This window comes from Lutjanus erythropterus, chromosome 1, assembly GCF_056507025.1.
Source record: "Lutjanus erythropterus isolate fLutEry1 chromosome 1, fLutEry1.hap2, whole genome shotgun sequence".
Classification (NCBI taxonomy): domain Eukaryota; kingdom Metazoa; phylum Chordata; class Actinopteri; order Lutjaniformes; family Lutjanidae; genus Lutjanus; species Lutjanus erythropterus.
This window is the reverse complement of record NC_139317.1, coordinates 2,292,329-2,408,833: the sequence shown is the minus strand read 5'-3', so window position 1 is coordinate 2,408,833 and position 116,505 is coordinate 2,292,329. Positions and strand designations below refer to the sequence as shown.

General features: G+C 38.9%; 6 protein-coding genes across 11 annotated transcripts; all 6 read right to left on the bottom strand.

Annotated features, from left to right (window-relative positions):
* Positions 1-28,182: 28,182 nt before the first annotated feature.
* LOC146332464 (uncharacterized) lies at positions 28,183-74,876 on the bottom strand. 5 transcript variants are annotated; one of them, XM_084717208.1, is made up of 30 exons: positions 74,743-74,876; positions 71,800-71,859; positions 68,512-68,670; positions 66,773-66,910; positions 66,436-66,549; positions 64,570-64,725; positions 64,143-64,322; positions 63,878-64,000; positions 62,647-62,760; positions 62,183-62,489; positions 61,416-61,531; positions 61,015-61,132; positions 60,763-60,854; positions 60,521-60,671; positions 53,497-53,648; positions 51,543-51,666; positions 49,082-49,215; positions 48,828-48,869; positions 48,312-48,421; positions 46,496-46,664; positions 46,298-46,402; positions 34,348-45,846; positions 33,556-33,665; positions 32,576-32,612; positions 32,146-32,298; positions 31,782-31,904; positions 31,467-31,555; positions 30,603-30,695; positions 29,032-29,146; positions 28,183-28,682 (listed from the first exon to the last, which is right to left on the bottom strand). In XM_084717208.1, exons 2-30 carry the CDS (start codon positions 71,842-71,844, stop codon positions 28,524-28,526), a joined length of 15,027 nt encoding a protein of 5,008 aa, XP_084573334.1. In that variant the 5' UTR covers positions 71,845-71,859; positions 74,743-74,876; the 3' UTR covers positions 28,183-28,523. The 5 variants fall into 5 exon arrangements, with proteins under 5 accessions (XP_084573334.1, XP_084572999.1, XP_084573244.1 ...); XM_084716873.1 differs by having other exon boundaries at positions 53,497-53,603; XM_084717118.1 differs by having other exon boundaries at positions 41,404-45,846; positions 53,497-53,603.
* A 4,636-nt stretch (positions 74,877-79,512) lies between these two features.
* On the bottom strand, positions 79,513-82,778 carry LOC146332463 (guanylyl cyclase-activating protein 2-like). The gene is made up of 4 exons (XM_084716432.1): positions 82,203-82,778; positions 81,886-82,035; positions 80,661-80,760; positions 79,513-80,535 (listed from the first exon to the last, which is right to left on the bottom strand). Exons 1-4 carry the CDS (start codon positions 82,404-82,406, stop codon positions 80,414-80,416), a joined length of 576 nt encoding a protein of 191 aa, XP_084572558.1. The 5' UTR covers positions 82,407-82,778; the 3' UTR covers positions 79,513-80,413.
* Positions 82,779-87,351: 4,573 nt separating this feature from the next.
* On the bottom strand, positions 87,352-92,088 carry LOC146332462 (guanylyl cyclase-activating protein 2-like). The gene is made up of 4 exons (XM_084716543.1): positions 91,783-92,088; positions 91,547-91,696; positions 89,633-89,729; positions 87,352-88,430 (listed from the first exon to the last, which is right to left on the bottom strand). Exons 1-4 carry the CDS (start codon positions 91,975-91,977, stop codon positions 88,309-88,311), a joined length of 564 nt encoding a protein of 187 aa, XP_084572669.1. The 5' UTR covers positions 91,978-92,088; the 3' UTR covers positions 87,352-88,308.
* A 2,784-nt stretch (positions 92,089-94,872) lies between these two features.
* LOC146332461 (retinal cone rhodopsin-sensitive cGMP 3',5'-cyclic phosphodiesterase subunit gamma-like) lies at positions 94,873-97,626 on the bottom strand. The gene is made up of 4 exons (XM_084716747.1): positions 97,470-97,626; positions 95,557-95,674; positions 95,419-95,456; positions 94,873-95,331 (listed from the first exon to the last, which is right to left on the bottom strand). Exons 2-4 carry the CDS (start codon positions 95,664-95,666, stop codon positions 95,255-95,257), a joined length of 225 nt encoding a protein of 74 aa, XP_084572873.1. The 5' UTR covers positions 95,667-95,674; positions 97,470-97,626; the 3' UTR covers positions 94,873-95,254.
* Positions 97,627-99,629: 2,003 nt separating this feature from the next.
* Positions 99,630-102,581, bottom strand: LOC146332460 (retinal cone rhodopsin-sensitive cGMP 3',5'-cyclic phosphodiesterase subunit gamma-like). The gene is made up of 4 exons (XM_084716650.1): positions 102,433-102,581; positions 100,594-100,708; positions 100,451-100,485; positions 99,630-100,365 (listed from the first exon to the last, which is right to left on the bottom strand). Exons 2-4 carry the CDS (start codon positions 100,704-100,706, stop codon positions 100,289-100,291), a joined length of 225 nt encoding a protein of 74 aa, XP_084572776.1. The 5' UTR covers positions 100,707-100,708; positions 102,433-102,581; the 3' UTR covers positions 99,630-100,288.
* Positions 102,582-107,899: 5,318 nt separating this feature from the next.
* LOC146332459 (ras association domain-containing protein 7-like) lies at positions 107,900-115,910 on the bottom strand. 2 transcript variants are annotated; one of them, XR_014769937.1, is made up of 6 exons: positions 115,788-115,910; positions 112,382-112,491; positions 110,139-110,792; positions 109,287-109,555; positions 108,422-108,585; positions 107,900-108,149 (listed from the first exon to the last, which is right to left on the bottom strand). XR_014769937.1 is itself a non-coding variant. In XM_084716291.1 (6 exons), coding segments are annotated over exons 2-6 (1,197 nt in total). In that variant the 5' UTR covers positions 112,485-112,491; positions 115,788-115,910; the 3' UTR covers positions 107,907-108,147. The 2 variants fall into 2 exon arrangements, 1 of the variants encoding a protein (XP_084572417.1); XM_084716291.1 differs by having other exon boundaries at positions 107,907-108,149; positions 108,422-108,590.
* Between the last annotated feature and the right edge of the window lie 595 nt (positions 115,911-116,505).

The following is a 116,505-nucleotide window of genomic DNA, read 5'->3' as shown; positions in this document are numbered from 1 at the left end:
TCAACCAGCCCTCACTTCTCCTGTACTCTACACGGCAAACAACATCCAACGAAGCTGAAAATTGATCTGACTCTAAAACAAGTTGTGCAGCTAAAAGCATAATGGGTCAGACTGTAGAGTTTATGCCAAGATTGAAACCTTTCTGCAGCATCTGTACCTGCTGTTTTGAGCGGGTCCAGGTTACATCATGGGGCTGTTTATATTTCTGTCTTCATTACCTGTACAGATTATATATTTGTAACCAAATGGGTGCTCGTGGTGTTGCACTACATCAGCCACATTTCAGTTAATGAATCCTTTTATAGTTTGAGTTTTGTTGCACGGTGTGACAGTGGTTACATTTACAACTCTTTAACAAAAGCCTTGTGGTCTTTGATCAGGCCAGATGTCTTTTTTGTCCCCAGGCCTTTAGATAACTCTGCTGCTAACTGCTCTTCTCGGGCCTCGTCCTGACAGACGCAGTCAGACTGAATGTTGGACCTCACTGACAGGTTTCTATCTGACCATCACTGGGTTGTAAATTGTCAGTCCACGCTCCAGTTTGCATTTTCAGAAAGCTGAGATGACATCTGTTCCTCTTCTGCACGCACAGGCCCACATTTGCAAAAGAAAACCTGATGGGCAAAAAGAATCATCTCTGGAAATGTGACCGAACATGACAGAGTGAAGGAAGGATGTGTTTGCTGGTTTGTGCCGAGTGGGTTTTCATTTAATTTAGTCAACACGCCGAACAGATCAGAAGATTAATTGTGCCAAACTGACCGACATGCAAGGATTCCAAAGATTACACACGTTAACAGACAATGGTTTAATATGTTTATGATGCAGCTCTACCTCAAACCTTTCACTGTCAATTATCTGTGATACACGGGAGGGAAATCTGTGTGTGCTGCACACTCACACTGCTGTTTACCCAGCCATTAATTCTTAATATTAAAAATGAACGCTTCATTTGCAAAAATAGGTGTCTCTGTTTTCATTTATTTTTCTAAATCATTTTTTGTGCACTCAAAGGAATATCAAAGTGGTACTGGTTCATTCATGTTAATAATGGTGTCTGTTTTTGCAAATGAACTCTTCAAATGTAACTGAGCAGACTGCTGGAAATCTGGCTCTTATTTTGTTGTTTTGATGCAAATCTTTGTTTTGAGGTGAAGAATATTGTCCAGTCTTGTCTCCTGCTGATGAACTGATTTACTGCTTCTTAAACCACCTTTCTTTATAGAGACTTTATCAATGATTAATATAATTCCTTTTATTTCCTTCTCCACTTTTTACTGTTTTTAAAGTGTTTACTCCACAATCAAAAATACATATTTCATTTCTCTTACCTGTAGTGCTATATATCCATCTGAATAGTTCTGGTGTGAGTAGCAGAGTTTCAGTGATCAACTGTAGAAATATTTGCCTTCTCTTCATTATAATGAGACTAGATGGCTCCCAAAATAAGAACATTTGAAAAACTCAACAGCAATGTCTCTTTCCAGAAATCAGCCCGTCCTCATCAGAAAAACACGTGTCTCAATCAATGTGCAAGCAGCTTGTATCTTATCTTCTATGTGTTTTATGGTTTAATTTGTTTTTACTTACATTTGTTTTCACTTCTCCTTGCACAGCTCCTCCCCTTCATCTTTGTCTTTCGGCTGGTCACCAGAGTGGATCATTTGCTCGCTGGCTGACCAGGTCACACTCGATGCTATGGATGTTTGATTTCACATTGAGTCTTTACATCTGAAGTCCTTCCTGATGCAGCTGAGCTTGAGAATTGAGACAATTTGAGAAAGAACTGGCTCGTGCATCTGCAGCGGCTGGGGATTTCAGTGTCTTGCCCAGGGTAATTTTTGTAAATGAAAGTGCTGAACAAACAAAGTTTACTACTATTATTATTATTAGTAGTATTAGTAATAGTAATTCTGTGTAACTTTTATATCGATTATATTCAGAATCTGAAGGAAGTCAGGGTCATCTTCAGCTCTGCTGTGCATTTTGCTGTACATGTATTTTGGATATCTTTCATATAAGAGGGTGCACATTATTCTGAAGATGTTCGGCCACAGTAACGTTCATCATACCTGCCTCCTTCCCTCCATAAACGCAGCAGCACATTCAGATGGACGTCTGCCAGTGAAGCCCTGCTGTCGGCTCTCTGTGGCTCCTCGTCTGACAGCTGGGCGCCGGTCTCTGGTGAACACTTTGGGTCCGTTCTGGTAATAAAACTCATCTGGCGTTTCGGGTCTTTTCTTCAAACGTCTTTAAACATTTTGATTCTCTATTTTTAGGTTTCATTAAGTGTCTTTTGGCTTCAGAAGCTGCCTTTAACCCGTCAGAGCATAAAACTGCTTCTTCATGTCTTTCTATTGTATTTTTATTCAGTGATGTTTTGGTGATTATAAGTGGGTCTGTCTCATCTCATAAAATCAAAACGAGGTATCTAAATTAAAATGGAATATGTTGGGGTGATCATATTATAATGTGTGTACATGTTTAATAATTCATTATCCTCTCCTGTGATCCCAGGAAGAAACAAGAAGTGCTTCCAGGACTGGTTATATTTGAGTTTCTGTCCTGTTGGAAACAAAACAGCAGCTTCACTGTTTTCTTGTTTTTCTACACATTTATTTTACTCTGATCTCCATTACAGCTGCAACTTACAGTTATTTTCACTATTGATTAGCATATAAAATGTCAAGGAAATGTGAAAAATGGACATCACTCTGTCCCCGAGCCAGTCTTCAAACGTCTTCTGTTGTCCAACAAAGACAAGCAGACAAAAATGAGCAGCAAAGTCTTATAATAAGAAGCTGAGGACAGCAAAAGTTTGACATTTCTTCTTGACAAGAGACCAACACAATTAATCAATTATCAAAATAGTAAGCAACTAATTTTCTGTCAATCAACTAATCAATTAAGTTACTTATCATTGCAGCTCCAGTCTCACTCTATCACTGTGACCTCACAAAACATGTTTTTGGTATCTAAATCAATGTACTGCATTTATTATATTGAAAATATTAAAATTTTTGTGTCTTTTATTTTAGAAAAATGAGTGATATCATCTCAAAGTTGGCATTTAAAGGGTTAAAATTCTGGTAGTTACGATCAGGACTGAAGTTGGTTAAAAGAAAAATTACTGTAATTAAGCCATTTTGGGGTAAATATGCACACAGTTGGGAGGGTTACTGTAAAAATGTATTCTGATACTGATGTGACAGCGTGCATGTCATATTTTGCTGTGTTTTATATTCATTTGCATGTTTTTATTGGAGTGCTGTGTTTTTATTCTACTCGTGTGGTTTAAACCTGGGTTGCTGTGATTGTGTGATTTATTTTAAAATGCTTTGCCTGCTTTTAGTCTGCTTTGAGATGTGTTTTTAAGCACTGGAGTCTCACAGCAGACGCCAGGGAAAGCAGTCCAGAGAAGTGGTCTGTCCCAAGAGCCACCAGCCACAGCCAGGCCACGAGAAGCTGCAGGAGACGTGCAACAGCCAGTCTCTACCAACGCCGTTTCACTCAGGCCTGGGTCGGCAGCTGGATATCTGCCGCCCAGAAAGACCGTGAGTACCCTTTGACATATTGTGGAGGCGGGCACAGTGAGGCAGGCTGGGAGGAGACGTTGTTGGAGCCAGTGTAGCAGAGACACACTACTCGCCCTGTGTCTCTGTTCTCACTCAGAACTGACATCCAGTTTTAACATTTATATCTGGTTGATAATTTTTAGTGTTGATATCTGGGTCCTTTCTCATTTTTTGCACTGATACCAGTGTTCTTAACCGTATTTAATGTTGATATCTGGGTTCTCGTACTGTATTTTAGGATTGAATCAGGGATGGAATCAGTTTTTCTGACATGGATGAGAGCAGACATACATCACATCCCATGACTGTGCCATCACAGGTTAGTTAATGATGTCACTGAGTAAAAGACGTGTGCCGAATGTGTCTGTAAATCACAGTGAATCAGAAAAAGTCTTAGTGATGGTGTAACTAAAGTTTTTACTGTCAAAATTATGACTATGACCATAAAACACCTGCTTTTAGAATGGAGTTTGGTTCAACAGTACAGAAACAGCAAAATTAAGTGTCGATGTGACACTTTATACAATACAAAACTGAACTGATGTCTGATGACTCCTATTTTTAATTTTTTTCTATGTAACCACATCGGCTGTTGATCAGCAAAGATTAGGATAATTATTCACCTGACTTGCCAGAGGATTTGGGCTCTAATAGTTAAACAGTGATACAGTTTTCTTGGATCTCAGAATTTGTATTGATCGCCAGTCAGATTAGCGCGGTTGTCTTCACCTAAAAAAGCGATGGGGACATGATGCAGGAGCAAAGTATCCGAATGGCCAAAAAAAGGCCACGCCCCACAATATTTTAAATCAGTCATTACCAAAGAACGGGGAAGCAATATAAAAGGATCCAAGTTGGCTTTTAGTGAAATAAAGATCAGGAGCATCATCAGTCTCTTATTGCCTACATAAATCATACAACTTCACTCCATATTTTTCCCCTGTTCGTTCACATCTGACCCACAGTGGCTCCACAGTTTGAGAAACACAGGGGCAAGTTTAGGAGGAAAAGGGGAAAAGAGGTTGATGGGTTTGATTAAATATTAATTAAGTAAACACACTTTCTTCAATATTCATCCAAGAACATGATCTTTCCCCAGCCTGAACCAAGCGCCTCGAGTTGCCTGAAAATAACCATAAAGAGCAGATGTTGTTTAGCAAGAAATCTGGGGTAAAACAAATTAAAAATGTTGTCAGTGAATATTTTGCAGGAAGAAAAGGAAAAAACATTTTTTATCACTTTGTTTGCTGATGCAAAAAATGTAATTTCTAGTGGACTGGGTTTGGTCTGGAGCCGTTTTGGTTTGGACCCCTTAGTTCCAACGAATGGCAACCTTTCTGCCTTTCTTCATCAAGGGGGTTGTGTTTTCAGGTTTGTTTTTTTTTTTGGTCTCTTTCTCAGCAGGATTACAAAAACTGGAAGTGGTGTCATGTGGGACAAGGAAGAATCCCTGACATTTAGAAGCATACTTCTCATTTTTCTCACTTTCATTAATATTGCAGGGAGGCTGTAATTAAAGTACAACAAAACATCAAAACAGCCACAAATACAGCAGTTACATAAGAAATAAGCAGTGTATAAATAATCCTGTATCTAAATAATCATCTCTTAAGTTATTGTAGCCGAGTATTATTTGCATAGAAGACTGGACTGTTGGCCTTGGTTGAGGTCTGTGTTCACTTCTAGTAAACAAAAGTGTTTAAGTCGTGTTATGGGAAGGAAATCTCCTTTTTCAACATGATAATGCCCCTCTGCACAAACTCAGCTCCATTAAAACAGAGTTTCCCCCCGGGATGATGTGGAGTTTGACTTGTCTGCAGTAGGGATGGATATCATTTGGGTTTTTCTTCCTATACTGATGCTAAAATGATACCTTTAAAATGGTACTGGTGCCTTAATGGTGCCTGAACCAATACTTTTTTAAAAAGAAACACAACATGAATTTGTCATGGGGTTACACAAGCAGTCAGCACGGCGCATCTCTCTGCTGTTAAGTGTGTCCATGTGCATTGCCAGATGCTTCCCCCTTTACATGCAACTGTTTGAGAACACACTGTATTTTAAGTGTGTGTGTACAGCGGCTACTAGCTAACGGGAGGCTGACGTCACCTCACCTGCTGCCAGAGACGTGAAGAGAAAGTGTTGCCGTAATGTTTTCCAGGCACGTTTGGTGATGTGTCTGCGACGTCTCAACCAGAGGGCAGCTGTTTAAATCAGAAGCTCGGGCATGTGGCACCAGAATGAGGCGTCATATTCTGTGTTGTGAATCTGTCCAGAGTTTTGTTTCCCAGGTCTGCACACAGCCCTGATGTCAACTAAACTGACACACCAAATGGTTTGTTACACAGAAGTCGTCCTTAGAAGCTGTTTGGAAAAGGACAGGCACTTTTAAAAAACACTCGGCAAGTGATTGGATGAACCATGTATCAATCACGTCTAACATGGGCTAACTTCAACCAATCAGATCAACAAATCAGATGACTTAGTAGGAGAGTTACCCTGTGAGTCTGATGGATTCCTGCGATCTCACGAGAATCCATTCAGTTCTGTGTAACAAACCATCTGCCATGTTTGTTTACTACCAGCAGAGCCAGTTGGTAAATCAAACTCATGCTGAAGTCGGTCGAGAGAAGAGCAAAAATATCTTTTCTCTGTGGAAAAGATGTTTTTGCTCTTTTCCACAGAGAAAAGCTGTCATTGCTGTTCTTTTCCTTTTTCAGTGTAGAAATACTCTCCAGTTCTGATATAACTGATGCTGCCACAGTATTTACACTAACATCTTCAGCAGCCGCCATTGTTTGTTCGAGACGAGTCAGTCCCATGAACGCCTCTCGCTGGTGTCACACCTAAAACCACTCCTGTAGCTGCCAGTAATCCCTCACAGAATGCTGACTGGCTGCACCACTTTTGTCACGGACACAAACAGACAACTTGAAGCCTGGCAAGATGGATTCCCACATGATCTCACAAATCCAGATGCATCGCAAGGTAATGTCTCAACCCTCGTCAGCACCTTTGGTATGAACTGGAACAAGAGCTTGAGATGTTTGACCGAACCAGACGGGACCCGTATTACTGTTAATATAGTTATCATTTGTAGTAGTAGTAATTTTAGCTTGTTAAGAAAAATATAAGGCTGTAATCAGGTTCCGGGTGAAATATGCTAATGAGGGACAGATTGGGGTCAGGCCTTTTCGGGCTCAACTTTTCAGGCCTTAAAGTTGGAACACTGATTGCGAGTCAGACCTTATTACCCAACATCAGCAAATTTCTGCTGCCAGGTTGAAAATGAAACAACTGAACCCAGAGGAGTGGAGGCTGTTATAGCAACATCAGCACCAATGGTTAAGGAATACTCTGGTGTCCACATACTTTTGGCTATTTATTGTATAACGTACATCATGACAGATAACATTTTTTTCCAATTCTTTTCTCCCATAACTCTACAAGCCAGCCACTGTCCGCTGCTAAATAACACACTGCTCAGCAAAATAAGAGTCTCCTCTGAATGTAACTGTTGTTTACTGCACCAGAAGAGTTCTGCAGGGTCCTTATCATTTAAGTCTGAAACACTGCATGAACACAGTGTTGTACTGTACATGAACATGCAGCCTGTTAATGCAGACAGACAGCAGAGCTCCAACTAAAAAGGTCATGGCCTTTTGAAGAGCAGGAAAACACATAAACCAAATCTGTAGCATGAGTGCAGATTTATCTCTATAGCAATAACCTTTAAAACACAAATTACAAAGTTCTTTACAATTGCAAAACCACAAAGCAGAAAAAGTAAAGAGTAAAAGGCACAAAAGAACGTTACGAAATAAAGCAAATAAAGCACTTGGTCAGCCAAGTTATTAATGAAGCGTTTCCCACTCCACACACACGAGAACATGAATAAACAACATTAACCAGGATGTCAAAAACAAGGAGCAGAACAAAAACTCTAACTGCAGCAGTGAAATGAACCCCCCGCTCCTACAACACCTTCTTTTTGTGGCGATCTCTCAGCCTTTATTGTAGCTTCAGTCGTGGCTTTTGTGTTTAAAATGAATTCAGCGCTCATTATTCTTAAAGGCTTGGAAACGAGTGATTCTTTCTCTGTTTTTGAACGTGGATATATCATCCCTTTATTATGGAGAATTTCCTGCAGGGCAGTAAATAAGCGAGACTGAGCTGACTTAATCTGAGGCAGAAATGTGGCAATTAACAGTCGGATCTCCACCCAGCGAGGCTCTGCCCTGCATTCTCCCTTTGAACCGGCTGATAAATAGAGTTTTTCTGGGTGCCTTCATTGCTATGTAAATAAACAATTAAGATGTGGAATGCAAGATGAGGGGAACGTGCTCACACTGCTGTGTTATTCATACTGTCACAACCTTGCCCTCTTCTTTCTGTTATTGCCCTCCATATCTTTCTCTTTTATCAGCTTTGCCCCAGTTCGGCCTCTCGCTACACGCACACACCAAACATGCTGTCGATAGCATCTCAGAGTCACCTGATAACTGTGTGTTTCTGTGGATTTAAATGACTGATTTTTGGATGGAGTCCAGGATGTGACATGATCTGAGTTTTGGTAGTTGGGTGTTTGAACTGCCAGGAATAATTTGAGTTTTTGAGGCCTCAGGATGTCTCAGTAGTTAAACAGAGAGTTGGAGCAGAGATGAAACACTGAAAATAATCCGGGAACACCCATGTCAGTAATGCATTACGACTTGTTCACATTACACCCTGGTGCAGTGTGTGATGGCATCGTCGCCGAACTGCTGCGGCTCGTGCACGCAGGCTGCGTTTCTGCTGCAAGGCAGCTGCTGAAGGTTTTATCTGTCTACATAAAGTTTGCAGAAGAGTCTGAAGAGAAGAAAATAGGTGTTTTCTAAAGGCAATCAGTGATTTCCCCCTCTTTCAAATAGGGAGGGAGGACTGAATGGATAGAGGGAGAAGAGAAAAGAGAAAGAAAAAAAAAACCCTGCACCTGATTTTTTTTCCATTTCTGTGACATATTACATAGATGTAGAAAATGAAACTGTAGTGAGTGGAGTCCTGTTACTGATATAATGTCGATATGACCGTCGACTGATTATTTTAAATGTGTATTTTTGGAGAGAACTGCACGCATCACATGGAAAAAATAGGCGAGCCTCCGAAACTCTAGATGAAGCGAGGGTCACGCTGCTCAAGTGAGCTGTATGGACACTGACCAGTTAATACGAGAGCCGAAATGAAAACCAGCAGGTAACACCATGCACACGTGCTGCTCCAGTGTGTAGTGTGAACAAGCCGTTAGTCTGACTCACCAGAGGCACACTGCAGGTTTAAGTCCTGGTTGGTCGCTTGCCTCAAGCATCATCGTGGGGTTCATTATCTATGTTGCAATCAACACACTAAAACCGGCGTCTGTGACACTAATGGTACAAATGTAAATAAGCTAACAGCAGTTACCTTTTCTTTTGCACATTTGAACAGCAGAGTTCACCACCCGATGTGCAAATGTTCCACCAAAATAACATAAGTTCACAATTTTGCACCGTCACCTTGTTTTTCCTTGAAAAGTAGCTTGGATTAGTCGAGAGACTGTAAAAGCACTGTGTAAATGCAAATGAATTTCAAAGGTTCTGGATACTTTTTCCCATTTTTGGGTGAACATTCCCAAAACTTTGGAGTTGGAGTAGAGCAGATGGGGAGACAGCAATGGGTTAGAACATGCTGAGGAAGCTGAAGAGAGAAGAAGAGACTGGAAGTGAGACAAAGAGGGTTTAATGTTAAAAAATCTGAACTGAGTCCACTTCTCCCTTATTGTCATTTTTGTTCTTTTCCAACTCTGTCTGTCTTTCGTGAGTGAAACCATTTACTGCAAACTTTTCCAAGGTAGTGTTGTCATGAAAACTGCAGGAGCAGAAGAGTCTGCCTGTCTGTGTGGATCATCAGTCGGATGTTAAGAATAAACTACAATCCTAAAATATGAGGAAAGGGAAAAAGTTGACTCACAGGGACCCAACCTGGAAAATTTAGGTTGATTGCAGACAAATTACAGATACATGACAAGAATTTCAAAGAAATATGGCACCATGATTTGATTCTCAAACTCTCTTGTGAAGCTGCACTCAGCCTGGACTCCCAGCAGTTACTGTACAGTTTATTCTGATGGTGACTCAGAACAGCCAAAAATTATGTCATAACATCCAAAGAAATGTCTGAAACCACACCTACAGATTTATCTACCTCCACTGTGTCCGTCTGTATGCTCAGTAAGTTTCAAACCTTCGTATTTCCACCAGAATAAATCTGATTACACAGCTTCCATCGCTGGTGGTGTTAGCTCTTTATATCTTTTGTTCATGACCAGGGATGAATTACAGACTAAGCAAAATGTGCAACCGCCCCGAGGCCCCAGAGCTCCGGGGCTCCTGAAAGCTGCAGGTTCACTGTTGGTTAATTGGTTTGTTGTAATTTGATTGATCAGATGTGGGGGAATATGCACCACCACAGCACCACATCTGCTGACATGATGAGGGCCTTACAAGGGTCCTTCTATCAAAAGGCCGTTCTTATTTCACTTCTGTGTCGGGAACAAGGGGTTAATGGAAGCCCTGCTCATTTTTTGCTGCAGGCTGTAGCAGGTTCATTCAACCAGAGCTGGTTGAACCCGCTCTGCAGGGAGGAGGTCAGGGCGGATGGTGGATGTGAAGTGCTGGTCAAAGGTTCACGTCCCGTGTGTTGTTGAGTTGAGGAAAAGCTCATGGTCTCAGTGAATGAATCAAAAACGACTAATCATTTTTACAGTTTTCACTGCTGTATATCATTCTTGCCAGACATGTCTGCTGGTTATTTTTGTTCTATTTGACTTTTCCCTCATTTTATTGTTATTAATGTGGTTGTTATAATTATAATTCCTACCAAAATAAAAGAATACCCAAAAAACAACATGTGCTTAGGTTCATGTGAGAAAGCCCTCCAGCAGCTGAAGGAATTATGACTTTTGTCTGTTGAGAGCAAAGGATGAAGTCAGTTAACAATCATATCAAAACATTTTTAACTTTTTAACTGTTCTGAGACGGTCTCAGTTTTAATTCTGATGCCTCTACATGATCAGCACAAGCAAATGAGACTTTCTGTGAGAAGATCAGACATTTCTAGTTATTCTTAATGTCTGCCATCAGGTGTTTACATTTTCCCAGACAAAGATGCACTGAGTACACTGTAAAATATAATAAGTTGTGTGTACTCCAAAAAATTATGCAAACTTATTGCCTCAAAAAACTAAGTTAAGTAAAGTTGAGATTTTAAAGTAAAAATAACTTTATTTGGAGTCCACAGTAACTGCACACTAGTTAAATTAACTTGTGTATTTTTTGAGTTTGCCAAAAGGTGAGGAATTTACTAAAGTGTTCAAAGTCCTGGGTTGTACATTTTTATCCTTGTTAGTCACATTGCAGCAGTATGACCACATGTTGTTGGCGATATAACGGATAAAATAAGTTATTCCTAACCAGCAAGCACATAAACCTGGTGCTGAATTTCTACAACTGTTGTTGAAATGACATCCACCCCCAGTTGGACTTAGATAGATAAGAAGATATTTTTAGCAAACAGCTTTATACTGGAGGTCTGTAGTGTAATAAATGAAGGCTGTAGGGTTTCCAACTGCTGGTAATTGCTGGTTTTATCTGGTAAAATGTATTTAAAAAGGATGAAGTAAAAACCTGGCAGTCAAAATGTCCGGTAATAATGCTCAGTCATACTAAGGGAGCATGTCAAAGTTTAAAACATGTAATTTCCTGTTGCCAGTAGGTGGCGCTATGACTATTGTGGTATATTATTAAATGTGTTCATGGCAGGAGTGTTATCAAACATGTGAAGTTTGGTGCAGATCAGATCATTTATACTAAAGTTGTAACAATTTTGTGTTTTATGGCAAGATATCAAATTTCATGTCAGCCCAAGCCCTCCAAAAAATGTGGCGGCGAGGTCGGTTGCCAGACAGACGCCAGCCAGATAACGGGAGGCGACGGCTGAGCAATCTCGTGTTTGATGGTGAAGCATCATGCACCCCACGGCATGGAAACGCCTCCAAAAATTCATGTCGCAGCGGTGGTGCCCAGCTGACGCCAGCCAGACAACGGGAGGCGGGCAGCTCGAGCCGCAACCATCACGGCGAGACACCAGCCGGACACCAGGGGACTGTCTTGTCTTGTCTTGTCTTATACTATATGTTGTTAATATATCCAGTTACCAAATTTACATTGATTGTATTTCAATACAATAAGTTCTGTAGTGTCTGACTTGGTTTCTCCCAACGTTTTATTTGCCTTCTTACCTGACTCACTTGTCTCAGGTGAATAGTTTCAGTAGTTGTCATTCATTACTTCCCTTTGCTCAAAAAATTGCAAAATTAATCATTATGATGCACTGATCATCAGCAAAATATCTCATCATTGTTTTTATGGTTCCAGAGTTCATCTCACGATTTCCTGTTTGAAATTTTAAAGGTCATTTCTCCACATGGATGCATGAATACACTCTGTCATAAACACACTTTTCATAAAAATGAACCAGCAGAACAACAGAACACAAATAATCAGGGTGACGATGAAGCACAAGTTCAGTATAAATCAGTGAATCAACGGGACGATGAAAAAAAACACATTTAACCAGAGAGACAGTAGAAAAGAGAGAGAGAGTCATTTTCAATCAAGTCCAAAATAAATATTCCCTGAAACTCCTCAGAGTTCAACAGAAAAACAACTTTTCAGGTCTTCAGCAATAAACAGCAAAAAGAACTCAGTTTGTTCAGTTCAGGATCTCAAAATTTGGTCCGAGTAAACCATCTTCACTGAAACAAATCAAATGAGGATCTTTGGAAAAGTTTCAGCGGTTCAGTTTATTAAAGAGTAAAAAGATTAAATCAACTCTCCAACAAAGTTCATCAGAGATCTGTGGTCAGGTGTCAGCTGTTTGCTTCATGATCAAACAGAAAATCAAACAGCAAAAGTTTGTGAAAGAAGAAAATAAACGGAAAAAAGAGGAAATGAAGACCTGGTTAACCAACTCACCTGCAGAGAAGGGAGATTATTGATCGGCTGGTTCCGGAGATATTCGGTCTTTTCGGAGATTCACGTGGCGTTTTTCCCACGCCGTCTTTAGACACCTTCACTTCCTTTTTACCTCCTTAACGGAAGATACGCAGGCGGACTGCTCGAAAAACGGTCAGTGATTGGTTGTCAGGATGGACAGGTGACAGAGGGGTGTGGCTTTAATTTATTAAGATTAATTAATGTTCCAGGGACAGAACATATTATTAAACTTTACTATAAATATACCAGAATTAACCAGAAGGCGAGTTTTTATTGATCAGATGTAAAGTTGGAAACCTAAAATCAATGTGAAAATAAATAAAGAAGTAAATGAATGAAAGAAATCTGCCTGATAATCTGAGACAGGTCACTTTGAAATGTGGACACTGATTAAAAAGACCTTTGATTCACATGTCAAACTCAATATCAGCAACTTTACAGAGACATTATGAAGAAATGAAAAGAAAACTGGAAAAGAAAATGTTTATAATTCATAGAATTTCTTTATATATTTTTTAAATTTTAATAAAATTTTATTCTCCTTTATTTCTTTATCATTCTGTTGTATTATTTTATTCTTTATCACTTGTAAATCTTTTATTTTCATATTTTAGGGGCCAGTTAAATAAACAAGCATTAATAATAACTTCATTTACCAGAAAAAATAAGTAAACATTAAAAGGCACATAACTAGTTGTAAACTAAAACGCTGTTTTAAACTGTTTTAATTCAAAAGTTTGATTTTTATTTGACAGTATTGATATTGACCTTGTTGTTGTGGATGATCAGATGGAGGATTAAAGCTGCTCCAGGACGTCCAACAGGCAGCTTTAACTTGTCCTCACTGCTGTTTGTGAGGGAACATGGACTGTTTTTAAAATCTCAATCAGGGGTGGACAAACTTTTTCCTTCAAGAGCCAAAACTGAAACTTCCTGTTGGACCGTGAGTCAAAGGCATAATAAAGGATCCTATTTAAAGGGTTTTATATTATTTTGGGGCTTTTGCTTCTATTGAACAAGACAGGTGAGGGTGGACTGGAAAGGTGAGAGAGACAAAGGAGACGACAGACAAAAATAAAACAGCATAAATAACAATTTATATATTAATTCTTAATTAAAGCTAGAAATATCTGCTGGGCCGAATCAAACATTATGGTGAGCCAGCTTTGTTTGTGGGATACTTTGGTACAAAAGTAATGTACTTAGTTACATTTAACCACTGAAAAAAGCATAATATCTAAGTACTTGGTTTGTTTAAGTGAACTCAACTCAAGTAGTTGACTAGTTTGGCGTTTTTTTTTTTTTCGACCTCAAAGTTCAAGTAACTTATTTAAAATGAGTGTTAATAACAAGCAGGTGAACTCAGTATTGTTAGTATTTACAGTGTCTGGATGTTCACCAGTTAAAAAGGAGGAGATTTTTCTTTTCTTAACTACTATTACTTTATTTTATTAGAGTTAAAAGGAAAAAGCAAGTTCTGTAGACAAAATGTATTTTTTAATAATTTATTTTATTTTAATTTTTGTCATAGACAGGTTGCATTTAACCATGACCATGATGATGAAGGGCGAAACAGAAACAGTGTAAAACAGAGAAGTTTGTTTGGACTAAAACTGTACAGAACCTATAGCAGAGAATTCAGAGTGGTTTCTGTTAGACACAGTGAGGTGTTATAGTTTGTTATTTCTTGGGACAGGACAGATTTCCTGAATCAGTCTGTTTGAGGAAGAGCTCCGTTGTCTGTCCATTGTCTATGTCCAGTATATCTTAATTTTTCAGTATTTTAGGACATAATTATAGAAGCCTGTCTTCAGATGAGGTTTTATAACTAGATTCAGGAACAGCACCACACCGCTCTCTCCCAAACTCTATCACCTGAATCTCGCTAATGAAACCACCTGTGCCTCCTACAAACCCAAATCACCTGTGTCTCATTACTCACCTGCACGTCTCTACTCCAATCACCTGTACAGACCTCAGTGATCGTCATGGTGGTCCCTCAACAAGAAGGTCCCAGGTTCAACCTCATCCATTCCAGGTTCCCTCCACAGGGAGTTCACTTGTCTTCACTGCATCCATGTGGGTGTCTGCCAGGAACCTCGGGGGACAAAGCACCAAAACTCATCAAGACCCTGAGTCTCACACCTCGGGTTCTTAGCCCTGAAGCACAATGACAAACCGACCTCTTCATCCCTTTCCTCGACCCCTTCATCCCTCAGCCCCTTCATCCCCCACCTTCACTCTTCATCCCTCATCCCCCTCATCCCTCACCTTGACCCCCTCGTCCCTCTCTTCAATCCTTTCATCCCTCTCATCGACCCCTTCCATCCCTCCACACGACCTTCTTCCCATCTCCAGCAAATCTCGTCACCAATCCAATAAACTACCTTTTATACTGAACATAAGGTTTGGTCCTGCTGAGTGAATCCACGTTATAGTTAATTCAAAAACACCTTGAATGACAAGCAGTATACTTCTGGCGATAATTTTTCATGAACGTCAGCATGAAAAGGAGGCAGCTCTGCTTCTGTCCCAAATCAGAGCAGTCAGTGAGTAAAGTCTGGCGTTAGAGGTGTGGATTTAAATGAGGACAGAAATGTCCTGAGATGATGTGAGACCACAGTCCCCTCATACATCATCATCTGTCTTCATATTCTCTGAGACAGTGGGGAGGAGGAGAAGGTAATAAACCTGCTGGGATTTGTCAGGAGAAAACACCAGATGTGTCAGTGAAGCTGCTCTTCTACGAGTTCCTCTCTTTACATTTACTCTGCTTCATTAAACAAACACCAACATGGTTCTAGTTTGTTTCAGATTTATAGTTACAGCCTTTTCAAATCTTTATCCATCCAGTTTAAGACTCCTGTTGATGCGTCCCTGCTGGAACTGGTCCTGACTGGCTCTCTGAGCACAGTCTGAGATTTATCCGGTCAACTCACTTTACAGAATTTGATGGATCATTTTACATGCAGCTAAAATATGTTTCTTAAGTGGAAAAACAGTCAAACACTCACCGTCTATCACCACTAAAAGTGATGGTTTTATAAGTAGCATCAGAGCACTCCATGGTAAAAACTACATTAACACTGTAGTGTTTGTGTGTTACAGGTTTTTATCCTTGATACACTCACCTAACATTTAGTCATCAAATGCACTCAATTCATTGGAGAGTCACTAAACTACACTTACTGTCTGCAGAACATTACAAAACAGAACTGAACTTATCTGTTATCATCCATATTTTAACCAAAGTTTGAGTAAACTGACAAAATAAAATGAAAATTGATGCTTGAAAATGAGGGAATTGTGATACTTCATAATGTACAGACAAATATGTTGATGGTTTATGTTTGAAACTAATTTATAAAGCATGTCTAAAGCTGCATTTATCATCTCTTTTGTTGATATAATTTACTTTCCCTCTTTGAATTTCACAACGTTGCATTTAAAAAATATTGAGTAAATTCATTGAAGTGAAAGGAATTGTTATTATTTATTATTATTATTTTAATATTTTCAAATAAAGCTATTAAATTATTCAGAAAAAAAGAAGACAAATCAGCTCACTGTGACCAATTTTTGATATTTTTAGTTTCTAAAATTCAAAGATTCAAGTTTATCTACAGAAGCGAAGTAAATTATCTCAACTAAAGATTATAGATCAGAGTCTGAGTTTGTCTCAGAACTCAAAAATATATCGCAGGGCATTGCCTTGAAATTTTAAGTCATCTCAACTATTTTTTTATAGTGTAATGTGTATAATAATATGCAAAGTACAACTACTTGAAACCTTTATTTAAGTACAGTAACAAAGTATTTATACTTAGTTACTTCCCACCTCTGAATAACAGGAGGAATGTTGAATAATGCAGGATGAAGATCCTCACTGAGATTCAGAGCCACTGAACTGCTGCACAGATTTAAAACATCATCATCTCCCAAAATCTCTAAATCTCTTTTGTCGTAAAGACTCAGTCATCAGCGCTGCTGTCAGCACGTTTTCAGCTCAGTATTCCTCTGAGTATAAATATAACAATAATACAAAGCGCACAGAGGACAGAGAAACAAGTCATCTGGACGAGCTGTATTATGTTTGGTTGAAGGAGTTGGGGGTCTTGAGCTGGTAGCCAGGGAAGACCTTGTTGCTATGGCAACTAATGAACCATGTTGGGGGGTGGAGGGGTGGGTCATGCATGTAGTAGAAGATCTTCAGAAAAGATGCTGAGGTGAGCCAATTCAGCGTTTGTGGTAGGACGAGGAATAAAGACAAGCATCTCATACGTCCTGATAGAAGCAGGAGGGAAATGAAAGATCAAAATATGAATGAGAGCTTTGTGTCCACCTGCGTGATGGGATCAGTGACTTGGAAAAGAGACAGAGGATGAGGACATGAAGAAGACGGGGATGTGCAAAAAGAGGAGGAAGACGAGTCAGGAGAGGGCGGGTCAGCTCTGGAGAAAATGAGCGTCTGTCAGGACGCGTCTGCAAGCGAACCCAATTCCAGAGGCGACAAAAAACAGCCTGAAAGTTGAGAACAGTGTGGAAGACTGGATCACAGACGGCCTTGAGTACTCCACAAACACACACACACACACACACACACACACACACACACACACACACACACACAGGCAGCAGTCTGCGGTGCAGGGAGAATCTCCATCTTGCCGTTCCTCGCCGTACACACCACACTAGCAGCAGACCTAATTGCAAAGTGGGACATTATATAGGGCACACTGAAAAAAATGTAGGGCTAAAAAGAGAATAGGAGGCAAGAGAGAGCAGTGATGCAGTGAAGTCCTGCAGTGTCCAAAACAACACAAACACACTCACACTGAAGTTTCACACCTCACAGGTACTTTGTTGATCAGTGTACAGACCTGGAGGTGGTCCAAGACCAAAAGGTTCTCTGTCTGATGTTCCCCCACAGATGAACTCATGCAGTTATATTTTTAATATCTCACCTTTTATTCTGATGTAATAAATAGATTCTCTTTAACTCCTGTAGGCTTTGCACACCAGACACGTCTGATTCGTTGAATTAATTTCCCAAAGTTTTTCTCTGAATTGGCAGTAATTCATAAAATATGCAGGTCACGCTCGTTCATTAGATGAGAGCTGTGTTGCTGTTCCTGGTGTTTAACTTGACATGTGGTTGATTTCTTTATTTGTCTGGCTGCAAATCAAGTTTCCTCTCAGCGACAATAAAGTTTGAATTACATGGATTATAATGTGTGAGACACTTTGGCTGAGGTATGGAAGCTCAGGTCCACCAGTGTGATGGAAAAAATATCCTGTAAATCATAATGAGAAACCTTTTCAAAATTTTGACTTAAGGGAGAAATCTGTAACATATTCACTGTAATAAATCATAAAATGGCCACAATAGTTCATCAAAGTTTAAGGAAACGTGTTAAGTTGAAATACTTTGTACAATACTTTGTACATTTGGCCTGTTTGTTGTTCATTAGAGTTCAAATTAAAAGCCAAATGAGTGTAATGTTACAGAAAAGTCAGGATTTATTAAAAGGCTCCTCACAGAAATGTGCTGACTGTAAAATCTGGAACTGGAGTTATGGAAGCCAATTATGGCCATGTTTGCAATTAAGTTAATTATATCGTTATCTTGAGAAGTCAGCCATGTGTTTTCTTAAGATGAAAAGATATAATGATGAAATAATGAGATGATAAAATAATCAACGTGTGATCTCGAGATACTGGGCTGAAAAAGAACCGTTGCAAGCTCAGCAGACTTCTTTTTTTCCCACTTTACAAGCACATGAATGTAAAATTTAAAAGGATTAAGAAATGATCACGAGTGAGTGGTGACACGATATACAGTATACTTTTCATCAATTTATAATCCATATATCTAAATATTTTATGGACCAACTTCATGGTTAGAGGTCCCAGAGCAACAACCACCTCCTGAACACTGTGTGCAGTATTTCTGTGCTGGATTGTACACGGGCCCAGGTTTTACTCTGTGCTGATTTCCCTCGATTAATTTAGCCATATGCACCATGTAAAGCTCAGTATTGATTAAAATAATGAAAAGATTTTTGACAGAAATCCTCTTTACAAGTCAGGGACTAAAAGCTTGAGGGCGTTAGTTGATACTGTGCTGATTTGGTGGTGCATGTTCCCCAAAAACCTTTATGTTCAAATTACCATAAACCAGTTTACTGAGAGTGAAGCTGCAGATTCCAGGTTGGTTGGTGGGAAATCCAGCCTTCACTGAATCAAAGAAGACTGGAGCAACATGGTTATAAATCCACACTTCACTCTGAGGTGATTTACAAGTTTCCTGTCCATTTCAAAGACAAATATTAGAGATGGACAGGATCTCAGCTCACCAAAAACAAAGCCAAAGCCTCTTGATCGCCCCCTGGTGGAGGGTTGCAGTACTGCCCATCAATATCAATAAATGGCACATGGGCGAAACTAAAACATCCAAGTACACGTCAAATGAATTTTCCCCAGAGGTGGTTTCTGTCATTTCAGGTGGTTTTTATCACACTGATGTTTGTTCATTTTTTTCCATCAGTTTCATTTCAATTAGTCATTTGATGATATAAAAACGAGGTTTCATGCCATGAATGACAGCTGAGCTCTGCTCAGGACTGAGTCAGCAGATGGCAGCAAGATGGCAGCGCTCATATCCGGAACAGTTTGGCTTCATTTTTTGTACATTTGGAGGAAATGGAGACATCTCATCCATCTTTATTTACCGTCATTGGTTCAATCTAATCAATCAGCATCCTTTAAAATTGACTAAAACTTTATCAGATTGGTCCACTTCAGGTTTAAACAGCTACTCTGAAAAGTGTCATAAATGGATTCAGCATCCCCAGTAACCCTCAAAACCAACTAAATATTGTCCAAACAGCTGCTGAGAGCATACAGGTGATTATGCTAATTAATGATAATTGATTATGCAAATATATACAAGTGCAACATTTCTAAGTTCATCTCACTGGCAAATAGATCATTTAAATGAGTGACATGTAGTAACTGTGTGTGCAAAAATATGCACAGCAGTCCAAAAAGCGAGTTGGAGCCATAGACTGTATATTAAATAAGTTAAAATCCTATTTAAATATACATACCATCTACAGATGAAGTGAGCTGTTTCACCCCACCCTTCCTCTGCACACTCAAGGAGGCTCAGGCAGGCCGCAGATGTGTGCAACATTGAAAATTGACACTAAAAAAGGACAACAGCAAAAGCTAAAAACAGAAGCCAACTACCCTGAAAATACACAGTTCAGTTTTTCCAGCCTGTTTCACTGCCTGCCAAACTCCATTAACATTTTGCTCAGTTTGCCTGTCATTAACATCTACTGCATCTAAAAGATTATTGCCGATTTCTTATGACTCACAACATGACATTTACTCATTCAGCAAATATTCGGCATCAATTTGAACTCTAAGTAACCTCAAACAAGCGAACAAAAACAGAGTACTTCAACTTAATACACAAAACTTAATACATCTGTTCATCCATCTTCTTATCTGAAGTTGGGTCACGGAGGTAACAGGTCCAGCAGGGGACCCCAGACTTCCCTGTCACCAGTTACATTAACCAGCTCTGACTCGGGGATCCTGAGGTGTTCCCAGGTCAGCGTGGAGATATAAACCCTCCACCTAGTCCTCAGTCTGCCCTGTGGCCTCCTCACAGCTGGACATGCGTGGAACACCTCCCTAGGGAGGCTAGAAGGCCTGCATGACATTTCAGAAAGATATCTCTTTGCATAAATAGATGAATGCAGAATATCAACAAGTCATAACATTGATCCTTGTGAACACCATATTTCAGATGAGCTTCAGATTTAAATCAGTTTGTTTCCTCCACAGTGATGGAGCATCATATTATAGTGAGCTGTGAGGGGTGTCAACAGCTTTGCCAAGATTCAGTAGAATGAGGATCAAACTGTCCCCTTCGTTTGTGGCAACAAGGAGGAGGAGGGGGAGGAGAAGGAGGTCACTAGTGATGCCATTGATCCTGCGGGTATCAGGAGAATCACAGCAGCACGACTGATGATCGCATCCCTGCTGATTGATCTGAAAAGAGTCCTGCTCGCCTCCCTGGAGAGATAAAATCATTGACTCCAGCAGCAGTAATGCAGAGACTCCTGAGTGATTTGGATGAAAAAACTGAACAGTTAAAGTATCTGTTTGCCTTTTGCAGACATAATTACTCGAGTGTTTCTTTTGTTGTTTCAGGTTGATGCATTAAGATGAAGATGGGGTCATGGATTTGTTGAGCGCACCTTTACTACTTCCCACCACCACACACCACAGATGTCCTTGTTCTCTCTCACTCACTCCATCTCTGAAAGCACATTAATCATTGCAGACTCCCACATGTTTTCACCTCTACCTCCTCCCCGCCCCTTTTCTCCTACTCCTCCGGTTCTCTTCCTCTTGGTGCTGGAGGCAAGTGGGTCACCGGCAACTGGAGGACTGTTTTCACTCCGCTCCAGAGAGAGAGAAAGAGCAAGAGAGCTGAGGGCTGCAGGAGAGAAACGAGATGCAGGTTTCTCCGACAAGACGCCGGCTGCTTTTATTAGAACCGAAACTTGAGTGGTTTCCTCCTGGAGCCGAGAGATCCGAACCTTCAGTTGACTTCATGTCAGCGTGAAGTGTAAAATTGTGCAGCTCCAGCCTATAAATGTGGAAATGGGTGATTCAAACCCTGTCAGCAGCAGAAAGAGAAGTCTTATCTCGGACTGTGACATATTTCCACAGACAAAAGTGGCTCTTACTGTAGGAGAAAGAGCAAAATGTGATTATTCAGTAATGAAAAGAAGGGAAAGATTTGTAATTCCACTTTGATCAATGACCGCAGGGCTCTAATAGAGAAGAGAACAGTGAGAAAACCTGGTTCTCTGAGGATGTTCTACCCCTTTACACATCTGCCTTTCACAGGATATTATATGAGATGAGATCAAAAAGCAAAAAAGGGAATTTATTAATTAATATTTATGAGGCTGAAGGCTGACCACAGAGGCAGAAAAATCAAGTATTGTAGCTGAAATAACTCAGGAAAAAAAAGAAAATGGGGCAAACCCATGAAAATGATTTCATATTAAAGGATGAGATTCAGCATGAACCCTCCTCTCCCATTCATGATTATCTCAGAAAATACAGAAATACAACGCTGCAATTTAAAAGGCTCGTTTTCACCCTGATCTCTGTGTGCTCTGTATTAAATGAGCACATTTTGCCATCTACTGGCTGCATGTGCACATTACATTAAACACTTCAAGCTTCCTGTAGTGTGTAAAATACTGCAGACCAGATTCAATCACCAGGAGTGACCAACAACAAATAAGCAGAAACACACACGAGGTCCATTAAATGTCACCAGTCTGATGAAGTCCATGGTCCTCAACACTGCTGCAGACAGACATGTAGAGATTATACAGAAGATGTTTACAGCAGATATGCACGACTTCGACATCTCATGTGATTCACGAAGGTTCCCCAGATCTTTGCAAATTTTGAATTAGACAAAGAATATCTGATCTCCTCCACTGAGTCACCTTTTATAACAAGGAGGGGATGAAGACCTCTGTTCCTGCAGTATAACCTCTGAACTGTCACCGTGACAAACATAAGAACCAGCTGACTCTTTTATAGAAGTCGCGAGCAGTTTTCAGAACAGAATTGTAAAATTATAGTCACTTGCTTTGCTGATAAAACACTGAACCACTGAAAGATCTCTTCCCAGAATTTCTGGAGTTTAGGGCACGACCAGAAGATGTGAGCACCGACCTCTGAGGTACACCTGTCACATGTAGAGGAGAGAGAGGGGTAAAATATCTTTTTTCTTAAAGTTAAACTGTTATCAGGACTTAATTCTGAAAGGGAACTGTTTTGTGTTCATTAGTAACGATAATAAATGACACACCACCGCAACCCAATTTCAGGAAAAAATAACTCACAATAAATCTTGGGAAGAGCTCATTTTGTCCTCATCAATAAAACAATATATTCATTTTAAATCATTTCAAATTCTAGATTTGCTGAAGTCTTTTATTAATTTGGGGACCCAGTCTTTAGAAATCATGGCTATGGGACACGTACGACTCATGATCTACTGTATATCATGAGTTTTTTTTTTGTTTCTGATATTTTTTTTCTGCTGACACCTTTGAACTGTAACAGGAGCACAGAAGGACAGGAAGCAGATGACAGATGCAGAGCATGATGCAGTTCAGTGATGTATTATTGTTAGGAGCAGGAAGAAAATCTCAAGTCCAGCCAGGTAGCAGGTCTCATGAAACAGAGACGACACAGAGACTATGGCAACTTAACAATCTGTCAAGAACAGAGGAAGAGGAAGACAGCTTTAACTGGTGAGCGGCTGATGAGGGAATGAGATGCAGGTGAGGAGGCAGGTGGGGACTTCAGGTAACTGCAGAGCAGAGGAGGGGGGTGAGAACAGGTGTGTAAGTGGGTGAGGCGGGGTGGACCAGTCAGCACTGAAGAGCCTGAGGAAAAATGTGGTATTTCTATTCCAACTGCAAATGAAAAAGTCTCAGTTTAAACATGAGCTACATAACCACAAGACCAAAGTTACGTTGTTACAGTTACAGCAGCATGTTAGGCAGGTAAAAAGAAGCAGGAGGAGATTTTCTAGCGAGAGAGAGAGAGAGAGATGGGTATTTGGCTTATAGAATGGTTTCTGTCTGACAGTGAGGTGAAGTGGTGAAAATATTCTAAAAATAGTGTACAATTAAACTGATATTGATTTTTTAGGTGTCTAAAATACGTGTTGCTGCTGACCCTGTCCACAGCAGCACCGACACCGGTTCTCCTGCTGCTTCTCCAAACTGGAGGAACGAAAACTACCAGCTACTGATTATCACCTGTCATCCCCATGCTTGTATACTCTCCTGCTCCTGGACTGGACAGTTACACACTTACAGCCACGGTGCAAAAAAATGTGTTTATAATTTACCAACGTTTGGACATGAGAGGAAGAGGCGTGTCCTCACTTTTGCATGTTGTGGGAGGAGCAGAGAGTTGCCTGGTTCATGAAAACATCTTAGAGACACAGTTTAGTAGAAAAAATAAAGTTATACACTTTGTCAGAGAACATCTCCAAATAAAAATCAACAAACAGCTAAACATTAATGTGTCTGTGTGACTGTCTTCTTCCACATTAACTGTCTGCACCATTATTGTTCGTTTCCCTCATGCATGTTTTTTTCTTGTGTAGTCTAACCAGTGTCGCTGCATGTAGCTGAACAAAATGAAAAAAGCTGATCTGATGATTTCTGCGAGGAAACTCCAAGACATTTGCAGCAGTGCATTATAACAGGATATGAAGAGGAATATAGAATATAAGAAAATAAAGAATAGAAGTGAGTGAGTGGATTTTAAAGCTGCAGCACCAGCATTTCAGAATTATTACAATATTCAGCTCAGGTCTTTTTCATTCTTGGCTGTTTGCATTTTATTATACTGTAGTATTCAACTCACAGTGGAATTATACAATAGTGTGAAAGTGCAGAACCAAAGTGCTGCATTTTTAAACCCCAAATGCATGCTGGTACTTCAAAGCGGTCTGGCCTCCTCCGCTCTGAGGCTGTGGTCTCTGGAGACGCTGGTCTCTGCCTGACTGAGGGCCACACACACCAAAACATGAAGAAGACACAACTTCTCTAACAGTAAAAATCTACAGCAGCAGCATCGTTTCATGTGATGAAAAATACACACAATATGCAGGATTACATTTTTGCTTTCAAAGCCTGACACATGAAGTAACTGCCAGATAAATATATATTTCTTTAAAGTTTGAGTGTTTCTTGGACCTTACAACAATTGTTTTTAAAGAAATCCTATAAACCTGTAATAATATTTTGTTTGTATCATATGTGACACATCAGGCATTTATGAAAATTCATTCATCACAATGAGTTTTTTTTTTTTTTTCTAACAAAAACAAATAGTATTCGTTGCTTTTGATGCATTTCAATTAGTTTTGTTCTGTTTTTTCCAAACAAGAAGCTTTTTATTTTTTCACCTTGTGGTCACAAACAACCTGAACTGATCAAAATAACAAACAGATTATTAAAGCAAAAGAACTGTTTTAGTGACAAAGAAAATTCCAATTATTCACAAGTTCTCACTTGCTAATAATTGTTTGCAACATCCAGGTGATGTTGAGAGCAGGCTGCATATATAAAAATATACATCAGATAACATGTTTGATTGTCTGCTCTTAGTTTTAGATTTTAAAGGCTTTTAACACATTTTTAAACTGTTGTGATTTCTTGTCTGGGAAAGAGCAAGTTCAGAATTTTGAAAAATTAAAGCAAACTAAAACATTTCATAAATTACATATATGAATGAATTTTCACCAAAAAAAATGTTTGTTTTTTTTTGGGGGGGGGGGGGGGGGGGGGTGAGATATTGTCTGAATGATCCTCTAAATACTCGTCAATATGACCAAAGTATTATTTAAAGGATACTGTAGGCGAGCATTAACATGTTAACAATCAAATATTTTTACTTTGACGTTGATTAAACTTCCATCCAGACTGTATTCATCTGAGACAGCAGTGCTCTGTCTTAAAATGTGTTGCAGGATCTTTGACAGTGTTGGAAATAAATCCAGATGGAGCGTATGGTGGACAACTGTAAGCAAACATTATGTCTAAGTCCAGCCTCTCAGAGCCTCGTGTCTCCGGATCAGGAGTCTTCAGCCTTTTTCATGCCGGGGACCCCTTGGCTGACAGAGAGACGACCTACTATGTTAAAATGGTCAGCTGCATGGCTTTCTTTATTAAACGATAATTTGGAGGAACCTCCTCATATCCAATCAGCTGAAGTCGCCTCAGGTGGAGAATCAAGCTCTAAATCTCAAGGATAATCAGAGCAGACAGGAGACACCTGAGCTCAACTGGACAGCAAAAGATCTGAGATTGACTTTTAATAAATGTGAAAAAAAAAGGTTTTCATTGTCATTACAGGTGATTGTGTATCAGTGTGATCCAAATCTTTACCACAATTTGGTTGCAGTCCATCATAATCATGTTAACATTCAGCGGTTTATAGCAACAATCTGACAGCTGAGATGGACTGATGTCAGTAAAATACACATCATGTGGGCAAAATGAAGAAAAGTTCAATAAGCTTTATTAAATGTCTGTTGAGATGGTAAAGGGTGACCTGAAAAAGTTCACCTCGGACACAGTATTGCACCAAGTTCAGCCTCGTGTCATCAAAAGACCAACAGCATCACTATCTCTTAAAAATAGAGGCAGCAGAGAAAATATGCCATCTGAACATTTTTCAGTAGTTTTAACCTTTTTCATAAATAGATTCAGTTCATCGTTTTGTCCATCAATCACATCTTTATGTACAGATCATAAGGACAACGTACCACAAACTCATCAACAACAATGTGTTTCTACAAAACATCAATTAACAAGCCAGGAAGCATCTTTCACACTTTATTCTGTTTTCTTTATTTATATCTTTTTTGGCTTGTTAATTGATCTTCTTTTGTGGAAACTCGTCTCATTTTCAAACTTGACACAATCAAGAAGAAATGTACAGTGATCAAACATCAGGCAGAGAAGATAGAAATGTATATATACATACATACAGTCCAGAACAGATACTGTACAGCAAACTTTCTGAGGATGCACATAAATACAGAAAATCCTTTAATACATACAATACGTACTTTCATATCTCTGCTTTTGTTTTGGCAGTCCATTTTCATGGCGAACTCTGTTACTGGAGTAAAACTTGACGCATATATTTTGAAACCATCCGTCTCCCGACATCTTTAACAGGCTTGAGAGCACTTCTTCAAACAGCCAGGGTGAGAATACAGACACCTCTGGCTCTACAGTTAAAGGGAACAGGAGGGAGTGGGAGAGGTGTAGTGCTTCGGAGCTTACATGAGATGATTATATACACATTTGGGAGTTTCAGTGCATAGTTTTAACTCAGCATCACGATTATGTGCAAGGTACGAAAACCAGGCAGGCGAGAGAAGCAGCGGCTGGTGCTGATAGTTGTGGTTTTGGGTGTGAAGCAAACGGTTACGGACAGACGGGACGTTTGCATGTTTGTTCCCAGCTCAGGAAACAGGGAACAAGGTGGAGAGGAGATTTATACAGTAGGTTTAACCAAGAGCGGATATGGCTTTCTGCACCTTCTTAGGCTTTTACATTTAAGAGTTACATCAAAGTTCAAGTCCCTCCTTCTTAAAGGGACAGTTTGGACTATCTGAAGTGGGGTCAACATCGCCCCAATCTGGAGAGGCAGCAGGAGAACCGGTGTAGGAGGCTAAATAACATAATACTGTGGACAGGGTCAGCAGCAATATGTATTTTAGCCCTCTAAAAAAAAAAAATAATAATAAAGTTCAGAAGTTGAGAGTGTTTTCATCATTTTACTTTGCTGTCAGACAGACTTTTCTGACGGGAAACAGAATTATTAATGAATAATTATCATTATTCATTGTAAAAAAAGAAAGAAAATCAAAAAGGTTTAAGTGTACACTATATTTAGAATATAATAATATAATTTTCACCATTTTTCCTTTATGCCAGACAGAAAGGAAAGCCAGGAAAGCACCTTGACATAAAGCAAATATTTTTCTCTCTTGCTCAACCAAACTCCTTTGGTGAAATCAGTAATTTTACCTCACACAACAAAAGAGTTCCTGGTCTACTTCCACTGATCGGTTAGTTTGTTTGTGTTACTGTGTGACTTCGGTGGTTTAAAAGGTTAGTTTGGATTCACTGAAGTCACACAGTAACACAAACAAACTAACAGTTCAAGCAGCGGCAGACCAGCAACTCCTGTGTTGTTCTGCAAGGTAAAATTAATGATTTTTCTCACAGAGTTTGGTTGGTTTGGAGAGAGTGCTGTCGTTTCCTGTCAGAAAAGGCTGTCAGACATCAAGGCAGAAGGGTAAAAATATGCAAAATATTGTGTGCATTGAAATGGATATAGATTTTTTAAGGTGTCTAAAATCAGGCTGTCACAATACACTGGTACTGATGATAACTACGATATTTAAAAGTTGAAATACTGATACCACGTTAAAACACATGATATCGACTCCATAATCAAGCACAATTCATTCGCCAAAAAAGAGGAAGAAAATCACAATAAAACAAGGTAAAGATGAAACTGACCCATTCTCGAAGATACTGCAATAATATTGCTATATATAAAATTTAATATCCTGACAGTATTAGTCTATGATACATTTTGTTGCTGACTCTGTCCACAGCAGCACATTGTTTAGCTTCTTACACAGGTTCTCCTGCTGCTTCTCCAGACTGTGAGCATGTCGACCTCCATCTACTGCAGGTAACACACTGACTGTGGAGAAATACCTCAGACAACCACACTTCAAATAATCTGAACTATCCCTTTAAACTCCATCAACTTGAGGATTTGTGTCAAAAATCAAGTCTCCTTTCTATTTTTCGACAAACTGTAGGCAACGTGCCTAAATAATTAAGGATCCCACCTGCTTCTTTTCAGAAACGACAGTGAGGACATACAGGGAGAATCATGCTTTAAGGCTCGATTTACATTAGAAAAATTAAAGAAATTAGTGATTTAAATGAAACTCACTGTGTTCAGTGTTATGAAATAAACAACAGATAAATAAAAATGACATCACATCTTGTAGAGGATTCCTTCTGAAATCCCTGCTGTTGTTGGCGTCCATCTATGTGATGTCACAGACTGAGCAGCGAACGTCAACATGAAAATCTTTACTGTTAGGCAACATTAACAGGTGAGGACAGGTGTGCGAGCCTCTCCAGCTCCAGTTTTAGTTTTTTTTCATGCTTTAAATACAGACAGAACATAAAACGCTGTGACCTTGCTACAGGGCACCAGTGAGGCACATGAGGACGAGCACGTGGATTGTGAGCAAGTAGGCCAGGAAGAAATATCGAGAGCGGGCGCGGCTCGTCAGCAGCCTGGAGAAGTAGAGGCTCCGCCCTCTGAGCCACCGTCGGCACACCACCATGCCGCCTTTCACCTGGAGGGACAAAGAGCACACTGTCAGGGAAACAGCCTCCAACCATGGGAACAAAACTTACTGAATGAACATCGTGCTGTACTGAACAAGACCTGAAACCAGTAATGAAGACTCGTTCAGAAAATGTTTTCTGAGGTCATAAAAAAAGGGAGAAGAAGGATCGTTTTCTCATAGATTTCTGTACGACTGGACTTCTTTATGCAACCAGAGGAGTGGCCTCTATGTACATGCTGCTTTATTTCAAAGTCAGACTTTATTTACACAGACAGTGGTGACAATAATTAGATAAGTACAGGCTAAATGAACAAACAAAGAAAATGAATGAAGGTGTTTGTGCTCTGCTGCGTACCTTTCGTGTTATCAGAGGCTGGTTTGGGTTGAGACTGAGCGCTTCCCACTCCTCCTCTGTTTCCATCTCGATGCTGAAGTCTCTCGGACTGTCTCTGGACAGACTGGAAGCAGCGCTGCAAAACAACAGAACAGGCTAATCTTTGCAAGCATTCTTTTTAATTTAGTCTTAGTCTTGTGTCAAATGTCCTTGTTAGTTTTTCATCTGATACTCAGGTGCTCCCATTCAAGAATAGAAATATATATAAGCATAGAGAATTATAAGAATAGAAAATAAGAAATATGTAAAAATATATACTTTCTACTACAATATATAAAAGAGATAATATAAAAATAATAAATATAAACAATAAGTGTGTGAAGGTGCATTTGCAGCAACAGCAACATAACAACATAAAACTGCAATATAAAGAAAATATAAGATGAATAGAAATACTAAAATGGATGTAAGAATTATGTACAATAAAGTGTACATTAAGTTATGATCATATATAACAGGTTAATAACAGTTATGTATACATTGCACAGTGAATTATTGTACAGCGTTACTGTATGAACAGTTTAAGAATAAACAGAGAATAAATAAGAGGTTATAGCTGCAGTTATATATATTTACATATCTGTTTTTCCCCTTCAGTTTTAGTCAAATTCTGGGCGTTTTAGCCTTATTTTAGTCACAAAAAAAACAAAACTATTTTAGTCTCAATGTAGTTATGAAACATGAAATGAAATGTGTTTTTATAAAAATATTTTAGTGTCTGACTCGTCTTAATTTTGCTCATAGATTAGTCTCTTTCAACTTAGACCATTTCACAAAAACTGTAAACCAAATAAAATGACACCTTACCCCCAGGCTGATCACGTTGTGTTGCCATGGTAACAATCAGTGCCACCAACTGATCAGTAGGACCCAACAACAAAAACTGCTGACATTATTATCTTCAGCACCATTTCTTTAAGCTTTTCCTGCGGTCCTCGTGAAGTTTTTGGATTTTCCTCTCTTTGCTTCTTGTAACATATTTTTAGATCTTCTTTGAACATCTTTGATGCTCCTCTTTACGGTGGGATTAACACTGTTTACTGTGGCTGCATTTTTTTTTCAATATCAAATTTTTTCCCCCTTTTTTTGTTACACTCCTTGCTAAACTTTCCAAGTACAATCTTTGTGCAATTTTCTAATTTTGACAGAAGTCTTATTTTACCCAGAGTTAACTGTGCCTTAGTCCCACTTAAGATAGTGAAGAACTAAACTGCTTTTGTGCAGCAAATTTTATCAACTATTTTATGGCCACGTTGTTTCTCTTCCCATAAAGTAATGCACATTTCATTGTAACAAAAGTGTTACCTTGTTTCTTTCTTCCTAAATGGAAAATAAAAACAGATTTTGCTTAAGTTTTAATGTTTTTTAACTACTTTTCACTCCAGTGCTGTCTTGTTGTTGTCTTTTGTTGTTGTCTCATTTCAAACATGGAGAAAAAGGTTGTTAATGGACAAATTTAGTCTCAGTGTTTGTGAACGAACACAAGTGTTAAACATAGACAGAGACGGACGAGTTACTGAACTGTGTCTCACCTCTTTGCTCTGTCCTCAGCAAGACGCAGAGCCTCCTCAGCTGTCTCTCTCCTGGCTCTCTCATCTGCCAGACTCTGTTCCACCTCAAGAAGCCTGTAAACAAACAAACAAACAAACAAACAAATACATCATTAATATGTCATCAATACAACTATCTATACCAGATGTTTCCCATCCTTTTTTCTTCGACCCCCCGTCTTGTATCTCAGGAAAACTGAGAGTTGTGAGTCTATTATTTTTAATTGACATAGAAATGAATCTTTTTAAATAGTTTTATACTCAGACTTTTGTATAAATTGCAGGATTCACAAAAGTTCTGGAAATCACTGAAAACACTTGAATTTAATGTTTTCAAGGTTTGGAAAGTGCTTGAAGTTTGAATAAAGAACTTGAAATTGTAATCACATTACTTTATTTAACCAATTAAACATATATGAATTGGTAATTAATCAATAGTTTAGAAACACCATTACCTGCGCCTCATTTGACATTATTTTGTTGGAGTCATTCATTGGTCATCAGTTTAGTTGATAATAACACAACAACATCTGATTTACTGTGAAGAAGAGGTGAAACAGTCATTCTGTATATTTTATGTCTCTTACCAGCTGTGATGTGCTGGAAAAGCTTGAAAATGAAACTTGAAAATGCTTTAAAAGCACTTAAATTTGACATCGGGAAAAAGTGTAAGAACCCTGAAATTGTAATTTTAGTTGACATGTGCAAATCTGATTTTGAGGACAAAGTCTCGGGGACCCCCTGTGATTTCTGGCGCCCACCTTAGGGTGGCTCGGACCCCAAGTTGTGAACCAATGATTTATACCAATAAACATCTGTGAGAAAAAGAAGATCTCGTCTCGTCACCTTTCTCTGAGCTGACTGGCTTCAGCAGTCATGGAGTCGTTGCTCCTCTCCTGAGGGGCTCCAGGTGCCACCTCAGCACATACTGCCCCCTGGTGGTGAAAACACAACATTACATGTGTAGAAAGAGATGACTTTTCTTGTTCTAAGCTTACTTTTATAGCATTCTTTTATTTTATATTATTGCACATGATAATAGAGATGGAATAAAGTCTCTGAAGTGATTAAATCATATATGTCAGTCATGTTCAAGAGATACAGAGTTCAGAGGCAGCTGTATACACACATCAATTCAAATACATGACTGGACGGATTTACCTGAGTCTGGCCTTGGACTTGTCCCTCCAGCCAGTGGCAGCGGTTCTGCGTGTCCCTCAGGGTTTGGGACACGGCCCTCAGCTGAGCTGCAACAGCACCTTTCTCCTCCACCACCTGCTGCATCTGAACAGACGGTATGCAAGCAGACATGGTGATGTGGGATCCATTTATTTTCTTATCCTCAACACATGCTTTCATCGTACTTTTTAGAGAACATATCTTTTGTAGAAAAAAAAGAGCTCACCTACATCTGACACAAAAAACTTAGACAAGAATTTATCTTGGGTCGACACAGCCAATGTTTTAGCCACACACACTGATGCAGTGTGTTTCAGTGATGTACACAGGCTCAGTTGCATCATACCTTAATGTTGAGTTGCTGGAAGTACTGGTCTCGTTGTTGGATCTCATACATGCAGCGCTGCAGATCTCTGTGGAGCTGGATCCTCTCTGCCTCCAGCCGACTCACCACCTCGTCCATTCTCGGACTCTGACCTGCCAAGACAGACGTCTCCTTCTGTGTGGAAGGAAAAAAAGATGAAAGATGGAACAAAACCTTTAAAGGTTCTGGTTGAAAAGAATTTAACATTGACTGCTATTAGATTTTCTTCACATTTGGTAAAAAAATGTAACAACTAAAATGTTTCCTTACTATACCACTAAAACCATGCAACACTAAAATCACCTAAATTTGAATAAGTATTTTTTTTACAAGTATTACAACATGTACACAGATAGTACAAAACTGCAAAATACAACTATGATACAGATCACAAAGTTTTAGTATAACTTACCTTTACTGGCAGCATTTCCTTCCTGTCTGTGTCAGACCTACAAAAAACAAAAACCTTTAGTATCAAGCAGAGATCACTGAACTCTTGTTTGGTCTTTGCCACGTACGAAATCCACAGTTGTTTCCATGCCAACAAGGAGACGATAAACTGACGACAGGAATGCAGCAGGTGCTAAAGTTTTGGAAAATAAAAAACCTTGTTCTTGTTGCCAAGGTAGGTGCCACCTTGTCTTGTTTATGTTGCATAACAAAAGATTTGGGCCAAGACATTTTAGGAAAGGCCACACTTAGTTCTCAAAATCAAAGAAAACTTGCAACTCCACTTGGACTCGAACCTTTTGACTTGAAAATACTTGATACCTTCCTTCAAGCTCAAAGATTAAAAAGTCTGTTACATAAAAAGAGTGAATCCATGAATCAATTCATGTCATTAACACTATTCATTCTCAACACATCAGCTGCCCAGATTCACTTTGTCTGAATCAGTCTGACAGCATCCAATCAAGTTGCAGGAGAGAACCATAAAGAACTAACGATACATTACTGAGCTCCAGTTGGAAAAATGCCTACAAAAACTATGAAACGGTCAACAAAACATGAATTACAGTATGCAAAACGTCCGGGTTGAACATTACAGACAAGGATGCAACAACTTTCAATTCTGTTCGGCCTTTTAAGTTGTGCAAAGAACGGTCGAGGCTCTGTTGTTAAAATGACATAAAATTTGTCGAAGAGCACATTATGACTTCTTTAGGACTTGAAACTCAAACTTTAGGACTTGGGACTTTTCAGTCTTGATTTTGGACTTGTCCGGGGACTTGCTTGTGACTTGAAAAACAATGACTTGGTCCCACTTCAGCTGTAAACACTATACATGCATTGTTACATGTATAACCAACAAGATAAATGGTAGTGAAGTATGTCCGACAACAGACATACACAAGTTTAATTTTTCTTTACTTATCGTCAGTCTGCTTTCACCTCTGATCTGCTGTTTCTTCCTGGTGGCTGCTGATTTCTTTTTCAGGTGGTGCTCCGTAAGTTTGCATCTTTACTGCTTGCTGTTGTTCATCCATCACTTGCCTCGCCTCCTGAAATAAAATCAAAACATAGAAGAAGAAAGGTGTCAATCATAAATGCAATCAATCATAATCAGCTCATAATCAATCAATCAAATCAATCACAAAGACAAAAGAGTTAATCTAAAAAATAACAGAGAATTTCACAGACATCAGAACAAATACATCCCAACAGAAAAAAATGCCACCAGGCCTTTAACACCCAGGTGTCAGAAGCCAACAAAGCTATTTGCACCTGGGGTAGAACAGCCAATGTGGTTATTTACATCCTGATGGCAAAAATAACCAAGAATCTTTTCCTAAGGCTAATCAAGTAGTTTTTTTTTTTGCATAGAGCTGACCAAATTGCGACTGAAAACTGAAATGTTTCAAACAGGACGTCTCCTGAGTGAAATTCCTGGGTCTGACCCATACATCCACCACAACCTCGTCCCAACATGAACTTTGTTGCTCTTTATAGCTCAACTAGGGGACCAGGTGTAAATAACCAAATAGCTGATGTGTCATTAATCTCACTCAGGTGCAAATAGACACAACCAAAAACCACCATGCAAGTCAAAAAGTCAAAGCAATGATGCAAATGAAAAAAACCAAACCAACTTGACCCTGCATGCTGTCCACAACATGAAACACAGCAGAGAGATGAAGTGCAAGCAACAGCCAAACTCAAATCACAGCTGATGACTTGACTTACCGGCCCGTCTGTCTCATTCTGGAGGGCACTGACGCCACTTCCTTTTGAATTTTCCACACTCATGGAGGTGACAGTCTCTGGGCTTGACCCTTGCCTGGACTCCACCACTCTTTTGGCCCCGCTCAACTCATCCATCAACCTGTCACGATCATTTTGGAGGCTGGCCATGGACCTGGAGAATGCTGACAGCTGCCTGCTGTATGTGTTATTTTCCAGGACGACCTGCTTAAGTTCCTTCTCCTTCTCTGCCAAAGCCTTCGACAGCTCATCCAACAACTTATTCAGCTCTGTATCCACGTCTTTGCTCTCTAAAGCTCTTAATTTATGAACAAGGACATCCCTCTCTTTGGCAAACATCGCCAAGTCAGAAGTGGCGTCCTGCAGACTGCGCTCAACCTTGTTAAAGGCCATCTGAGTCTCTCGGAGTTCTTCATCATATCTGTTTCTCAGGGTCTTAAAGTCTTCGATGAGCTGGTCTCGGTCATTCTGCAAAGCGGCCATGGCTTTGCACAGGGACTCATTTTGGGCCCTTATGTCTTTGCTTTGTGCTCTGGCCTCTATTAACTGCTGCTCCAACTCCAGTTGTTCTTTTGCGAACTCTGCCACCCTTTGATCGGCCGTCTCACGCTCGTTTCTCATCAACTCCACCTCACGCTCGAAGGTGTCCAGCTCACTGTTGTATTTGTCCTCAGCTTCAGCCAGTTTTTTGTCCGTTTCGTTTTCCAGCAGCCGCATTTTTTCCTTAAGCTCATCAGTTAGGGCTTTCTGAGACAGATTTTTTTGCTGGAGGTCGTTACATTCAGCTGCTTTGGCTGCCACAGCTTCTTGCAAATCAGAAATCACTTTGCCTTCATTGGTGGCGGTTCTCTCTTTCTTTAGAGTTAATATATCAGCTTCCTGTGTTGACAACTGAGCTTTAAGTTTAGAAATCTCTGCTTTTAAAGTATTGCTCGCCTCTTCTTCCTTCTGGAGTTCTAACCGAGACTCTCTGTGTTGCTTTTCAGCTGCAGCCTTTTGGTTTTCAAGGTTTTTGATCACGTCCTGCTGCTTCTTCAGCAGCACCTTCAACTGGTTGTCCTTCAGGGATAAAACTTGATTCAAATCTTCTCTGTACCGAACCAGCTGTGCCCTGAGCATAGCGTTCTCAGAATTGAGATCATCCATTTGATGTAATAATTTTCTTATTTCATGTTTAAGGCCTTTGGTGGCACCACCTTCACCGTCAGCAGAGCCATCTTTACCTGTTAACCCTAACTGACTCTTTGCTTCAAGTATTCTGTATTCTGACATCAGTCGTTCCCGTTCACTCTGTAAAGACACCATCGAGTTCTTGAATGACTCCATCTTAGCGGCCATCTGCTCCTTCTCCTGTGTAGACCTGTTCACTTTAATTTGCAGACTTTTGACCCTGGCCTCGAGCGCTCTCAGCTCTTTGTCAGCCTTTTCTCGTTGGTAGCGTGAGGACGTTAACCTGTCCTCATACACTGCTACCTGGCTGCGATAATTAGCCTGGAGTTGTTCCAGATATCCTGACATCTGTCCGTCTCTGCAGGACAATAAGGAGGAGATCTCAGCATCTTTGCCCTGGAGGAGAGTTTTCAGTTGCACAGAAATTCCCTCCTGCTTCTCAAAGTCAGCCTGAAGTTTGTCATTTTGAGACTGTAAAAACAGCAGCTGAGCATCAGAGTCTGCATTTATCTTCTCTATTTGCTGGAGATTTAGCTGAATTTGGGAAATCACATCTTCTTTGTCAGCAAGCTGCCGGTTCAGTGCATTTTTATCTTGTTCTATCCTTTCAACGTGAGCACTGAGTTCCTTTACCTGCACAGTCGTAAGCTCCACAGTCTCACTGAGCTCAGCATTACTTGCGCTCATGACAAACAGCTGTCTTTGCTGTGCAGCTGCAGCAACAGAGTACTCATTGAGTGTCCTCTCCAGTCTTGACTTGGTCACTCGTAGTTCATTTACCTCTTTATCTTTCAGTCTCATGTCTTCGAGGAATCTTTTGATCACGAATCCCTGTTCGAGGAGCTGGTTATCCTTCTCATGTAACGTCTTCTGGTACAAACTATTCCAAAGTTTGGTAGCATCGGCACCTTGAGGAGTGACAGACAGAGCAGACAACTTGGCTTCATTAGTCTCAGCTGCTCTTTTTAGAGTATTCATCTGAAGCTCTTGGTGGTCCAGTTGCTGTGTCAGTTCATTTACTTTTTGACTTTCTTTATCTTTTAAGGCCTTAAGGTCATCAATCTGTTGCTGTAACACAAACTGATTCTCCATATAAGAATTAAACTGTTTCTCATCCATATTTTGTGGTGATTTGGTTTTCTCAGTGACCTGTTCCTCAGACTTTTTAATTTCCAGAGCCAGCTTGTCTCTTTCAGACTCAACATTCAAAATCTTTTCTGTGGCCTGCTGGAGGAGATTCTTGTGTGTAGTCAGCTCAGCCTCAACTTGGTTACTTCTCTCCTCTAGAGCTGATATTTTCTCAGAGCTTTTCTTTAGCTCTTTCTCAGAGTGTTCTCGGGCTGACTGCGAGGTCTTCAAAGAGCTCTCTAGGTCTAAAATTAGTTCTTGGTATTTAATACAGTTTTGCTGCAGTTGATTTATCTCCTGATGCTTTTCCTTGAGGAGCTCTTGCAGTTCTTTCTTCACGTTCTTGGAGCCCTCGTTGCCTCTCTGAACTGTCTTGAGTTTCTCCTCAAACTCTCGGACTAATTTGAGCTGCTCCTCTTCTTTTTCTTGACGAACCTGATTACTCATCTCCTTACTGGCTGCCAGCTGGGAGGACAGCTGTGTGTTTTGGGTTTGGAGAGCAGTGACAGATTCAGTCAATTCATCAATCCTTTCAGAATTTTTGAGGATCACCGTCTCCAAATATTCATTTTCATTTTTCACTTTGTCTGAAATCTCTTGAACATTTTCAAGCTCCTCCTGCAGAAGAGACTTATCGTCCTCCAAGATTCTGACCTTCTCGTTCAGGCTAATAGTCTCTTGGCTGTGTCTGTTAATAATGTCTTTGAGCTCTTTAATGACATCATCTTTCTTTCCTAACTGCGATTCATGATCGTTCTGAATCTTCTCAATTCTTTCAGAAAGATTTTGCTTCTCCTTTTGTAACAAGTTGTTGATTTCCAATTGTGCACCCAGTTCTGTTTTCTGGGCCTCAATCTGGGCAGTCAGCGAGTTATTCAAACTGAGTGCTTCATCAAGTTTAAGCTGCATGTTGTTTGTGTATGTATTTGATTCCAAGTGCTTCTTTTCCAATGAAGAGCTAGATTCTTCAAGCTTCTCGGCCAGCTGGCTATTTTCAGCCTGCAATTGAGTAAACTTCTCTCTAAGATCCTCTGATGACTCTTTAAGTTTGTGAATCTCATCCTCTAATTGTTGATTTTTATCAGTCAGCTTACACATCGCCATTCTGTGGTTTTCTTCAAGCTCAGACAGCTCTTTTCTATTTTTAAGATTCTCCTCCTCCAGTTCTTCAATCTTCTGCCGTTTCTCTTTGGAAAATTTGTGCATCTTCTCTTTAATTCTTTCATTCTCTTCCTCCATCTCTTTAGCTTGCTTCTCAAGCATCTCCATCTCAGACTCATGCTTGTGAATTTTTCTGAGGGCTTCCTGCCTGTCTCTTTTGGCCCCCTCCAAAAGCTGCCTCATCTTATCCATTTCACTGCTAACGTTTTCATAAGCTTGTAAAAGAGATTCATACTCTTGTTTCAGCTCAGCGTGCTTTGACTTCCACTTTGACAGCTCATCTGTTTGAGAGTCCTTTAGAGATTCAAGCTGGCAGGAAAAGGCTTGTTTCTGCTGGGTGATGCTTTCAATGGTTAGTTTCAAGCTGTCACAGGCTGCTGATAGGCTGCGATTATCATTGAGGAGACCATCAACTTCGGTGTTGAGCTTGTCCTTCTCCTTGTTTAGAGATGATACAGAGCTTTCCAGGTGCGTATTTTGTTGTTTCAACTTCAGCACTGATGACTCCAGAGAAAAGTACTCCGCTTCTTTAGCTTCATGTTTGGTCGACAGCTTTTCGACGTCTTCCTTGAGTGTTGCATTTTCCTTCAACAGTTCTTTCCTGGAAACTAAGGCAGCTTGAAGTTTCCTGGTTAGGAGAGCAATTTTGCTTTGGTTGTCCTGATCGTTCACTTTCGTGCCATCTTCTCGAGATTTCTGAAGCTCATCGGCCTCAGTTCTCATCTTTTCTATGGCAGTTTCATGCGTTTTAATTTGCTGCTGTAATTGCAGTTCGAGTGCTGCAATTAGTTCTTCCTTTTCTGAAATCTGAGCCTGAGAAACTAACAACGCATCATCTCTCTCCTTCAGTTTCACGTCAAAGTCTTCAGCATGTTTGCAAGACAAACACACTCCGTCTTTGTTACCATCTACTTTTTCAGACTCGTTCAGTTGCTTATTCAGCACGGTTACCTCATCTCTGAGTTCATCGATTAATCTGAAAGCATTTTCCTTTTCTTGCTTTAACAAATCCAAATTCCTTTGTTTTTCAGCACACAGCAGTTTTGCTTTTTCAAGCTCCTCAGTCAAAACATCTTTGTGATCGCTGAGCTGCTGCTGTGTTTCTGATAATGTCTTTTGGATGTCTGACACTTCCAAGGATTTCTGTGAAACTAAACCAACTGTTGTCTCAAGTTCCACTTTCATCTGATTGCTTTGCTCCAAAAGAGCCTTGTTTTCTTCTATCAGATGTTGATATTTTTCTTCATTTGCCTGCATGCGTTCTTTCAGTGCAGACTCAGAGATGTTAAGCTGAGTCTCCAACGCAATTTTTTCATTAATCAACACTTGCTTCTCCTGTTGGGTCTTTAGTTCAGTGACATTAATTGTTTCCTCATACTTCTCAATTTCTTCTTTTTTCTCTTTTACTTCTGCAAGAGCTTTCTCTAAGTCATTCTCCACCATGGAAAGTTTTGATTTTAAAGCTTCTGCTTTTTGCTCCATGACTATGAGAGCCTCATCTTTACTCACTATCTCAACAGACATGCTCTCAAATTTGGATTGAAAATTTTCTACCTCTGTTTGCAAGTTTGATAAAGAATGGCAGTGACTCTCCTTCTCAGCCAGAGACATCTTCAAGTCTTGTAGAGTTTTATCCCTCTCCTCAACAAGCTGTCTTAAGGTATCCAGTTCATCTAGATTAGACAAAGAGGTTTTACGGAGGTCCTCCAGTTCCTTGACCTTCTCGTCAAAGTTTAGCTGGACAGCATTTAGCTCATTTGTCTGCTGACAGCGTTGTTCCAACAGAGCCTTATAGTCATCTTTCAGTTCAGCCAGTTCTTGAGTTAATTTCTTTTCATTTTCTTGAGCTTTCTTCATTGTCTCTTTACGTGCCAGCAAGGCAGCCTGGGCCTTTTTCTGCAGCGTCGCCTTTTCAAGCTTCATCTGCGCAAGCTCATTTTCTACATCCACTGCAGTAGCAGTGGAAGAAGATTTGTCCTGTAACTCATCTTTACATGTCTTGATTTCAATTTGAAGCTCATCTAATTTCTGTATCAAGCTGTTTCTCTCCTGCTCAAATGCTGTTTGCTTCGCAGCACCACTGGACTGCAGCTGCTCGATAAGGGAGCTTTTCTCAGTCAGTGTTTGCAAAGTTTCTGACAAACTCAATTCCTTCTCACTTAATGTGGCTTGCAAAATTTCTTTTTCTGACTGTAATTGTTCCACAAGTCTTTCACTTTCTGTTTTGTGCTCAAGAATCTCTCCTTCTTTCTCAAGAATTTTCTTTTCAAGAAGAGCAACTTTCTCTTTATATGTCTGTGCAGCAGCTTGAGCTTCATTTGTTACTTCCTGTAACTGATCTTGTAAAAGGGACACCTCAGTTTTATTGTTCACAGTCTCTTCTTTTTCTTTTTCATATTGTTCAATTTTTTTCATCAGATCCTTTCTTAGAATGAGAGCAGCTTGAAGCTTCTTCTTTGTTGCATCTTTTTCTTTGGATACCTTGGCTAGTTCACTCTTTATTGCATCCTTTTCTTTAATCAGCTCAAGCCTCTCTGAATTCTTGGTCTCAATTTCAGTTTTAGAGTGTGAAATATGTTCCTCTAACTGCTGAGAAACCTCTTCGAGCCTCTTCACGGAGGTCTTGTGTTCTTGCTCCATGCTTTCTAGCTGTGCGATTAGTGATGTTTTTTCCTCACCGAGTTTCATTCTCTCATTTGAGGCAGATTCCATTACTTGTGCGATGGATGCATCTTTATCCCTCAACTGCTGACTAAGTCCAGCAAGCAATTCCTTCTGCTGACTAATCTGAATGCTCATACAGTTGATTTGTTCGTCTTTTGCTTGTGATTCGCTGTGCAAAGAAGCCTGTTTGACAGCAGCTTCTTTCACTTTCTTTAATTCAGTGTCGAGCTGAACGTGTAGATGCTCTATCATCTCTTGCAAAAGAGTGACTTGTTGCCCTTTCTCATCATTACTCCGCTCTCCTTCATGAAGTGTTTTCTGTGTTCTTTGTAACTGTGTGACAGTTTTATCCAACTCCTTTTTCAAAGCATCTACCTCAGACTCATAACTTTCTTGTAATCGCTTTACCATGTCCTGTAAAGAGGCTTTTTCTTTACATAAAGCAGCTGATTTCTCAGAAGCAGTTGGTGGTGAGACAGAGGGATCTTTATCAGAATCATTTTTTCTTTGTAAAAGATTTTGTAACTCGTGTTCTGCAAGTTTTAGGGCCTGTTGCAAATGATTGTTTTCATGGTCCTTTTCCTGGACAGATTCTAACACCTTCTCTAGTTGAATCCTGGATGCTGATGCCTCCAATTCTTTTGCACTCAGCTGATCAGAGCCCTGTCTAATCGCAGCAGAAGCCTCCGCTAGTTTCTCCTGCAAACTGTCCAAGTCTTGCTTCAAAGCATTAACTTTAACATCTTTAGATTTCATTTCATTTTCAACACTTGTCAGCTGTTCTGCAAGAAGATTCTTATCCTGTTTTTCTCTATCCAGAACTAAAAGCCACTCTTTCTCAGAGTCCTGCAGAATCTGCTCTATCTTTTGAACGTTTTCATTTAATCGAGAAAGTTCTTCATCTTTGGCACTAACCTTTGCTTGAAGGCTCTCCTTCTCGGACATCATTTTCTCCATTATTTCGTTCATGCTGCTGGACTGCTGCTCCATCTGAACCTGCAGCTCCCCCTGCGATGCCCATATCTGATGGTGACTCCTTTCCAGCTCTTCCTTCTCTGCAAGAACTTTTCTAAATTCCTCTTTCAAATGTGTGTTTTCATTGCTGACAGCAGTAAGAAGCTTCTGGTGCTCTTCCTTTGACAAACTAATCTCCTCATTTAATCTCTTATTCTGCTCTTCTAGTTTCTGCATTTCTGAAACCAGCTGAGATGAGTGTTTGGCCTGGGATGTGTACTGACTGTTAATTGCATGGAGAGCCATTTCTCTTTGCTCAAGGTTTTCTGTCAGAGCGTTCATCTGTGCCACAACTTGAAGATGTTGTGATTTGAGTCTTTCTATTTCAACAGTCAGCAGGGACACGCTTGCTTGGTGAGAGGCAAAAGCTTCATCCTTTTCCTTTGAAAGACTGGAGTTCAAGTCTTCTGTTTCCTCGAGTTTGTGATGGATTGCAGATAACTCATTTCTCAGGGTTTCTATCGTGGTCTTTGCTATGTGATTTTCATTACTGGTATCATCCAATGACTTCCGAAGGTTGGACACTTCATCAGTCTTTTGGGAAAGTTGCTTTCTTACATCTTGCAGCTCCTCTAAGTTAGTTGTATATTTCTCTTGTAGGTTGTTAAAGGCACTTTGTGTTTCTTCTGCTGACTTTTTGAGGTGTTCAGACTCGGTGGACAGTGACTGAATTTGATTCTGTAGCTGTGACACCAGCTCTGTACTTTCCATGAACTGAGTTTTGAAGAGCAACGCCTCGTCTGTTCTTCTTTGAATATCCTGAAGACACCTGGATTGGTCCGAAAGAGCTGCATCTTTTTCCTCCAAGGTCTTTTTCAGATTTTCCACCTCAGATATCTGTACTTGGAGGGTGTTGCTGAGCTTTGCCACTGATTCTTCGAGGTGTGAAATCTGTTCTTTCAAGCTCTCGCACTCGGCTTCTTTGGATTGTAGATCTGAATTGAGATTTTCAACAGCAGCCGAAGACTGACTTTGATATTCAAGGCTTGCCTTTTCTTTCTTCTCCAAGGCATTTTTCAGTACAGATGACTCTGAAGTAAGACTGTCAACTTGACCTCTAAGTTTACAGACAGAATCTTCAAGCTCTGAAACTTTTGCACTTAAACTGACATTGTCGTCTGCTTTCTGTTTCAGCTGCTCCTCCTGCTCAGTGATCCGACTGTTGAGCTGCTGGATCAAAGTCTCCTGCTGTTTCAGGGAGTCGTCTTTTCCTTGCAGGGTCAAATGAAGGCTCTCCTTCTCTGAGCATGCTGTCGTGAGATGTGTGACTTCTTCGTGCGCTTTGGACAGCTCTGTCACTGTTCTCTGAAATTCAGATTTTAATTTTGTATTCTGCTCATTGAGTGCTTGCATGCTATCTTTCAAATCAATTATCTCAGCGTTCCTCTGGTCCTCCGCTTGTGTTAGCTGACCGTTCTCAGCCGTGAGTTTCTGCACGGCAGTCTTCAGGTTGCTAATTTCAGCCTCCATCTCTGCAGCATTCTCATTCATGGCACCAAGCTGACTGCTGAGTGAAATTACTGATTCATTTCGTTTATTCAGCTGTTCTTTGTGGTTTTGTAACTCATTTGTTACTTCTTTTAATGTCTGTTCTTTTTGCTCTATCTGCTGTTTTGCCTCCACGTTCTCTTGCCTGAGTGACTCTGCCTCACTCTGCATCTGTGACATGAGGGTTTTCTGTTGCGAGGCTTCGTTCTGATAAAAGCTGCATTCCTCTACTTTCTGCTGAAACACTGTGTCTTTCTCCATTAGCCCTGATTTGAGGACAGATCCCTGCTCCTGAAGCATGGATACAGTTTCCTCAAGTTGCAGCAGTTGGTTCTGCTGAGCTTCAAACTGTGAACTCTGTTCCGACACAGTTTGTTCTTTCTCACTCAAGGTCATGCTGAGTTGACTAATTTGCGTTTTAAAGCCATCAACTTGCTCTCGTAGACTCTTAAGTTGTTCTTCTCTTTCTGCTAATATTTTTGACAGATTAGCACATTCACTTGTTTTCTCAACCAAAACTTCAGAGTTTGACAGTTCACTTTCCTTCAGGACCTTTTTTAAGTTCTCTGCTGCAACAGCAAGCATCTCCTTTTCCTTCAACAGGCCATCAATTATTTTCTGATTCTCTGAGATTTGAATTTCAAGCCCAGACTTTTGTTCTTGGAGTGAACTCCTCTCTGTGGTTAGTTCAGAAACTGATTTGATATTCTGTGCTAACTCCTCTTGTAGTCTCTGATTGTCCTCTGTTAGGCTGCTAATCTTTGCACTAAAACTGGAGTTCTGCTCAAGAGTTGCTTTAAGCTGTCCATCAAGATCAGATAGAACCTGAATTCGCTGAGCAAGCTCCTTTTCTCTGGATTCACAAGCAGCTCGAAGTTGGTGGTTTTCTTCAGTCACTGCCTGGATGTAGCTGTTTAAGTTTGCCAGCTCTGTCTGCCTCACCTCTGCTTCAGAAACAAGCTTTCTGGCATTTTCTTCCATGACCCTGATTTGATCATTCAGAGACTTAACCGTCTTGTTTGTATCATTCAGTTTGTCCTTGTATTTTTGACACTGTTGTTTCACTTTCTTCAACATTTCTTCTCTCTCTTCAATTTGTTGGCGAAGTTGTGACTGTTCTTTGTTAAGTGTTTCAGCTTCTGCTTGAAGCTTGGATACAATATTTTTCTGCTGCATAACTTCATCCTGCAAACTGTGGTTTACTGTGTCTTTTTCCATTAACCCAGACTTTAGACTGCACTCCTGTTCTCGAAGCAGTGATAATGTTTCCTGAAGTTGTGTTTGCTGGTTTTGTTGGGCCTCTGCTTGTGCTCGAAGATCACTGACAGTCTGCTCTTCTTCTACCATGTTGTGCTGCAGCTGGTCTACCTTTGATGTCAAGCTTTGCAATTGTTCCTGCAGTTGTGTCACCTTCTCCTCCTTTTCCCTGAGTAACTGATTGAGTTTATTACATTCATTTGTCTTTTCCAGCAGAATCTCAGAGTTTGAGTGTGTGCTTTGCTCAAGAACTCTATTTAACTCATTAATTTGAAGAGTCAGTTCCTCTTTATCTTTTTGTAGCCCTTCAATTATTGTGTTATTTTGTGAAAATTGTGTTTCCAGCATGGATATTTTGGCTTGAAACGATTCCTTTTCAGCTGTAACCTCTGAAATAGTTTTTACACTTTCAGTTACTTCCAGTTCAAGTCTCTCTTTCTCTTGTGTAAGGCAATGTACTTGATTCTCAAGACTGCTGTTAAGTTCCAGAGCAGATGCAACTTTTTCACTGAGTTGATTTGCATTCTGTTTCTGCAGCTCGAGCTCCTTAGTCAGCCCTGCAAGTTTTTCTTGTAGCTGATTTTTCTCACTCTTTATGCCTTTTAATAGATTCTTGAGTTTGGAGATATTTTCAGATTTGCTTTGAAGTTCTTTGTTCAACTTCTCACTCTCAGCGTTGAATTTCTGCCTCTCGTCCTCAGCCTGTTTATCAGTTGCCTTAAGCTGGTCTTCCAGAGACGCTATGGTTTCCAGTTTCTCTTGAATCTCCTTTTTGATGTGTTCCTCACGCTGTACTTGTTCCTCCAGTTGTTTGGATAACGTCTGCATTTCATTATTGTATTTCTCCACTTGTGCCAGAAGTTTGTTCTGCTCCTCCTTGAAAGACTTGAGTTCTTTTACATACGTCTGTTCCTTATCATTTAGCTGTTGCTGTAGTTGCTCATTGCTGGTATTTTTGTCCTTGAGCTGCATAGCGAGTCCCTCTGACTCCTGGAGCTTCTGGGTGGATGAAGTCAGCTGTTCCTTAAGTGACGTGATGTGAGATTCACATTCGGAAAGATGATTACGATGGCTCACTATCTGTTTCTGGATCTCCCCTCGAAGGTCCTGAATAGTTCTCTTGTCCTCTTCAGTCTGCTTGATTAGAACTTCCAGCTCAGCCACTTTAGATTCTCTTTCCTCTTTGACCTTCACCAGCTCCGTCTCAGTATCCTTGAGGTTCCCGACCAGCTCCGTGATCTTGCTATCCAGGGCTTTCTGATCTGAATTCTGTGACTCCCTGATAATCATGGCCTCCCGCTCTGCCTTACTCAGCGCATTTTCTACATGAACCAGGTTCTCTTCTTTGAGTTTGAGCTCCTGCTTCAGCACCGTGACCTGTTCTGCATATTCCGCCATGTTTCCAGACAGGGTTGCTATCTCCTTGTCCTTTTCCGACAGGACATCTTTAAGACTGTCGATTTCCCGCTCACAGCTTTGAAGGTCGTGAATGAGTTGGGCTCGTTCTTCCAGGTAAGCTGTATTTAGTTTGTCCAGCTCCTCGTTTGTCTGATCAAGATCAGTTTGTAAAGTTTCGATGGTGACTTCCTGCTTTTGTGTCTGAAAATGAGGAGATAAAAACAATAATTAAGCATCGAGTGAAACTGGAGAATTTTTATTACATTATAACATTTTCATTATGGTAGTGTCAAGGAGAATTAAATGATTAACTGCACTCAATGTTCACAGTGTAGGGGTCTTTATGGATCCACCTGAACCCTACATCCAGAGACCCAAGTGAAGACCTGCACAGATTTGAATCCACGTCATGTGTCTGACATTTCTAGGTTCTGCATACGTCTCAGTACAGCTTTCAAATAATAGATGGGTATGTTTTGGTTTCAGGCAGTGCATTTCTGGGTCTTTATGGGTCGGACCACAAATTTTTGGACCCGTGAAGACCTCTAATGCAGTGCAACTAATGGACAAAAAAACACGAAGTAAAAGGACAATGACAAGCGAAACATTTGTGAAAATATTAAGACTGATGTTCCAGTTCATAAAGTCATACCTTCTCCTTGAGCACACTCAGCTTCTGTGTGAGGTCGACAACTTCTGTCTTCAACTCAGAGCACTGTTTCTCTGAGCTGGTGCATTTCTTGGAAACATTCTCAAGCTGCAGAAGAAAAAAAACAACAACCAACAAAATTAACTACTGCTGAATAATGAGCTGTGACAGATAGAAACAAACAGAAGTGAAGACTCTTACAGTGTGATCAGTCTGAAGGAGCTTGTCAGACACTTCTTTGTACTGAATTTCTTTTTCACTCAAAGATTCGCGGAGGCTGTTGATGAGCTCAAGTTTCTCAGACGTCTTGGCCAGCGTATTCTCCTTCTCGATGAGTGAGCTTTCCAGGCACTCCTGTGTGTTACTCAGCCTAAAAACACAATCATAACAGTAAGAACAAACTCAAACATTTACAACTTCAAAATACCATTATCAAAAAGCAGGCAGCATGCAGCATTGCAGTGCATTGTTCAGAGGTACATCAAGACTGTCAGCTGCAGAGATATGGTCCAAGTCCTGTTGGTGTCTTTGGTGTTTTGTCACAGCTAAATGATTTGCAGTGATGAGATAAACATTAAAAAAAAAACTGCGAAAGAAAAACTGTAAGCACACACCACTATAAAAAACAAATAAATCTTATAAACTGCATTGTATTGTAACTCAATGAACAGAAAGCAAAATATCACTGTGACTTATGAATTAATGGATAAAAATTTAATCCCAGGATGCCTCCTTTTACATACAGTGAGGATAAGATTAATTTCGTTTTTGTTTCATTTTTGAACAAAACTCATCCTCATACACATACACAAAGGCTGATTTCCTTGGAAGAAAGGACCCACGCAGACTCCATTATTTCGACTTGTCTTAACTTATGGAAAAAGGTTTCAGTGCGAAAGACAGGTGCAGCCAGATATTGGCATTACAAAAAAGTTTGGGGTGACTTATTTGCCCATTTTGTATTTTTGGCTGTTTGGTGTAAGATACCTCAGTTTCCAGAACAGAGTCACATGCTGATGAATGCATCAAAAGGAGAAACTGACAGAAATTCTCTGAAACTGACCTTCAAACTATTAAAAAAAAAGTTTGATCACATTTTTACAATTGTTTTTTTTAATGCTTTAAGTGTAGGACAAAAAAAGGTGAATATTACAGGTTGCAGAATTGAGAATGAGAAAGAAACATGTAGGGCTGCAAATATGCAAATAATGACTATTCTTATCATCAATTAATCTGTTGATTATTTTCTCAATTAATAGATTGTTAATCAATTAGTGATTTTGTTTGTGAAATGTCAAAAAATGATGATGACTGTTCAAAGCCCAAGTTGACGTCCTCAAATGTCTTGTTATGTCCAAAACACAAAGATGTTCACTTTACTGTCTCGGACAAAAGAAACCAGGACATATTCACATTTGAGAAGCTGATGTCAGAATAAAAAAATAACTCAAACCAATTCCAATGTGCAATTTTAAAATTCTCTCTGTGCAATGCTGTAAATAAGTCATAAGAATAGTGTTAGAATTTTTAATATTTCCCTTTCTTTATATTGTTCCAAATGTAATATTTCCTTCTTTTTTTAAACTTTTTTTTTTTATATTCCCTCTTGTTTTCTTGTTATTATTTTCTTTTTTTATGGTTGCTTCTTCTATTTTTGCCATCCACTTTGCTGAGGTAATACTGCAAATTTCCCTGCTGTGGAACTATTATACAACATTTTATCTTAAGTTATCATGTTCTAACATGAAACATAACATGAAAAGTCTAATTATTTGCTGTAAAATGATATATATTATATTGTTTTAACAAGAAACTTTGTTGTTTTAATATTCAAAGTTTGTATGTCGTAATAATGTGAAAACATCTTGTTCTAACGATAAACTTCTCATGTTCTAACGTGATACTGATCTGTTTTGCTGTTTCTGACGTTGCAGCACCACGCTGCCGTGGTATCCTGATGTTTTTCAGTGTAATTAGAGGAAGCAGAACTGATTTCTGCTGAGAAAGAACATCTTACCCTTTGAGCTGCTCGTTGAGACTGCTAACCAGCAGCTGATGCTTCTCTGCATCTCTGCTCTGTTGACTTCGGACACTGGCAAGTTGGCTCTGTAGTTTCTCCGTCTCATTCTGTGGTGACACAAAAATAAAAATCAATATGCAAAGATTAAATTTCTTAAAGAACTGGATGAAGAAATTCTCACTGCACACAGACGTGGAGGATGGCAGACACGCTGGAGAACAGCATCAAAGAAGATTTGTGATTAACTGTCACTGCTGTTGTTATCAAATTCACCATCAGAATCATCGATATTATTATTATTATTTTCCCATTCATTAGTAATAATGAACTGATATTCACCTTTTTGACAGCTACAAAGTTAAGCAGTGAAATGTGATTTACAACACCCAGTGAGTCTGCGACAGAAGGCTGAACTTGTTTAAAACATCTGAAACTGAGATTAAACAAGCACATCACACCATTAGCCGTCACCGCCAGAGGTGCTCTCCAGCGCACACGAGGAACAAAACACACCTGAGAAAATGGCTGCTCATCTTCATCTACATCAAACGTCACCTGTGTTAGAAGGGTTTGTTACAAAATCCTAGTCCTCGGGAGGCGAAACATGCAATCACTCATCGTTTACTCTGTTACTCATCAGTAGGTAAGTAAGACTACAAGTTACTCCAAGTTAGACAATATTTAATAAGACAAACACTGGTTTGACTTAACCCTGTGGCTACGAGATAGAATGTGATATTTTATGGGATGAGGTACAGTGAGGTTACCTGTAATGACTCTATGCGGGCCTGCAGCTGCAGTCGATCCTCCAGGTCTTGACAGCGTTCCTCCAGGCTCAGGATCTGCTCCTGCAGTTGGTTCCTTTCCAGCTCTAACTCCTCCACAACAGACCGCAAACCATCTGGAATCATCAGGGAAGACAACAGCTGTTAGAGATGTAACACGAAGAAATAAATACCAGTGAGGGCAGGTGGATATAACTACACTTTAACAGGATAAATTCAGCACCATGTGCATTTCCACTGTACTAATTTTATCTGAAGAACAACAGAGTGAACTAATACTCACCACTCTATCTACAGAAATACTGTTTGCTTTCATTCATTCATTAATTCTGCCACTTTTCAGAATCATTTAAGTTACCATTAATGAAACACTTCCTGTACAGATGTTTCAGATCAAAAGCCTTTCCAAGACTCTAAGGGAATAACTAGTTGAGAATTTGATGTATTGTAGGGCTGTCACTTTTTATTCCAAGTATTTAATATTCAATACATGATGATCTGTTTGAATTAAAAAACAAACAAACATAGTATTTATATAAAGACAACAGGCCGTGTCTTGTACTCCAGTCCAGGCTTTCTTAAAGGATAACTTCAGTATTTTTCAACCTGGACCAAATTCTACCATGTTTTGTGACTATTAGGGAAAACCTGTTTCGTAATTGATCCAGAATTGAGCAAGAACGCTGCAAATGAGCTACAACGTAATCCTTATGGTCAACCGTGCCTGTGCAAACGTCCACTGAAAGTTTTTCCCACTGACAGGCGCAGGTTTTATCTGACAATATTAAGAAAAGGATCCCTACAGAGACAGACCTTTTTGTTAAAGATGATCCTTTTTGTTTAATCAGAAACTCCAGATTTATCGCTCTTGCCAAAGCAATCGGACTCCATTTTATAGAAGCAGTAATTTTATCTTTGTAAAACACAATTCATGCAAACTTAACAGAAAAAAATGAACTCACCAAAAAACATTTTGGTGAGTCTTTCCACTGTTCCAACGACCATCACATCTGTTTTGGCTGAAATTAACTCTTAATTCACTTAGATGTGAGAATATTTCAACCAAAACAAGAGTTGATTCTTGCTGGAACAATAGAAAGACAAACCAAGACAGTTTTAGTGAGTTTTATTTCATTTCTGTTTGAATAAAGCCAGTTTTACTGTTTCTGTACATGGAGTCTGGTGGCTTTGAGGACAGCAATATATCAGCTGTTTCTGGTTAAACAAAAAGGATTTTACTCTTTAACAAAAAGGTCTATCTCTTCCTTAATGATGTCAGACACTTCTGAGCCTGAAAGTGGCAAACCAAGCAGTTTCTGGAAAAACTGTGGAGTCGAGGCTGTCAACTGCCTCACAGGAATTACCACAACAAAAAATCTGAAATTACTTGTAAACATCTCAGTGTTTGCAGCATAAATTAAATAACTGAAAATAGCCTAAATTCTTCAACAAAGTTTTTGATTAAGTTATTGCAATAATTCAGATAAATTGTTTTGTAGTTTTCATGAATTCATTAAAAATGTGACAGCCCTACTTTACTGGTACAACTGGGGAAGAAAGCAGGTAAAAATCTTTCAGAAAAGGTGAATCAGAGAGAAGCCACTTATGAGGATGGCCTAATTAAAAAGGATGTTCACTGGAAGACTAGTTCATTAAAAGACAAAGTGTGAGAAGAGTTTCAGGAGCTCAAGGTGCAGCCGCAGACAACCAAAAAGTACGTCAGTCACTTTTTTATTTAAAACACAGCTTGACAATTATAATTTCTAGTTTGGTTTTATTTGTTAGAAGTATTTTAGGATAATTGCTGATTTACTTTTTGGTTTCATGTCAAGCAGCAGCTTAAAAGAGGAAACGACAGGATGAGAGGAAATGGAGAAAAAGGAGCAGAACATGCAAACAATGGAAAAACAAAACTTACCACAGACGGGGTCTTGCCACCTACATTTTATACAACCTCACAAGAATTCAGTGGACTTATCCCAAACAAACACTAGCCAGCTCAACCAGCATGCACGTGTCCAAAGAAAATACTGCAAACTGATGACAATGGAAACCAGTGAATGAGTGTCCAACTCTTGAGATTATATCAATTGTCCCAGAGTTATTTTTGATGAATGTAACACGAGCTTGGATTCAGCTTACTACAGTGTGACCCAGCAGGTGAGTCCACAGGTAGAAATGAAGGCAAACTGAACCAAGCTAATGTAAGCTTGTAATAACCCCATATAGATATCCCAGGTCTTACATTCACAATATTGGCAGGTTAGATGAAAATAAAAGACAAAACCAACCAACAGCCACAGTCCAACACTCAGTAAAATAAGTTTGGAGTGTTATGGTGAAAACAACAAAACTCAACCCAAAGGCAACTGAAGTTTCCCAAAGGAATGTGCAGATGATGACCGTGTGCATGCCAGTGTAAACTGTCTAGCGGGTCTCACACCTGTGTCAGGAGTACTGTACTCGGGCCACCAACCTCCCATGTTCTCTCCCTCCATCGGGGTTGTGCTCTCGGAGGTGCTCCGTGGGTCCTGGAATGAGGCCTGTCCATCGAATTCAAAGTCCTCCTGCAAGTGGAAAAGATTTATTTAAAGCAGGGCAATTACAAGAATAAGCATCTTGATCCAGCTCCATACTTAATGCACAGATATGAGGATGGTACTGATCTTCTTAACTCTCGAAAAGAAAGCAAATAAGCAAGTTTTCCAAAACACTCAATGACTACTTTGAGGAAAGTATTCATCTCCAGTCCATAAGGCCATCCAGTATCTTGTGTTGCAATTATTGTGACTCAAAATCAAAGGTGTAGCGCTGCCGGAGTATGCTGAAACAATGCTCTACTACTTTTTTCTACAAGTGAGGAAACATAATATTTGCAGTTTGCGCTGCAATCTGTTTGACATTCTTACACATTTTTTAAGCGTTTGAAGTTCCAATTATCACCAAAGCAGAGCCTATGACATGCAGGAGTCAATAAAAAACAGATGGAATGATAAAAGTCATCATATTGACATTTAAGGTGTGTTGGTTGATTCACAAAGTCTACTTGAGCACTGAGTAACATACGAAAACTTATTCCACCTTAAAAAGTGTAGGAAGCAGCCAGCAGCCTTTGAGCGGCACCACTAATTAAATGATTTTTTCTCCGGTCTATAGCTAGCTGAGGTTAACTAGCAAAGATGAAAAGGCAGCTAGACCTCCTTTCATTCATCGCTTTATCTTCTAAAGGTTTCTTTATTTGTGATGCATTCGCAAAGAAAGATTACAAAGCTGTTAAACTCGGTCAGCTTGTGCTGCATCCACATGCCTGATGGATATAAAGCTCGTTCACATAACATTTCACTTTCATAGCCTTGTCTATCAGATAACCTTGACCTGCAACTTTTCCACAGAGTGGATGTTTCTACTGTGTCTTCTGCCACGTAATATTCTCAACATGACAAAATTATTCATAAAGGCAGTCTAATGTTTGATAGTGTGCTCAGTTTCAGTTGATAAATGTAATTAAACCTGCCACCACAGGGACGGTGGTTACATATTCTTCAAAACGTGCCACAACTTAAGCATGCACATCATAGGTGTGCTCCAGTAATTCAACAAATAGCACTACACCACTCCACTGCTCAAAATGGCTGTCTTTGCGCACCTTTTCTGAAAGACTGCAATTTGCTACATTTCAGGGGGATAAAAGATGGACTGTTTACATAATATATAATAACTTCCTGTAGGAGCAAAAAATATCTTGAAAAGTGACTGAAGAAAATATTATTTCAACTAGATAACCAGGCTTAGGCTCAGGTTACTTATGACTTAGATTTGAACCTGCTTCTAAAATATTCCATGAATAAAATGGTCAGGTTTAGGTTAGAGATTGTTCTATTTTAAAACTGATTGCCAAGACCTTAAAGGATGACTACGTCTGTATTCTTTTCCAGGTTCTTCAGAGGGAAACTCACATTCAGCTGTTAGCAAAAAACAGTGAGGTAGGTTCATGCCCTCTGTCCTCTGCCTCAACCGAGGGGGCTTGTACGTAGCAACATCATCATGCAAAAACTTATGTCAGGTCAGGTGGGAAAATTTCCTAGAAGGGCCTGGCGAAATAGCTAATACATACATGCATTTTTGAGGTTTATTTAAGCTCAGTGTAACTGAATTTGACCTGTGCTTTTTACATCATTCTGAACAGGATTATTTTTTGCAGGAACAGGAACAGTGTCAAGTTTTCTCAAATAACAATAGATTAGTTGAATTTGCTTAAAGTGGTGCAGTTAACACGTTCTGAGAAGATGCTGCTCTTTGTTCCCTCAGCTGGGACTTCACAGCACATGTGAGCATTTAACAAATGTCTGAAGGTATCATCACAGCACCACCACAGTCATGTCAGGCTGTCCACCTACCTGCAAGGTTCTTTGGGCCGGAGCTGCCAGCTTCTTGGCCCTGTGTTGGCCGAGCCCCCGAGTTTGAGCCAGCTCCTCCTCCAACTCCTGCTGCCGAGTGACCAGTGCTGGATCGGAGCAGCCAGGAAAGAACCAGTCATCCTCAATCAGTTTTGTGCCACAGGGAAAGGGGGGGATGTTGGTTGGATTGAGGATGTATTTATGGATGGGAGGTGGGTATGAAATGGGTAGGACAGAATGATGGCAGAGCGAAAGGAGACATTTTTTTGAAGAGAGGATGACAGAGATGGAGAGCAGATAAGTGTGTTGGCATAGATGGTGTTTTTGATGAAGAGGGAGATGAGGCACTTTGAACACCACAAATGAACTTTGTCACATAGAAAACAGTTTCATCCAAAAGTGAAAGCAACAACAGAGACAAGAGAAATATGGAGACAGAGACTGAGAGGATAAAGGATGGAGAAAGAGAAAGTTACTCAAACTCCAGATATGTATGCACTTTTATATTTGCATAAAGTATGTGGACCTGAGAAACACTTCAAAAGCAACATTCTGGTCAGAGCCATGCACACCTATTTGCATTGCAAAGGAAAAACAGCATTCAAACACGTGGGAGACAGAGAGTAAAAGTGGCTGTGGGAGGAAGGAGAGGGCCCATTTTCATGAGTCACACTTAAAGCCAGTGTTTCACCACTGTTTCTTCAACAGGGACACCAGACGGTTATTTAGAGTAACACAGGGCAGGTACAGATCTGAGGGGATTCTTGCAGTGCTTTTTATTTTCATTTAGTAGCAAGCGGGGCAGTGCCAAGTTGATTAGGCTGAACAAAACATGTTCCCATCTGTTTTGTGACAACAGGCTGATTTTGGTGTGTTGGGGAGGGAGGGCAGCGTGTATAGGTGAGGGAAAGGGGGGGTGGGCAGCTCAAAGCAAAGGGTGGGGCAGAAAAAGAAAAGGAGTTCAGTGGGTGAAGCAGTGGTCAGTGTGGGTTCAGTGTTTGAGCAGGGTTAAGCAGAGAGAGGCTCGATTCAGCAGGACTATGCATATAACACAACATCAGTAGGGAGTATATTTTAGAGCATGCATCAAGGCCAGGTAACATCATCTACACTTATCATGGACAGAACCAGTCTGCTTGACACTGAGCATTTCACCCACACTGACCACAGCAGCAGGGATTATACATAGAGGATGTGAGAACAGGAGAAACATGATTATCATCAATGAAGCCAAAACAGCTACACCTCTGCTCGAATGTCTACTAGGAAAGAAACCCAAAGCATGCAGCTTATACAGCCTTTCATAAAGGGAGATCAGAGAACTCTCACCACTGATTTGCTTTATTAGGACTGAGGCCATATTCACTCGATGGCCATTTTACTCTGATATCATGCTCAGAGTGGCAACCTCAACTGCAGTTATCATAAGGTTAATGTTGTACTGCTGTGTTTCAGGTTGCTAGTCATATAAATGTGAAGAATCTGACAAATTGGTGTCATTTTACAGTTTCCCAGTTGATTAGCAACTGAAAAGACAATGGACAGCGAAAATCCAGAGGGACGCTGGGCCTCGTAACTCAGTGCCTGTAACATAAGGAGTCCCACAAAGCTCTATTCTGGGTCACTGTTATTTTGCATTTAGGCTAAATGCTGCCTTTAGGTCATATCATTAGAAAATATGGGCTAGGAGTTCACTTCTATGCAGATGATACACACATGTATAAATCAACCTTCTTAAAGCCTCTGAAAACTTGGCTTGAAAAAGTAAAAATGTTGTCCTGTGGACTGCTGTAAACGCAGGCAGCAGCAAAAATCATTTTATAGAATTTAAGAATTATAGAACCTAAACGAAGCACCATCTAAAAAAAGATCAATATTGATTTAAGTATATGCGATATTTAGAACATGCTTGCTGCTTTACTGTCCAACTTTTTTACAAAGAACTGAAGCTGTTGTCTCTACTCTCTTTGACTGCCAACTCTTATTTGTGTCACGCAGCAATACCAAAACTTCATTATTTCACCTCAGCAATATTGCAAAAGTAACAAGGTTCTTGTCACCACATGCTACTGAAAAAATGTTACACGTTTGTTACCTCTAGATTAGATTACTGTAATTGTCTGTTTTATGTTCTCCCATCATTTATTGATATGTGCTCAGCAGGTTAGGTGTTGGGTTACTCTGTTATCTTTTCACACTGTGGTAGCCTTTTTTGACAAGGCAGCGAAAATCATCAGAACACTGCTGCGTGAATATGGTGAATTAATTGATTTGTTGTGTTTCAAAAAGGATTAGAAATGTAAATTAAACCAAATGCAAAAAAACAACACCTTTGGTGCCCTTTGACTAACTTTACCTTAACTTATATCTTTATAAATAAAATGTCAGACACAGTAACAAAGAGCTCTCGTGGCCATCACTCGCAAAGATATTGGGGGCTGCAGTAGCAAACCAGAGAAGCAAAAGCTCAGCAGGGATTAATATTATTGAGATTGTAGTCAAAATTTTTGAAGATTGACAAAATCCAGTGTAGATACATGCATGCTCCTGTCACCCACACAAGATTCACAGTTTCCACTTAAGCAATTAAATCGTGATAAACAACATTAGTGAGTTAGTGTTACTCTTCCCACAATCGCTGCACCTGAATTAAAGCACCAAAACTGAAACCAACAGGAATGACTGGACTGCATGCACAGGCAAAAAAAAAAAAAAAAAAAAAAAAGAACCGTCTCTGAGCGAGGACAAACAAGCTTCTGGTTTTCTGTCAGCATTAGAAGAAATGTTGGTGGAGTGAGAAACAGAAAATTAACTTCTGTAGTCTTTCCAAAAAAAAAAAAAGTTAATTGTGAGGGCTTTGAGTTGAATTGTGAGGCTTTTGAGTCTCATTATTTACACGAGGTTCATTAACGTCTACTCCACCTCACTAATTCAGTAATTTAACAGTCAGTGGCATACACAGCTAATCACAGTCACCAGCCATAATTAATGTAAAAGGGACCATTAGTCATTTTATTTTGAGCATGATTTGGCTTTTTTGAGCTTTACTTAATGAAGAATATATTTTGTGTATTACTCTTTATAAAACAGCTGGGTGTCTAGAGGAATAACTGCAATTTGTGACTGAAACGATTCTTATAGGATGAATATTACTCCTTGACTACCTTTGTACTATTAGCCTATAGAGAGAGTCTTTATTTTAGGGATATTTAAGATTTTTTGGAGTGGTTTTGGAAGAGGTAGTTATCCACAAGTCAGTCTATTACCTACAGTACATGGAGGTCGACACGCCCACAGTTTGGAGAAGCAGGAGGAGTACTGGTGTAGGAAGCTAAGCAATGTACTGCTGTGGACAGGGTCAGCAGCAAAATGTATTTTAGCCTCCTAAAAAAAGAATCAATATCAAGTGTTTAAGTTTATACTAGATTTAGAATATTTCCACCTCTTAACTTTACCATCAGACAGCCTTTTCCAACAGTAAACACAGTTACATAAGCCCAGTGTTGCTCTCTTCATAACCTCCAAACACCATCAGCAAAATCAATTTTAGTTTGCAGTACACAGGAGTTGCTGGTCTACCACTGCCTCAGCTGTGAGTCTGTTTGAGCTGTTGTGTGTCTTCTGTGTTTTCACAAGTCACACAATAATGCAAACAAACTCACTAACAACTCACTGAAATATGTTTTGCTGCTGACCCTGTCCACAGCAGTATACTGCTTTGCTTTCTAAAGCAGTAGTCCTGCTGCATCTTCGAACTGTGGACATAATGACCGCCATCTACTGCGGGTAAAAGACTGGCTATAGATAACTATCTCATACAAACCCACTTCAAAAAAGCAGAACTTTCCCCCACACAATGTTATTGTGTGTGTGTAGTTTCTGATGCCACATGAGGCACACAAACTCACAACTTTGAAGGGTTACACACATTAGTCCTCTTCCCAGAGTTAGTGCAAATCAAACCATCCCACCACAAAAGAAAAATTACAATGTTGTTTGATTGTATTTGATACCGGGGTGTTATTATTATCATGTGGCCACACCAGAAATCAAAGGACGGGAAGAAGAAACAGTCGGACAGAAGAACAGAAAGGGATGAAGGAATGGAAAAAAGGAAGAACAGAGGGGAAGAAAGGAGAAACATAATGGCAGACTCTAAAGTGTAGCTGGTCACTGTACTGCCTGTATCTCACCCCAGCAAAGGAGAAATTCAGGGGGAGCTGCAGGCAGTACAGGGAGCACGAGCTGCACCGGAGGTTTGGAGGAGCCTGCATGCACAAAACTGATGGGAAACTGTTCTGTGTGGCTGCTCCCATCCCTGGAGCAGGGGCTGGAGGGGGAGAGTGGGAGGGGGCGGAGGTCCACGAGATGGGAGGCAGCACAGGGTGAACCAAAGGCTCGCCATTAACAACGGTGAGGACAATAAGGGGGGGAAAAAATTAAGACAAAGAAAGTAATGTTCAGTCAGACAACAGAGGACATGTGGTAAACAGTTAACACACTCAAATCTCTCTGCTACAAAACATGGTGGTGTTGTGTTGTTGTTGGAGGTGGTGGTAGGGTGTTGGACCAAAATAAAAGGAGTTATGAAATGAACTGAAATTCAGGGTCTGTAAAGCTTTTAAGAGAAAAATTCAAGCACTTTCAAGGTACCTGAAGCAAAAATGTCCAGATTTTTATCAGTACATCTAAATTGTTAAGATAATACAATTGAAAATTCTTTTATATCCACAGCAATCTATATATATTGTTTCTTAGTTTATTTTCTCAGCTCTTCAACATTGATCAACATTTACTTCATGCTAGCTAACTTCCAGAGTGACGGATCAACAGGGGACTTATCTTAGCTATGAATGACAAATATGATGATGGGATCGTTTCATTTCAAACATTAAAAGATTTCTGGTTTACACAAGTGACTGTGTTGATGAAAATCTAGTATTTTGCAAAGAGTGTATTGAAAATTCAAGCATATTCCTTACCTTGAAAACATAACATTTAAAATTAAGCATTTTCCAAACTTTCAAGGATTTGTACAAACTGAAAATTTACACTCCCAGCTGATTAGATTTATTGAATTTTATTGCACACAGAGGTGTTTCTAATGCTTCCTCCACTGTATTGATGTCAGTTAAGATAGACTATAATAAAAACACCTCACAGTATAATTAAACAGCACCAGAAACTACAGCTTCCAAAGTCAAGCCAGTTTCATTTATATAACCCCAACATCACAAATGAGCCTCAAGAGACTTTATAATACAGACACCCTGTATTCTCAGACCCTTGATTTAAAAAAAAGGAAAACTCCCCTGAAAAGAAGAAAAATGGCTGAAATCTCAGGAGGAGCAACAGAGGAGGGATCCCTCTTCCAGAACAGACTGACATGCAGCAGATGTTATGTTATAATAATCAGTATTAGGATGACTATAAAGCTGAACCAACACCCTTCTAGAGCAACAAAATTATTATATCATTACTATCATAAAATGTATTGCAGGGCCGTTGTTGTATTAGACTACATACACTTCAGCTACCAGTTTCAGGTCCTTATCTGTTCACTGGTGCTGTGTGTTAGAGCTAAATTGTACTGGAATCAACTGAATGCTGGGAGGAGTAACAGTCATGGGGTCTGCACATCAGTCCTAATTAGCCAAATGTCTCAGAACATGCAGGAGAAGATCCCAACTGACTGACTTCTTACAAAGTATTTGACCTCTAGGATGGGTAGTGATAATCTGGTGATCGTTACAGATTGCTAATTTATTAAAGCTGCATACAAACAGAAATTATTCTAAAGCATGCAATAATTTCCCAGCAAGTTCTGCTTTATTAGCTTGTAGTTAATTAAAATTATTTGTAGAAGCCAGGACTACAGCTTTCACATAAAAATAAACAAATTAATGACAATCAATATGATATTTCAGACTCATGTATCCTTCGTAATTTATGGCGCCACACTACACTGATTAGGAAAACTAATCTCTACCAGCGTCAGAGGTGCATGAAACTGTAACTCATAAAAACAACAGGAGAAGATATTTTAGGGGAACTGAACTGGTGACAAAGCTCAGAGTGCGTCAAAGAGTTCGCCTCGTGAGATTGTTAATCCATGAGTAGAGATTATAGACATATTAATGCCAGTCACTGACAGGGCCATGGATCAAAAGGAAACCATCTGAAACAACATCACCACCACCACCACTCTGTTAAGATGTTCTGAGGAGAACCCCGTCTAACACTTTTCTTTAGATTACATGTCTTTTTGTTCCTTCTATAAACATGTATCTTTTTTTTTTATCTCACCTGCACAATTTGCTTCTTTTATTTTTCTTGTTGATGTATTTCTTCTGTCATTGTCAAATAAGTAAATAAATTAAGTAAATAAATTAAATAATAAATAACAAGAAATATTTAGATTTCTGTGTTGCTGTTTTATCACTTTTGCTGGTAAAAACTGATGTTACTGGTTCAAACACTACTAGTTTCTTGTTAAAATACTTTCAACTCATAATTTGCAAAAGGGTTATCAAATTCATGAACTGATCTGCTGCAATGACAGAATAACTGATAATGTAAAGTTGGGTTATATATGAGATTTAGACACAAACTGAAATTAGGGTGAATCAAAGAAAACATTTAGAAACTCCCTGAAGTTTGTAGCATGTGCTGCATTCCTGCATTATTTTGTTGCAGGTTTCAGAAGGAAGAGTCTTGATCACATACCTAACGTTTTTTTTTACCATAAATAAAACTTGCTAAGTATTGGAAGTGTGAGATTTTCTAAGCAGATTAGGTGTGCATTAGGCGAGTATGTGAACTCAGGAAATATCAACATCCAACTGTGATTATCACACATTACAACATGAATGAGGCACCAGGATTTTCATTGAATTCTGAACCCAACAGTTCCTCCTGGTGATCATTCATGCTGATAAACAACAGCTGAGCCTGTTGATTCCACTTTCATTCAGACAATTTGCCAGTGAAATGAGTTTGTGTCATCCTCCAGTGACAGCCTTACCCTCTCTCTCCTCCTCCATGTGGCTGATGCGGAGCGCCATGGCAGCCTTCTCCTCTTTGGCCCGGTCCCTGGCGCTGACAGCCTCAGCTACCATCTCCTGCCACTCCAGCACCTGGCTCTGTGTGTCGTCAGCACTGCCTGACTCACTGGCCTGTGACCAGAGGGAGCCGAGAGTTAGAGGAGACCAACAGTGACTGTGCACTAAAAGCAGGAACATGCAGAAAACAAACTGGATCCCTGACCTGAGAGGCAGCCCTCTTGGTGAACTGCTCCAGGTCTGCTTGTAGTGTCCTCTGTTGCTCCTCATAAACCACCAGCTTAGCCTCCAGCATGTCTAGAAGAAAACATAAAACACACAATGAGAACTACTGAAGAAATTACAGATAAAACTAGAATTTTAGTGAATTTAAGATGTATGGCAGAGCAATAAAATTTAAAAAGAAAATAGGGTGTTCTGGTGTTTCTGCTACATTTGACTCAGGTTTGATTTTTACCGTTCTTTGCTTTGAGCTCCTCGTATTGCTCCACCTTCCAGAGGTTCTCCTCTCTCTCCTCCTCCAGTTCTGTGATACGACTCCGCAGGGCAGTCAAGTCTGGAGGTGCACCTCCAGCCTAAAGGGGGCAAAGTGAACGTCTTTTAAATAGGTCTTATATTTTACCTTGCCTCCTTGTTTTTCCTGCATTTTGATGTGTTTGATATTTCAACTCTGGAAAATAAGTTGGAATGCTGTAGAAGATCAGAAGGTTCAAAAGTTCCATGTAATTTATTTTGGTAAAAAAAAAAAAAGTGCCCTTTTGATGCTACGTAAATATCTGGAAATAAAAACAGAACATCTATAAAAAGGAACATAACCAAACAATTTTGAAAATTAAATCTAACATTTCATCATCTCACCTGGCTTTTCTTCAACTCGTCCTCCAATTGTCTGATCCGAGATTTAGACCACGCTTTCATTTTAAGGAACTTGGCCTCCGATCTGCTCGCTTCATCTGTTTTCTGCTTTGCTTGGGCTGCAAAACATGAGGAGAGAGAAAGTGAAATTAAATAAATGAAATGGTGACATTTAAGGTTACAGGCAGAAAAACATGGTTTCTGTAGAGATCCCACAGATGTAAATGTACAAACAGGGCTCCTTATTTTAATACGGGAAAAACATACATTTTTTCATGCACTGGTCAATTTCGAGATTTTTTTTGCACTATTTTTCTTCTATAACATTTCTTCTTTCAGACTAGTGGAAAGAAACCACCCAAAACACACATTTGGGTCTGTAAATTTCTCCTAAATTCACCAGAATTTAGCATTAAATATGCATTTTGATTTTTTATTTAAACATTAAATTCAAATCAATACAGAAAAATGCCTTAATGTCAGTGATCAACTGACTAAGTTTCATTGTGATATCTTTACTCTTCTCGCTCATAGGGAGTTAAAAACACAACAATTTTGGGTGTATGTGAGCATTAAATGTAATTGAATTTTCAATTTTAACTGATCTGGTTAATTGGAATATTTTCTGATGAAAGGCTATAAGGTACTGTCAAACATTTTCACTTAAAGAAATACATGTATGCAGAGTCAAAATCCAGCTAACCACCATTTTTCTTCTGTGCTACTTCTGGAACAGTGAGACTGAATTTTCAAAATAAAGAACGACAAACCTTCCAGCTCAGCGATCCTTTGGACAGAGGCTGAATCGACGGGCGTGTTTCCACCACCTGGGGCTGACTCCTGACCAGCAGGTGGTGCTGCTGCCGAGGCCCTCCTCAGCTCCTCCAGCTGCCCCAGGAGTTCCTGCTGTGTTTGGGCCATCTGTGTCTGATGCTGCTCGGTCATTCGCTGCACCTCTGCCCGCTGTTTTTCCATCAGGTCACGAAGTTGTGCTCGCATCACGTGCTTCTCTGCCTCCATCTTGGATTCCAGGCTCTCTCGTTCCACTTGTAGCCGGCGCAGTCGCTCTGTAAGCTCCTGTGGGGAGAAAATACAAAGCAGAGGGAGGGATTTATTGAATGGCTATTACATATATCAAAGGAGAATGCTGTCCTTAAACATCTTTAAATCGAGCATGTTATCACAAAATATACACGAAAAGGAGGAGAAAGTTTAGAGAGATGTTGTTCCTAACCTTTATCTGTTGGTCCCTCCCATCCACCTCTCCCTGGAGAACATCGATGACCTGAGTTTTTCCCAGCAGCACCTCCTCCTTCTCATGAAGCTTCTGCTTCAGAGCCTTCAGAAGCTAAAGATGAGACAAAAATGTGTTTAATAGGAGATGCAATACACATCTCAATGATACCAATGATCTCTCTCTATATATATGTCTATATTTTGGATTTTGGGGTGAACTGTGTGATTTGAAACAAATTGATATAACACAATGTGATTCGATGTGACACGATGTAATACAACACAATGCAAAAGAACATGATTCTATACAATTCAGTATGGAACGAAGTTTGATTTTTCTCTTGTAGTGCAACTAAGTAAGCATCTCATTCATGCCATTTCTTTTTGACCTCTAAAAAGCACTTGGCCAATTCACTAACAGCCATCTCCAAACAAAAAGTCTCTGACAAAAGATAAAATAAAACCAGGCGTGGACATTGCCGTAAACCAGTCCTTTCACAAACAGCTCTTGCATTGCCTCCAAACTACCTTCAAATGTGAAAAGATAAACTGTTACTGCCAGTTGCAGGCTCCTGAGCATCAAAACACTTTGCACATTAAATTTAACTCATGATTTCCTACGACAAATGTCCACAAATGTTAATTTAGTTGTGCTGCCTGTGTGTTTTATAGCCACACGGCATATTTTGCCAATTGAATGCATCTTGTCAAGTGTTACCAAAAATCTGATTTATAAAATTTTGGAAGAATGTGTTGCTTATTTATAAATAAAGTTGATTTTACTGATGCAAAGATGTTAGAAACTATGCATCATGATTTCATCCCTAATTGTGTCCTTTGCCTGCTTTTTTTAATCACATCATGATTTTTTAAGCAGCTGCAGCAATGAAAATTTGTTAATCTTATGATCCATAGCGTTTCACATTAGCCAGCAAACTTTTTATATCCACAACCCACTGCCTAAACATCAATACAGTCACACAGATTAGATTAGCTTTTGATCTTCCCTAAAAGAAAAATTTTGTGGCTTTTTATAAGCTAACCGTGTTGCTGCCTTTTTCTCCATTAACATACCTATTTGTTGTTGTTGTTTTTCCTGTTCTTGTAGTAGTTGTGATAGTCTCTGACTGACTGTGATTGTAAAAAACGAGGGTTGCCCCTCAGTCTCTTGACTATAAATAAAGGCTGAACTGAACTTTGAAAAATTTTGAAGTAAGTGTTGTCACTACCTGCTCTAAGTCTGAACTGGCATCAGACTTTGCTGCTAACTTGAAGAGCTCCTGTTCATGCATCTGGTTGATCTCCATCAGCTGGTTATCTTTCTGAATAATGATGTCTTTGAATGTCTGGATCTGGAAAAATAAAAACACGGAGTGCATCAGAAGACATAAGAGAGTAACACTTGTCATGACAAATACAAACAACTGTGTCGAGTTCTGCAATTTTGCTGGTATGCATTTGGAAAAGACACAGCAACTGCTTTGAAAAACCTACGTTCTGTTTGTACATGCTCTCCTTCTGACTGTACTGCTCCTTCTCAGAGTTTAGCAGCTCTTTGAGGCTGTCCGCCTGCTCCTGCAGCAAACTGTAGCGCTCCTCTGACTCTCCCACCTTCCTGGTCAGACTCTGCACCAGCAGCTGCAGCTCCTGCATCGCCCCGCTGTCCTCTGTCACCTGAAGGAGTATATAGCACAGACGGGCATCAGTGAGTGGATCAGTAACTGAAAAAAGAGCAGGGGTGTGCAATACAAATGCATCAATGTGTTTTGGGTTCAACTTAATATATGAATGCCTCAGAATACTGGTGTTATTTTTTTCTGTACTAAACTCAAGATGTGAGAATGTTTGCAGTCAGTCAGTCAGTATTGATTAAAAGTGTGGCAAGATGATGTTCACACCACATTCTTATCAGCTGGGTGACCTTTTGTTGTGGTACGGGCGTGATGGGCTGATCTCCTGCCAGTGCTGTTTGCAGGTGGACAATATAGGCCTCTTTCTCTGCCAGCTTCCTGTCCTTCTCCGTCAGCATAGCGTCCATTTCCTCGCCTCGCTGCCGCTGTGACTCGACCTCCTTCCTCTATTGGAAATGAGTGATGATTTTCATCAGAGAAATGAAAACAGATTTCAAAGCCTGTTTGCTTCTCACTCTGTAAATTTAAACCTGTCCACCTCAGTCCATTAACCTTACAAACACTGACACATTAGAAAAAGGAAAGACAAGTTTAATGGTGCAGCACCTTCAACAACAAAGTAATTCAAAGTCCTTCACATAAGACATAAAGAATTAAGACATTAAAGGGATAGTTCAGATTATCTGAAGTGGGGTTGTATGAGGTACTTGTCCATAGTCAGTGTATTACTTACAGTGGATTGCAGCAGGAGAACCGGTGAAGGAAGCTAAGCAATACATATATTTTAGACACCTAAAAAAAAATTAAGTCTTCCCCCTAACAGTCAACTAAACCATTAGTCTCGACCACGTTTTCATTTATTTGTTTGTTCGTTTGTTGCAGAACACGCGCCTCAATTTCCATTCAGGAGCTGTGCTTTACCATTTGGCCCAGGGGACGGTTACAACACAGCCCTTTTTTCCAGCGCCCTGCTGCTAACTGTGATAATGCTCCACCTGGTAGCAAGTCACCATTAAAAGAACTCTTCTTCTTTTAATGGTGACTTGCAGAACTGTGCTGTAGCTGCCATTAGCAAGTTAGCTCAGTTAGCGTTCCTATGGGATCCAGTCTCTTAGATCAGTGGAAGCCAGCTGACAGGAAATACAGCACCTGGGGGTTTGAGAATAGAGCTGCCAGGGGATAATGAAGACACAGTGGGTTCAAGTGAGGACAACAGTTGAGGAGCGAGTTTGTAACTTAGCAACTTAATAAGTATGTATCGCCCATTGTGTTGATAGGTCTGCAGAATTAGTTTTTGTCATGTTGTTAGTTTAATTTAATTAATTAATTTAATTCGAAAAGCACTCCTTTGAAAAAACAGTAATTTACAGAATCATAAAGGATCTCTGCACACCTGAATGTATGACAGGTGCGTCAGAGGAAGATTCAACCTAAAGAAAACTAGAAAGACTCCAGCACACTGTCTCACTTTCTGCTGATTTATTAAAATATCCGATGTTTCAGTGTGGACAACCTTCATCAGGTCTACTCATACCTGATGAAGGTCATCCAGATAGTACAGTAATAAACAAATCGAGGCAGTGGCAGACCAGAAACTCCTGTGTCCTGTGAGGTAGAATTACTGTCAAAAAAAGCTCTTAGTATAAAGCACACTTAAACTAATATTGTTGTTTTTTTGTTTTTTTGTTTTTTTGTGTCTAAAATGTGTGTTGCTGTTGACCCTGTCCACAGCAGTACATTGCTTAGCTTCCTACACTGGTACTCCGGCTGTTTGTTGCAGGTATGTCCAGCATAAACACTGAATGCTGCACCTCCATGTTTAGTTCTGACTCTGGTGACAGTAAGCAGACCTGAACCAGAACATCTGAGAGGTCTGGACGCTTCGTAACATAGCAGCAGATCAGAAATGTAAACACACGCTCTAATGTTAGCCTGGTGCTCTAATTCGTCAACCATCACAGAGAACAGAAGATCACAGAAGTCACAGACCTATGGTCAACCCCATCAACCCATTAAGTGGATTTAACTAACAACACAGGAAGCTGGATGGTTTGTTTGTAAGGACAATAATTGATCATCCACCAATAGCCATGCAGTCCATCTCTATGATATCACTTAAATGTGGCCTAGGATGAGAATGAATTTGTTTTCATCACCTTGTTTTCCAGTTCTTCCACTCTTTGTGTAAGCTGCTGTTCAAGTTCCTCAACTTTCTTCTTCAGCAAGACAATCTTACCCCGACTGGCTTGATCTCCTCCCTCTGATGACCCCTACAGGGAATTAAAAACATAATGCTATTAAGTCATGCACACACTGGACAACATTTACCAGAACACCAGAAACGTGTTGTGTGTAACAGTGACTTTGCATTGGAGCATTTGTGCCCTCTAGTGGTAAAGACTGCTTACTGCTTAAATCTGAGTAAGAATTAGGATTAAAATAAGGTTTAAATCAATGCAATACTTGTCGTTGTTCACATGTGTGTGTCCATACCTTTTTGCTGTGTGTTGGCGTGCCCTGACCTCCCTGCTGTTTCTTCAGCTCCTCCAGCTGTGTGGTGAGGGAGGTCACCTTGGCCTTGTTCTGGAGACGCAGCTTCGACAATTTGGCCTCGCATGACTCCTTCTCCACCTGAGTCACGGAAAATAAGTTTTTGACCTTCTGATATTAACCACTTCTACAAGTGATGTTCAGATAATTCAATGATTTTTAAACACAAAGAAAATGAAAGAAATTACCACTGATTTCAGAATAAACTACTGAAAGGGTACAGGAGTAAAAGTACCTGCCCACTATTATTGACAGCCAACAGACATGGCGTGCTAACACCAATGCTGTCTGTAAAAGCTCAACCATGTCTGACCTTTTGTATTCAGTGTTCTGAGTTAGCACTGTCTGTACAAAACAAGAAGAAACTGGACAGGGTTGTCAAACCTTTTCATTTTCATGGCAAAGATATAATCTAAGGCCGTTTTCACACCAACCTTGTTTGGTCCGGACTTTCAGACTTTTCAGTTTGATCCGGACCAAAGTTAGCAAGACATTTGAGGATGTCATGTCAGGCTTTGGGAAACACTGATCAACATTTGTCACCATTTTTTGACATTTTAGAGACCAAGCAACTAATCGATAAAATTGAAAAAATAATCAACCTATTAATCGACAATGACATAATTGTTCATTTCAGCCCAACTTAAGACTAGCCACCAGTAAAATTTAAAGAAAAAGGTGCTGAACCGTAGACATGACTATGACGCACATTTTAGCTGACAAAATAAAAAAAAAATTGAAAGAATATCAGATATACGCTACACATTTTTACAATTGGAGGATGAAAGAATCACTTTAGCATTAATAAACAGAAATTAAAATGTATAAAAATAAACATTTATTCATTTCCATATTATTTTGTCAAAGTTCCAGGGAGTCACTGGAGGGGAGCAAAAGAGCCACATGCAGCTCCAGGACATCAGGTTGCAGACCCCTGCCCTAGAGGCCATAAAGGTTTCATTCATTCATTTGTGTTTAGGTACAATTACTGCAGAAGCTGTCCTTATTAAAACATTTGAGAAAATGCAAGATATTACTATTAGTGTGACGATGGCCTGTAGAGGAGTGGAGGTTCCTGTTCGTCTAATCTCACATTCCTGTCTTTATTATAGTGTGGTAGACTTTGACTCGGGAGTTTAATAGTTAACTAGATCCGGGATTTTTTTTACTGAATGATCTCAGTCAGTGACTAACAGGAGCAGCCCCTGCAGCAGCATTACAAAATATTCCAGAATAACTCATATGACCAACTGTGCCTGGCTCAGTCACATACAAAGAGGCCCAACAGCACACATGATTGCATTTAGTACAGGGAAAGTTACATTACAATATCCATGTCCTGTTATGACACACGGAAGTTCTTATAAATACACAGTGACTCAAGTAAACAGAGATTTACAACCAAATATGAGGAATTAAAACCCACAAGAACCACTGTGCCTGGCCTCAAAGTGCTTTCAGTTCCTGTTTTAGAACCAATATTTTGACAGCAAGGGTCAGAAAGAGTGCACTTTATGCATATTTTGTGTCATGGTTTAGTCAAGGGCCCTATGCACATAAATAACATGTATCCTGTACAACAAGGGCACTCTGCAATATTCATTTGACTGTTATAATACTAAAAGTTCTCCACAGATTAATTTTTAATGTCATGTGTCGCAAGATGTGAAAATTGTCCTCACCTTAAGTTGGTCATCTTTGGAGCGAAGTGCTGTATCTTTCTCCCGGATCATCTCCTTCAGCTGGGCGACGAGCTGCTCGGTTTGGGCGAGCCGCTCCGCCATTTCCTCCACAGCGATCTCTCCACCAGCAGCAGCAGCACCTCGGGGAGAGCCTGGGCCCTGCAGAGAGAGGAGAGAGACGGTGGACTACAGACCACGAAAAAGACGCTGAACTGAATGCACATTCTGGCTCAACAACAAACCAACACACCTGGTGTTAGAAAGAGTATAACTGTTCAGAGAGCCATCTGAGAATGAGCCAAATGATATTTCATCTGGAGAGTTCTGCCAGTGTGTGTGTTAAAGTGTGTATGAGACTGAGGAGTACTTGGACAGAAGACTGCAGAACAGGGCTACAACTATAACTATACAATATAACGATATTATATCCTAGCGTGATATGAGACTAGATATCATGATAGATTTTGGATCGTTATATCATGATATGGGATAAGCGTGTAAATATTAGAGCTACAACGATTAACTGACTACTTCCTTATTAATCAATTATTAAATTAATCACTAATTATTCTGATAATCGATTAATTGTTTTGAGTCATTTTTTTTAAGAAAGAACAGCTTAAATATAAATATTTTCTGGTTTCTTTAGTCCTGTAAGATGAATATTTTTGGGTTGTGAGCAGAATTAGACATTTGCAGACACCATCTTGGACGTTGGGAAACACTGATCAACATTTTCTGTTATATTATGGACAAAACAACTACTCGATAAGTGGAGACAATGATCGACAGATTGATTGATAATGAAAATAATTATTGTGTGCTCCACGTTTGATTTTGATATGATATTTGATTTTGTCATTATCACCCAGCGATAATCCAACAAACTCGTTTTAACACGTTAACCACCTCCACCCCTTGGATTATACCACATGTCATCAGTCACAATCTACATGATCAATAATTATTGATATCAGCTGATACGAAACTTCACCATGGTGATAGGTTTTTCAGCTATATATTGCCCAGGCCTAGCTGCAACTAATGAATACTTTCACTGTACATTAATCTGTCAATCATTTTCTTGATTAATTTGTTGTTTGGTCCATAAAATGTTAGAAAATGGTGAAAAATGTTTTTTCTGGAGCCCAAAATGACATCATAAATGACATCATGAAAACGTCTCTTTTTGTCCACACCCCAAATATATTCAGTAAACTGTCATAAAGAAGTAAAGAAAACAGAAAATATTCATGTTTAAGAAGCTGGAATCTGAAAATTCTGACTGTTTGTTCTTGGAAAATTCCCCAAACCAATAAATAGATTATCAGACTTGTTCGCAATTAATGTAATAATTGATTGATATTCGATTATTGGACTGACAAAACAAGAAACTTACAGACATCACCTTGGACTTTCAGTAACTGAGATGGACATATTTCACTATTTTCCAGCATTTTTTAGACAAAATCATTAATCTAGAACATAATCAGCAGATTAATCATTAATAAACATAATCATTAGTTGCACCTTTTGCAAGGAAACACAAAGCTGCAAACACAAACGAAGATCAGATGTTCCTATAGCAACATTCTGTAAAAAACCTGTAGAAATTTTAATGATATGGGTCTAGGGAGTTTATAAATCTGTGCTGTTAGAATTTTAGAAGAGAGTGACAAAAAAATGTGTATTTACTATAGATCAGTTATGTGTGACTGATAAGGCCTTCACTGACCCATCTAATGAGGTCAGTAAAAGTCAGAATACCAGTTCAGTGGATCAGGCCGGTCAGGAGGAACAACAGGACGGAACCGTGAGAAGCAATTAAACAGAACATAAGTGAAGTAAAGTCCAACAGCTGCTCTTGTACCACCTCTGATTGGATAAGATATTATATATTATTTAATGCTTTTGAATAATTTTAGCATTATTGCATTCCTAGTAAGACCGAATGTTGAGATAAGCATGTAGGCTGTAGAGTAAATAGGGTGGGGGGGATTTAAGCTGGAGCAGTGGTCCCCCTCTCACAGGAAGTGTGAGCTCTGACTGTCTGAGTCAAAGCCCTGTGCTCAGCAGTCTCCCTAATTCCAGTGTATCTGCACATGAAACACGCTGCAAAGCCTTCACTGGGGTTCCTCTGAGCCAATTAAACTGCTAGTAATAATAAGGCTGCACAAGATAAGACGAAGTGATTCACTAAAATGACTTCTGTCTGAGAAATGTTGTCAGTACTGATTAACTTCACTCTGTGGCATGTACAAATGTAAGAATATTTTGAAGTTTGTTGTAACTTAAGACACACAGACTAATATCTCTATCCAGTCCACCTCAGTTTCAGTGCAAGTCAAGTTTTATCAGGTCTTGAATTATTACATCCAGTGTTTTTAGTTGTTGTGAAGTTGTGAGACATTTAATTCATACACAAAATATAAGATCATTATAAATGTAGATGTCTAATTGCTGGATTAGCTATTGCTGATAGCAGAACCACAACCATTGACTGTATAAGTGAAGTGGACGTAGCCCACATGATGTCACCCATTGGTTGGTGTACTACAGTTTTAAAAAGGGCTGCACAACATGGTAAAAAAAAGTGATATTATGATTATTTTGAGAGAAATAATAATAGTAATAATAAGACTAGACTATATTGCCTTGAGTGGAAGTTGAAGTTAATTCAAAGCGGGCTTTTTCACTTAAATGCAGATATATTTATCATCCTTGATGGAATACCCCTCAGGTAGCCTATAGATAATCTAATAGGATGTAATTACTTTTGTCACTTCCTGTGTGTTCCCTGAAGGCTGCTGGAAACTGTCCAAATTGACTGCAGCCTTTTTTCTTCACCTCCTGCTGCAGCTGCCTGCTCTTGTCTACTTTCCAAGCAAGGTGCTGCTCATTTCGAATGAGCCTAAAGCATATCCTGCTTTATTGTCTATTTTACTCTAAAAAGTACCATAATTTAAAAAATGAACATTATGCTGTATTGAAGAAGACTCTAAAGCAGCAACTGACATCATGAACTCACCAGGAAACTGTTCACTGAGGTCATAAATCAAGTAAGAAATAAACTCATTTTCTCATAAGTTTACATACAATCAGACTTCTTTGTGAAACCAGTGGACACAGAAGCCAGAAGTCCACTTCTCTTACACAGTCTATGCACACGTGGCTTTATTTGAATTCCAGAAACCATGAACAACACTTGATTTACAAGGGTCAGCAGCCACCTGACACACATTTACAATGTGACCATTCAAGCAAAGGAAAATAAGCATGTGTACTTACTGCAGCGCCCGGCTCTCCCTCCTCCCCGGAAAACCATTTCAGCATGGTTTCAGTTTAGACCTATAAAACACAGAGTAAATACATTATTCACTATCTAGAAAAGTGGTCTTTTCTCCTGCCTGTGTGCCAGTTTCCCAGTTTCCCAGTTTCCCGGTTTCCTGTTATATTCATGTTTAGGAAATAACCCTTTCCAACCAAACAAATCATTATTTACTATTCATCATCATTGAAGCTAGCAGGATCTTAATGTCATCAAAATCAAAATCAAACAGCTGCACAATATGGCAAACTACTACTAAACTAACTATTAAAATTAGAGCTGAACAAAGAGATATCTAATTCCAATTATTTTGACTGATACTGCAACTGTGACATGATTTGTAATATTAGTGGAAAGGAAAATTTTTAACATCAACATTCTCATTTTCACTGAAAAACACATTAAAATGATTATGGTGTTTTATTTTTTCAGGGATCTGTACTAAACAAATATGTTTTCTTAAGTCTAAAGAACGATGTGTTGGCCAGGAGACCTCTGCAGCTCCACAGTATTTAATTTAAAATGGTATTTTGACACACTTCACCTTTAACAAGTACTGTGCATCCTGCTATTTGAAAGTTGTACTTTCCATAAAATTTCGAAAAATTGTTAAAATTAAAATTATGAGAAAATGATGCGACTTTTTACAGGTCTGAATCAAGCAAACATGTTCTCTTAAATCTAAAGAACAAGATTTGCAGGTCACATGATCTGTGCGGCACTACAGTACTCCATTATAATGCTTTTTGTCACACATTTTCCTTAACCAAAAAATTGAAGGGTTTTGCAATTAGCCATATTGCAATTTTGATCATTTTGTGATTAATTGTGCAGCCTTACCAACCAGACAGTAAGAATCTAACTCACAATCAACATATATAATTTAACTATAGTTTACATATAATAATACAGAGGGAAGTTGAACCTTCAAAGAGCAGGACTGATACTGTATGTAAATGAATGAGCAGGTCAGCTCTCATAAAGCTGCAGGAAACACAAGACTACTGACATTCTTAAATTATTAACAGTAGGAGCATCCTAGAATATCAGATAATGGACTAAGGAGTACAGTTGATCATCAGGGAACCTGACCAGCAAGCCGGAGGGAGGCCGAGTCAGAAAAGTGAATGTTGGGATGTGGGCCAAACAGAGAATCAAACAGAATCATAATCACTTTACAGCTGCTTGCAGGCTCCATTTCAGCAACACACTGACAGGTGTGGCTCTTGGTACTTGTCATAACTAGAGCACGAACAAACTGGCCACGACTTGAGGCCTGTTGAGTACAACGACAGGGTGCAGGATGATCAGCCAGACTCATTCAGCTGAACAGTCCAGCCCCGTGTGACGCAGGGGAAAATCAGGTCAAACTGGTTCTCTCTCGCATACCAGAGAGGGACAACACAACCTAAGAGGCTATCTGATATCTTCCCTGAGCTACAGCATCCATCAAGTTTTATCCACAAAAAACACAAGATCAATTTACTAATTTTTAATGAACAAGAGGCAAAAAGAACAGGTGCAAAATGGGATGTAGAACCAATTCTCTGACGGTGACTAAAATATGGTTTACTAACAAATTCCACTTACTATATGCTACTACGAGGAATATGTTGAGATGGTCAGATTACAGTTAAAGAAAGGCTCAATGAAAGATAATGAAGCTATTGATAAAAACATTCGACATGCGACTCTGTCTCAGAATCAGAAATACTTTACTGATCCTGGAGGAGGAACTGTTTGTTGCTCCCATTCAAGAGTAGAAGTATCAATAAGCATATAGAGAATGTGAGAATGGAAATTAAATATGTAAAATACAAGCTAAAAAATACGTGCATTATATTACTATATACACTACAGATGAATAGAAATAAGGTGTAAAAATATAAATGAATGTAATTGCAGCTATTCTGACTGATATTGCAATTGTGATATGATTTACCATAATAGAGGAAATGATCATTTTTACATCATTATAACTATTCCGATTGAAAAACATGTCAAAATGACTATGATGATCTTTTTTTTCTTTCTTTTTTTTTTTTTTTTTTGCAGAAATCTGTACCAAATGAAAATCTCTTTTTTAAGTCTATATAGTCTGATTTGTAGTAAAGGACATCTCTGCCTCAAGGCATTCATTAATATAAAAAACAAATATTGCACTTCCCGCTATTTGAAAATACAGAAAGCCATATTGCCATTTCGATAAAATTTCAATTAATCGTGCAGCCCCAGTGTGCAAGGATGCAAATATTATAATAACGAGTATAGGTTGGTTTGATGCACAGTATAAATAAATAAATGCAGTAACGTCAGTGTAATGTCAGTCAGTGTAGCCAGTTCACTGCACTACTAAATTATTGATATTGCACAGTATTAAATAGTATTAAATTAATAGTGTTAAACAGTATTAATTTGAATTGAATTGTTACACAAATAACCATCTTGTTAGGTCAGTAGTGGCAGTTCTGAGGATAATCGCAGCTTTCAAGACACTTAAAGAGCAGAAACGTTACTGAATGACTGAGCAGGAGAAATTTCCCATTTAAAACACCTGACTGCTAACAGACCAGACTCACTAAAAGTTGGCCGTGGGAAGCCGAGCTTTTGACATTAGCTAACTGTTAGCTTAGATACTAGCTTGCATCTTCACGTCCTACGGCCTATTTAACCCGTACAGGCTTCAGACTTGTCCCAGCTGAAGGCCTCGGGGGTTGGGGTGGCCCTCTGGAAGTCGACCAGTTATCTAATCAAACACCAGTTTTAGCAAACATTAATCCAGCTAGCTAACTTTATCTCGCTCTGTAGCTACATGCTAAAGCAGCTAGCATCGACTATCCATTTGATGAATTAGCTCCGTCAGGCGATTTGCAGCCGTTAAATATTTGATTTGAAGTGATTACCGGATTCACAGCTTCATGAAGAATCCACCTGAAACCTCTCAGCGTCGATAAAATGCTGCTGAATTACATTTTATTCCACTTAGCGACGGAATTGCAGACGGGACAGTGATACGCATTGGTCACGTTTGTCAACAGACAACTGGGAGGAACCTGCGCATGCGCAAGTCTGTTACGTTGACAGGTCCTGGAGGAAACCATCTACGGATTTATTTCATGATCATCGGCTATAAAAAAAAAACATAATGTGTATGATGGTCATGGATATGTTCAGAGCTGTTAGAGGAGAAGTCCAGCTCATTATATGTTTTATTCTCCGAAGCAGAACCTGTGCTGCTCCTTCAAAGAGGAAACAAACACCAAGATAGTATTTCCGTGTCAATTCCGGGTTCGCAAAAGCCTTGTACCTTGTTCTCTTTAAATACAGCCATGCCTTGTATGGATCACTTTGCTTTGGATATTAAGACTCCAGGTGGTCAATGTCAGACAAAAGGGTTGATTTTGATTTAAGAATACAATGAATGTATATTATTTTTATTTAATTTCTCTTTCATTCTGTCTTTTATATAATACAATCACAAGCATAAAATGTCAACACACTGGTGGAAAATTGTATAAACATTGTACAAACCATCAATTTTAATATGAACATAATTTTTTTTTATGCACTAAAATGAGAAATGTCAGATTCTTAACCCTTTTTTCATTGTTTATTTACCAACATATATATATATATATATATATATATATATATATATATATATATATATATATACATAATTTATTTTTTTGCTTTTTATTTTTCCAAAATTATTTTCACATGTGCAGCTTACTGCTTCCAAATGTAAAATTCATTCATAAAAATTTAAATAAACAAGGAAAAACAAGAACAACAAAGGAAACAAGACCTGCAAGCAGGTTTTAAGGGGGCCAGAAGACCAGATGCTCATGATTTGAAAGATTAATTGAAAGATAATTGCTAAAACTTGATTTCCTTGAGGTCAGTGAGTCTCTTTTTTGTTCCCTGAGTAGTTGGTGGAATATGTAACCCACCTGCCAATTTTGGGAATTTTTTGTCAGTTTTTCCTGCACAAACACTTTTAGTGGAGAAGAAGAAATACATAAAGAAAGAAATAATTTGAGTCTAATTGTTAGTCTGTTTCTGTGACGCAGCTGCATATTATAGGGTAACTACTGTAGTTATTCTGAAACATGACAAAAATGCCTCTATACATGTGAAAATTGCTTTATTTCAGATATTTATCCTAAAGTGTAACTTATAACTAAAGTGAGGCAGTGCTCAGTGGTGCAACAATACCTTCATGGTGCAGAACAGGGCTGCAGCAGCAAAGGGTCCAGGGACAAAAATTAACTTTTAAACGAGGCTCCCACTCCTCCTCTCACTCTCTGTAAATCTACCCACTAGCCTCACAGTGCCAGTCAGGTAGCCTGCACACTACTTGTGCCAGCTACATTATATTTTGCTCAGATGCCAATCAGTATCACAGTATTGGAATACTCAGTTACCTTTGGCTTCTTTTTGAACATTTTCAGTGGACTTCTTTTAAGCCAAGATTCCGGTGAAGGATCTGCTTCTTCTGCTGCTGTGTGGCTTTTTTCAACGTTCAGACAGCTGCAGATCACTCCGCCTCTTGGCAAATTACCTTACTCTGACAGATGACTGGACACGCCCAGCTGCAGATGGACATAGTTTCAACAGCAGTGGCCATTTTTGTCAGCATGACTGTGATTCTTGTGTTTGCTACACTGATTTGATGAGTAAATAATTTTGTGCTGTCTCGTAGAGGTTTATGTACTTGCTGACCACTTTATGTAAATTCCTCACCTTTTGGCAAACTCGCCATTCTAAGTTCAAAATGAGAAAAAAAATAGTCAGCGACTACCTTGGTGCAGATCTGACGAGAAACTGGGTGGGGGGTTGAGATGAAGGGTGTTCAGTTCACAGTATTACCTTTTGTAGTTAGTTATCTGGCCAACACCATCAACAAAGAGCACAGTGTCTTTATAGATACATTAAGTGTTGATATTAGTTTTGCACACTCAAGTAAACAAGTTAGTCTAACTTTTGTGAACTGCAATCACAATTAAATTAGTTTAAGTACATGTGTGTATATATACATATATATACACACACTTCTTATATTTAAACGATAATGTTTTGTGTAGCACTGCATTTCACTTGTATAGTCAGAAATAAACTGAGAAAGTATGCTTGTTCTGAAGATATAACTGGACTAGTGCATTTGTTTGGAGTGCGGCCGCAGTCTCAGCTCAGTAGAGTTTATGTGAGCAGAACAGCTGCAGTTTCAGCATTAATGACACAGTTTTCATTGTCGGTTTAAGTTCAGGTGGAGTGTAGTTTAGGTCACAGTTGATTTACTGTTTGTGTGCACCCAGAGAAAAGTAAGATGAGATATTTTCTTACCATATGTGCTGTCATTGCACTGTTATGATGCTGTGAGTGTGAATGGCAGATAATACCCCTGTTATGTTTATATCAGCACATCTTACAGTTCCTTACTGCCTGTAATTCATGAAGATGATCTTTCTAATGATACAGAGTTTTCCTCATGATTATTTAATTTTCCTGTGGTGAAATCCTGTATTATACCAGCCCACTGTAAAAGATAGATGGCTGTTAGGTTTATGTTTCCATTAGATTGTGTGTAGGAATATCAGATATTGGATATCTGTAGCTATTGCTATGATGAGTGAGTGAGCTGTTATTAATACCTTTATTGTACTGTTTGTATGTCAGAACCATACCCAGATGCACTGTTGCATTAAAGAGCAGTAAACTGATCAACTGTCTCATTATTATTATTACATGAAGTCCTGGGTGCACTCTAACAGATGCACACACTGCGATTATAACTGAGAGCAACCAGCTGAAAATGACTGAGCCTCTGGAACAACTTTCTTGCAGGAGGTGGTGCATCACATGTGTGTGGACACGGTGACATCAGTTCTCCAGTCCCTCTGTGAAGACCCTGTGTGACCTTTCACTGTGTGGATTTAGTCTGTTGTACTAATCTGAGCCTTTAAGGCTCTTTGCAGTAACACTATGATATCCATTGCCTTCAGAACCGCCCACCTCACCCACCCACTGACCCATCTCACACATAAATAAAATTTTTTAATATAAATTTATGTACAACTGCAAAACCACACCAGTCAGACAATTATAAAAGCCAACATGATGTATGACCTACAAGTCTGTGCAAAAACTGATTTTCCCACCACAGAAAAACAAATGTAAGCCAGTGGTCTCCTGGAGAAGATGACAACAGATAGGAAAACACATTAAAATTGTTACTGTGAAATACAAGTGACAATAATTCAAGTGTATTAAAAAAATATATGTGTCTGTGTGGTGCTCATTGGTGTCACTGTGAAGCCAGAGGATATCATACTGTAACAGTAAAGAGCCTTAAAGGCTGAGAATAGTAAGTCAGACTAAATCCATACAGTAAAAGCTCCCATGACGTGTCCATAAAGCAGCTAAAGAGCATGTTTGTCTGTGTTCTTGTATTAGGAGTCAAGCTAATCTGTACATATAGGTCGTGTCGAGTAATAAAGCTGAACACAGGTTTAGTCTTTTGTTTGTTTCATTCATTGACAGCAGACATTATTTTATTTAAGTTTACTGACGACATCTTATTCACGTGGCCCCACACTGGTGCAGCTCACGCACTCTTGTTATCATCCTCTCCTGCGCTTCCTATTTTCTTTATGACTCACGCTCAGATGGCCTCTCATAACAGCAGGTCAGAAAAAAACATATGATCATTCTGGATTTTAAACCAGGCACACAGTGATAAGAGAATTACAGATGATGATAAAGCCATGACTGCACTGATCAAGACAATATGCAAAAATCATCACTGTCATTTGGCCCAACATCAAGAGATTTTGCATCAGATTTGTGTTTAATAATCAGAAACAGAAAAAAATCAACTTAAGTTTGGAAACAGAAATCTTGACAAAAACTTTAACAGTTTTGTCTATATTTTAAACTGTTCAGGACTGTGATTCATTGATGATGCTCTCATTTATGTTGCAATGCATACAACACATAAAAAATGGGAAAATATCCTAAATTTTTTATGTAGAGAAAGTTAGCCTGCAGTGTATATGTGACAGTATGTAATCTGGCCTACTTAAGGAAAAAACAAACAAACAAACACTTGTTCATGTCAGGTCTGGACCAGGTAACAGGTCTGCTGTGAGTTTGCCCAGCAACCGGTGACGACTTTGCATATAATAAAATATTGTAGAAAAAATACCGTAAAATCACAACTGGCTAACTAACACTAGCTTACTAGCTGCAGTAACTTTACCTCCAGACAAACTTGTTAGATCCCACTGCATCTGCATTTGTTCTGTGGGGGTTTGAGGAGGAGGATGTGGGCTGATGAAGAATCAAAGTGGGTCGACGATGATTCATCTCTCTCTGGCTTGCTGTCTCAAGTTTAAGCTGAATTAGCTTAGCTCTTATCCTGACTCTCTTCTGCGATCGTGGTCCAGCTGGTCTGGCTGGGTGACCCGTCTCAAGGTCCGCTGCACTGATCGAGTCCCTGCTCTTCCTTTTCCCACGTTAATGAGTGTATTTCTGTCATCTATCATGTAGATATACCTGCTGTATTTCACCATCTGACCAGTGCTTGCTGAGATGTAAGCTAGCTTTAGCCTCAGTCTGTTAGCATTAATGTTATATCATGTACGCAGCTGTTAGCTAACTTTACATAAACAGGTTTCTTGTTTTACGCGTCAGATGGAAACATTAAAATGTCAGCTGGAGACTCTCAGCTGACTCAAATCAAATTAGCATTAGCTTTAGCTTACATCAGCCAGTCACACTTATGAAATCTGCTTGTGAGTATTTTTGCCACAAAATCAACAGTTGTCAGGTAGAAATTAGAGCATGCCACCATTATCACTGTAAACAAAATGAATGCAGTGCAAGAATGGAGAGCTTGACATAGCAACAGTAACTAAGGAGGGCGGGTCTCTCAATTGGCATGCTGAACAGGAACAGACGCAATACAAATTGTTCCAATGTTTTTGGAAAACAAATTAAAAACCAGCACCACATCACAGTTCCTCAGCATTAATTACTTGTTGCTACACAGTGAGTCGTGTCGGTTAAAGTTTCAGCTGATACCAGTTGGATGTATTACTTGTAAAACTGATGATCCACAAATTACGTCAAAGGGTGCTCAGCTTGTTTGGGGGGCTCAGGTCGATGATCTCCACGTAGCAGTTCTTCGATGTTAAAAAAAAAAAAAAAAACATTTTAGAGCCATGACACATGGCTGTGTGTCTCACACTTGTTAGAAGATGAACATGACTTCTCGTGGCTTCTCTTCCAAAAAAAGAGACCGTGATCAGATTGAAGATTTAATGGAAGATTCAGGTTGCATCGTCAAGCATGTTGGCATGTCCCCAAATGAAGAAATGATCACTGAGGTGATCCTGAATCTACAATCTGATCTGAAATCAAGATGCAGATCCCTTGGATAAAAACATCCAAACCTGGTGCCAAATTTTCTCTGATGCTTCTGTGCGTAAACGACAGCAGGACTGAACACCGACAGCGGATCATAACTGTCACTTAGTGTCCAATCATTTACCATAAATATACACTATAAAATCAGGGTTTCTTCTCCTGTTTCTCAATGAACCAGTCACAGGGTCCAATGTCCAGTTTGAGCTGATCCATCACCCACGGGTCTTTATTAGCTCCCTCGATAAATTCCTCCAAAGAAATCTGACCTGCACAATTCACAAGAGGAACACAGTGACACACAGTCAGAATTTATGTTCATCAAAGTACCTTTCTAACAGCACAAGGAAAGATCTGCCTGTGCACATTAAATTACAAATAGCTCAGAACTTACTGTCTCCGTTCTTGTCCACCAGCTCAAATATTCTGTCACAGGTATCTTCAATATTCACTTTGACACCCGGGTCATTGTGCTTCCTAATCTTGTAAATAATCTGAGAAGATGGACAAAAGGACAAAAAAGATGAGCTGCTTTCAGTTTAAATATTTGCAGGAACCTCTCACACTGACATGTCTGTGAGGTCAAGTGAAGACAAATTATATTAATGTAGTAATTTATCATACAAAGACATTTAACCTCTGTGCCCATGTAAATCCATGTGTGTATTCATTAATAATGCTGGGTAATGACATGAATAACATGTTTGTTTATAAATGTCCTCAAAACACGTGAATAACTACTGTTAACTACTGTTTGTTTGTTTTTTCACTTTTAAAAATGTTTCTGCAAGACATAAAAGAAAGTAGCTAATTTATTGTTTCTAAAATGTTTTTAAAAGTTGTGAAATAATGTTTTTTGTTTGTTTTTCTTTTGTTTTTTAATGGAGACCCTGCCCTCCACCTGCACCTTCTTATGTTCTCATTATCCTCATCCTTAAAAATTTGAAGTCCTGAAAACAAGACTCAACAATCAACTATCTTTCTGATTTGCTAACAAACAGCAACTGACAAATTCCACTGATTCTACCCTTAAGAACTAGTTAAAGTTGTTTGCAGCTACTGTTAACTGAATGTTAAACAACTGTTTTATGCAACCCCAAAGCATGTAATACATCTGCTGATCCACCATACTGGTGTCAGGTTTTAGGTCTAAAATGAATACTTCCTTCCTTTTCCTTTCACAGGAGGAAATGATCACTGATCTCCTGTGTGAAATTTCTGTTTGGCAGAGTCTGGTCAGGAAGTCAGGGCTGACTGGTGAGTCACTCTTTAAACTGCGATTTTCCTTTGTGCCTGTCATTGTCGCCCCCTGCTGGTACTGCAAATTCTTACACAGGTGCACTTTTCATGCCTAGGTGAGGAAAAAAGTGACTCTGACTCTTGGGTGGGGGGGGGTGGCGGTGGGGGGCTGAATTGTTGGGGGCTTCTGAAGGGAGGTATGCCAGAAAATGTTTGGGAACCGCTGACATAGAGGAACATAAACTAAAAGCTACAGTGGAAAAATGTGGATTGTAGATATATTAGAGAGGTATTTGTGTCCAATCAAATTCTGCAAAATATTCTAAGGTAAATGATGCAAGTAGAATTTTTAATGATAAATAAAATGCTTGAATACTTACTTTGATGATGTGTCTCACTTCCTGTCTGTCCAAACAGCCGTTTCCATCTCTGTCATAAACTTTAAAAGACCATCTCAGTTTGTCCTCGAGTTTCCCACGAAGAACGAGATGTACCGCTGCCACATACTCCAGGAAGTCAATCTGACCATCCTGAGAAGCAAACAGGACGGAGAACAGATCAGTCAAACAAACTACTGTCAGACTGATATGCACATTGTTTTATCCAACTGATTCAAAACTGTACTTGTGAACTCTCTTCTCTGTGCTTATTTCTAGATTTATACGTTAAATATGTACACAAGTCACTGCAACTTTACCTTATTTGTGTCGAAGGATCGAAACACATTGTCCATGTACGCAGCTTCTTCTTCTGTGGAGCTGCTGTTGATTCCAAAGATCTTCTTGAATTCGTGAAGGTGCAGATTTCCACTCGGACATTCACTTGCGAACTTACGGTAGAGTTCCTGGATGTTATCAAGAGTCACCTCCCTATCTTCTGAGCCACTTTGTGCTTGTCCCATGACTTTAAATACAAACAGGCAAAATAATAAGTTGTGAAAATAATAAAAAACCTACACAGAAGCTGTCAAGCACATTCATCACTGAGCACTGGCCATGAATCCATGGCTTGGCAGCAGTCAGACCTATGTGGTCTATTTCAGGGTAACCTGCAGGACAAATCCTATTGACTTTTCAGTGATCTTCTCCAAATCCCTCATCAGACTTCCCCATTTTCCTTAATACTTGTGTTTGCTTAAATTTGACAAAATCCCTCCACTGCTCTGAAGAAAACAGTGATTCTCTTGATGCTGAAAAATGATGAATTTGCTCATAAAAAAACAGCTTGTTTAGCTCTTTGACAGCAGAAAGTGGATTGCCCCCATGTAGACAAAAGGCCACCAGTGAGCTCTCAGCGAGATTAAAAGACACATGATGTCAAAGCCTGAGTGATCGTGGTCTTGGTGACGTTGATCCGATGAGGTCTGAGCACAGTTCAGCCACCAGCCACTAATCGATTCTGTTCCCAAAAAAACACAATAAAGTCCCACCTGTTTCATCCAAATATGCAGTAAATTCAAATTATATTTAAGTTTGACTTGTGACTAAAGAGACTTTAAGAAAAAAAATAAGTTCATGATCATGGATTGTTGTTGCTCCTGAATCTTACCTGCCAAACATGTCAATGGTCTTATTAAAGACGCAATATGTAAGAACTGACAACACGACAGATTCATACTCCAAACAAACAGGGGGCAGCATATCACCAGAGTAACCACTAGCTGCTGTTAGCTAGTTAGCCCAGTTAGCCATGCAGCTAGCAGTTGTATTACCTGACTCTGCCAGGACTGTGAGCTTGTAGCACCAATGTGTTGGTGTTTGCACCCCTAGCACAGGAGGAAGGAATGTGCCCTATTAGTCGACTCCATGAACATTAAATGACGGCACCAGAAATACTAATCAGTTAAACTATTTTTTAATATTTTATTCATGCACAGTGCCAGTTAACTGTTGCCTCTAAGGTGTTATGCAGCTGCCCGCCACTAGTCGGCACCATCAGACAGCAACCCCTCTCGCCCAGCGCGTATGACGCCTTAGACCTTAGATCACATACTATTATGCTCTGGTCATTGCTAGTGAATATTTTTTACAAGGACTTATTGTTTGCAACCATTGGTAACCCGGTTATGAAGAATACAAGATGAGGAGTCTGTAAATCTGTCAGTGAAAGGTCAGTGGGCTCTTTGGATGTCTGGGCTCTGCTGCAACTGCACAGATTTTACCAGGATCATTCAGTTTGCAGATAAAATCACAGCAAAGGTCAATATTTGCAAAATAGTTGTTTCATTTATCAATTTGATCACTTCATGTGACGTGTAAAATATAGTTGGAGATAACAGTTATTTTTTATTGTCATTCAATCAATTAGTCTGGTCTATAAAATGTCAGAAGTGTTTTTTTACGTGTTTCTCAAAACACAGGTTGAAGTCCCTAAAGGGATAGTTCACCCAAAAATGAAAATTCAGTCATTATCTACTCACCCTCATGCCGATTGAAGTTCAGGTTTAGTTTTTTAGTCCACAAAACACTGCTGAGTTTCACAGGGAAACAGTGTTGCAGAATCTCCCAAACAATGGAAGTGAATGGTGACCAATTTTCAACATAAGATGCCTCCATCCTGCTCATCTGTTCTAATCCAAGCCTCCTATTAGATCCTATTGTTTAGGAGATTCTGCAACACTGTTTTCCTGTGAAACTCCAGCAATGTTTTGTGGACTGAAAATCTAAATACAACCTTCAATCAGTATGAGGGTGAGTAGATAATGACTGAATTTTCATTTTTGGATGAACTGGACTGGCAGACCGGGGTGGTGGTCCCTCTATTTAAAAAGGGGGACCGGAGGGTGTGCTCCAACTACAGGGGGATCACACTCCTCAGCCTCCCTGGTAAAGTCTATTCCAGGGTACTGGAGAGGAGAATTCGGCCGATAGTCGAACCTCGGATCCAAGAGGAACAATGCGGTTTTCGTCCTGGTCGTGGAACACTGGACCAGCTCTACACCCTCCGCAGGGTGCTTGAGGGCTCATGGGAGTTTGCCCAACCAGTCCACATGTGCTTTGTGGACTTGGAGAAGGCATTTGACTGTGTCCCTCGTGGCATTCTGTGGGAGGTGCTTCAGGAGTATGGAGTTCGGGGCCCTCTGCTAAGGGCCGTACGGTCTCTGTATGATCGGAGCAGGAGCTTGGTTCGCATTGCCGGCAGTAAGTCAGACCTGTTCCCGGTCCATGTTGGACTCAGGCAGGGCTGTCCTTTGTCACCGGTTCTGTTCATTATTTTTATGGACAGAATTTCTAGGCGCAGCCAGGGGCCAGAGGGAGTCCGATTCGGGGACCACAGGATCTCATCTCTGCTTTTTGCAGATGATGTTGTCCTGTTGGCTCCTTCGAACCAGGACCTTCAGCATGTACTGGGGCGGTTTGCAGCCGAGTGTGAAGCAGCTGGGATGAGAATCAGCACCTCCAAGTCTGAGGCCATGGTTCTCGACCGGAAAAAGATGGCTTGTTCCCTCCGGGTCGGAGAAGAGTCCCTGCCCCAAGTGGAGGAGTTTAAGTATCTTGGGGTTTTGTTTACGAGTGAGGGGAGGATGGAACGCGAGATCGACAGACGGATTGGTGCGGCGGCAGCAGTAATGCGGTCGTTGCGCCGGTCTGTCGTGGGGAAGAAGGAGCTGAGCCGAAAGGCGAAGCTCTCGATTTTCCGGTCAATCTACGTTCCTACCCTCACCTATGGTCATGAACTCTGGGTCATGACCGAAAGAACAAGATCTCGGATACAAGCGGCTGAAATGAGTTTCCTCCGCAGGGTGGCGGGGCGCTCCCTTAGAGATAGGGTGAGGAGCTCTGTCACCCGGGAGGAGCTCGGAGTAGAGCCGCTGCTCCTCCACGTCGAGAGGAGTCAGCTGAGGTGGCTTGGACATCTATATCGGATGCCTCCTGGGCGCCTGCCTAGGGAGGTGTTCCGGGCATGCCCCACTGGGAGGAGGCCCCGGGGAAGACCCAGGACACGCTGGAGTGACTACGTCGCTTGGCTGGCCTGGGAACGCCTTGGGGTCCCTCCGGAACACCTGGAAGAAGTGTCCAGGGAGAGGGAAGTCTGGGTGTCCCTGCTCAGACTGCTGCCCCCGCGACCCGGCCCCGGATTAAGCGGAAGATAATGAATGAATGAATGAATGAACTATCCCTCTAAATGTCTTGTTTTGTCCACAGAACAAACATATTAGGTTTACTGTCACAGCAGACTAAAGAAAACAAAATATATTCACATTTTTAAGAAGCTGGAATTTGTTCTTCCTAAAATACGATCACACTGATCAATTGATTGTCAGAACAGTTGGCAATTCATTTAATAATCAATTAATAATTGATTAAGCAATCAATCATTGCAGCTCTAGTGTTTAATGCCGTCTTCTCTCCTCATGCACTTTAGATCAGTCATGAACTGACTGACAGATGAGACTTTCCTGTTCACATTGAGCCTCTGAGGATTATGTTTAAAGCCTCTGGGTGGAGGATTTGCAGAATCTGGAATATTTCTGACTTGGGTGGCAGAATCATCAACACAATGGGTGTAAAAACAATCAAAGAAAACTGCATGAAGTTCATATAAAAATATTTTTTAATTACAAAAAATGCACATCTGAAGCAGACACAGTACAGAGTTTTCCCTTCACCTGAAACATTTTCTTCAGTCTTGTGCAAAGACAAAAATAAAATGAGATTACATAATATTCTGCTGTGATGTTTTAGGGTTTCTCATTATAAACAGAAAATGCAAAACTACAGAAATATCTGATTTCATTAGATATTTCAAACATTAATCTCAGGAGCGGGCATGTTTTCAGTGAATTCAGTCTCATTGCTGAAATGATAGTTTGAGAATATATTCAAACTGTACAAACCAGTGTGTTTATATTAACAAATGATTATGTGTGAAATGAAAATAATCACTTGCGCAGAATTCAATAAATACTAAAGTTTGCTGTGCTTTTTCTGTAACAAGGCAACTGTTCGCTAACACAGTCGAAATGACATCTTTGTAAGGGAGTTCGGCTTGATGCTGTGTCATCTGTTGCATTACTTTAATTCTTAAATCACAATATCTGATGGTGTCGTCCCTGTTGAAGGCTCCCTGTGGAGTTTACCTGTAAAATAAAAGTTCTGTTTACATCCAGTGGAGTAAACATGCATTCTCTGTAATGGCCAGCAGGGGGCGACTCCACTGGTTGCAAAAAGAAGTCTGATTGTATTGAAGTCTATGAGAAAAAGAGCCCACTTAACACTTGATTTAAGACATCTGACAGTTTTTCTTAATGAGTTTAGGGTCTGAGTCACTGGTTTCAAATCTTCCTCGATGCAGCATGATGCTCATTTTGTAAATTATGGTCCATAAATCAGGGAATGCTTCAGGGTGGGCCTACCTCCTGCTTGACAAGTTGCTACCAGGGTGTGTCTACAGGATTTTCAGTCAGATCCAATCAGATTAGTTCCCCAGCTTCACCTTCTCATCCAAATATGGTCACCTCTGTCGTCAAAAAACCAAGATAGCGTTGGCCATGATGCCAGACTTCAAAGCAAAAGTCCACAAAGCGATGAGTGACGTTATGACATGTTTACACTTGGTGTGTCCTTGGGCTCTAACAAGCACACTGAAAGCGTTTTATACAAACAAAACATGGAGCCACGCATGGTGTTCACATAGATCTGAAACTCCCCAGGGAACCTTTAAATGATATATTACCTAATTATATATCTAATTATGTTTATGTTTCTCTGCCTGATCAGCTAATACTGATTTATTTAAAAACACCAGAACTAAACAGAACTATTCACTGGCTTGATGGATGATGTTTCCACCCCTGTGCAGAAACAAGTATATGTGTGCCATGAATCTATTTGTATATATAAACTAAAAACACGACTAAACATTAATAATAAATAGCCCGATTATAATCACTTATATCACATAATTAAGAAATGATTTAATTTTTGGTAATAATGCAAAGTTATATTTACTTTGGAGTAGTGGCGGAAGTAAGTACATTTACTCAAGTGCTGTAACTAAGTACAATTTTATCATACTTTACTTGAGTATTTTCATCCTTTCTTACTTTTTAGTCCTACATTTCAGAGGAAAAATTTACTTTTTACTCTGCTACATTTATTTGACTGCGATGATACAAGTTACTTTTTACATTAAAACATGTAATATGCTTTTATGATATGATGCAGTATTAAAAAAGACATCAAATTGGCACCACATTGACAAACTACAACATTAAAATGCTCTTACATGTTCTTTCATGATAAAATCAGCTTGATATAAAACTCTATAATAATACAATGCTGTGAAAACAGTCATTCTGAGTTATTTTACATTTGACAGTAGTTGTACTTTTACTTAGAATTTTGAATGCAGGACTTTTACATGTAATAGAGTACTTTTATATCATGGTATCCCTACTTTTAAAGTAAACAGTCTGAGCACTTCTTCCACCACTGCTTTACGGGTTATTATTATTTTTAATCCACTATGGCCGTCATTGCTAAACTAAAAACACATGCAATAAAAATAAAATAAATACACAATAAATGACTGCACTGTCTTCAACACCATGTGTTCTCTGTGTACTGAATTTCCTTTGACAGATATTAGCTTGATGGCAGATGGACCACAAACACACAGGACTTGGATCAGCAGGCGAAATCACAGCAAAGAACTGCAGCTGTGAAAAAGTGCACTGAGCTCCAGCTCCAAATGTCAGGGAGCTCCACACGGAGACGCAGGCAAATCCCCTGAACACAGCGCCAGTGTGTCAGCCTCAAACAAAAAAAAACCTGTGGGCTCCGAGCCCACGCAGTCACAGATCACGGTAGTTTCTCGCAGTTCTGGATCACCCAGCCGGTGGCGTTGACGTCCAGCTTCAGCAGGTTCATGACCCACTGGTCCTTCTGAGCTCCCTCCATGAACTCAGACAGGGTTATCTGACCTGTCAGGCACAAGAATACAACAAAACAACACAAAACATCAAAGAATAACAGCGGTAAAATAATCTGGGTCACAACTTCAAGGAAACTGGTGAGGGAACCGGTGTAGGAAGCTAAGCAATGTGCTGCTGTGGACAGGGTCAGCAGCAAAATCTGTTTTAGACACCTACAACATCAACATCAGTTTAAGTGTTTGCTAACATGTAACATGTAACACAAAATGCTTCATACAAATTAAAACATCAGCACACTCTGCAGGTCTTCAGGCTGTTCCACAAACGTGGATAAAAGATGCCTCACCGTGGGTTTTTGTTCTGACTTTGGAGATCATTAAAAGACCACGACCAGAGGACCTGAGGGATTTAGATCAGTCATTCCCAAAGACCAGGTCGTGACCCACAGGTGAGTCACAGGAGATTTTATTTGGGTCACCAGATAAATAAAACAGAAATTTAAGATTTATATATTCACAAAACTTTTATAAAGTAATTAATTGTGTATATTGTTTTAGTGTTGAGAGAAAAAAACAAGAGTCTGTTCATTCTGTCTAAATGCACTGAGTTTGTCTCAGATAGGAAGTCAGATAAAACATCCTACACTGTAAAAATGCAAAAGTTAAATTAAAACTAAAAATGTTGAGTTTTGAGCCCAGCTTCAACTCTTAAGCTTTAAAAAAAATGTAACAAATAAAAACAAAAGTTTAAAGATAATTTAGTTTTCTTCTTTGTATGAACTTGAATCTTTGAGTTTCAGGAACTCCCAAAAATTGCATTTCAAAAATTACAGAGTAAACATACTAAGATGAAAGTGAATAATTAGTTTGAAAGTTAATGTTTCAATATTTTCTTTCATTTTCAAGTACCCAGAAAGTGACAAATCAGTTTATCCAAAGAATAAAGGTAAATTCCCTCAATATAAAGATCATAGGTCAGCAAAACTTTTTTTTTAGTTTATTTAAAAACTTAAGAGTTTGAGTTGAGCGCAAAACTCCAGACTTTATGACAGTAAGTTGCCTTGAAATTTTGAGTCGTCACAAATTTATGTCTCATTCATCGAGTATTAAACACGAACTATCCCTTTAAAGACAAGCTGAACTTACACCTTAAAAACACACACAATGGACACAAAGTCCATACAAACACAAACACAATATTTTAAAAGGTCTGAGTATTTTTACATTTTTTAAAAATGTTTTCTTACTTACCGTCATTATTCTGGTCAACAAGCTCAAATATTCTGTCGCAGATTTCAGACGGCGTCATGTCGACGTCGCTCGTCTGGAGTTTGATTTTGTGAATGATCTGTGTGAGATAAAAGAAAAGAGGAACATTAACAATCTGGTCTCACCAAATGGTGTGTTTATCTTCAGTCACTCTGTGTGTAATCACCATGTCTGTTTTCAGCGTGTCATCTTACATAAGTGCCTACTGACTTACACTGAGGAGACGGCTCGTCATTTTACTTGAAAATGTCATGGTGGAAATAAAGTCAGGTGACATACAGAAGTGTAGGTGTGTGTCTGGAGGAGGTTGGAGCGGGTCAAACAAACACAGGAGACGGGGGTTTGTGTTCCATCCAAAACTGAACATCAACATGGACTCATTTTAAGTTACACACATAAGTTAACTTACGTAATGTTTTTAACTTATGTTACCTTTTCCTGAATCTAACCAAATAGTTTTGGGGCCTGAATTGAACCAAACTGTGACTGTGACCTGATGAAGGTCACTGGACTTTGTCCTGTCCTGCATGTCCAAAATTCATAAAATGCAGCATGTGAAATGTGTTGGATGACACGTGATGTTTCCATGACTATTTATCCACCATGAGATCACACTGACGGACCCGAGGGTCTGGACCTGCGGCTCTTTAGCCCCTCTTCAGTGGATCCCTGTGACTTTGGCAAAAAATTAAATGGAGATAAATAACAGTTATTTCTTTAACATTTTAATTTTCATTTATCATTGTTAAAGGTCTATGAAAAAGTTCAGACAATGAACATCAATAGAATTATGAGTTTTGAGCTCAACCCAAGTTTTATCAACTGCTGATATTTTGTTGAGATATTTTACTTTTCTTCTTTAGATAAACTTAAACATTTGAATTTTGAAAATTGAGGAATTGTGTTTTTAAAAAATCTAGAGTAAATTCATTCAAGTGAAAGTAAATGATGGTTAATTTTTTTATGTTTTCAGTTAAAACCATTTAATCTTCAGGCACCAAAATAAAGACAAATCAGGTTCACAGTTCACTGTGACCAAATTTTGAAATACATGTTTTTTGTGTTCCTAAAACTCAAAGATTCAAGTTTATCTAAAGAAGAAAAATAAGTTATTGCAATGAAAGATTACAGGTCGGCAAAACTTTTTAAAGTTTAGCTGGCCTTAAAACTTATAAATCTATTGCAGCACGTTGCCTTGAAATTTTGAATCATCTCAGCTATTTTTCTTTTTTCAGGGTAAAGTTATTATCACATAAAAAACAGTTTTAATAATAGAAAAGACTTGGTGCCTTTTCCTCTAAATTTTGAATTCAGTTAGTCTTCATGAGTCTCCATAAATTTGTTATGGATGCCAAAAACAACTAAAAAAATCAACTCCTGAACTAAAGCATTTAATTCTGAACATACAGTGTGAAATAAGACGAATAAGAAGACCATGCAAACAAATCCAACTCTGGAGGTTTTCAGTTGTGTCCTATGAATGAGGTGAATAAAACACTTTACTTTTGGATCACTGTAACAGATAATACCCTATTCCTGTCGAGTAAATCAGACCGTGTGGGCAGTGGGCTAATTTTATGTCTCTGAATTTAGAGGCTTACTGTTAAGAAGACCGAAGACTTCAAGAATAGCCCTCAGAGAGACCTCCCACTCCTGCTCTAATGCACTGTGAACCTGCAGGGCACGACCCCTGGGGCCCTAAGCCTCATCACTAGGACAGTTTCATAACCTGACTTGAGAGGATTTGTGTTATGAAACATAGTATTTTTGACAATTGTACACAACAGTTCAACATTTAACACCACATTTCGTTCTTCTTTACTCATAACATTCTGTATAAAGTTACCAGAAAGTCATTTTGATAATAAACAGCTGACATCTGAAGTGCTCTCTTACCCTTATGATCCGTTTCACCTCCTGTCTGTCCAGTTTGCCGTTCCCATCCTTGTCGTACATCTTAAAAGACCATTTGAGTCTATCTTCAAGATTCCCCCGTAATATCAGGTGAAGAGCTGCTACGTACTCGAGGAAATCCAGCCTGTTATCCTGTGAGCAAAGAAAGCAGAATTGCATTGACAACAGAACTAAAAAAGTCTACTTCTATAATAAAGAGAAACTGCTGCATCTTTTACCCCATTTGTGTCAAAGGAGCGAAATATTGTCTCGATGTAGAGGGACTCCTCTGATGAGCTGCTTGGGACCCCAAAGATTCTCTTGAACTCGTGCAGGTGCAGGGCGCCGCTCGGACACTCCTTCATGAAAAGGATGCAGAGCTCCTGAATCTGAGCCGGGTCCATCTCCTCACGGTGGCTCACTTCTTGTCCCATGGCTGCTTGATAAAAGATGTCCTGATGTGGCTGTTTGTTTGAGTGAAACTTGGTCTTCTGGCAGTCTGCAGGTCACTGAGGCGTCTGCTCACACACTCTAATCAAAGTGAGGAGCTTAGCGCAACTGTCCAGCCTCTCTGGGCGGGCAGAGGGACAGCAGGGTCCCAACAGGTCAATCTGATTAACTCGTTAATCACTTGATCTTTAGCCAATGGAGTTTTCTACAGGTAGGTCTGAAAGTCTGGCAATACTGTTGTTACTTAGAGCCAAAACAGTGATTAATGTGGTGTCGACTTAATTAAAGAAAAAGTAGAGTCCATTAAAGAAGCTGGCTCTGATATCAGCTGTCTGTCTGTAGAAACACTTTGGATTGTTTGACTTTCTTAGTTAGGAAACTTCTCTATGGAGCAACAAAGCAGACTATCAGGTGATCTGAGAAGAGAGTCCATCACTTAAAGGACCAGCATGTAGGATTTAGTGGCATCTAGTGGTGAGGATGCAGATTGCAACCAAGCAGTAACCTCCACGGCTGAAAAAGGAAGCCATGTGAAAGTGCTCAAAACTGCAGTTCCTCAAACGGCCACTTGAGGCTGGCTCCAAAAATGAGTCAAACTCCATAGAGTCACATATTAAAATGTCCCACTTTACGTTTTCTGGTCTCTATAATTAATTGCACAGGGCTGAATGTTTATAGAATTCACCCATTTAAATTATATTAAGGCTTAAAGTTATGCATAGTTAAGGGTGTGCCCGCTTTGAGTGACAGGTGGGTGTCGTCACAGTTGTTAGGCAGCTGCCTCACTTCCACCCACGCTCCACGTCTTTGCCAATTTTTAGATCAGCTGGCAGGTTTACCAAAATTATGACAGCCAGAACCACCAGCGAGCTTCACAGTGACTCTTCAGAAACGCATGGGTGATGACCATGTTTTTTTGGTTTTTTTTTTGTCTCCTTTTATGTAGATTGTTTGTTTTGTTACGTCTTTTCCACCTTGTTATGTCTTTTTTGTCTTGTGATACCTTTTACATGTTTTTTTTTTATCTTGCTACATATTTTTTGTCTTGGTGCATCTTATTCATCTTTTTTGTCTCGTCCAGTCTTTTACATTGTTTTCAAGTCTTCTCACATTTGTTTTTGTCTTGTTTCATCTGTTTTGTTTTGTCACATCTTTTATATTGTTTTTAGTCGTCTTACATCTGTTTCATCCTATGTCTCTCTTGTCTTGTTACATCTTTTCCTTCCTATTTTTTATGTCTTTTTTGTTTTGTTACATCTTTTATGTTGTTTTTTTTCCCTGTGATGTCTTTTCCATCTTACTACGTCTTTTCTGTCCTGTTTCCACATCATTTTTGTCTTGTTATCTCTTTTACATCCTGTTTTCCCTTTCATTTTCTTGTTACATCTTTTTTGTCTTGTTGTTGTTCTTGTCTTTCTTGTTATATAATTTGGGTTTTGTTACATCTGTTGTGTGTGATACGCACTGATGGATACAACAATGAATCATCTTTTCTATGTTGTTCCATCCATTTAGCTGGAAATCAGTCTTGATGTTGGAAGGTGCAATGACGTGAAAACAATAATTCCCCTTCAATGTATTAAAATGGAAATAATGAGTCTGTTTTGAAACTGTAAGGAGTAGAAAGTATTTAAATTTTTCTTCAAATGTGGGGAGAAAAAGTAAAAAGCTATCAGAAAAAAGAAATATTCAAGTATTTTTTTTCTTTTTAACTTTAACACAGATTTAATGATTGATTTTTCTCTTTTGCCGATGCAACATTTCCAATTTTCCTGATGCCTGTATGATAATGAGATGGGCGTTTCCATGTATGTCTGAGGCAGGGATTGGTCCAGAGTGGGAATGTGGGATTGTGTGTAGCAGCTATTTTTATAAACTGACTGCTGATAAATATAGTAAAGGCACTTCAGACACTGATTGGAGGTTAAAGGGAAAATAAAAAGCTTTAGATTTATGTTTTTGTTTTTGTTTTTGTTTTTGTTCTGATTCTAATCACCTCTGCCAAGGATGTTATGTTTCTTGTCTGTCTGTCAGCAGGATTACAGAAAGACAACAGACCAGATTTTGATGAAACTTGGTGGAAGGGTGAAGCACAGGTCAGAGAAGAACCCAGTGAATCATGGGGCTGAATACATGAATTATTTTTCAGCTTGATTAACATAGTTAGATAGGGGATTATGTGGAGGTCTGTGCTCTCCGAGTGCCCTTCTAGTTTTGCAGTGAGGTCATTAACACACACAACTAATGCAACAGACATTTCTAACAGACAGTAAGAATTCTGAGCTTTTGTGCAGAATCCCTACAAAGACGGACCTTTTTATTAAAGTGCAAGATCTTTTTCTTTAACTAGATACAGCAGCTATCTTGCTGTCTTCAACGTCACCAGATTCCTCACAAAATTAGTAATTTTACCTCACAGAACACAGAAGCTGCTGGTCTGTTATGGTCTAAATTTGAGTTATGGTATGACTTTGGTGTTTAAACGTGCTAAAATCCTTTCAGACACTTAAAGTGATCTAATTATCTGAGTTCACTTCCAAACCTTTTTGCATGTTTAGACCCCAAAGTATGTAAAGAAATATAAAATATAAATGATAAAAATAAATAACAATGGAATTACCCTTTCTATCTAATCTGTAATTTACTTATTAAAGAGTTGTGATCAGTGTCACTGGTCAGTTCTCAGAGATGAACAAACGTCATGTAATGTAACCTCAAACATATCTTTGATATCTCTGCACTGTATTTTATTGTCATATATGGATATGTATCTGTGAAAAACTAGAATATCAATACCAATAATCAGTCTATACCAATAATATTCTATAACTGAATGACAAAAAACACAAGAAATGAAATGAGCTCTTTACACAAACCAACACATTTATAAATACTACATTTATTGTACCAACATGGTGACTGTTTGCATTACAGCTGATCTATAATAAGAGGTAGATTTTGTGATTTATGATTTCACATTTACTTTTATAGCAAAAATATACATATATATAAATTTGAGCAGCACCTGGAGAAATAAATACAATGGAACTACATTTCTCTGCTGGCTTTGATTATGGCAGCACTGGATATACAAAAGGCTCCATATGACCCTGAGACTGCAGAGATCTGTTCCACAGTGACTGCTGCACAGACACATGGTGAAATCCTTCCTCATTATCATCTTCATCACTCGTCACATCGTAGAAACACTGAGAGAGCACATCTGTCCAGGACCAGGGTGGGAGCTTCCCTCTAACAGGTCTACACAATTCCAAACTGAGCCAGGTCGCTCAGCTCCATGTCACCAAACGCCTCCCAGGGGCAGACCACCGCAGAGTCTGCAGGACAGAAAACACAGGAGGTTAGTCCAGACTGGACACTGAAACACGGAAAAGTTCCTGACGAAACATAAAACTCATCCTCACCTCCAAGACCGTCCATCCCTGGGACGTCGTTATCAAACCTGTTTGGGACATAAAACACAGAAAGTTAAATATTCTGCATAACATTAGAGTTGTTGGAGGAAAATCATGATGTGTGATATGAGAATCGATGAGTCTGACCCCTTCTGTCCAGCTTTGGGAGCCTTGCTCTTGAACTGCCTGGCCTCCTTCTGCTTGAACTTGGGGGGAGCGGCCTTGGCGCCTCCGGGTCCTGCTGCTGCTGCGTTCATCCTGGAGACTGTTCGTCACGAAGAAGGAAAAATGTCTTTTTTTTACTCATCATACATGCTGGAGGTCATGGATTAACTCCTGTCGCTCACACTTCATCCTCTTATGTTTTCTCTCTTTATGTAATTCTATTCATAACCCATCTTGCTCTTCTTATCTGCTTACTTGTCATAAACACTCTCCATATTTTACACTTCTAATCCTATTTGTGTGTCAGAGGTCATCTGTCACTCAGGGTCTTAACATCCGAGTGAGGTCGAGGCTGAGGATCAAAATCTGACACCAAACAAGATCTCACTGATCCATCTCATCTTCTGTGACGAGGCCAGATTACCTCGAGGATAATATTCAACTAATTTAGCAGCTGAACGTCAACAAACCTGGTCACCTCAAGTGGATCTACGTTACAACCACAGGCCAATATTCAGAGATGAATCTCAAGTTGCAACCCTGTCTCCTAGAATTTACATTTGTATATTACTGAACTGTTTTCAGAATTTCATTGTGGGGACAACATCATTTCTGCCTGGATTATGTTCATAGATAAACAAAACATTTATATTGCACACTGGACTGACAGCATGGTGGACGGGGTTGAAACAAAGTTCACGACATTACAGTTAAAGTGGATATTTTTTTAAAAATTCTAATTTCTATTTTGGACAGACGACGACAAAGACAAATTAAAGATATTGCCAGAGAACAGTTCGTTCAGCATCAACATTTTTGTGACTTACCAGGTTATTATGTGTTAGCTGTTACAAATTAGTTGTATATAAATATAATTTCTATGAGACAGGGTTGCTGATGCTACTCTTTTATCTCAAATTATTTATTCAGTTAATAAAATGTTGAAATGACAATCATCCTTCACTGTAGTTCAAAGAATCTAAAAAAATATTTAGATAGCAAATTAAGTTTGACAAAACAGCCCCCAAAAAACATTTTAATAGCACAAAAAGGAGATTAAAAAAAGTTAGTGCAGAAGAATTTTTTTTAAAGTTTAACTTGTTAAACACGAGAATTCATTAATGGGTTGTATTTAGTATATTTTATTTTACTGTACTAATTTTCAATTTTGACGTCAGATTTAATGTTAATGACATTTATAAAAGTGAAATGAATGAATTTAAGGAGATAAATAATATTACCAATGGACCAATAATTGTTTATGTATGAAAGAGTTTTAGGGCCAGGACCAAAGGAAAAAATGAAAGAAGGAAGATTTTTCTTCATTTTGCATTTAGAGAATAAACACAAAAAGTTGAGAATAAAGTTGAAAAGTTGAGAATACAAATGAAATGTCAAGAATAAAGTCACAGTTGGTATTTCAACTTTGCTCTCGAAATTTTGACTTTATTCTCAAAATACGAATAAATTCATTAAAAAAAAGAATCTTTCATTTTTTCAAAATCTGTTTCATTTTCTCTTATGCCTGGTACTAATACTGAAAGTTTGTCTTAATTCCATGTGTTCTTCTTGACATTTTGACTTTATTCCTGAAATGGAAAACTTTAAGATATTCTCAATCCTCTATTTTTTTTTCCTTAGATCTGACCCTACCACTCCTCTTTAAAGAATAATTAATAAAACAATGATTTAAAGTTCTATCAGATTTAAAACTCACATATTTCATATTACAGATTGATGGTACCATTTCTATGCTACTTTTACATTACAGGTTTAATCTTCTAAACTAAATCTAATCTAAAGTTCTAAACACCATGAAAAGATAAAGATAAAATATAAAAAAATAAAATAAACTAAGTGAACACTGAGCTATGTCTCTCTGGAAATGCACTTACTTGTTTTGCTGATGGACTGGACGTCAAAGAAAATGTATCTTTGCAGAGAAGAAGCAAAAAAGCAGCTGCAAGACAAAGATGGGAGTCTTTCTTCTCGCAGTGTCTCTCTTCTGTCTCACCATCGCAGCATCACTGCTTTTATAAGCTCAGATTACACACCACCTCCCACCTGTTGCTTGTTGAAACGTGCAGGACGCAGAGGGCTGATGGGTATTTTGGGTGTAGGATTATAAGTAAGCCTAACAGGTCAATGATAATCATAGACACATTTGAAAATGACTATTTATACATTTAACATGATGACATTCACGTGTCCAACAGTTATTTTTCTTACTACGTTTCGCACAAAAACATATAAAGGTAACTGATTTCATGTCTGTCCTGAAAGTCAAAACTCAACGTGGAGAAGCAGCTTCCAGTTTTTATGCACCACATAAACAAGGCTAAAGAGATTTCTGTTGGCCTTTTATTAAACCAAAACTTTTATTTATTTATTTATTTATTTGTGTATTTATTTTGATTTAACCATTTTAATTGAGTTGAAATATCTCTTTTTATTGCTTCATGTTCCTTTTACATTTTGTCTCAAAGGTGTTTATGTCTTATGTAAAGCACTTTGAATTGCCTTGTTGTTGAAATGTGCTTTACAAGTGAAGAGGCCTTGCTGTTTGGCAGTTTTCCTCACTTGTAACTGATGATCAACTGATAAATGTGCTCATTAATGTGCTGCAGTGAGGCCTGTAGGGTAATACAGGGACAGCACGGTGAGAAAAGAAAGGATTACTGGTCATAATCTCTGACACACTGTAAAGTCAGAGGGATCATAAGACCTTTGCATAACGTGTAACATGTACTAAACTGTGTGAACTGTGTTCAGCTTTACATGATCTCATTAAGAGCATCAGAGACTCGGTGATGCAACATTTAAGGCCTTCGTCATCCATATGATCATAAAGCGGGCTATATAATCACACAAAAATGACTTGACCTCTGCTCACAGTTCATCAGAGATCACCTCCGATGCTTCTGTTACAAACATTCAGTCGTCTATTAAAATGATATTTCCCTAAGTCAGTCTATTAAGTGTGCCACTGCAGCTTGTCAGTGTTGTATAAAGGTTTGTCAAGTTGTCTGCTCTACAGCACACAGCCGCCTCCCTGAGCTTTTCAATTAAAGCATCAGGGTTATCGTCCTACAAAAAGAAAGAACACTTTGTACACAAACAAACAGCAGTACGCCTCCAAACTCAGATCAGTTCTCTGTACTGCTGACCTGGAAAAAGTCATCCATGCCTTCACATCGTCCCGCCTCGATTATTGCGACTCGTTATATTTTGGCATCATTCAGTTTCAGTGGCGGCTGGTGAATTTTTCTCTGGGAGGCGCTACAGTGGAAATCAGGCAAACGTAAGGTATTTTAATGTACAAAAAGTGCCTTTATTTGTACTCACAGAACTAAATGAACATGTTTTATAACCTGATGGAACTTACTTAGTTTTAGGTAAGTTAAGGTACTTCAATTTGTGCAAATCCTGTATAATAATTATATTTTATTTTACAATTTATGCTGAAAGACTAAAGTAAGCAAAAAGTACCTCAATAAGTATGAAAGAAATCTGATACCACAAACCTTCAGACAATGGAGGGAAATTATAAACACAATAAAACCTATTAGAAAATAAATAAAAATAAAAAAATAAAAATAAATACACAAAAAATTGCCATCTTGTGACTTAAAATGTACATATTTTTTGTTCATAAATTCTCCGTGAGAGATGTGAATGTCTCAGTGACTCTGTGGTTAAATGTCTTTGTCTTACTTTTTACTGCACTACATTTATCTGACAGGTACAGTTACTAGTTACTGACAGGGAGAATTTTACTGCACAGTGGTTACTTTTACTTTTCATACTTTACATACATCATTTCAGATCATGTAAGTGAACAACTCCACAAAATATATAACATATGTCTGGTGTTTCTATACAGTTTACCACAGAAATGTTAAACTAATTAACTTGACATAATGTCAATGTTAATGTTAACATTACTTTGAGTAATTTATACTCAAGTTGGTTTCTGAAATGTTAAATTCATAGATTTTCAGTACTCGACCACTGACAACTATAAATAGAGGTAATGACACTCCAGACCAGAATAATATGATTAAAATATACTTTATTTTAACATATACAGTGTTAACCACACAGGGTACACAACTATGTGATACATAGATAGATAGATAGATAGATAGATAGATAGATAGATAGATAGATAGATAGATAGATAGATAGATAGATTGATTGATTCACAATGGAGTATTTACATGGTCTTCTGTGATTTGGTTGTCGTTTGGAGAGAATCTACCCACTGTGAAGTTAAAGTTGTGTTGATTTCTAGTTGTTTGCCCTGCATCCCTTTAAACCCAAGCAGTGGTACAATGAGTTACACTTTTACACAGCTGCTGGGCTACACAGGACAACAAGGCCACAACAGAGACTTCCTGAGATCTCATTCAGATATAATCAGAGACAATATAAAGCTCAGAGAGATGCTAAAACTTCCAGGTGTTGAGGTGTACTGGCCCAGGACAGAAGAAGAGTCATTCTTGGGGGCTGCGGTCTAAGAGCTTCTTCCTCCACTTACTGAGGGGGGAGAAATAAAACCCTCTCCATCCAGTCTGTCGTCCTTAAATGGTACCCATTCAGGCTCGTCTCCAAATGCCCAAAGAGGGGGAGAACTCATGAGGAGAGCAAAGAAAAAAAAAGCTGCTGGATTGCAGCCACCAGGAATAAACTTTTTGTCCATTCGGCATGAGGTCTAGACGATGCCAAACTGGGCCAGATCGCTCAGCTCCAAGTCACCAAACGCCTCCCAGGGGCAGATGACATCTGCGTCTGCAGGAGAGGAACAAAAGGTTAATGGATCTCACCTTCATCAACTACTGTAGAATAATTTCTGATTGCTTTGATTGATAGTTACCTCCAAGGCCCTCCATCCCAGGAACATCATCAAATCTAAGAGAAAGACAGAGAGTGATGTTAACATGTACCATCTTCATTATCTTACACTTGTGATGAAGCCTCTGCAGTGGTGTTGTGATGTATTTTATTTTCTCGACTCACCCCTTCTGTCCAGCTTTGGGAGCCTTGCTCTTGAACTGCCTGGTCTCCTTCTGCTTGAACTTGGGTGGAGCGGCCTTGGAGCCTCCAGGTGCTGCTGCTGCGGCGGCGTTCATGTCTAAAAGAAAAAAACAAAAATTCATTTTAAAAACATTATTAAGTGAAAAATAAAATGAAAAAGGGAACAAAAGAAACACACAAATGTGTTGTAATTCACAATCTTATCTAAAATTAAATCTGAAGTGTGATTTGGCTCCTCCTCACATGACTGAAGCTGAGCAATCATTGCAAATATTGTCTTTATCATCCACTTTTCAATACCAGTCTATTGTTGTGCATTCCTATTGAAATATGTCTGAAATATGTTGTCCTTATGGTGATGTGCATTTATTTTGGACTTCAGTCCCTCCTCACCTAATCCCCTTAACCGAAGCTTAAACTGTCTTAACTCATATGCTTACATAAACTGTCATAAGTGGATGATTATGGCTAATTTTAAGATGCCAGTTATGTCAGCAAAGTTAAAAACATCCTGGGCTGAAAAACAAAGTGCCAAAACCTGCAGTTCCTCGAGTGTCCGCAGGTTCCAAACGCAAGTCCGTCCCCTTAGAGCCCCATATTGAAATGTACGACTTTACGGAAGAAGTGAACATGTTTAGAGCCTGGTGCAAAGAACGGTTTCAGTCTCCACAACTAATTTCATTTCGTTTGTTTATAAAAAACTGTACAGGAGCTTAAATTTTAATATTATTCACCCTTTTAAATCATATTAAGGCTTGAAGTTATGTATAATTAAGGGTGTCGGGCGGATGCCATCACGGGTGGTTAGCAGCTCAATTCGGTTGAATTTTTGAATTTGCCCAGTTGATCACTGGTGGGATGGAGAAAGCTGGAGCCACCATGCAGTGAGCTTCAAAATGGCACTTCAGAAACCTACGGGTAACATCGAGGAGACGACATCCCTGGTTTAAACAGTCTATGCTTAAGTCAAAATAAATAATAAATAATTAGAAACAATTTATAATTCTCTCTAAAACCTCAGATGGTATTTTTCTAATCTCTGTTTGTGTTCAAACAAATGGGATACAACGTTTATAGAGACGCGGGTCGGCAGCAGTTTGAACTTTGGACAGAGCTTTGCTAGAAGTTTCCTCCTGCTTCCAGTCACTATGCTAAGCTAAGATAATGATCCGCTCGCTCCAACTCCAAACATGACGCACAGGCATTCTCCACCTTCCCATCTAATCTCTCAGGTGAGCAAATTAGTGCATTTACCAGATGGTCAAACTATTTCTCTAAGCTCTATTTGCTGAACTTTTTTATTTTGGGGTTTTCAAATAACAACCTTAAACAGCACTGAAAATACAAAATAAATTATTAGACAATAAATAATTTTGAACTTCTTCTCCTCTGGTCAGATATTTTTAATTTCTAGAAAGAAACTAAGCAATAAAAACCTGAAAGTGTTCTGAAAATGAAAACATGTCAACATGCTAACAAAAAAATAAAATATATTCTATTTATTGATTTTAGGAATTAAATTTTTCTGCATCTCACAAAAATCACAGAATTTTTTGTGCTCACATGTAGCGACGCCTGCAAGCTGGTTCAGTTAGTCAGCTGGAGCTGCACACGTCTGACTATCTGTAGTTTTACACCAAACGTCATCATCATGTTCAATTTCACAGCAACATATTTAAAAGAAAGTCCAACATGTGGCATTAATGCTTTTTAACATCTTAACACAGAAACTATGCCAATGATTTGTTAGAAACTGTCTGTTATTTAAATGAGCTGCAGACTACAGGTACAGTCTGTGCTGCTGCGTGCTGAGCGTCTCACCTGCGTGGTAGTTTGGTGGGAGTTTGGATCGGCGAAGAGAAGCTGGAAGTGCTGAGCAAAGGAAGACCTGCAAAACAAAGAGAAGGTTCTCTTTCTTTTTGCAGTCTCTCTGTCCTGTGCTCTCCCTCAGTGCCTCATTGTTTATATACCTGCGGTGCAAACAGACAAAGCTGCTAATGGAGTTATGGTGGAGTATTTCCAGAGATAATCTGACCCTGAGAACAGCTCGTACCTGTGCTGCAACATGTACCGTCAGCGTCCAGTCCCTGTTTACCCTGTCTGAGTACTGACCCACACGTGAAGCATTCTGAGTCATCGGGAATGAACTGATCATCATTTAATCAGGTTTATTATTGATGTTTGTTGATTAGGAATAATAAAAACAAACAGAAACTGTGGTCAGGACGTTGGATGGATAAGTGTGTAGCAGCCAAAGGAACAGAACAATAAAGTACCTTGAGATGTGAAGAGAGTTTTAGCTTTTATTTTATGTTATTTTTGGCATACATAGGCTGATATTTTGCTTTAAAAATGACAATTCTTCTGTTAACATACATTTTTCTTTTAGTTTTTTGTTTCACATTTGCTCTGGCAATACAAGCATAAAACCCCTTTGAATTTGAATTTTGCTCCTCATCATTTTTATTATTATTTATTTTGGGAATAATGTAACTTGGAGAAAGCTCAGTCTGTGAAACAGTAGTCATCTGATCTGAGGTGCTTTATCAACGTGCTGCTGGAGCACAGATTAGATCGGATAAATTAGATTAGTTTACAAGCAATTAGTTCAGCTGATAGATTAGAGCAGCGTGGCACATGGGAGCGTGGGAGACAACATAGTCCTTATGCTAGACCTATTAGGTCAGTGACTGATGAGCCAATCCAATTTTGGCCCTCTTTGGATCTCTATCAATCATTCATAAATATGAAATGATGAAAAAATATGGAAAAAGACTATAATTGTGATTTTATTTAAATAACCTGCTAACATTCTAAGTGTATGATTGTTCATATCGTTTATTAGAAGATCATCATTTTATTAGTTGGATAATGAAACCATTCATCAGTTCGTCAGAAGCTGTTTAAATAAAGGGATAAACAGAGTGAATGAAAAGGTGCTAAATTCAGCATAGTGTTTATTAAAACAACAAGCTACGTCTAATTACAAAGGCGCATTGTTATTTCTTGTAATTTTGTGCATAATGTTTCTTTTCCAGCTGTGAAAGCTAATAAAGTGGAGAAAAAAAAATAATCAGTGCTTTGCATTGACTGATGTTTAATACTGTGGATCATTCAAAATGGTTTGGCATCTCTGTGTTAAACTGGTTTTATTCATATCTACAAAACAGGACTCTTGTTGTTGGTGATTGTTTTATGGAGTACCTCAGGAGTCAGTCCTTGGCCCCCTGCTATTCTTCATTTACATGTTCAAAAACACACAAATTATCAGCACTCACTGATAAATGGTTTACTTGTTTATTGTGGGCAAAAAAAACAAACAAACAAACAAAAAAAAAAACAGAACAAACACAAACATGTTTCAGCTCCTCATCATCAGTGTGATCCAGAACAGCAGAAATGGCAATTTGTAAATCAGTGAAATAATCAGCAAAAAGAATACATGATGTATGATAGTAAACATCTGTGAAGGAAGCTTCTGTGAATGAACCAACTAGAAACAGCCTCTTCTAATGAAGCGGGACCGACCACGAAAAAGGAACAACTATCACAAACTGAAAGATGATCGATATATGAGCCAGTGGTAAACATCTTATATTGTGAAAATCTTTTTCTCAGATTTTTCCAGTATAGTATGTGTGTAGGAGTGTGGCTAAAATCAGTCTCTGCACACGGACTCAGGGGCGCCGCCAAAAATCTTGGGCCCCTGGAAGATTATATAGATAAGGCCCGGGCCCTTAGAATTGTCCTAACTCCAGGGGACAGCGGTTTGCACCAGTTTGGTAGAATGACTCATTTATACATGACTGTCCAGGACTGGAAACATACAGCATGAAACCATAAAAATGGCTTTATAGTCAGATTAATAGATGATTGATTGAAAGGATAAAGATGCACAGAAATGATTATAACAAAAGGTACAGTAAAGAAAGAAAAACTCTCATTCTATCACAAATGAAGAACGATAATACATTAATCTATGCTTAAAAAAAACACTCATTAAAGTTCTATGAAAACAGAGGAGTCAATAAATAGACGATTTGTTTATAATGGGAACACACAGCATGTGCAGTCAAATAAATTTGCAGCTACATGACCTGCTTACTCAGTTCAATCATAAAACCATTCAATTAACAAATCCACCCGTACGGTCAGATCAAAACTTGATGGGAATAGACACAGAATAATTATTACGTAGGAATTTATTCCCCGACTGCCTTTAAAATAGACCAGCATCAATACTATAATTCTGAGGGGTTTAAAAGTACAAAGTACACAGTGATAACAGAAGAGGAGAATATCTTCTTCTAAACAATGGTGTGGACAGTACCACAATACAGGAACATTCAGAGTAGACAGACTCTCTTTTACACTGTGTACTAGACTTGATTAACAAACTCTACACCGCCCTAGATAGTACTACACAATACAAGACAGTACTTAATAATGCTAGACAGTACTGGATACTAGACAGTTCTAGAAACTACCAGAAAATACTAGACAGTACTAGAAGATAATAGACAGTTCAAGAAACTACTAGACAATACTAGACAGTACTAGATAATACTAGACAGTTCTAGACAGTACTAATAAATACATCTGTTAAGCCACAAAACTTGCTAGCAAAGTGCATGAACTCCCTGGTCAAATTGTACTTTTTATCTCCACTTCCATGTTACCATGACAACATTATCAACAAACAAAATATTAGGTTCTATTTTATGCAGATGACTTGTAGCTTTATTTCTCTTTCCAACCCAAACAGTAACAATCGACTCTCAGTGAATACCTTGATGAAATTAAAAACTGGTTGTCAAATAATCTCCTTCAAATAAATAAAGAAAAATCTGAGGTCAAATCTGCTTTGTGCTTGATTTTGAATGTTTTTTTGCTGTTTTGTACTTGATTTTCTTTATAGTCTTTATAGTGTATATAAACAAATAGAGTAATGATGTAAAATGCCTGCTTTGTAAGAGAGAATGATGGATGATTCTTTCAATAAAAAATTAATTATGTTCCCATATTGTATGGGACTGTCCGAAACTGTTCTGGAGAATATTATAAATTATTAATTATTATTAATACATTATTATAATATTATAAATGACATCACAGTCATTAAAAGTTATACTCCATGGGCATGATATGTGTATTTTAAAGGTGTTATTGATAATTGCAAGAAAAATTATAAGCATTTCTGGATGAAATCAACCCCCTACAGTGGGGAAATGGACTAAGAGACTGAGACAGGAGTATATAAAGGAAGAACTAACTGCACAACTGCAAATGAAAAAAGACATTTTGGGTGGAGTTGGACACCTGTAGCTCAGTATTTGGCTGAATAGAATACTTTAAAGATGATATTTATCTTATTTTTATTGTTTTACATGTTATTTCTTGCTTGTGTTATTTTCCCTTCTTAAGAAGTGTGATTGGTAATCAGAAATGCTGGAGGATCTTTGTTGTCAAGGAACATTCAAGATTGTAAGTGATCAATGTATTACCTTGGTACTAAATAAAACTAGTTTTAAAAGATCATTAATGTCAGGTGTCTTTTTGGAAACACAGCAGTAACTTTCTGTTTCAGCTTTGAGGGTCATCTGAGAGACAGACAGACAGACAGACTGACCGACAGACAGACGGACGGACGGACGGACGGACAGACAGACAGACAGACCCTGCAGGGTCGACAGAGGACAACAACACCACTGACTGCAGTATATTTGGCGGGAGGTGGTTCGTGTTTAGATTGGATTACACCTGACGACCTGCATTATGAGGGAGTGATGTAAGCCTCGACCCACACAGATCACTTTGTTACTTAACTCACCGCAACCTGGCTGTAACCAGATCTGTTACAGGAGTGTAAACAAATTAATGCTACAGAACATCAGAGGAACATCAGAGCAGAGGTCACAGAGTTCATGCTGTAGATTTCAATAATATAATTTGATAAGTGGGACAAATCTTGTCTACCATTTTTTTTGACTGTTAATACCAACACTTTAATTCAATTTTTTTTAACAATGTATCATTTAATGATTTATATATATGAAATATCTGTCATTTATGAAATGTTTTGGTTTGCTTTAATTGTTTAATTTCTAAATTTGTCCCAGACAAGAATTCACAGCTTCAAGCAACTTAAAAAGGTGTTAAAAAGCCTTCAATATGTAAAACTAACAATACTTGAGTCCCAAGTTTTCATCAACTCCATCAAACTTTTATAACAATATGATTTAATCAGGCATAAAAAGGGTCAGCTATACCCTATGGACCCCTGTCTCACTTTCTGGTTTAAAAAAAGCAGGAATACTGCTCAAGAACTGGTAAACTTTCTATTTTAAGACAAATTCATTCACTAATATTTCTATCAGATGTGTCTCAACCATAACATGTCAACTCTGTGGTCCTTCTAAATCAAAGCTGATTTTGATTAACATTTAGAGACTCTGAGACACTTTAAAAAATAAAATGTGTTGAGAAATGAAAAAAAAAGTAACATTTTGTCGACACCACAACATGTCAACTTGGGGAGATTTTCCATCTGACAGAGCTGACATTTAATTTTATCATTTTATTTAATCATTTAATCATTTATTTAAACATTTGATCATAAGTTTAGTCCTCTTAGGAGCTTTAATAGCCAAGAGTTTGATATTTTAAAATATATTTTCCAGCATCATCGAAGACTAAACATGGAAACCAAAGTAAAGTTTTGTCCCAATTCCCAAGAATGACTGTTTTATATTGAAGGGTTCATGATCTAATGGAGTGGAGCAGGTCAGAAAAAACTTTTTCCCTCCTCCATGTTGTTCTCCTCAATATAACATGACTCACTGAAATTGGTTGAAAGGAGGCCCAGCTTCAGTGTACTAACATGGCCGACAGTCTGCTCTCACTGCTCACCTGACCTGCATCAGCCTCGTCAGCACTGCCCTGTTTCCAGTATGTTCTGCAGCCAATCAGCTCCTTTCTTTTCTCCTGTTTCCTCACTTCATTGTCCTTACCTGTGCTTCCTGTGCACAGGTGAGAGCAATAAATGTAATCCTTTTAACCCTATCCACCTGCCGTTCCCTGCATTTAGGCAGTTTCTGCTCAGGTGTGTTCAGTGCATGTTGTATCTCATCATGGAGAAAAGCTTTGCCTCCCTCTGGTGGAGCAACAGGGAATATATTATGTATGACCAGCAGTTCACAGGTCTCAATAAATTAAAAGAAAAAGTGTTCAACTAGGAAATTTATTTATTAATATCAACAAATATGAAAATAATGAATTCATTTTTATCAGCATGATTAACATTTGTTTTATTTTATGAAACTCATATACACTTAAATATTATTATTATTATTATTTTTTACAGAGAACCTGGCAGTGATTGGCTTATCTCTCTCTCTCTCTCACACACACACACACACACACACACACACACACACGCACGCACACACACACACACACACACACACACACACACACACACACTAGGGTCTGGACGGGCCTTCAGAGGTTTCAGAGAACATGTTTACTTCCATGATGTCCTGCAGGAGAAGCAGAGAAAATGTCAGCGTCACATCCATGTTTGATTATTCCTTTTCTTTCTTTCTGTCTTTCTTTTCAACTAAACTGGATTCTTCTTCACTGTTGTCCTTTTCTTGTGATACATGTGCACATTTACTACAAACAGGCAGCAGGACTTCTGTTTTCAACACGTTTTTCAACACATTAGTATGACTTCTACCAAAGTGAAGTATCTGTAAACTTCTTCAAGACATGATAATAATCATTTTATTTAAACGATGTGATGACGTACAGTGACTCGGCTGCTTCCACTCTGTTATCCCAGCGTTGCTGAGGTAAACGTCTGTGACGTGAAGGGCATGTGTCTGGTCCGCATGCGGAGCACCTGTCTGCTGGATAAACTGCTGCAGCTTACACTGTCTCAGGTCCTTGTTCAGCTCCTCCATAATCTCCCATCTGTCCTACAGGAAGCAGGGAGGATTATATCACCAACAGATATTTACATTAGGTAATTATGTTATATGAGCCAGCCTGTCCTCTGGTCATGTAATCAGTACTGGAAATCAGTATACTGTTTTCTTCCCTTTCTCCTAAAGTCAGAGCCCCTTTAGAAAATGAAAGAAAAAGAGAAAAACCCATAAAATGCCTCCAGTGTGCACATGAACGTGGCTCCAAGCTAAGAATCTACAGTGAAGATTCAGTCTAAAACACGGTGGGGGCTTTAGGAGACCTGGATTACACCAGATTGAATTTTCATTTTTGGGTGAACTATCCCTTAAACAATAGATGTAACCCTTTAACCAATGTGCATCAGAAAACATATTTACATAGGTTACCATATCTGCATACACAAAATATTAATGTAGTTCATATTTTGTCCTACAATAGTTACTGCAAGTGGATATTAACAAATACAGTGGGTGTGACTATTTGTGTTTCATGTAAAAGCTAACATGAATATGATAGTTCCAGTTTTCTCTTTTCCATCAAACTCAGAACCATCAGGACTGTTTGCTTTTCATCAGTGAAGCAGATTTGCATTTCAAATCCACAAAAGTTGAACTGGTTTCTGATGAAACTGATCGATTTGAGTCTGTCACTGTCATAAATAAATTCTGGTGTGATGATGATAATGAAGGATAATGAGGGAGTTGTACCTGTAGTTGTTCCTCTGCAGTTTGTATCTGCCTCTGTGTCTCTGTCAGTGCTGCATCCAGTTCGTCTGCCTGCTGCAGGCGGTGGTGGAGCTCCTGCTTCAGGGGCCTCAGGACCTTGTCTGACTGCTGGGGGCCCGTCTGAGAGCTCAGCCTGTGGACGGTGAGTTTCAAGTCCTGTTCTAGATGTGAAGAACGGACCTGTAGCTCGTTGATCTGATGGCTGTGATCATCAATCGATGACTCTATCTGGTGCAGACGTCTGTGCATATCTGTTGATAACAGTGTTAAAGGGAGAATTCACCTCTTTTCATGTGGATGTCCGCTGAGTGTTGCTGGTAAATGTAGCTACCATCTGAGTCAGTTATACAGTTTAAGTTCATTTAATAATTTTGAGACAAATACAAGAATAATTCACTTTTAAGTAAACAATATTTTTTTTGTTTAAGTGTCAAAATAAATAAATCAATAAATATTTGGGAACATAAAACCTGGTAACATCTGTGTCAGATGATCTGTCTTATATTTTCACAGCAGAACTTATTTTCTTTGTTGCTGTAGATTTGTGTTATTATTGTTGCAGATTTCCTTTCTTACTCCTCTTGAGTTAATGAGGTATGCAGTTATTTTTACTTATGCTGATTAGATATACTTACGAGTTTGCATGGTAATGACATGATAGCTTACATTTACACTGAATATACAGCAATCTAATTATCTCTGACCTTACAGCTGGATTTACAAGCTGTGTAATGTTTGCATAACCAGCTGCTGTCACACAGGAATATCCCAATTTCAGATCAATAAAGTACATCCATCCATGTATCATAGATCTGAACAGGTTTGAAGACGTACCTCGTTCTCTGTCCATCTCCTCCTGTAGCTGCTTCTCCCAGAGTTCTGTGTGTCTCAGCTCGGCCTCGTTCTGCATCAGCCGCTGCTCCAGATCCTCCAGTTCTCCTGCAGGGACCACAGTCAGACTGGGGACCAGAGTGAACGAGCTCTGTCGCTCCCACACCTCCGTCTCTCTCTCCAGAGACTGAAGGTGAACCTCCAGGTCCTGTAGCCTCCTCTGCTGCTGCAGAATCTGCCTGAACACCTCCTCTTTGGAAGACGAAGAGGGAATCGACCTTGCAGGATGGAGAGGGTCCAGGAAAGAGACTGGGGACGCTCGTGGTTCTGGGGAGGCTCGGGGAGACGGAGACCAGGCCCTGTTTGGTTTAGTCCTCCTGGGGAGTGTTGAGGGACCTAGGTTGAAGGTCAGAGCCTTGTGTGGACCCCCGCGTTTGAGGGGCTCTGGTTCTGAGGGTCTGGGCAGGGGGAGATGTCTCTCTGTGGTGGGGCTGTGTGGACCCTCACTGAAGGTGGGACCGGTCCTCCGCAGGATGAACTGGACCTCCGAGGCCAGCTGTCCCAGCTGAGACAGATGATGAAGAGGACAGTCATCAGCAGCAAGCCGTCTTTCAGTCCCTCGTAACTTTAAGATGAGAACGTAGCGACCCGTCTGACCTGTGGAAAAAACACATGCATGAAGGGTTATTATTAATTAATTAACTACAAAAGAGACAGTTCACCCCAAATTCAAAAATACAAATTTTCCTCTGGCCTGTAGTGCTGTTTATCCATCCAGACAGTTTTGGTGTGAGTTGCAGAGGTTTGGAGACAGAGATGTCTGACTCATCTCCAGTATACTGGGACAAAATGACATTTAGCTTTTGGTGCTCAAAGCACAAAAAAAATGCATTTGAAAAATTTAAAATCTGTGTCTCTTTCCAAAAATTGTGAACTGATTAGTGCAGATAATCCACAGATCTTGTTGTGAGCAGTTTCATGTAGGAACTACTTTCTTTATAGTAAAAAAGAAAAAATGCTGGTTTTGTGCTCCTTTGTTTCTTTTCTCAAACATTATTATTTGCAAGAACAGATAATTATAAGGCATAAATAAATGGGAGATCCTGGCAAAAACAGGGCTGTGATTGGTCAGTGATATCATGGGTTTATATTTAATATCTCTTTATTTTTCTTTATACCTGCAATAAGATTAAATATTTAATTTGAACATGATTTTTCATGTGATACCAGAGATCTTTGTATATATGTGCTTTGTTGTCTGTTGTAAAATTTATGGCTTGGGTCTCTTTCCAAAAATCACGACCCAGTTACTCTTTCACATCATTTTTTTTTTTTTTTTTTGCCTTTGTGTTATGGATTTTATGGAGTTTTCATCTTGTTATGTCTTTCATGTAGTTCTCATTTTGTTACATCATTTTATCTTGTCATGCCCTTAAGTCATTTTCATCTTGTTACACCTTTTCTTTTACATCATTTTCATCTGTGTTTTTTTTTTACACTGTTTTCTTCACATTCCATCGTTTATGTCATTTTCTTCTTGCATTAGACAAAAGTAATGAGCCTGTTTTAAAAATGTAAGGAATAAAGATAAAAGGTTGTCAGCAAAAAAATCAAGTAAGTACAGAAACCTAATAAATCTACTTAAATACAGTAATAAAGTATTTCTACTTAGTTACTTCCCATACCTATGTATAAAGTTGTCTTTATCTTTTTTATTTCAATTTAACAGTATTGCTTTTAAATGTGTTTGGGGGGAAACCAGCATTGAACAATAACCACTAATACAAACTGTGTAGGTACTTATTTTTGCCAGTATGGATGTTAAGTAGATCTAATATTGCATCCATAATCTTTTAAAAAGATTCATAACTACATCTTTGAACCAGAGGAAGCCACAGGTGAAACATGTTGTTCGCTTTTAATAAAATCAAAGTAACTCAGTTCAGTGTTTGGTGGTTCATGTTGATGATTCTACATTTTTGTTGTACATAACATGTTGCAAGGATAATATATAGTTGCTACACAATTCCAAGGACATTTATTTTGTTACTTTATTTGAGTGAAATATTTAGCAGATTGCAGTAAAACCTTTGACATTTTATTTCATTAACAACAGTTCAAAATTAAATAATAATATGCAGGACAAAGTAACTAAGGTGCTTGTTAACATTCTGAGTTTTACAAGCAGCATCTCTGTTTCTTTAAAATCTGCGGATAATATGTGAGATTAAAACTGAAAGACTCACCTATTGCTTGTGCCAGAGCTATGACGACATCCTGACAGGAAGTGTTCAGTGACAGGCCACACACCACTCTGACCACACCGTCCACCCACACCTTCAGCTCCATCACTCACCTGCAAGGAGGAAGCTGGACACGTCACTAAACTGTACTTCTAACCCATAACTTTAAAAAAATATATACAATCAATAAATGTTATTGTAAATCAAAAAGGAAACATAAGATATAAAAAACCCACATCAAAACCATCACTGATGAAATTGGGTGATGTCAATATATAGCTTAAGAAAATGGACTGTCTGCTGTCAGAGATTTATACCATAGCTGCAGATGTTGCAGATCAATGGGCTGATAAATAACTACAGATAAATAAACACAAAAAAACAAACAAATGACAATATTGAACTTTCATATAATTTTTGCATCAGTGACATAAGGTAGACATTGATTTGCAGTGATGGAACACAGAGTATATATTCATTTAAAAGTATCAGAAGTAAAACTCTTACAAATAAAAGTCCTGTATTCAAATTGTACTAGCAGTATAATTAAAATGTACTTAAAATACCAAAATTAAAAGTACTCATGATCCAAAATAGTTAAAGCTCTCAAATAAATGTAGATGAGATGTAGTTGCGTGGAAATATGTTGCAGAAAATGGAAATTTAGTAAAGTGGGCCTGCAAGTTCCCCAAACTTTTACTTCATTATGGTACTTGACTAAATGTACTTAGTTACTTTACAGTCACTCCAGCCTGATTTCTTATTGATAAACAGCCAGTTTAATTTCCAGGAAATGTCCAGTATCATTACTCACATTTCAATATCACAATAAAAACATTATATTGCATTATACATTATATTATATTATATTATATATTGTACATTATAATGTACAACAAGTTGAAATGAGTTTAAATGCTTTATTTAAATGCTGTGACTGCCACAAATGGAATTTAGTTCACATTGTATGGAAAAGTATTTTGCATCTGATGTTCAGGCGTCTTGTGTGCAGAGGAAGTCTGTTTAATCTAAGTGTCTTTGTGGTTTGTACTTATTTTGCGTGACATTTGTCTGAGAGCGTGAGACGGAGTCAGAAAGTGGTAACTCCCTAACATTTATCTGATGGCAAGAGTTAAACTTCTGGTTATTCAACATTAGATAAGATCATAGACAGATAGATGTAGATGATTCTCTCTCCAAACAAACACAGCACACAGCATGCTCTGTTAAACTCACTGTCCAGTTTCTGTAAACCAAACTCTAATTATTAGCTAAGTGCATAATGAAAATTACTTAAATAATTCTGTTTTTAACAAAGAATCAACTAAACTAACAATATGAGACAAAGTCACCAGACTTCTCAGCATGAACCACATTTAAAAATGTAATTATTTTAATGCATACAAGTTAATGTGATCATTCAGTACAAATCTGAATAAGAGTATGATAATGGAGTTGTGGAGAAAACTGGGAGCTGGGAGAAAATGTGTTGACACGGGGCTCTTAAAACAAGAACAGTTTTCACTGAAACTGACTGTCTGACACGTTTTTAGCTTTTAGATTTCAGTGTTTTCTTTGATGACTCAAATTAAGATTTAATCAAGTGTCCATTAGAAACACCCATACAGCCGTATCACACACTACTTTCACTGAATAGAATAAAGGGATTTGATTACCCACATTAATTTTTCTAATCTATATAGATACACATCGATAATCTCAATTCAAACTGGACAGTACAGCAGCAGCAGAATTAACTTTAGTACTTTTCATTGAATTTTTATGTAAGTAAGAAGTTCTGTATGGGAAAACTAAGCTAGTTACACAAATAGAACACAATGAATAACTGTATCCTTGTTGCAGACGTCTCTTGGCATTAGTAAAATTAAAAATAAAACCTGGAGGGAGTGTTAGTCTGATTATTATTATTATTCTTTTTGTGTACGGGTTCACAGAACCATGTTTGTTTACAATAACACGGCTTCATCACAAACATAAAATGTCATGGCAACAACACGTTAAATGTCTTTTTTATTATGCTTTTCATCATAGCAAAATTTACTTTAAGTGCTAAAAATAAGTCTAGCATTGCTCTTTGTGCAGTAAAATGGACGCTGTCAGTGTTTAACTATTAGATTGGATGTTTTTGCAGTAATATTACTGCTGCATTTATGTGTACGTTGGATTTTATGGATGTAGATGTTTGAGGTTGAGCTAATTTTAGCTACTTTATTACTGTTGGGTAGTTTAATGCACAGCAGTGCATCATGTTCATCATGATTATCACATGTATGCACCCTCTGAAAATTTACAGTATGTTATTTTAGAGAAAATGTCTATGTTGTACATCATGGAATAGCCTAAAGATATATAGATATTAACTGGACCAGACATTTTTTTTATTTAACTTGTTCCTTTCAGACAACAGAAGAACCTTCAGAGTGATCCGTTTTTCACTCCAGGCAAGTTTAAATTTTGCACAAGGAAATCGGTGCTTGACAGTGACGTGTGTGAAGGTTTGCGTCTGTGTAGTTTTGCCGTGTTTGCAGGAGAAGACACTCAGGTTTGCTGAGGGCAGGAATGTGGCAGAACACGCTGACATTCCTGGAGAACTGAGGCTCCACCCACACATACCTCCTCTCTCTGTTTACTAACTTCTACTGTCAGTTTCACCCTCATTCAGAAACTAGTCCTCAAAACCTTAGAAACTTACTGCAAAGAATATGTGGATAATCATGAATTTCAGAACCTTTGAAAACATTTAAGACTTGAAACTGACCCCATCGCTCCTCATTTTCCTGATAGAAAAATACATTTGCTGCCTTAAATAGTACATTTCCCCCATGAGAGCATTCTTGTTATTGGGTGAAAAAAAGCATTTAAATTTCATTTGGAGATTTTTGTCTTGAAATTAGATTCTTTTTAAGTTTAAAGTACATTTTTGAGTGCACTGGCTAGATTATAAATGAATAGTATTCAACACACTACACCTTCTTCATTCCATGACTTCTAAACGAAGACTCGCTATCATAAAAGTGCTTTTACATAAATGTTTGTTTTATCTGCACCTTCTCCTGGGTTTGTGTCTGGCTTGTCTTGAGCTGATCGCAAAATGTTTTTAACTGATTAAAAATATATTGACAGTTAAGTAAAGAAGCTCTGATGCCATTATGTTCAATGTAATTTTGATTTTAATGAAGACAAATTACAATGTATATGTATTTACAATGAATGTCTTTCCATGCTGGAATTTAAAGTAACAGACCAACAAACAACTGCTGTCTGCATAACAAAGATCACAAATGAGACTCTTTCTCTCTTGAAGAACTAACTGAACTTTTATGACACATTAATCAGCGTTAGTCCAACTGGGTTTCAGGGTCATTAGAGAGGATTTTAACACACTCACCTGTTAGTTGAAGCTTCTCTCAGTTTCATTGATGATCCTTTTTCTTCCTCACTGTTGTGTGTTCAGGCTGGTGGGCGGCTGTGACCCAAACACTCACCTACAGACACACTTCAGCTGAGGAGGAGGAGTGAAACTGAGGAATGCACCCTGTCTGGATGAGCTGCATGAAATGTGACGTCACACTGGAAGTGTTGCGAGGTAATTAACTATACTTTTGATTTCTTTTTTCCCTCCGTTCCTTCATGTTAATGCCCAAAACTAGAAATATTCTGACACTTTCTTTTTATTGCATTTTCTTATTCACTTGACAAAACATAACAACAAAATAAAAATAAAATAAAATCACATCCCTAGTGAGTGTATGTTTCTTATGCTTATTGCTTTGTGTCAGTCCACTTGCATTTTTGTTATTGATGTTGATTCTTTGGGCTTTTTGTTCACTTTGGGCATCTTGTGTTATTTGAATCTTTCTAGACCATTTCCTGGTAAATGATTTTTTGCTAGCAGCCAGTCAAGTCTTAAAAGTAGAACACCTAAAGAATCTGTTGGTATAAACAGAAATGGAAACAGTACTGAAAGTCTGAATTCAAGTACAAGTACTGTTACATTGCTAAAATATTACTGAATTACATGTAAAATATTTTAGTGAAAGTACAGTTTTATTTCTCCAAAACTACTCAAAGTATTAGTTTTATTATTCAAATTGTACTCGGTATTC

Bases quoted from the DNA above. Each gene is read 5' to 3' on its own strand.
- LOC146332464 (XM_084717208.1), bottom strand. From the start codon at position 71,844: ATGCTGAAATGGTTTTCCGGGGAGGAGGGAGAGCCGGGCGCTGCA. The intron at 48,870-49,081 runs GTAACCTCACTG...CTTCTAACACAG, and splicing joins CCCGCATAGAGTCATTACAG to GTGACGTTTGATGTAGATGA. The intron at 46,403-46,495 runs GTAAGAGTCTTC...TTTCTTCTGCAG, and splicing joins TCCTTCAGACTGATCACACT to CTTGAGAATGTTTCCAAGAA.
- LOC146332463 (XM_084716432.1), bottom strand. From the start codon at position 82,406: ATGGGACAAGCACAAAGTGGCTCAGAAGATAGGGAGGTGACTCTTGAT. The intron at 82,036-82,202 runs GTAAAGTTGCAG...TTTGCTTCTCAG, and splicing joins GATCCTTCGACACAAATAAG to GATGGTCAGATTGACTTCCT. The intron at 80,536-80,660 runs GTAAGTTCTGAG...TGAATTGTGCAG, and splicing joins GGTGGACAAGAACGGAGACA to GTCAGATTTCTTTGGAGGAA.
- LOC146332462 (XM_084716543.1), bottom strand. From the start codon at position 91,977: ATGGGACAAGAAGTGAGCCACCGTGAGGAGATGGACCCGGCTCAGATT. The intron at 91,697-91,782 runs GTAAAAGATGCA...CTTTGCTCACAG, and splicing joins GCTCCTTTGACACAAATGGG to GATAACAGGCTGGATTTCCT. The intron at 89,730-91,546 runs GTAAGAGAGCAC...TATCTCACACAG, and splicing joins AGGTGAAACGGATCATAAGG to ATCATTCACAAAATCAAACT.
- LOC146332461 (XM_084716747.1), bottom strand. From the start codon at position 95,666: ATGAACGCAGCAGCAGCAGGACCCGGAGGCGCCAAGGCCGCTCCCCCC. The intron at 95,457-95,556 runs GTCAGACTCATC...TGTCCCAAACAG, and splicing joins CCCAAAGCTGGACAGAAGGG to GTTTGATAACGACGTCCCAG. The intron at 95,332-95,418 runs GTGAGGATGAGT...TCTGTCCTGCAG, and splicing joins AGGGATGGACGGTCTTGGAG to ACTCTGCGGTGGTCTGCCCC.
- LOC146332460 (XM_084716650.1), bottom strand. From the start codon at position 100,706: ATGAACGCCGCCGCAGCAGCAGCACCTGGAGGCTCCAAGGCCGCTCCA. The intron at 100,486-100,593 runs GTGAGTCGAGAA...TCTTTCTCTTAG, and splicing joins CCCAAAGCTGGACAGAAGGG to ATTTGATGATGTTCCTGGGA. The intron at 100,366-100,450 runs GTAACTATCAAT...CCTCTCCTGCAG, and splicing joins TGGGATGGAGGGCCTTGGAG to ACGCAGATGTCATCTGCCCC.
- LOC146332459 (XM_084716291.1), bottom strand. From the start codon at position 112,484: ATGGAGCTGAAGGTGTGGGTGGACGGTGTGGTCAGAGTGGTGTGTGGC. The intron at 110,793-112,381 runs GTGAGTCTTTCA...TTTTTTCCACAG, and splicing joins AGCTCTGGCACAAGCAATAG to GTCAGACGGGTCGCTACGTT. The intron at 108,591-109,286 runs GTACAACTCCCT...TGCTTCCTGTAG, and splicing joins CTGCAGAGGAACAACTACAG to GACAGATGGGAGATTATGGA.